Raw genomic sequence first — 135623 nt, 5'->3', positions numbered from 1 at the left:
GACAAGATTCAATATCTGTCCAATATACTTGCAATGAAGTAAAAAAAACCACCATTGAAAACTGTTATTTCTTGTGATGTTTGTTTTAGATCATTCTTCAATATACAGTATTGAAAACATGTCTGGTAAAAATTCTGCACTTCTTTGATAAACTTTTCTGTTATGCCTGGATTTGATTCCTCTAAGTCTGAAATTTTTCTTTTTATAATTAAAGGAAGAAATTTTTCTTCAGAACAAGATATATATTGAAGGATAAAGTCATTCAAAATAAGACTAACTTCATAGCTGAAATGTGTTCACCTTCAATCTTTTGAGTAGTTTGATGAAAAATAAATGCTTGATAATGTACAAAATATTATACATTAATATCTCAGATATTTTATTATTGAAACATGATTCTGAGAATGACGTCAGAGAAATGGCGCCGTAAGGAGTGATACCGATAAATCTCCCCCAAAATTCAACAAGATCTTCAACCAGAGACAGAAAAATCTATCCTTGGAGCCTCCAGAAGTTCCACATTAAATGCAAAGGCAGAGGCAGCAGCAACCCCATAGCTGAATCATCAGGCTACTAATTCAGGAAGGAAAGACTAGGAGAGAGGCTCCGGGAACATGGACTCTCTCATTGGCGGAGCCTGCAAATACTAATGAGCCTTGACTGCCAATGAGACTGAAGCCCAATATATGACATCGCCATAGAGACTTATCAACTGCAAACCTCTACCTAAGCATGCCACAGGGGCAGAACCCAAGGTACACAGTCACCGACCAGGAAGAGGGAGAGAAAAGAAAAAGTAAGAAGATAACCTCTCAAAATCAAGAATAATCCACAGACTTTATAACCTATCCCCTTTTATTATATTTGTTCATTTGTTTCTCTTATCTTCTTGTCTTGATTATTTTCTTCCTCTTCCAATTTGGTCGTTTAATTCTCTGCCGGTCTTACTCTCTCCTCTCCTTGAACTATACTACCCATAAGTGTTACATCTCCCATTATCTTTTCTTTCTTCTTCCTTTCTCTCTATGAGGGTTGCACTCCAAAACCCTTAACTCTCCCTCTTTCTCTCTCCTTTTATTCTTTTTTCTTCTTTTTGTGTACTCCTCTTTCTTTTTTTCTTTTTTTCTCTCTCCCTTTATATTAGTTTCTTCTTTTCTCCTTTACTTTTCCTTTCATTCAATCCTCAATCATGAACAAGTTATTTTATCTGGGACTCAAATTTTTCTTTGTGGCACTTTGGGGTTTTTTTACTTTGCTTTTTTAACTCACTAGCAGTGCTTCCAACCCTGGCTCTCCATTTTATCTAGTTCTTGCTCCACTAAATACAATAGTAATTTTTTAACTTTTCCCCTCTTTTTCCTGTTTCCCTCTTATTCCTCTAATCATATCCCTTAGTCAACCATCACATAAAAGCAAATCATTTTATTCTTGACCCAAATATTTTTGTTTTTTTTGCATTTGTGGGTCCATACCCCTTTTTTGCCCTTTTATCACTTCTCTCCAACTCAGGCCCTCCATTATAGGTAGTTTTTGTTCTATTTAGCACAATATAATTCAAAGTTCACCACAAGATTTTCTCAAGAAGGAGAGGAGATGCCTGACCAGGCGGTGGCGCAGTGGATAGAGCGTCGGACTGGGATGTGGAAGGACCCAGGTTCGTGACCCTGGGGTTGCAAGCTTGAGCGCGGGCTCATCTGGCTTGAGCAAAAAGCTCACTACCATGGACCCAAGGTCACTAGCTCGAATGGGGGGTTACTCAGTCTGCTGAAGGCCCGCGGTCATGGCACATATGAGAAAGCAATCAATGAACAACTATGGTGTCACAATGAAAAACTGATGATTGATGCTTCTCATCTCTCTCCATTCCTGTCTGTCTGTCCCTGTCTATCCCTCTATCTGACTCTCTCTCTGTCCCTGTAAAAATAAAATTAAAAAAAAAAAAAAAGGAAAGGAGAGAAAAAAAAAGGGGGGGGAATAATAATTTTTTTTCTTTTTTCTTTTTTCTTTTTTTAACTTTTTATTCTTTATTAATTCTCATTAATACTATCAACAAAACCACCCTCAGATGCCATTAAGGAAAAGGAAACCAAATATCATGGATACAAAAACAGAGAGGTAGCACAGATAGATGAGGAAAAATCTATGGAGAAATAATTTAATATATTGGAAACCTTGGAGCTAAATGATAGAGAATTTAAGATAGAAATCCTAAAAATCCTCCGAGATATACATGAAAACACAGAAAGGCAATTTAGGGAGCTCAGAAAACAACTCAATGAACACAAAGAATATATAATATTACCAACGAAATTGAAACTATAAAAACAAATCAGACAGAGATGAAACACTCAATTCACGAGCTGAAAAACGAGGTAACAAGCTTAGCTAATAGAACAGGCCAGATAGACGGTAGGATTAGTGACATAGAAAGACAAGCAACTTCAGGCACAACAGACAGAAAAAGAAAGAGACTCAAAAATTTAAAAAAATGAGAAAGCACTACAGGAACTGTCTGACTCTATCAAAAAGAATAACATAAGAATAATAGGTATATCAGAAGGAGAAGAGAGAGAAAATGGAATGGAGAACATATTCAAACAAATAATAGATGAGAACTTCCCAAGCCTGTGGAAAGAACTAAAGCCACAAATTCAAGAAGCAAACAGAACTCCGAGTTTTCTTAACCACAACAAACCTACTCCAAGGCACATCATAATGAAATTGGCACAAACCAACAACAAAGAAAAATTTCTCAAGCAGCCAAGGAAAAGAAAAATACAACATATAAAGGAAGGCCCATTAGATTATCATCAGATTTCTCAACAGAAACTCTACAAGCTAGAAGAGAGTGGACCCCAATATTTAAAGTCCTGAAAGAGAGGAACTTTCAGCCACAAATACTATACCCATCAAAGCTATCCTTCAAATATGAAGGAGAAATAAAAACATTCACAGATACAGAAAAGATGAGGGAATTTATCATCAGAAAACCCCCACTCCAGGAATTACTAAAGGGGGTTTTCCAACCAGATAAAAAGAATAAAACAAAACAAAACCACAAGTAAAAGCTCTACCAAGAACACAATAAAACCAAATTTAAACTGTGACAACAAAAAAAAAGGGGGGAGGGGGAAGAGGACGAAGATTAACAGTAGCAAAGGACAATGGAGTGCAAAAGTACTCACAAGATAGTGCACCAAAATGAACAGGGTAGGAACCCTTTTCACTACTTAATGGTAACCAACATTGAAAAAACCACCACAGAAGCACATGATTTAAAAAAGATAGCAACAGAGGAAAGATGTATGGAATACAACCAAACAAAAACAAAAGTTAGAAAAACGAGAGAAGAATCAAACAAGACACAAAACTAACAGAAAGCAATGTATAAAATGGCAATAGGGAACTCACAGTGTCAATAATTACACTAAATGTAAATGGATTAAACTCACCAATAAAAAGGCACTGAGTAGCAGAATGGATTAAAAAAATAATCCAACTGTATGCTGCCTACAAGAAACTCATCTAAGCAACAAGGATAAAAACCAATTCAAAGTGAAAGGCTGGAAAACAATACTCCAAGCAAATAACATCCAAAAAAAAAGCAGGCATAGCAATACTCATATCTGATAATGCTGATTACAAGACAGCAAAAGTACTCAAAGACAAAAATGGTCATTTCATAATGATTAAGGGGATGCTGAATCAAGAAGACATAACAATTCTTAATATATATGCACCAAACCAAGGAGCACCAAAATATATAAGACAGCTACCTATTGACCTTAAAACAAAAACTGACAAAAATACAATCATACTTGGAGACCTCAATAGACCACTGACAGCTATAGATCGGTCATCCAAACAGAGAATCAATAAAGATAAATTGGCCTTAAACAAAACACTAGAGCACCTGGATATGATAGATATCTACAGGACATTTCATCCCAAAGTGACAGAGTATATATTTTTCTCCAGTGTACATGGATCATTCTCAAGAATTGACCATATGTTGGGCCACAAAAACAACATCAGCAAATTCAGAAAAATCGAAGTTGTACCAAGCATATTTTCTGATCACAAAGCCTTGAAACTAGAATTCAACTGCAAAAAAGAGGAAAAAAAACCTACAAAAAAGTAGAAACTAAACAACATACTTTTAAAAAATGAATGGGTCAAAGAAGAAATAAGCACAGAGATCAAAAGATATATACAGACAAATGAAAATGACAATACAACATATCAAAATCTATGGGATGCAGCTAAAGCAGTGATAAGGGGGAAGTTCATATCACTTCAGTCCTATATGAACAAACAGGAAAGAACCCAAGAGAACCACTTAACTTCACACCTTAAGGAACTAGAAAAACAAGAACAAAGACAACCCAAAACCAGCCGAAGAAAGGAGATAATAAAATCAGAGCAGAAAGAAACGAAATAGAGAACAGAAAAACTATAGAAAAAATTAATAGAAGAAGGAGCTGGTTCTTTGAAAAGATCAACAAAATTGACAAACCCTTGGCAAGACTTACCAAGGAAAAAAGAGAAAGAACTCATATAAACAAAATCCAAAATGAAAGAGGAGAAATCACCACGGACATCATAGATATATAAAGAATTATTGTAGAATACTATGAAAAACTTTATGCCACTAAATTCAACAATCTAGAAGAAATGAATAAATTTCTAGAACAATACAATCTTCCTAGACTGAGTCAAGAAGAAGCAGAAAGTCTAAACAGGCCAATTAGTAGGGAAGAAATAGAAAAAACTATTAAAAACCTCCCCCAAAATAAAGTCCAGGCCCAGACGGTTATACTAGTGAATTCTATCAAACATTCAAAGAAGACTTGGTTCCTATTCTACTCAAAGTCTTCCAAAAAATTGAAGAAGCAATACTTCCAAACACATTTTATGAGGCCAACATAAACCTCATACCGAAACCGGGCAAGGATAGCACAAAAAAAGAAAACTACAGACCAATATCTCTCATGAATACAGATGCTAAAATACTAAACAAAATACTAGCAAATTGAATACAACAACATATTTAAAAAATAATACATCATGATCAGGTGGGATTCATCCCAGAATCTCAAGGATGGTTCAACATATGTAAAACGGTTAACGTAATACACCATATCAACAAAACAAAGAACAAAACCCACATGATCTTATCAATAGATGCAGAAAAGGCTTTCGATAAAATACAACACAATTTTATGTTTAAGACTCTCAACAAAATGGGTATAGAAGGAAAATATCTCAACATGATAAAGGCCATATATGATAAACCATCAGCTAACATCATATTAAATGGCACAAAACTGAAGGCTTTCTCCCTTAAATCAGGAACAAGACAGGGTTGTCCACTCTCTCCACTCTTATTTAATGTGGTGCTAGAGGTTCTAGCCAGAGCAATCAGACAAGACAAAGAAATAAAAGGCATTCATATTGGAAAAGAAGAAGTAAAGGTAAGGTATCACTTTTTGCAGATGATATGATCCTATACATCGAAAACCCCAAAGAATCTACAAAAGGACTACTGGAAACAATAAGCCAATACAGTAAGGTCACAGGATACAAAATTAACACACAAAATTCCATAGCCTTTCCATATGCCAACAATAAAACATTTGAGAACGAACTCAAAAAAAATAATCCTCTTCATGATTGCAACAACAAAAAAAAAATACTTAGGAATAAACATAACAGAGAATGTAAAGGAATTATATAATGAAAACTACAAACCATTGTTAAGGGAAATCGAAAAAGATACAATGGGATGGAAGAATATTCCTTGCTCTTGGATAGGAAGAATAAATATAATCAAGATGGCCATATTACCCAAAGCAATATACAAATTTAATGCAATTCCCATCAAAATTCCAATGTAATTTTTTAAAGAAATGGAACAAAAAATCATCAGATTTATATGGAACTATAAAAAACCACAAATAGCCAAAGCAATCCTAAAGAAAAAGAACAAAGCTGGGGGCATTACAATACCTGACTTCAAACTATATTATAGAGCCACGACAATCAAAACAGCATGGTATTGGCAGAAAAATAGACACTCAGACCAATGGAACAGAATAGAAAGTCCAGAAATAAAACCACATATATATGGTCAAATAATTTTTGATAAAGGGGCTAACAACACACAATGGAGAAAAGAAAGCCTCTTCAACAAATGGTGCTGGGAAAACTGGAAAGCCACATGCAAAAGAATGAAACTCGACTACAGTTTGTCTCCTTGTACTAAAATTAATTCAAAATGGATCAAAGACCTAAATATAAGACTTGAAACAATAAAGTACATAGAAGAAGACATAGGTTCTAAAATCATGGACCTTGGTTTTAAAGAGCATTTTATGAATTTGACTCCAAAGGCAAGGGAAGTGAAGGCAAAAATAAATGAATGGGACTACATCAGACTAAGAAGTTTCTGCTCAGCAAGAGAACTGACAACAAAATAAACAGACAGCCAACTAAATGGAAAATGATATTTTCAAACAACAGCTCAGATAAGGGCCTAATATCCAAAATATACAAAGAACTCATAAAACTCAACAACAAACAAACAATCCAATAAAAAATGGGAAGAGGACATGAACAGACACTTCTCTCAGGAAGAAATACAAATGGCCAACAGATATATGAAAAGATGCTCATCTTCATTAGTTATTAGAGAAATGCAAATCAAAACTGCAATGAGATACCACCTCACACCTGTTAGATTAGCTATTATTAACAAGACAGGTAATAGCAAATGTTAGAGAGGCTGTGAAGAAAAAGGAACCCTCATTCACTGTTGGTGGGAATGTAAAGTAGTACAACTATTATGGAAGAAAGTATGGTGGTTCCTCAAAAAACTGAAAATAGAACCACCTTATGACCCACCAATCCCTCTACTGGGCATATACCCCAAAAACTCAGAAACATTGATACGTAAAGACACATGCAACCCCATGTTCATTGCAGCATTGTTCACAGTGGCCAGGACATGGAAACAACCAAAAAGCCCGTCAATAGATGACTGGATAAAGAAGATGTAGCACATATACACTATGGAATACTACTCAGTCATAAGAAATGATGACATTGAATCATTTACAACAAAATGGTGGGATCTTGATAACATTATACGAAGTGAAATAAGTAAATCAGAAAAAACCAAGAACTGCATGATTCCATACGTAGGTGGGACATAAAAACGAGACTAAGAGACATTGATAAGAATGTGGTGGTTACAGGGGCGGGGAGAGGAAAAAGGGGAGGGGAAGGAGTACAAAGAAAACTAGATAGAAGGTGACGGAGGACAATCTGACTTTGGGTGATGGGTATGCAACATAACTGATTGACAAGATAACCTGGACATGTTTTCTTTGAACATTTGTACCCTGATTTATTGATGTCACCCTAGTAAAATTAATAAAAAAAAAAAAAAAGAAACATGATTCTAAGATTTGGTGTTAGAGCAAGCCATCTAACTTTTGAATATCTTAAAATTTTTTGTATTCAACATTTGCTTCTTCACCAAATTGTTTTAAAGTAGCAACATGAACAGTAAAATGACTAAAATGCAAATAAATTGTAGTTATTATTACTTCAACATCAATTGGCATGGCACATGATGCTCTGTTGATGGCATTTGACAAAATATGTGCATTATAACATATTCCTAGTATTGTATTTTCTTTTGGAGTAACTCTTGTAATTTTACATACACATTATTCACCCCTTTGCGTCTTTTCCCACCAAAATTTATATTTGTATTATCAGCCGTTACAACTTTGGATTTTGAATTTTTTTCATTTATTACTCTGTATAGATGGTTTAACAAAATTTCAGAAGTTTCACCCTCAATGGATTCTAAATTTAAAACTTTTACTTGAATGCCCATGGTAACATTAAAATATTTTACTATTATTGGATACAATTTCATTTCATTATGATTTGATGCATCAGATAAAATAGTTACAAATGTTGCAGTTTCCAAGTCCTCTGTAAGTATTTTGTCACAGTAATTTTTAAATACTAATTTCAAAATAGCCTCGCACTTTGTCCTGGCACATGAAAATTTTGCATTGTGAAACTTTCAATAATTTAGTTGTATCAATATAATCAATACTATGAAAACTTTGATTGTGAATTATGGTATGAAATGTGAATGTTCCCTCCATTGCAGCCAACTGTTTTTCATCTTCAGAATAATTTAAAGTTTTAAAAAAACTTGTTACTTTACAACTGGAAGCTGATGCATCTAATGATTGCTTATGTTTGTTGGTGTCAAGTGTTTTGTTATCGCTGCTCTGCCCCCAACTGTAATACAAAGTTCTCCGCTGCAAAAATTGCAGAAAACAATGGTATCTTTCTTTGATCTGAGGAATGGAAATTCCTTTTTCAATTTATCGTTGAAATGGCATTTTCTCTTTTTTATTTTTCCATCCCTTAAATGAAATTTAAAATTAAAAATAAAATATAGAGCTACACGAATGATGCAAGCATATTAGGAACTGAAAACATTACATCATGGTAGGTAAACTTTCCAGAAGCTAAATTAACAAAACTAAATATCAAACAAAACCACTAATTTGGAGTGATATTTGGGTGTATTTATCATTTTCTAATTAAAAAACATCTGTTTTATGCAATTATTTAATTAAAATGTGTTATTAACAGATATGGTTTGAGGTTAGAGTTCCACTTTAAAACTCAAATTTCAGGATAATACTTGTAAATAAAGTTATACATATCTGGAAATTATTAAATAGATAATGAATTAATAAAACGTGAATAGTGCTTACCTGTCTATGATTGAATATTCACTGAGAAAGAAATAATCGTGAGTCTACAATGTCATATGTGCCCTGTTATGTTTCAGTAAGAAGTACACAAAGCCATTTGTGCGCTCGGTATATCGCATGCTCTCAAGGTCTCCTGTGCAGAGCGCATGCGTCTCAAAATGGTGCCTCGACGCACCGTACTGATCCTTGACAAATCATCTTGTCAAATACAAATACGTCACATCACATGCAATGGATCAACTCTACATTGTTCGAATAGGGACATTTACAGACTAGTCTTCCAATATCAAAAAGGATTACACGTATTATATAGAAGGACCTTTTCGAGGGAGGATGGAACTTACAAAAGGACTGTCCTCCCTAAAGAAGGACGATTGGTCACCTTTGTACAATGGGATGAATGGGAATAATAGCCTCATTAATGGCTTGTAAATCTTGAGCCATATGATAATCTACATTTAGCTTTTTTACAAGCAGTATAGAAACATTGTAAAGGGATTGACAAGGAACTATGAGTCCATGTTGAAGAAACTTGTCAATGAGGACTTTTCATCCCCTATGGGCCTCTGGTTTTGGGGCCATTCAAATGTGGCTTCACACATGACCCACTGGGATTGCTCTCCCTATGGGGTACTGCAGGCTCAGTCCCTATCTTTAAATCTTTATGTCACAGTTCCTAAGGGCTTGGTCAGAAGATTATGCCTTCACCCCATCTGGCAAAGTTGGGGCTGACAGCAAATGCTGTGTTGCCTAACGGTTGGGACAGCTCACTAGTTCTGTACCTGTGTAGCCTTACCTTGTATAAAAGAGAGTGGACTGCCTGACCAGGTGGTGGCGCAGTGGCTAGAGCATCGGACTGGGATGCAGAGGACCCAGGTTCGAGACCCCAAGGTCACCAGCTTGAGCGTAGGCTCATCTGGTTTGAGCAAAGGTTAGCTTGGACCCAAGGTCGCTAGCTTGAGCAAGGGGTTACTCGGTCTGCTGAAGGCCCACAGTCAAGGCACATATGAGAAAGCAATCAATGAACAACTAAGATATTGCAACAAAAAACTAATGATTGATGCTTCTCATCTCTCTCCATTCCTGTCTGTCCCTGTGTACCCCTCTCTCTGACTCTCACTCTGTCTCTGTAAAAAATTTAAAAAAATTTAGAAAAAAGGAGTGGACTGAGGAGAGGCGCTTGCTAGATACCACCAGCAATATGGACCCAGTGCAATGGCCAATCCTAATGCTCCTTCCAAGGGTGGAAATGACAAATGGAGAGAAGGTAGAAACAATGGCTGAGAGTAAGGGGATGAATAAGTGGGTTAATCATGAGGGAAATGCAACATTTTTTTAAGTGAGAGGAGGGGAGATAGTGAAACAGACTCCCCACATGTACCCTGACCGGAGTCTACCCTGAAACTCCCATCTGGGGCTGATGCTTGAATCAACCAAGCTATCCTCAGCTCTTGGGGCCGAAGATCGAACAAGTTGAGACACTGGCTGTGGGAAGAGAAGAGGGAGAGAAGGGGGAGAGGGAGGGGAAGGGAAGAGAAGCAGATGGTCACTTTTCATGTGTGCCCTGATCAGAGGTCAAATCTGGGACTTTTGCACACTGGACTGATGCTCTATCCACTGAGCCAAACAGCCAGGGCGAGAAAATGCAACATTTATTAATACTTTGAGAGTCTGAGCTCAAAAGAATAACATTGTTTCAGAGCTCAGTTATATCAAATGCCTGAGAAGGTAAAGCCACGTTTGCTGAGACCACCCTGCAAACCTGAGTGACATTATCCTGGGGGACATTTTTATATGATATGGTACTTGATGGGATATGTATTAATGACTAAATGAGTTTTTTTTTTAATGTTCCAGTATCTTTTGACTTATATAATTGTTTTTCTGTGAGGGATACGTGTTTGGAGACAAGGGGGTGGACTGCAATATTATGATATATAAGATATTTGGTCTTTATCCACAGTTTTTAACTCACAGCAATTTTTTAAGTGTCAAGAGTCTTTTGTTATGTTAATGGAGTGGTATTTGAACCCCACCCAAGGGTGAGGGCTGGTTGTCAGGAGAACTAACCATGCTATTGGAGGTTTGGAACATTCAGTCCCAGCACCCTATCCCCCAATCCCAATCTCCAGGGAGATGAGAGAGGCTGGAAATAGAATTTAGCTGCCAATGGCCAATGACTTAGTTAACCATGACTACTATGTAATGAAGCCTGCAGAAAACCCAAAGGACAGCTCATGAGACCCTTTTTATGGAGAGCTTCTATGTTGGGAAACCAGAATGCTTCCATGTGCTACCTTGCTGGTCTCCAAGCTACACAAGGACAGAAGCTCCTTTGACCAGAAGCTGTTGTGTATAGGTTTAGTTTCAAATCCTCTTGTTTATGACTTAAATTAGTGTTTTTAACCCACTTGCTTATAATAAAGAAAAAAAGTTGTTTTGATGTAAGTATGAAGTAAGTCATGCCAGGATGTCCTTCTCCATCTGTTGTCCTTGTTAAGCAGTCAGCCGCCCAGAGGCTGAGGACTCTGCTTTGCACTTCATTCTACGGCAAGGGGATATTCACACTTTAAATGCTAAGAGTTTCTGAAGAATAGTTGAGTTCTGATTTGGGTGAGGTGACTCTTTGCTAAAAACTCTCCAAAGATCCTTTGGGCATTCTCTCCTGTTCTGGTGATAAATCAAGCAGTGGACCGGTGGAAAGAGATCACATCGCCTACCGACATTGGCTTCTTCATTTCCTAGCAACGTGCTATAGCAACAAGGGACTTTTACTTTTGTATTGGCGGCCGGGAAGTCAGCTCTTTAGTTGGTCTCCAACTCTCCAAAGTGCCTACTTATATAAAAAGGTACACTTCATATTAAATTTGGACATTATTCCTCTCACTTCTTCATGCCTGGAACAATAGTGTGACTAATATTTAATTTGTTTGGAGTATGTCATCTCTTCATTTGACTTATTAAGAGATATTATCCTGTATTTTATTGACTTGTGAAATTATTTTAATTTCCACAGCAAACCTATGTTAAATAAATTGTTGGCAAAGACAAAATCAGTTTCTAAACATTACTTTTACTGCCTCCCGAAACAAAACTTAAGACAGACCTCATCCTATGTATCTCTTCATCTGTCTGTTGATTCATACTCTTAATATCTTTTGTAACAACCTGGTAATCTAGTGAGTAAATGGGTTTTCTTGAATTTGGTGAGTTGTTCTAGCAAATTAATCAAACCCAAGGAGGGGATTGTGAGGACCTCTGATGTACAGACAGTTTGTCAGGAGTACAGTCAACAACCTGGACTTGTGAGCGCCATCCTGAGGTCGTGGGGGTTGTTTGAACCTCCCAGCTGTAGCTGGTTAATCAGAAGCATAGGTAACGACTGGCATCTGAAGTGGGGTAGGGGGAGTCTGGTGGGACTGAGCCCTTTACCTGTGTAACTCAATTCTATCTCCAGGTAGATAGTGTCAAAACTGAGATAAATTCTAGATACCAGGGTGTCTGAAAATTGCTTGTTGACCTCCACACATAGATGGGGTCTGAAAACATAATTAATATACACACAGGTGGCCCTGGCCGGTTGGCTCAGTGGTAGAGCATCGGCCTGGCGTGCAGAAGTCCCGGGTTTGATTCCCGGCAAGGGCACACAGGAGTAGGCGCCCATCTGCTTCTCCACCCCTCCCCCTCTCCTTCCTCTCTGTCTCTCTCTTCCCCTCCCGCAGCGAGGCTCCATTGGAGCAAAGGTGGCCCGGGCGCTGGGGATGGCTCCTTGGCCTCTGCCTCAGGCGCTAGAGTGGCTCTGGTCACAACAGAGCGACGCCCCGGAGGGGCAGAGCATCGCCCCCTGGTGGGCATGCCGGGTGGATCCCAGTCGGGCGCATGCGGGAGTTTGTCTCTCCCCGTTTCCAGCTTAAGAAAAATACAAATATATATATATATATATATATATATATATATATATATATATATATGAATATATAAATCCATACACACACACACACACACACACACACACACAGGTGTTATTGTATGTATATGCATATGAAAGAGGCTTAGTAAATATAAGCTGCTCCATCCTGGTCAGAACAGTTTTCTCAGCCCTGGCTAGCTGGATCAGTGATAGAGCATTGGCCTGGCCTGTGGATGTCCTCCCAGGTTTAATTCTCGGTCGGGCACACAGGAGAAGTGACCATCTGCTTCTCCACCCCTCCTTCTTTCTCTCTCTCTCTCTTCTCCTCCTGCAGCCATGGCTTAAATGGTTTGAGCAAGTTGGCCCCAGGCACTGAGGATGGCTCCATGGCCTCACCTCAGGCACTAAAATAGCTCAGTTGCTGAGCAACAGAGAAACTTGGTAGGGACTTGCCAGGTGGATCCTGGTCATGGCACATGCAGGAATCTGTCTCTCTGCCTACCCACCTCTCACTTAATTAAAAAAAAAAAAGACTTCTCAAGAGTCTATTGATTCTTTAACTTCAATATTTACAATTTTCTTCCTAGGATATCTAGCTCCTTTTCAATTCTGTTTGTATATGGCAGTGGTCGGCAAACTCAATAGTCAACAGAGCCAAAAATCAACAGTACAACGACTGAAATTTCTTTTGAGAGCCAAATTTTTTAAACTTAAACTATACAGGTAGGTACATTCCTTATCAAGGTAGTACCTGCACGTGGTATTTTGTGGAAGAGCCACACTCAAGGGGCCAAAGAGCCACATGTGGCTCGTGAGCCGCGGTTTGCCGACCACTGGTCTATGGCATTTTGATACACACTTATATTTTTAACTTTGTTTTTTCCTGTAAACATACTTCTTTTATCAGTGACTGTATCTAAAATATCTGAGGAACTTATTCTGCTATCCATTAATTCTAATTTCTGAATGTGACATCATGTTTCTTGAACGTATTTTTTGGGTTGCCTTTGTGTCTACAGAATTTTGATTTGCTTTGTAAAATTAATTATTTTTTAATCAAAGTATTACTTAAATACAATAAACTATATAAATCTTAAGTATACAACTTGGAAAATTTTTACTTATGCATACATGCATGTGGAACAATTTCTATACCCTAGTAGACTCCATGCTGTATCTCAGCACTCAACATCCCACCACTAAGGATAGGGAATATTCAGACTTTTATTGCTATGGATTAGTTTTTCTAGCTCTTAACTTTTACATAAATAAAATTTAACAGAATATATATATAAAGCCTTCTTTGCTCAAATTATATTTGTGATATTTGTCCATGGCAGCAGTTCATTTCTTTCTATGTAATATTCCATTTTATAACACCATCAGTGATGAAAAGCAAGGACCTATAACCAAGACTACTCTATCCAGCCAGGCTATCATTTAAAATTTAAAGTGAAAGGGACCAGAGGAAAAGAGGACAGAGGGAAAGGGGATGATAGGATGGGATAATCCTGAAGGGAAGGGGGGAGAGTGCTGTGGGGAGGAGGACAAGGGAGATGTTGAGGGGAATATGGGGGAGAGGGGGATGCATTTGGGGTGACATTAGAATCTATGTAAACAATAAATTAACATCAATAAAAAAATAAAATAAAATTGAAGGTGATATGAAGCACTTCCCAGACCAAAAATAAATAAACTAACTAAACAACAACAACAAACAAAATTAAAGGAATTCATTACCGCCAAACCAATATTGTAAGAAATGTAAAAGGACCTTCTTTAAGGAGAAGTCAGGAAAAGAGAGAAACAGGTATAAAGAATAAAATGGCACCAAAAGGAGTTGAAGGGGGGAAGGGAGAAAAGATGTACAAATATACAGTGATGGAAAATAATTTGACCTTGGGTGTCTAATTTCCTTTCACTTCAAATTTATGCACTACTTTCAGCATTTCTTGGGGGGGGGGGGGATGGTGTCTAGTTATAACAAATTGACTTAGCTTTTGTTTCTCAGGGAATGTCTTGTATTCTCCCTCATTTTTGAAGGACAGTTTTTCCGGATACAAAATTCTTCATTGACAGTATTTTTTCTTTCAGCACTTTAAATATACCATCCCACTGACTTATGACCTACAAGTGTTCAACTGTGAAATCAGCTGACAGTCTTATTGAGCATCTTGGTATGTGATTAGTTGTTTCTCTCTTGCTGCTTTTAACCTTCTTCCTTTGCATTTTTCTTTGAACATTTTGATTATAATGTGCCTCAATGTAGTTTCTTTGGATTTATTATTCAAGATTGCTTTGGCTTTCAGGGTCTTTAGTAGTTCCATACAAATTTTAAGATTAAGTTTTATATCTCTGTTAAAAATACCATTGGAATTTTTATTTAGATTCCTTAAATCTGTAAATTCCTTTGGGTAGGATGGAAATTTTCACAATATAAATACTTCTACTCAAAGAACACAAGATATCTTTCCATTTATGTAAGTCTTTAATTCTTTTCATCAGTGTCTGATAGATTTAAGTTTACATATTTTCACCTACTTGATTGAATTTATTTCTAAGTATTTTATTGTTTTTGTAGCTACTGTAAATGGTATTACTTTCTTAATTTCTCTTTCAAATAGCTTATTGGTAGTGTATAAATATTTAACTGATTTTTATATGTTGATTCTGTATCCTGAAAACTTCCTAAATTTGTTAATTAGTTCTAATAGCTCCTTGGAGTCTTCAGATTTTTCCATATATAAAATCATGTCATTTGCACCATACGATCTTATTTATATGTAGACTCTAAAAAAACAAAATAAATAAACAAATAAGGTAGGTAAAAACTCATAGAGGGAACAAACTGATGGTTGCCAGATGAAAGGAGAATTATAGAAATGGATGAAAAAGGGGAAAGGATTAAGATATGGAAAGTTATAAAAACAGTCACAGGAATGTAAAATACAGCATAGGGAATGTAGTCAGTAATTATATAATAATTTTGTATGGTGTCAGATGAGTATTAGACTTACTAGGTTGATCACTATCAAAGTTATATAAATGTCTAGTCACTATGTTGTAAACCTGAAACTAACATAATATTGTATATCGACTGTAATGAAAAAGTAATTTTAAAAAATCATGTCATTTTTGGCCCTGGCTGGTTGGCTCATTGGATACAGCATTGCCCCAGCATCCTGGGTTTGATCCCCAGTCAGGGCACACATAAGAAGCAACCATCTGCTTCTCTCCCTCTCCTTCTCCTCCATCTCTCTCTCTTCCCCTCTCGCAGCCAGTGGCTTGACTGGTTAGGGCATCAGCCTTGGGCACTGAGGATAGCTCAGCTGATTCAAGCATCAGCCCCAGATGGGGGTAGCTGGTGGATCCTGGTCAGGGTACATGTGGGAATCAGTTTTTTATCTCCTCTGTTCTCACTTAAAAAAAAAATCATGTCATTTTCAAATAAAGAATTTTACTTATTTCTTTCAAATTTGAATGCTTTTTTAAAAAAAAATTGCTATGTTGAGGATTTCCAGCACTATGTTGAATATAAGTGGTGAGAGTGAGTATCTTGTTCTTAGAGGCAAAATTTTTAGCTTTTCAAAATTGAATTTTATATTAGCTGTGAGCTTGTTATATGTTGCCTTTATTATGTTATGTTCCTTCTACTTCTATATATCAAAATTTGGTGAGAGCTTTTATCATAAAGGAATGTTGAATTTTGTCAAATGCATTTCCTGATCATGTATTTTTACCCTTCATTCTGTTAATGTGGTATATCACATTGATTGATTTGCATACATTGAATCATCTTTCATCCCAGCAATAAATTCCATTTTATCATGGTGTATGATCCTTTCATGAACTCTTGAATTTGGTTTGCTAGTATTGTGCTGAGAATTTCTGCATCAATGTTCATCAGGGATATTGACCTGTAGTTTTATTTTCTTGGGTCCTCATCTACTCTTGGTAACAAGGTAATGCTGCCCTTGTTAATGAGTTTGGGCATGTTTCCTCCTCTTCAACTCTTTGGAAGATATTGAGAGTATTGGTATTAATTCTTTTTTAGCCTGACCTGTGGTGGTGCAGTGGATAAAACATCAACCTGGGATGCTGAAGTCACCAGTTTGAAACCCTAGACTTGCCTTGTCAAGGCACACAGGAAGCAACCACAAGTTGATGCTTCCTGCTCCTCCTCAGCTTTCTCTCTCTCTCTCTAAAATGAATAAAATCTTTAAAATTTTTTTTTAAATGTTCAGTGGAATTTACCATTCAAGTCATCTCATCACAGAATTTTTCTTATTGGGAGGTCTTTGATTACTTATTCAGTATCCCTACTCATGACTGATGTGTTCAGATTTCCTATTTGTTCATGATTAAGTATTGGTAAATTGTATGTTTCCAAAAAGTTATGTATTTTTCCTAGGTTTTCTAATTTGTTGGCATGTAACTGTTCATAGTAATCTCTTATGATCTTTTTTACTTCTGTGGTATCAGTTGTAATGTCTTCTGTCTTACTTATAGTTTTACTTATTTGATTTATCTCTTTTTTCTCAATTTAATTGAGTTTGTCAGTTTTGTATATCTTTGTTAAAAACAAAAAACTCAAGTCTTTGTTTTGTTGATCTTTCCTATTTCCTTTGTATATATTTCATTTTATTTATTTTTGTTGTAAACTTTAGTATCTCCTTCCTTAAGCTATGTTTGGGCTTGGTTGTTCCAGTGGTGATGAACACCCTCAGCTTTTGTTTAAGAAAGTCTTTAGCTCTACTATTTCTGAAGGAAAACTTTGTCATTTCAAGTGTTCTTGATGGGCATTCCCCTCCCCATTTTTATATATTTTTCTGAAGTGAGAAGCAGGGAGGCAGATAGACTCCTGCATGCAACAGATGGGGACCCACTGGGCATGCCCACCAGGAGGCGATGCTCTGCCCATCTGTGGCATTGCTCCATTGCAACTGGAGCCATTCTAGCTCCTGAGGCAGAGGCATGGAGCCATCCTCAGTGCCTGGGCCAACATTGCTCCAATGGAGCCTTGGCTGGGGGAGGGGAAGAGAGAGAGAAAGGAGACAGAGAAGGGTGGAGAAACAGATGGACGCTTCTCCTGTGTACTCTGACCAGGAATTGTACCTGGGACATCCACAGACTGGGCCGATGCTCTACTGCTAAGCCAACTGGCCATGGCTTTTTTTTTCCCTTTTAACTGAATATATCATCTCACTGTCTACTGGCCTGCAAGGTTTCTACTAGGAAATTTGATAATCACTTTATGGGGGGATCCCTTATAAGTGATGACACCTTTTTCTTCCTCTGCTTTCAAAATTTTCACTTTATCTTTGATTTTTGAGGGTTGCATATAATGTATTGTGAGGATGTCATTAAGTTGAGTCTGTTTGGAGACCTTCGAAATTCATGTATCTGGATGTCAATGTCTCACTCCAGATTTGGGAAGTTTTCAGTTATCACTTCTTTAAAAGAATATTCTGCCTGATCAGGCGGTGGCGCAGTGGATGGAGCATCGGACTGGGATACAGAGGACCCGGGTTTGAGACCCTGAGGTCGTCGGCTTGAGTGCGGGCTCATCTGGTTTGAGGAAAAACCCACCAGCTTGAACCCAAGGTCGCTGGCTCCAGCAAGGGGTTGCTTGGTCTGCTGAAGGCCCACGGTCAAGGCACATATGAGAGAGCAATCAATGAACAACTAAGGTGTTGCAACGCGCAATGAGAAACTAATGATTGATGCTTTTCATCTCTCTGTTCCTGTGTGTCTGTTCCTGTAGATCCCTCTCTCTGATTCACTCTCTGTCTCTGTAAAAAAATTTAAAAAAAAAAATAAATAAATAAAAGAATATTCTGCACCCTGATCTCTTTCATCTTCTTCTGGAACTCCAATAATGAGTAATTTGTTCTAATGATGGTGTCCCATAATTATGTAGGCTATCTTCACTCTTTTTTATTCTTATTTTGTTTTTCCTCTCTGACTGGATAATTTAAAAAGATCTGAATTCAACTTCACAATTTCTTTCTTCTGATTAAGTCTGCTGTTAAAGTTCTCTATAGTAACTGTCATTGTGTTCATTGTATTCTTCAGGTCAGAGCACAACATTTTGGTTTGGTTCTTTTTTAATGACTTCTTTCTCTTTGTTGAAATACTCATTTTGCTTATGTATTATTTCCTGAGTTAATTGAGCTATTCTTGAAAATCCTTGTATTTCTTTAAAATAATTATTTTTAATTCTTTTACAGGTAACCAGTAGATCTCCATTTTTTGAGGAGTTAGTTATGGAATAATTATTTTTTCCTTTGGTTTTGTCATATTTCTTTACTTTTCCATGGTTTAATGGTTTTATGTTGATGTCTGTACTTTTGAAGGAGTAATCACTTCTTCTAGCCCTTTTGGATTGGCTTCAGTGAATAAACTTTCCTTTCTAGGTGGCTAAGAAGAAATCAGTTGGGAGGGAGGAAGTTTGCAGTTCTGGGGAGGGCATTGTGGGATACTCTTCTTGCAGCTCCATCACCTTTAGTCAATGTCAGTTAAAACTATGAGAGGCTTCAGTGGCCAAGGCTGCAGGTATCTTTAGAAGCAAAGTCATACAGGAATCCTGGGGTTCTTGGAGGAAAGGCCTCCTGTTCATTTTGTCTGTGTAAAGAAATTCTAGCCAAGAAGGTTCATTCTGGCACCAGGTCTTGAGCAATGGCACTCTGAGCAGCAGCCAAGCTGGGATGCTGTGATCAGCAAGCGTGCACAGCTACTGTGGTAAATGGGGCCTGGAGCACAGGCACGCTTTCTGTTGTGGTCACATGGGCATCTGTGGTGCAGCTATATGCTGGTCATCCACAGAAGTGATGTCTGGGTATCTGAGACTTGCAGTGATAACAGGCACTGGCAGTGGGGGACCACAGTGACAGGGGTCCAGAGATGACAGGATGCAGTGGTGACCTGAGCCTTGGGAACAGGTGCAGTGGCAGTGAAACTCTGCAGATGGCAAATTCCAATCATCACTCAGTCCTCATGAAACAGAGTGCAGACCAACAACAGGGAAGTCACAGCCACAACTTATGCCCTAGCATCAGGACACAGAGCAGAGGCAGAAAAGTACTGATAAGAGTGGGTCAAAACCCTGACTCAGGACCCAGGGGGTGGGGCACAGTGCAGCAGCAGCTCTGGTCCCAAATATGGTAAGGTGCTGTAGGGTCCCAACCTTTGAAAGTGGGGCACAACAGTGACTCGGGCACTGGGGAGATCTCAGCACAGCCTAGAGCTCCAGGGGAGGAAATTTAATGACAGGAAATCTGGGAAGCTACATCAGCTATCTTCAGTGTCAGTGAAGGATGTTGGGGGTCTTTGGTAGCAAAAGCTGCAGATGTTCTTGACGGTGATGAATACTGCCAGATTCCTCCTGCTCTCATTTCCCACATGGGGTGAAATCCCTCCCAGTGGATTCTTCTTGGTGCCAAGCTGCTTTGAACTAGTGGATAAGGTGAGGCAGGTGAAATGCTTCCTATGCTTTCCTATGCAGCTGTCCTCGTATTTTGTGCTCCACAGGGTTCCGTAGGCTTCTTCATTGTGGCCCAGAGCTTTCAGAGCTATTTTTATTGGATTGTGGGGGAGTCTAGCACTGAGTCTTGCTGATATTACCTCCCAACTTGAGGTATTTCTTAGGTGCAACTAAACACTTGGTCATACAAAACTGTCATAGGCACTCTTGGGAGTCAGAGGCACCACAACTTGCCATATGTTCCTCTTCTGTGGAATTCAGCCTGGCTTCAGTCCCTGCAGTAGTTCACACAGCCACCTACGAGCTATTTTCTCTGACCTTCCAAGTAAGAGTTCAGTTTCAAAGGAATAAAGTTAACATTGGATGAAATGTGTAAACTTTTCTGGATTAAAAGCCTCCTGCTCCTCAGAAGGTAGACACAATTACATGGGTATACCTTCCAGCATTTCTGACAAGGAAGTTGCCTAGTCGTAAGAATCTTACACTAAGTAAACTCCCGAAAACGGCTCTCATGAAGTGGTTAGAGCTCTCTAGGTCCAGACTCAATTAGCCAATCAGGGTTCATTTTAACCATAGTGAATTTTGCTTAATAACACAGTTAATATGTACAATCTAACTAAAGCTAAAATCCTCATCCAAAAAAAGAAAATAATTTAACCCTTTATCCACACTTGTTAATGACCTGTCATTAACACTTTTAACATAAAAAGACAAATTAAAACATTGTATAATCACCAGGATATTTTTATCATTCAATAAGTCTTCTTATTTAATATTCATCTGTCCCTTAAAAAATTGAACTTTTTTAAGCCAGTTTTCAGAATGCCCACAGATCTTTGTATTCTAGATATCAAATGTAAGTTTATGGTAAATAATAATACACTAGACCTTTAATAACCCAAAGATAGCACAGTATTATTTTTTCGTTCTTTTTAGTAAAAGTGTTTCTTTCATATGCCATCAGTAAATTAAGGAGTTTATCTAGTCTGAAATCAGTTTTACCTCCACCATTCGAAAATAAAGTTTTGTCCATAGCTTCCTGGCTTTTTTTTTTAAGTTAGTCATTTAACTCCCTTTTCTTTTTTTTTGTATTTTTCCGAAGCCAGAAACAGGGAGAGACAGTCAGACAGACTCCCGCATGCGCCCGACCGGGATCCACCCGGCACGCCCACCAGGGGGCAATGCTCTGCCCATCGGGGCATCGCTCTGTTGCGACCAGAGCCACTCTAGCACCTGAGGCCTGCCATGGAGCCATCCCCAGCGCCTGGGGCCATCTTTGCTGCAATGGAGCCTCGGCTGCGAGAGGGGACGAGAGAGACAGAGAGGAAGGAGGGGGGGTGGAGAAGCAGATGGGCGCCTCTCCTGTGTGCCCCAGCTGGGAATGGTACCCGGGACTTCCGCACACCAGGCCAACGCTCCACCACTGAGCCAACCGGCCAGGGCCTAGTCATTTAACTCTTAAATGTCCTAAACGTTAAAGACATTTAAGAAATTTTTACATGGATTTTCTTTTCCTTACAAAAAGCAGTACACAATCAATATAGAAGAAATTGTACAAAGCAGTGTAAAAAAAAAGTTATATAGCAAAACAAACAAACAAAAAAACACCCAGAGAAGATTTTTTTTCTAAAATACTTTTAGGTATAGATTCCAAGGTTTTATCCTGAACCAACATAATCAGAATATCTGAGGTGAAACCTAGAAATATGCATTTTTAACTAACATGCCAGGTAAACTATGTCCTAGTGAATTCTCTGGTTAACATGAGCAAAGCACCTATGGGGGTTTTAACTCAAGATAAGTTGATTGGAAAATGTACATCTTGGTTTCTGATGAGTTATCTTGCTGTACAAGGTAATTTAGCTTTATACTCCCTGGTTATTTTTTGTCATTTGGATTTATTAGCTTTTTTAATAGAAATTTTGGCTCAGTATACCTGTGGAAGCCATCTGAATAAAAAACTGAGACACACCTATCTGGGTAGCTCAGTTGGTCAGAGCATCGTACTGATGGACCAAGGTTGCAGGTCTAATCTCCAGTCAGGACACATACAAGAAGCAGCCAGCAAATTAATAAATAAGTGGAACAACAAATTGATGTTTCTTTATCTCTCTCTCCCTTTCTATTTCTCTAAAATAAATTTTTTTTTAATATTTTACATTCACATCAGTTATTACTAGATGATAAAAGAGGACATTAGTCAGACTCCAGCAGAGTGTTACACTATCTGACTGTTTATTACATAAGCACTGGTTGACGTTGTTTGATCGTTGCTTCTAGCCATTCTTGGTTTACACAATCTCACACATATTGAATATTTTAGTAAATGTTATTTTTCCCCCCATAATCCGCAGCCTTATTAAGTTGTTATCAGTCTGTCTTGATGACACACAACAGAGACTACCCTTCTTTGCCAGGGGTCTATTCAAAATGTTATGCCAGGAACCACAGCTGGTAGTGGGACAGTTATAAGCACACCTCTTCTATGGGAGTAAAGCTTTCAGTAATCCTTGCAGAACTCCATACAACCAGGTAGGAACTAGTTTCTCTGGTTCCCCAAGTATCAGCTAAGGTGTTAAAAAAAAAAAGACTCACATCAGGTGGGTTGGAGAGCCATCCTAATTTTAAAAACTCATTTCTTCCCAACAAAAAATATCTCCTATTAGAGATACCAACTTTTAAATTTTCAGACATTGAAATATTAGATTTTTGCTCTTTAATTTCATAATGAGTCTTGCTAAGCAGTTAATATTTATTAAACTTTTCAATAAACAAACTTTGACTGCTTATTTTCTCTACTGTGCATCTGTTCATTGATTTCTGTTCTTGTCTATATTGTTTTCTTTTTTCTATTTTATTTAGGCTTAATTTTCTTTCTTCTATTTTTCCTAAGGTGGAAGCATAGACTTCTAATTTTTCTTTTAACAAAATGTTGTGTGTGTGTGTGTGTGTGTGTGTGTGTGTGTTTTAAGTGAGAGGAAGGGAGATACAGAGACAGACCCTAACCAGGACCCACCTGGCAACCGCTGTCTGGGTGATTCTCTGCCCATCTGGGGCTGTTGCTCCATTGCTTGGCAACCGAGCTATTTTTAGCACCTGAAGCAGAGGATCCACAGAGCCATCCTCAGCACCAGAGGCTGACGTGCTCAAATCAATAAAACCATGGTTGTGGGAGGGGAAGAGGAAGAAAGAGAGAGAAGGAGGGGTGTGAGGGGTGAAGAAGCAGATGGTTGCTTCTCCTATGCGCTATGACCAGAAACCAAACGTGAGACTTCCACACATTGGATCGATGCTCTCCCACTGAGCCACAGCCAGGGCCAGCTAAATGGTTAAAGCTTTACATTTCCCTCTAAGCCCTGCTTTAGATGTACCAATTTAGTTTTGAAATTATCTTTATTATTATTAAATTATTTCCCATTTTCCACTGAGTTCTTCTTGAACAGTTGGCCATGCAGAGTATGTTGCTTTATTTCTAAATATATTCAGACTTTTTAAAAGGTTGCCTTTTTGTCATTGATTTATAGTTTAATTTCATTTTTGTCAATATAAATTCATTCTGATTTGAGCTGTTTAAATGTATTCAAACATGCTTAAGGACCTAGCAGATGGCCTTCTTCTGCATACTTGTTACAGACGTATATTCTGAAGTGACTGGGTGAAGTCTTCCATAAATATTAATTAGCATGAGTTGGATAACACTGGAAAACAAAATTTTTGCTGCATCCACAAAAACACTTGTTCTTACCTAGTTCAAGTGTGCTGATCTCAAATCTGACATTAGTTTTTCTCTGTAAGCTACAGTTTTCTTGCAACTCAAGATTTTAGGTTTTCTTCTTATTGTAAAATTTTCAACATTTAGTTTAACATATGAAGTAGAATGTCTTCTTGGGAATTATCTTTATGAAAATATAATAATTTATATAATGCAGTAAATACAGTAATACACTAAAATATATGATTGCATCAGAATTTGTTTACAATTTCAAATAGAACATATTAAAACACTTTTTTTATTTTTTTATTTTTTTTTATTTTTCTGAAGCTGGAAATGGGGAGAGACAGTCAGACAGACTCCTGCATGCGCCCGACCGGGATCCACGCGGCACGCCCACCAGGGGCGACGCTCTGCCCACCAGGGGGCAATGCTCTGCCCCTCCGGGGCGTTGCTCTGCCGCGACCAGAGCCACTCTAGTGCCTGGGGCAGAGGCCAAGGAGCCATCCCCAGCGCCTGGGCCATCTTTGCTCCAATGGAGCCTTGGCTGCGGGAGGGGAAGAGAGAGACAGAGAGGAAGGAGGGGGGGTGGAGAAGCAAATGGGTGCTTCTCCTATGTTCCCTGGCTGGGAATCGATCCCGGGTCCCCCGCACACCAGGCCAACGCTCTACCACTGAGCCAACGGGCCAGGGCCATTAAAACACTTATTTTAATCATAAAATTTGCGCAAAACTTATTTGAATTCTATTCAGGAAAAAATGTGTTTGTAGCTCTTGCGTTTGTGTACTTGTTGAGGACAATCTCATTTGATGCTCCAGCAGTAGTCTGCCATCATATTCTGTCCCATCGCCCCTGATAATGCTCTTCCATCATCTTCAGATCTTTTTTTTTTTTTTTTCTTACAGAGATACAGAGAGAGAGTCAGGGAGAGGGAAAGATAGGGACAGACAGAAAGGAATGGAGAGATGAGAAGCAGCAATCATTAGTTTTTGTTGTGAAACCTTTGTTCATTGATTGCTTTCTCATATGTGCCTTGCCTGGGGGGCTACAGCAGACCGAGTAACCCCTTGCTCAAGCCAGCGACCTTGGGTCCAAGCTGATGAGCTTTGCTCAAACCAGATGAGCCCACGCTCAAGCTGGCGAACTCAGGGTCTCGAACCTGGGTCCTCCGCATCCCAGTCTAACACTCTATCCACTGTGCCACCACCTGGTCAGGCTGTCTTCAGATCTTGATGAAAGTATTCTCCCTGCTCATCACTGACAGCTCTAAGATTTTGGGGAAACTTATCAAGGTGACTGTTCAGGAAGTGAATCTTAATGCTCATGTTACATGTGATGTGGAAAGCCAACAGCATCCTGTGAACCAGAAGTTCATAGTGTTCTGCTTTTTTGTTGCCAAGGAAGTTCTTTGTAACTGCCACAAAAGACTGCCACGCTGCTTTCTCCTCCTTATTCATCTTCCTGGCAAATTCTTCGTCACATATGAGGGTTCAAATTTGAGGTCTGTCGAATACACCTGCTTTTATCTTCTCGAAAGACAAGGCAGGAAAAGCAGAAAGAATATGTTGAAAGCATTCACTTTCTCTATTCAAAGCCTGAACAAACTGCTTCATTAAGCCAAGTTTGATGTGAAGTGGGGGAAAAATGATCCTGTCTCAATTAACTACAGGTTCATTCACAATATTTTGCATCCCTACTTCCAGAGTTTCACGTTCCAGCCACTCCTTCTATGTCCAGTATTTCTCCTGAGCTCAGCTGTCCCACAAACACAGAAAGCAAGGATACTCTGTGAAACCTCTCTGTTGTCCTAGCAGGAAATTTACCATTTTAAGATCCACACAAATGATCCAGTTATGCTTCTTATACTTCAGTAAGTTGAGGACAATTTTTATGTCATTATAATCTTCTCGCAGATGAGTTGAATAACCAATTGGAACCGCTGCATAAACATTACCATTGTGTAGGAGAAAACATTTCAGACTCCATTTAGAGCTGTCAAGAAATAGCCGCCATTCTGTTGGACTGTAAGTGGTAACACCTAGCTGGCTGAGAAGACTACTGATATCATGACAGTAAACAAAGTGTTTGTCTTCGCAAAAAAAGTCCACAAAATTTGTTCACACTTCCTGAAATGGGATACTTTAGCTGACTGGTGAAGTACATTCTTTTCTTGAAGCCTGCCCAAGTCTCTTACTAAGTCATTCAATTTGGGTTGGCTAAACTGCTGAGGGGTTAATGACTGCTTGGCATCAGAAGAAAACCCTTCAGATTCTATAACCATTTCCTCATGCATCTTATCAAAATAACTTGATCACCATGTTCACTTTCTTCGTCCTTAGAGGAAATAAAACCATTGAAAACTAGACCAGAAGTGTCTCAGAGTGTGGGATAGGTCGTAATGCTGAAGGAATATTAGGATATGCGACCATATGATGTTTTTTCTTGCCAATGCCCTTTGTATGGATCAGACAGAAATAACAGTCACTGCTGTGGTCCTTAGGTTCATGCCAAACCATGAGAATACCAAAAGGCATTCCTTTGCATTTTCCTTTTGTTCAGTCACGAAGCATTTCCTCACAATTATGACACACAATATGAGGAGCCCAACTCTTGTCTTTATCGCCAAGGGGAACTTGAAAATAGGCAATATATGCACGTGTCACAAATGATGAAATATTGCGCCTTTGATGTTGAAGTGTGTAACAGCCACATATATAACAGAAGGTGTCAGGACTATTCTTAAATTTACGCCTACTCGAAGAAGCCATGATTCAATCTTAAAACAAAATAAGAGGATGTTTTTATGAGATAATCATTTTTTACATTTAAAAACAACAACAATTATGTAAAAGTGATGTTTGTAAAACATTAATTGCCTGTGGTTATGTTCAATCCAAGAGTTGTTGCCCTTTAACTCCAATTTAAATACCAATGCATGCCATTAATGTAACAAAAAGAAATTAAAATTGCATAAAAACTAGAGCATGCACCCAAAAACGGATTTCAGATTTGGAACCAGCGATGCATAGATATATAGAAAAAGTTCTAAAACCTCATGCAACAAAAAATGAAAAAAAAAATTGTTCCCCATGGTAATAATGTAATTAAAAATTTCTAAATGTTTACTAATTTTTATGTGACTGTTCTATTAGTTACCAAAGGTGTGCTAAATCTCAAATTATGACAGTGGATTTGTCTTTCAGTCTTTTTTAGTTCAGTCAACTTGTGCTTCATATAGTCAATAAAAAATGACATTATATGAGATATCCACTTTTTAAAAAATTGAATTTATTGGGGTGACATTGGTTAGCAAAACCATACAAGTGTACAACTCAATAAAACATCATCTTCATACTGCACTGTGTGTTCATTGCCCCACGCAAAGTGTCTTTTGGTCGCCATCCCCCCTGCCCTTTGTCTACCTCCACCTAGCCTCTACCCTCATTTGCCTCTGGCTATCACCACATTGTGTCTGTGTCCATGTGCTATGTATGTTTTTGGTTAATCTCTTCTTCACATTCTTTCATCCAGTCCTCCAAACTCCATCCCCTCTGACAACTTTCAATTTGTTCCATGTACCCATGCCTGTTTTTATTTTTATTTTTGGTCAGTTTATTTTGTTCATTAAAGTCCACATATAAGAAATACAATATGGTATTTGTCTTTCTCTGACTGGCTTATTTCACTTAGCATAATAATCTCCAGGTCCATCCATGCTGTTGCAAAAGGTAAGCTTTCATTCTTTGTTAGGGCCCCATAGTATTCCACTGGGTAATGTACCACTGCTTTTTTTTGAGCTGCCTAGGCTGTTCCAGATCTTAGCCATTGTAAATAATGCTGCAATGAACATAGAAGTGAATAAATTATTTCAAATTAGCCTTTTGGGTTTCTTAGGCTATATTCCCAAAGTGGGATCACAGGGCCAATTTGAATTTTATGAGGAAACTCCATACTGTTTTTCATAGTGGTTGCACTGGTATGGATTCCCACCAACAGTGCATGAGAGTTCCCTTTTCTTCACCTCCTTGTCAGCATTTGTCGTTTGTTGCTTTATTAATGATTGCCATTTTCACAGGTGTGAGGTTATATCACATTGTGTTTTTAATTTGCATCTCTTTGATGATTAGTGACATCGAGCATATTTTTGATATATGTATTGGCCATCTGTATGTCTTCTTTGGAGAACTGTTCATTCAGGTCCTTTGCCCATTTATAAAAAATTAAGTTGGCCCTGGTTGGTTGGCTCAGCAGATAGAGTGTCGGCCAACATATGGATATTCTGGGTTTGATTCCCGGTCAGGGTACATGGGAGAAGCAACCATCTGTTTCTCTCCCACTTGTCTCCCTCTCCCCCTTATCTTCCTCTTCCCTTCCCAGAGCCAGTGGCTCAATTGGTTTAATCATTGGCCCTGGCCACTAAGGATGGCTCAGTTGGTCTGAGCGCATCAGCCAGGTGCTAAAAATAGCTCAAATGATTTGTACATTGACCCCACACAAGGGTTGCAGCTGGATCCCAGTCAGGGTGCATGAAGGAGTCTGTCTCACTACCTCCCCTCTTCACACTTAAAAAAAAAAGTTGTTTGTCTCTCTGGTGTTGAGTTGTGTAAGTTCTTTACAGATTTTGGATATTAACCCCTTATCAGATGTACCATTGGGAAAAATCTCCCATTCAGTGTGTTCGTTTTTCAATTTGTTGATAATTTATTTTGCTGTGAAAAAGCTTTTGATTTATTTATTTATTTTTCTTATTAAGTTTAAGTGAGAGGAGGGGAGATAGTAAGACAGAATTGCAAACGCCTATACTGGGATCCACCTGGCAATTCCTGTCTGGGGCTGATGCTTGAATCAAACAAGCTATCCTCAGTGCCGGGGCTGACATGAACCAATTGAGCCACTGGCTGTGAAAGCGGAAGAGAAAGAGAAGGAGAAGAAGAAGGAGAATATTTTTAGTTTGATAGCGTCCCATTAGTTTATTTTTGCTTCATTTCCTCATGCCCAAAGAGATACAGTTGGCAAACATATTGCTATGACAGATGTCTGAGATTTTAATGCCTACGTTTTCTTCTAGGGTTTTTACAGTTTCATGACTTACATTTAAATCTTTTATACATTTTAAATTTATTTTTGTGTATGGTGTAAGTTGGTGGTTCAGTTTCATTTTTTTTGGCATGTACCTGACCAATTTTCCCAACATCATTTATTGAAGAGACCATCTTTACTCCATTGTATGCTCTTGTTTCTATTTTCAAATTAATTGACCATAATTGTGTGGATTTATTTTTGAGCACTCTATTCTTTTTTTTTTAATTAAGAGAGAGGCAGACTCCCACATGCCCCGACTGGGATTCACCCAGCAAGCCCACTAGCGGGCAATAATCTGCCTATCTGGGGTCATTGTCCAGGACTCAAACTAATCGAGTCATGGCTGCGGGAGAGGAAGAGAGAGACCAAGAAGAGGGAGGGGGAGGGGTGGAGAAGCAGATGGTCGCTTCTTCTGTGTGCCCTGATCAGGAATTGAACCCGGGACTTCCACATCCTGGGCCAACAATCTACCACTAAGCCAACCAGCCAGAGCTCTCTATTCTATTCCACTGATCTATATGCCTGCTATTTTAAAACTTATTTATTTTTATTTAGACAATTAATTTTAACAGGGTGACATTGGTCAACCTGGAAAACATCTCCACATCATTTGGACAGTCGATTATGTTGTATACCCATCACCCAAAGTCAAATCATCCTCTGTCACCTTATATTTGTATCTCTTTATGCCCCTCTCCCTCCCTCACTCCCCTTTCTCTCTTCCCTTCCACTCCCCCTGGTAACCACTGTACTCTTACCTATGTTCATAAGTCTCAATTTTGTGCCCCACTTATAAATGGAATCATACAGTTCTTAATTTTTTTCTGATTTACTTATTTCACTCAGTCTAGTGTTATCAATGTTCATCCATGTTGTCATGAATGATACTATGTCATCATTTCTTATGGCTGAGTAGTATTCCATAGTATATATGTATCACATCTTCTTTATCTAATCTTCTATTGAAGGGCATTTCAGTTGTTTCCATGTCTTGGACACCGTAAACAATGCTGAGATGAACATGGGGGTGCATGTGTCTTTACATACTGATGTTTTTGAGTTTTGGGGGTATATACCCAGTAGAGGGATTGATGGGTCATATGGTAGTTCTATTCTTAATTTTTTTAGGAACCGCCATACTTTCTTCCATAATGGTTGTACTATTTTACATTCCCACCAACAGTGAATGAAGGTTCCTTTTTCTCCACAGCCTCTCCGAACACTTATTACCTGTCTTGTTGATAAAAGCTAATCTAACAGGTGTGAAGTGGTATCTCATTGTAATAGTTTTGATTTGCATTTCTCTAATAGCTAGGGAAGATGAGCATCTTTTCATATATCTATTGGCCATTTCTATTTCTTCTTGGGAGTAGTATCTGTTCATATCCTCTTCCCATTTTTTAATTGGAGTGTTTGCTTGTTTGTTGCTGAGTTTTCTAAGTTCTTTATATGTTTTGGATATTAGCCCCTTATCTGAGATGTTGATTGAAAATATCACCTCCCATATAGTTATTTCCCTTGCCTTTGTGATCAAATTCATAAAATGTTCTCTATGGTCAAGGTCCATAAGTTTAGTACCTATGTTTCCTTCTATGTAATTTACTGTTTCAGTTCTTATATTTAGGTCTTTAATCCATTTTGAATTAATTTTTGTGCAAGGAGACAAACTGTAGTCAAGTTTCATTCTTTTGCATGTGGCTTTCCAATTTTCCCATCACCAGTTATTGAAGAGGCTTTCTTTTCCCCATTGTGTGTTTTTGGCTCCTTTATCAAAGATGATTTGACCATATACATGAGGTTTTATTTCTGGACTCTCTATTCTGTTCTATTGGTCTGTGTGTCTATTTTTCTGCCAGTGCCATGCTGTTTTGATTATTGTGGCTCTGTAGTATAGTTTGAAGTCAGGTATTGTAATGCCTCCCGCTTTGTTTTTATTCCTTAGGATTACTTTGGTTATTTGAGGTTTTTTATGGTTCCACATAAACCTGATGATTTTTTTTATATTGAAAGATTTGCCTTTATTTTTTTTCTTTTTACTTTTTTATTAAATTTAATGCAGTGACATTGATAAATCAGGGTACATATGTTGAGAGAAAACATCTCCAGATTATTTTGACATTTGATTGTGCTGTACACCCCTCACCCAAAGTCAAATTGTCTTCTGTCACCTTCTATCTGGTTTTCTTTGTGCCCCTCCCCTCCCCCACCCCCTCTCTCCTACCTTGCCCCATCCCCCCTCCCTCCACCCTCCACCCCCATTGCCATCACATTCTTGTTCATGTCTCTGAGTCTCATTTTTATGTCCCATCTATATATGGATTCATATAGTTTTTAGTTTTTTCTGATTTACTTATTTCACTCCATATAATGTTATCAAGGTCCATCCATGTTATTGTAAATGATCCGATGTCATCATTTCTTATGGCTGAGTAGTATTCCATATATGTACCAAAGCTTTTTAATCCACTCGTCCTCTGATGGACACTTGGGCTGTTTCCAGATCTTCGCTATTGTGAACAATGCTGCCACAAACATAGGGGTGCATTTCTCCTTTTGGAGCCGTTCTATGGTGTTCTTGAGGTATATTCCTAAAAGTGGGATAGCTGGGTCAAAAGGCAGATGGATTTTCAGTTTTTTGAGGAATCTCCATACTGTTTTCCACAAAGGCTGCACCAGTCTGCATTCTCACCAGCAGTGCAGGAGGGTTCCCTTTTCTCCACATCCTCGCCAGCACTTATTCTGTGTTGTTTTGTTGATGAGTGCCATTCTGACTGGTGTGAGGTGATATCTCATTGTGGTTTTAATTTGCATTTCTCTAATGATTAGTGACGTTGAGCATTTTTTCATATGCCTATTGGCCATCAGTATGTCCTATTTGGAGAAGTGTCTATTCATTTCTTTTTTCCATTTTTTGATTGGATTGTTTGTCTTCCTGGTGTTGAGATTTACAAGTTCTTTATAAATTTTGGTTATTAACCCCTTATCAGACGTATTGTCAAATATGTTCTCCCATTGTGTAGTTTGCTTTTTATTCTGTTCTTATTGTCTTTAGCTGTGCATAAGCTTTTTAGTTTGATATAGTCCCATTTGTTTATCCTGTCTTTTATTTCACTTCCCCGTGGAGATAATCAGCAAATATATTGCTCCGAGAGATGTCGGAGAGCTTACTGCCTATGTTTTCTTCTAAAACACTTATGGTTTCACGGCCTACATTTAAGTCTTTTATCTATTTTAAGTTTTTTTTGTGAGTGGTGTAAGCTGGTGATCTAATTTCATTTTTTTGTAGGTAGCTGTCAAATTTTCCCAACACCATTTGTTAAAGAGGCTGTCTTTACTCTATTGTATTTCCTTACCTGTTTTGTCAAATATCAGTTGTCCATAGAGCTGTGGGTTTATTTCTGGGTTCTCTGTTCTGTTCCATTGATCTATCTGCCTGTTCTTATGCCAGTACCAGGCTGTTTTGAGTACAATGGCTTTTTAGTATAAATTAATATCAGGAAGTGTGATACCTCCCACTTTATTCTTCTTTTTTAAGATTGCTGAGGCTATTCGTGTTCTTTTTTGGTTCCATATAAATTTTTGTAATATGTGATCTATATCTTTGAAGTATGTCATTGGTATTTTAATTGGTATTGCATTGAATTTATAGATTGCTTTGGGTAATATAGACATTTTAATGATGTTTATTCTTCCTAAACATGAGCATGGTATATGCTTCCACTTGTTTGTATCTTCCTTGATTTCTTTTATCAATGCTTTGTAATTTTCCAAGTACAAGTCTTTAGTCTCCTTGGTTAAGTTTACTCCTAGGTACTTTATTTTTTTGGTTGTAATAGTGAAGGGGATTGTTTCCTTAATTTCTCTTTCTGACTGTTCATTGTTGCGTATAAAAATGCCTCTGATTTCTAAGTATTGATTTTATATCCTGCCACTTTGCTGAATTCATTTATCAGGTGCAGTAGGTTTTTTGACTGAGACTTTAGGGTTTTCGATATACAATATCATATTATCTGCAAATAATGATAGTTTTATTTTTTCTTTTCCAACTTGAATGCCTTTTATTTCTTCTTCTTGTCTGATTGCTGTGGCTAGGACTTCCAGGACTATGTTAAATAAGAGTGGTGAAAGGGGCACCCCTGCCTTGTTCCTGATCATAAGGGGATTGCTTTTCATTTTTGCCCATTGAGTATGATGTTGGCTGTGGGTTTCTCATAGATGGCTTTTATCATGTTGAGGAATGTTCCCTGTATTCCCACTTTGCTGAGAGTTTTGATCATGAATGGGTGCTGGATTTTATCAAATGCTTTTTCTGCATCCATTGAAATTATCATGTGGTTTTTCTCCTTCCTTTTGTTTATGTGATGAATCACATTGATTGATTTGCGAATATTGTACCAGCCTTGCCTCCCCAGAATAAATCCCACTTGTTCATGGTGTATGATTTTTTCCATATATTGTTGCATCCGGTTTGCTAGTATTTTGTTGAGGATTTTAGCATCTATATTCATCAGAGATATTGGCCTATAATTTTCTTTCTTTGTGTTGTCTTTGCCTGGTTTTGGAATCAGAATTATGCTCGCCTCATAAAAGGAGCTTGGAAGTCTTCCTTCCTCTTGAATTTTTTGAAATAGTTTGAGAAGGATAGGAGTTAGTTCTTCTTTGAATATTTGGTAGAATTTAGTTGTGAAGCCATCAGACCTTGGACTTTTCTTTGTTGGGAGTTTTTTGATAACTGTTTCGATCTCATTTGGTGTAACTGGTCTGTTTAGGTTTTCTGATTCTTCCAGATTGATTTTTGGAAGATTGTATGTTTCAAGGAATTTGTCCATTTTATCTAGGTTGTCTAGTTTTCTGGCATACAGTTCTTCATAGTATTTTCTTACAATATTTTGTATTTCTGTTGTGTCAGTTGTTATTTCTCCACTCTCATTTCTAATTTTATTTATTTGAGTCCTCTCTCTCTTTTTCTTGGTGAGTCTAGTTAAAGGTTCATCAATCTTGTTTACCTTTTCAAAGAACCAGCTCCTAGTTTTATTGATCCTCTGTATTGTTTCTTTAGCCTCTATGTCATTTATTTCTGCTCTGATCTTTATTATTTCCTTTCTTCTACTAGCTCTGGGCTTTACTTGCCGTTCTTTTTCTAGTTCCTTTAGATGCAGGGTTAAGTTGTTTATTTGAACTTTTTCTAGCTTCTTAAAGTGTGCCTGTAGTGCTATGAACTTCCCTCTCAGTATTGCTTTTGCTGTGTCCCATAAATTTTGAGTTGTTGTATGCTCATTGTCATTCGTTTCTAGAAATTTTTTTATTTCTTCTTTGATCTCATTCTTAATTTGTTCATTATTTAACAACCTGCTATTTAGTTTCCATGTGTTTGAGAATTTTTGAGCTTTTCTGTTGTGGTTCATTTCTAGTTTCATGCCGTTGTGATCGGAGAAAGTGCTTGATATGATTTCAATCTTCTTAAATTTGTTGAGAGCACTTTTGTGCCCTAACATGTGGTCTATCCTAGAGAATGTACCAGAAGCACTTGAAAAGAATGTATATTCTGCTGCTTTAGGGTGAAAGGTTCTGAAGATATCTATTAAATCGAGTTGATCTAGTGTGTCCAATAAGTCTGCTGTTTCTTTGTTAATTTTCTTTCTTGAGGATCTATCTAGTGATGTTAGTGGGGTATTGAAATCCCCTACTATTATAGTATTGCTGTTGATCTCGTCCTTTAAATCCATCAAAGTCTGCTTTATATATTTAGGTGCTCCTATATTAGGTGCATAGATATTTATAATAGTTATATCTTCCTGTTGGATTACTCCCTTTATCATTATGTAGTGGCCTTCTTTATCTCTTACTATATCCTTTGTTTTAAAGTCCAATTTGTCTGATATAAGTATTGTTACCCCAGCTTTTTTTTCATTTCCATTTGCATGAAATGTTTTTTTCCATCCTTTTACCTTCAATCTATGTGTATCTTTTGTTCTAAGGTGTGTCTCTTGTAGACAGCATATGTATGGGTCCTGTTTTCTTATCCATGCAGCTACCCTATGTCTTTTGATTGGATCATTTAATCCATTTACATTTATGGTTATTATTGATATGTAGTTATTGCCAGTTTATTCTTTAAAGCTGTATTCCTTTTTTGCTATATTCTTTTCCCACTTTGATCTGTTTACAACAGGCCCCTTAACATTTCCTGCAGCATTGGTTTGGTTGTAATGAATTCCTTGAGTTGTTTTTGTCTGGGAAGCTTTTTCTTTCTCCTTAGATTTTAAATGATAGCCTTGCTGGTTAAAGTAGTCTTGGTTATAGGTTCTTGTTCTGCATTACTTTGAATATTTCTTGCCATTCCCTTCTGGCCTTAAGTGTTTCTGTTGAGAAGTTGGATGTCATCCTTATGGGGGCTCCTTTGTAGGTGGTAGCTTTTTTTTCTCTTGCAGCTTTTAATATTTTCTCTTTGTCACTTAGCTTTGATATTTTAATTATGATGTGTCTTGGTGTAGGTTTCTCTTTAATGGAATCCTCTGTGCTTCTTGAACTTGTGAGAGTTTCAACTGCATTAATTTAGGAAAGTTTTCAGCTATGATATGATTGAACAAAGTCTCTATCCCTTGTTCTTTTTCTTCTTCTTCAGGAACCCCTATGATGTGGATGTTATTTCTCTTCATGTTGTTACAGAGCTCTCTAAGAGTTTCCTCAGACTTTTTGAGTCTCTTTTCTTTTTTCTTCTCTGCTTTCATGCCTTCATTCCAGTTGTCCTCCAACTTGCTGATTCTATCCTCAGCTCTATCTATCCTGTTTTTAATTCCTTCCATTGTGGTCTTTATTTCTGATATTGTATTTGTCATCTCCGACTTCTTTTTGATACTTGCTATTTCTTTATTTGGGTGTTCATAATGACCATCTATTGTTGTTCTAAGATCCCTAAGCATCCTTACAATCATTATTTTGAACTCCGCATCTGGAAGTTTGATTATTTCCATATCACTCAGTTCCTCTCCTGAAGATTTCATTTGGATTGCACTTTTCTGTCTTCTCATTGTCTGTGTTTTGTTTGTAGAGTTGGTTGAGTCTAGGCTTGGTGTTGTCTGCCTCCAGTTTTCAGTTGTGTTATTTCTAGGTCTTCTTGGGTTGGTATCAGCTATTATTTGTAATCCACTTTTGGATTTGGGCAGCTTTAAAGTCTTGATTTGTTTGTTTTCTTAACAAGTGATAGCCTTGTTTACTGATCTCATCAGGGGGCTTCCTTGAAACTGTATCCAGGAATGTGGTGGGTGTAACCTGAGACTCTGAAGGCCTCTTCCACCAACTAATCTCTCTGGGGGCAGGGTGTTTTCTCAGCTTCAGTAGGGGGAGGTGTATCTCAGATCTCCATGGAGACCTGAGTTACTACCGGTCCTCCCCACTTCTTGTTTTCAGCTGTGTCTTGTTGTGCTGATTGGAGCTGGAGAGATGTCTGGAGATCTCTGATCCAGAAGCAATTCAGTACTGTTTTGTGGGGAAGGATCAGTCCCTCCCCCAGCTATGGCCGCCTCCAGCACGGATGAGTCAGCTTTTTTTAGGTCATCTCCTGCATTCCTTAGTCCTCACAGTCTGTCCCTCTCTCTTTCCTTTCCACTTGGGAGATAACTGGTCTTTTCAACACACCTCGCTTCCTGGTCACCAGGCAAGTGGCCATGAGCAGTATTTTCTGCTCTTTTCCCTTGGGTGAGATCTCCTCTGGGCTCTCCACCTCACCCCCCCCCTCCGTTCCTGTAAGCAGGGGAGATTCAGGCACTCCCTACCAGGTTTGTTGTGGCTTCTTCTTTGCTCCTTGGTTTTTGAGAGCTGTTCTTGTAGTCCAGAGTTGGTTTTTCACACTGATTTTTCCTAAATTGATTTGTATTCCAGTTTGGTGGTGAGAGCTGGGTGTCTGTGCGTCCGCCTACTCCACTGCCATCTTCAGGACTCCAATTTGCCTTTATTGATAAAAAAAAAAAAACCTGATAATTTTTTTGTTCCATGTCTTTAAAAAATGACATTGGCATTTTGATGGGAATTGCTTTGGATAATATGGCCATTTTAAATATATTTATTTTTCCTAGCCATGAACAAGAAATATTTTCCCATTTCATTGTGACTTTTTCAATTCCCTTTAATAATGCTTTGTATTTAGGTTCTTTACATTCTTTGTTATGTTTATTCCTAGGTATTTTATTTTATTTTTTGCTACTGTAAAAGGGATTTTTTTTTTTAGTTCTTTTTCTGAAGTTTCATTGTTGGCATGTAAGAAAGCAATAGGATTCTGTATATTAATTTTATATCCTGTGACCTTACTGTATTGGTTTATTGTTTCTGATGGTCTTTCTGTGGAGTCTTTGGGGTTTTCTATATACAAGATCATGTCATCTGCAAAAGGCGAAACTTTTACTTCTTCTTTTGCAATATGAATGCCTTTTAGTTCTTTCTCTTGTCTGACTGCTCTGGCTAGAATTTCCAGTACTAAGTTGAATAGGAGTCGAGAGAGAGGGCAACCTTGTCTTGTTCCTGATTTTAGAGAAAAAGTTTTCAGTTTTTTACCATTTAGTATGATGCTAGCTGATGGTTTGTTATAAATGGCCCTTATTATCTTGAGATATTTTCCATCTATATCCATTGTGTTGAGTGCTTTAAACATAAAAGGATGTTGTATTTTATTGAATGCCTTTTCTGCATCTATTGATAGGATCATATGGTTTTTGCCCTTTGTTTTGTTGCTATGGTGTATTATGTTAATCATTTTATGTATGTTGAACTATCTTTATGTTTCTGGGATGACTCCCATTTGATTTTGGTGTATTTTTTTATGTGTTGTTGTATTCGATTTGCTAGTATTTTGTTTAGTATTTTAGCATCTGTATTCATTAGAGATATTGGTCGGTAGTTTTTTATGTATGTGTTGTCCTTGCCAGGTTTTGGTATGAGGGCTATGTTGGCCTCATAATATGTGTTTGGAAGTATTGCTTCTTCTTTAATTTTTTGGAATATTTTGAGAAGAATAGGAACCAATCTTAATTCAATGTTTGGTAGAATTCATTAGTATAGCCGTCCAGCCCCGGACATTTATTTTTGGGGAAGTTTTTGATATTTCTTTCTATTTCTTCCCTGCTTTTATGTCTATTTACTCTTTCTACTTCTTCATGATTCAGTCTAGGAAGATTGTATTGTCCTAGGAATTTATCCATTTCTTCTAGATTGTTAAATTTGGTGGCATATAGTTTTTCATAGTATTCTACCACAGTCCTTTGTATATCTATGATATCTGTGGTAATTTCTCCTCTTTCATTTTGGATTTTATTTATATGAGTCCTTTCTCTTTTTCCCTTAGTGAGTCTTACCAGGGGTTTGTTAATTCTAGTTTCAATTCATTCCTGTAGATGTCAATTTTGTTGATCTTTCCAAAGAACCAGCTCTTTGATTTTTTTCTATAGTTTTTCTGTTCTCTATTTCATTTATTTCTGCTCTAATTTTTATTATTTCCTTTCTTCTGCTGGTTTTCAGTTGCCTTTGTTCTTATTTTTCTAGTTACTTAAGATGTGAGGTTGGGAGTGATGTCAGAGAAACGGTGCCATTTGGGGGGCTCCCAACACCTCTCCCTGAAATTTCAACAAATTCAACAATGAGAGACAGGAAAACAATCCCAGAAGCATCTGAAATACACATACATCAAACAAAGGTACAATTGGGCGAAAAGGTGGCTGAATATATAAACCACTCTGAAGGAAATAGGACAGAGAACAGAGTATTCTGCTTCCCTTACTGACCCCAGCATGGGCAGTGTACGAGTGGTTCCTCCTTGTACTTCGGGCATGAGCGCCCATGTTCCCGGACAGAGGGGCTGGGTTGGAGCCTGTCAGCAGTGGCCTTCTGCTTGGGCTGTAGCCAGAGTCTCTGTATAATTCCTGCTCCCCAAACAACAGCACATGGGGAGTGCACAAAAGCCAGCTTACCTATGCCTGGACCTCTCCGGGTGGGGCAACTCCACCAACCATACAGGCTAACAAAGCACATTCCCAGGGAAGATAACTATGGAAGTGCTGGGGGGGAAGGGCACGCAGGCAGCTTGCAGGCAGCCTCTGGAGAGCAGACTCGCAGATCGCTGAAAGGAGCCTAACCCGCAGTCTGCTCACTGCCCGGCTGGCTTACACTGGCAGCAACTCTGGCTGAGAAGATCTTCTTTCCCAGATCTATGACTTAAGAGAACCCAGAGGAGGGACTTGATAGTTCTTAGGGCCTCTCGCTTTGCAGGTAGTGGCTGGGGCAACTTCCTGCCAGCCGATACAGGTTAAAAAGCACATTCTTATGAAGCAGACTACAGAGAACACTGTGGAAGTTGGGCAGGCTGGTCTGTAGGCTTCCCAATAAGGGAGAAGCCTGTGAAGAGCAGACCCATGGAATGCTAAGGCAAATTTAGCTAGACATACCCGGGGAACCTTAGAAAGGAGCCTGACCAAAAGTTATCTCGCCCCCCTGCCTGCTTAAGCTGGTGGCTCTGGTCAGCAGAGCTTTCATATCCAGGGATGTGCTTTAAAAGGACCTGGAAGAGGGACTTGGCAGCACTTAAGACCTCTTGTTCTTCAGGCAGTAACTGGGCATCTTCCTGCCAGCCAATACAGAACACAAAGTGCAAAAATCCTGGGAGAGTAGTCCCGTGAAGCACTGAGACATACTAGACATGTCAGGAGGCTCACAGAAAGACACCTGAGAAGCAATTGGCTCCCATCCCTGCCTGATTACGCTGGTGGCTCAGGCAAGCAAAGCCTTACCCAGAACCCTGTGTTGAGTGGGGATAGAGGGGTATTTGACAGCTCTTAGAGCCTCTTAATCTCCAGGCAGTGACAGCAGTAACTTCAGAGCTGGGTCTCCAGGCTGCTGACTCAGGAAGGGGAGAGGCTCCGGGAAAACGGACTCTCCCATTGTTGAAACCTGCAAACACTAACAAGCCCTGCCTACCAATGGGACTGAGGCCTAGTTTATGTCATTGCCATAGCAACATATCAACTGCAAATATCTACCTAAGAGTGCCACAGAGGCAGAACCTGGGGTATGGTGCCACCAGCAAAAGAGAGAGAAAGAAGAAAAACGAAGAAGATAACCTCTCAAAACCAGGAAAAATCCACAGTCTTTATAACTTTTTCCATTTTTTCTTTCATTTTTGCATCTTTTTTTCTTCCACCTTGGTCCTTTTATCCTCTTTCTGTTTTATTCCTTTTTTTTCATTTTAAACTTCATTACCCATAGGTGTTACATTTTCCATTCTTTTTTCTTTTTCTCTGTATGATGGTTACATTCCAAAAACCTTAACTCTATCCTTTTCTTTTTTCTTTTTTTCTCCCTTTCTTTTGGTTTCTTCTTTTCTCTTTCACTTTTCCTCTCATTTGATCCTCACTCACAAACAAATTATTTTATTTTGGATTCAAATTTTTACTTTGTGGCGTTTTGTATGCTTGTTCTTTTTTTTGTTTGTTTGGGATTTTTTTGTATTTTTCTGAAGCTGGAAACGGGGAGAGACAGTCAGACAGACTCCCGCATGTGCCTGACTGGGATCCACCCAGCACGCCCACCAGGGGGTGATGCTCTGCCCACCAGGGGGTGATGCTCTGCCCCTCTGGGGCGTCACTCTGTCATGACCAGAGCCACTCTAGCACCTGGGGCAGAGGCCAAGGAGCCATCCCCAGTGCCCGGGCCATCTTTGCTCCAATGGAGCCTCGCTGCGGGAGGGGAAGAGAGAGACAGAGAGGAAGGAGAGGGGGAGGGGTGGAGAAGCAGATGGGTGCTTCTCCTGTGTGCCCTGGCCGGGAATCAAACCCAGGACCTCTGCACACCAGGCTGACGCTCCACCACTGAGCCAACCGGCCAGGGCCATTTTGTATGCTTTTTACTTCACTTTTTATCTCATTAGCATTCTCCCCAACTCCGGTTCTCCATTCTATATAGTTTTTGTTCCACTTAATACAATAGAATTTGCATTTTTCACTGCATTTTTTTCTTTTCTTTTTTTCTTCTTTTCTTTTTTATTATATCTCTCATTCAACTGTCATTTACAAACAAATTATTTTATTCTTGATCCAAATTTTTTCTTTGTAGCATTTTGTGGGTTCTTACCTTGTTTTTGTGCCTCTTTGTCACTTCTCCCAAAATCAGGTCCTCCATTCTACATAGTTTTTGTTCCATTTAGCACAATATAGTTTTCAATTTTTCACTGTTTTTATCTTCTCAAAAAATTTTTAATGTTTTTACCTTTTTATTTATATATATTTTTATATTCTTTATCAACTCTTATTAGTGTTATTAACAGGTGGTGGCGCAGTGGATAGAGTGTTGAACTGGGATGCAGAGGACCCAGGTTCGAGACCCCAAGGTCGCCAGCTTGAGCATGGGCTCATCTGGTTTGAACAAAGCTCACCAGCTTGGACCCAAGGTCGCTGGCTCCAGCAAGGGGTTACTCAATCTGCTGAAGGCCCACAGTCAAGGCACATATGAGAAAGCAATCAATGAACAACTAAGGTGTCACAGTGAAAAACTGATGATTGATGCTTCTCACCTCACTCTGTTTCTGTCTGTCTGTCCCTATCTATCCCTCTCTCTGACTCTCTCTCTTTAAAAACAAACAAACAAAAACAATACCACTCTCAAATGCCACTAAGAAAAAAGAAATCAAATATCATGAATACAAAAGACACAGATGTATCTCAGAAAGATAAGGAGAAATCTATGGAAAAATTTTCAATAGCTTGGAAACCTTGGAGTTAAATGACAGAGAATTTAAAATTGAAATCCTAAAATTACTCAAGGATATACAAGAAAGCACAGAAAGGCAATTTAGGGAGCTCAAAAAACAATTCAATGAACAGAAAGAATACATCACCAAGAAAATTGAAACTATGAAAACGAATCAAACAGAGATAAAAAACTCAATTCATGAACTGAAAAACGAGGTAACAAGCTTAGCTAATAGAACAGGCCAGATAGAGGAGAGAATTAGTGACATAGAAGACAGGAAACTAGAGGCACTATAGAGAGAAGAGGATGGAGACTCACAAATTAAAAATAAAATGAGAAAGCCCTACAGGAATTGTCTGACTCCATCAAAAAGAGTAACATAAGAATAACGGGTATATCAGAAAAAGAAGAGAGGGAAAATGGAATGGAGAACATATTCAAACAAATAATAGATGAGAACTTCCCAAGCCTGTGGAAAGAACTAAAGCCTTCAATTCAAGAAGCAAATGGAACACCGAGTTACCTTAACCCTAAAAAACCTACTCCAAGGCACATCATAATGAAATTGGCACAAACCAATGACAAAAAAAAAATTCTCAAGACAGCCAAGGAAAAGAAGAATACAACATATAAAGGAAGGCCCATTAGGTCAGGGGTCCCAAACTTTTTACACAGGGGGCCAGTTCACTGTCCCTCAGACTGCTGGAGAGCCAGACTATAAAAAAAAACTATGAACAAATCCCTATACACACTGCACATATCTTATTTTAAAGTAAAAAAACAAAACGGGAACAAATACAATATTTAAAAGAAAGAACAAGTAAATTTAAATCAAACTGACCAGTATTTCAATGGGAACTATGGACATACTTTTGGCTAATGAGATTGTCAATGTGCTCCTCTCACCAACCACCAATGAAAGAGTTGCCCCTTCCGGAAGTTCAGCAGGGGCCAGATAAATGGCCTCAGGGGGTCGCATGCAGCCTGCAGGCCGTAGTTTGGGGACCCCTGCATTAGGTTATCATCACATTTCTCAACAGAAACTCTACAAGCTAGAAGAGAGTGGAATCCAATATTTAAAGTTCTGAAAGAGAGGAACTTCCAGCCAAGAATACTATACCCATCAAAGCTATCCTTCAAATATGAAGGAGAAATAAAAACATTAACAGATATAGAAAAGATGAGGGAATTTATCACCAGAAAACCCCCACTTCAGGAAATACTAAAGGGGGTTTTCCGATCAGATACAAAAAAACAAAACAAAACAAACCACAAGTAAAAGCCCCATCAAGTACAAAATAAAATCAAATTTAATCTGTGACAACAAAAACAAAAAAGGGGAGAGGACATACATTAACAGTAGCAAAGGAGGATGGAATGCAGAAGCACTCATGAGATAATGTACTACAATGAACATGATAGGTACCCTTTCCATTACTTAATGGTAACCACCCCTGAAAAAACCACTACAGAAGCACATGGCTTGAAAAAGAAGTAACAGAAAAAAGAAGTATGGATTACAACCAAACAAAAATAAATGGTAGAAAAACAAAAGAGAAGAATCAAACAAGATACAAAACTATCAGAAAGCAATATATAAAATGGCAATAGGAAACCCTCAAGTGTCAATTATTACACTAAATGTAAATGGATTGAACTCACCAATAAAAAGACACAGAGTAGCAGATTAGATTAAAAAAGAAAATCCAACTGTATGCTGCCTACAAAAACAAATCTAAGCTACAGGATAAAAACAAATTCAAAGTGAAAGGCTGGAAGACAATACTCCAAGCAAATAACATCCCCCAAAAAAGCAGGTGTAGCAATACTCATATCTAACAGTGCTGACTACAAGACAGCAAAGGTAATCAGAGACAAAAACGGTCATTTCATAATGATAAAGGGGATGCTGAATCAAGAAGGCATAACACTTCTTAATATATATGCACCAAAACAAAGAGCACCAAAATATATGACAACTACTGACTGACCTAAAAACAAAAATACAATCATACTTGGAGACCTCAATACACCGCAGACGGCTCTACATCATTCATCCAAGCAGAAAATCAATAAAGAAATATTGGCCTTAAATGAAACACTAGAACAATTGGATATGATAGACATCTACAGGACATTTCATCCCATAGTGCCAGAGTATATATTTTTCTCTAGTGTACATGGAATATTCTCAAGAATTGACCATATGTTGGGCCACAAAAATAACATCAACAAATTCAGAAAGATTGATATTATACCAAGCATATTCTCTGATCATAAAGCCTTGAAACTAGAATTCAACTGCAAAAAAGAGGTAAACAAACCCACAAAAATGTGGAAACTACACAACATACTTTAAAACAATGAGTGGGTCAAAGAAGAAATAAAAGCTGAGATCAAAAGTTACATACAGACAAACGAAAATAACAATACGACAGATCAGAATCTCTGGGATGCAGCAAAAGCAGTAATAAGAGGGGAGTTCATATCACTACAGGCCTATATGAACAAACAAGAGAAAGCCCAAGCAAACCACTTAACTTCACATCTTACGGAATTAAAAAAAGAAGAGCAAAGGCAACCCAAAACCAGAAGAAGAAAGGAAATAATAAAAATCAGAGCAGAAATAAAATAGAGAACAGAAAAACTATAGAAAAAAATTAATAAAACAAAGAGCTGGTTCTTTGAAAAGATCAACAAAATTGACAAACCCTTGGCAAGACTCACTAAGGAAAAAAGAGAAAAAACTCAAATAAAATCCAAAATGAAAGAGAAGAAATCACCACAGATATCATAGATATACAAAGAATTATTGTAGAATACTATGAAAAACTATATGCCACCAAATTTAACAATCTAGAAGAAATGGATAAATTTCTAGAACAATGCAATCTTCCTAGACTAAATCATGGTGAAGCAGAAAGCCTAAACAGACTCATAAGCAGGGAGGAAATAGAAACAACTATCAAAACCTCCCCCAAAACAAAAGTCCAGCACCAGACGGCTATAATAGTGAATTCTATCAAACAATCAAAGAAGACTTGGTTCCTATTCTACTTAGTCTTCCAAAAAATTTAAGAAGCAATGCTTCCAAACACATTTTATGAGGCCAACATAAACCTCATACAGAAACCTGGCAAGGACAACATAAAAAAAGAAAACTACAGACCAATATCTCTCATGAATACAGATGCTAAAATACTAAACAAAATATTAGCAAATCAAATACAACAACACATTAAAAAAATAATACATCATGATCAAGTGGGATTCATCCCAGAATCACAAGGATGGTTCAACATATGTAAAACGGTTAATGTAATACACCATATCAACAAAACAAAGGACAAAAACCATATGATCCTATCAATAGATGCAGAAAAGGCATTCGGTAAAATACAACACAATTTTATGTTTAAAACACTCAACAAAATAGGTATAGAAGGAAAATATATCAACATAATAAAGGCCATATATGATAAACCATCAGCTAACATCATATTAAATGGCATAAAACTGAGGACTTTTTCCCTAAAATCAGGAACAAGACAAGGTTGTCCATTCTCTCCACTCTTATTTAATGTTGTGGTGGAAGTTCTAGCCAGAACAATCAGACAAGAAAAGGAAATAAAAGGCATTCATATTGGAAAAGAAGAAGTAAAGGTTTCACTTTTTTCAGATGACATGATTCTATACATCAAAAACCTTAAAGAATCCACAAAAAGACTACTAGAAACAATAAACCAATACAGTAAGGTCGCAGGATACAAAATTAATATATAAAAGTCCATTGCCTTCCTATATGCCAACAATAAAACATTAGAAAACAAACTCAAAAAAATAATTCCCTTCATGGTTGCAACAAAAAAAGTAAAATACCTAGGAATAAACAAAACAAAGAATGTAAAGTACCTATATAATGAAAACTACAAAGCATTGTTAAGGGAAATTGACAAAGATACAATGAAATGGAAAAATATTCCTTGTTCTTGGATAGTAAAAATAAATATAGTCAAAATGACTATATTATCCAAAGCTATATACATATTTAATGCAATTCCTATCAAAATTCCAGTCATTTTTTAAAGAAATGGGACAAAAAATCATCAGATTTATATGGAACTATAAAAACCTCGAATACCCAAAGCAATCCTAAAGAAAAAGAATGAAGCTGGTGGCATTACAATACCTGACTTGAAATTATATTATAGAGCCACGACAATCAAAACAGCATAGTATTGGCAGAAAAATAGACACTCAGACCAATGGAACAGAATAGAAAGCCCAGAAATAAAATCACGTATATTTGATCAAATAATTATCGATAAAGAGGCCAACAACACACAATGGAGAAAAGAAAACCTCTTCAACAAATGGTGCTGGGAAAACTGAAAAGCCACATGCAAAAGAATGAAACTTGACTACAGTTTGTCTCCTTGTACAAAAATTAATTCAAAATGGATCAAAGACCTAAATATAAGACCTGAAAAAATAAATTACATAGAAGAAAACATAGGTACTAAACTTATGGACCTTGGTTATAAAGAGCACTTTATGAATTTGACTCCAAAGGCAAGGGAAGTGAAGGCAAAGTTAAATGAATGGGACCACATCAAACTAAGAAACTTAAATGGAAGATGATATTTTCAAACAATGGCTCAGATAAGGGCCTAATATCCAAAATATACAAAGAACTCATAAAACTCAACAACAAACAAACAAACAATGCAATAAAAAAAATGGGAAGAGAACATGAACAGACACTTATCCCAGGAAGAAATACAAATGGCCAACAGATATATAAAAAGATACTCATCTTTATTAGCTATTAGAGAAATGCAAATCAAAACTACAATGAGATACCACCTCACATCTGTTAGATTAGCTATTATCAACAAGACAGGTAATAAAAAATGTTGGAGAGGCAGTGGAGAAAAAGGAACCCTCATCCATTGTTGGTGGGAATGTAAAGTAGTACAACTATTATGGAAGAAAGTATGGTGGTTCCTCAAAAAATTAAAAATAGAGCTACCATATGACCCAGCAATCCTTCTACTAGGTATCTACCCCCAAAACTCAAAAACATTGGTACATAAAGACACATGCAGCCCTATGTTCATTGCAGCATTGTTCACAGTGGCCAAGTCATGAAAACAATTAAAAAGCCCTTCAGCCTAACCTGTGGTGGCGTAGTGGATAAAGCATCAACCTGGAAATGCTGAGGTTGCCGTTTCAAAACCCTGGGCTTGCCTGGTCAAGGCACATATGGGAGTTGATGCTTCCTGCTCCTTCCCCCTTCTCTCTCTCTCTCCCCTCTCTATAATGAATAAATAAAATCTTAAAAAAATTTTTAAAAGCCCTTCAGTAGAAGATTGGATAAAGAAGTTGTGATACACACACACACACACACACACATACACACACACACACACACACACACATACACACTATGGAATACTACTCAGCCAGAAGAAATGATGATATTGGATCATTTACAACATGATGGACCTTGATAACATTATACTGAGTGAAATAAGTAAATCAGAAAAAACTAAGAAATATATGATTCCATACATAGGTGGGACATAAAAATGAGACTCAGAGACATGGACAAGAGTGTGGTGGTTACCGGAGGGGGGGAGGAGAAAGGAGAGGTGGGGGGAGGGGAGGGGTACAAAGAAAACCAGATAGAAGGTATTCATTCAGCAATACAACCTATCCCACACTCTGAGGCACTCCTGGTTCCAGTTTGCAATGGTTTTATTTCTTCTAAGGATGAAGAAAGTGAACATGGTGATCAAGTGTATTTTGAAAAGATGCATGAGGAAATGGTTGTAGAAACTGAAGGATCTTCTTCTGATGCCAAGCAGTCATTAACCCCTCAGCAGTTTAGCCAACCAGAATTGAATGACTTAGTAAGAATGACATAAAAATTGTCCTCAACTTACTGAAGTATGAGGAGCATAACTGGATCATTTGTGTGAATCTTAAAATGGTAAATTTCCTGCTAGGACAACAGAGAGGTTTCACAAAGTATCCTTGCTTTCTGTGTTTGTGGGACAGCTGAGCTTGGGAGAAACACTGGACACAGAAGGAGTGGCCAAAACGAGAGGCTATGGAAGTAGGGATGCAAAATATTGTGAATGAACTTGTAGTTAATTGAGACAGGATCATTTTCCCCCACTTCACATCAAACTTGGCTTAATGAAGCAGTTTGTTCAGGCTTTGAACAGAGAAAGTGAATGCTTTCAACATATTACTTCTGCTTTTCCTGCCTTGTCTTTCGAGAAGATGAAAGCAGGTGTATTCAATGGACCTCAAATTCAAACCCTCATACGGAATAAAGAATTTGCCAGGAAGATGAATAAGGAGGAGAAAGCAGCATGGCAGTCTTTTGTGGCAGTTACAAAGAACTTCCTTGGCAACAAAAAAGCAGAACACTAAGAACTTCTGGTTCAATGGATGCTGTTGGCTTTCTGTGACATTGGATGTAACATAACCATTAAGATTCATTTCCTGAATGGTCACCTTGATAAGTTTCCCAAAAGTCTTGGAGCTGTTAGTGATGAACAGAATACTGCTGGAGCATCAAATGAGATTGTCCTCAACAAGTACACAAACGCAAGAGCTACAAATGCAAATTTTTTTCTGAATAGAATTTAAATAAGTTTTGCGCACATTTTATGATTAAAATAAGTGTTTTAATATGTTCTATTTTGAAATTATAGACAAATTCTGATGCAATCATATCCTTTAGTGTATTAGTATATTTACTGCATTATATAAACTATTATATTTTCACAAAGATGATGCCGAAGAAGACACTCTACTTCATTATGTTAAACTAAATGTTGAAAAATTTACAATAAGATGAAAACATAAAATCTTGAATTGCAAAAAAAAACTGTAGCTTACAGAGAAAAACTAATGTCAGATTTGAGATCAGCACACTCGAATTCGGTAAGAACAAGTGTTTTTGTGGATGCAACAAAAATTTTGTTCCCCAGTGTTATCCTTGTTTTTATTGTAGTCTTGTTGGAGCTTTTACTTGTTTTATTTTGTTTTCTTTGTACCTGGTCAGATAACTCTCCTTAGTATTTCCTGTAGTGGGGATTTTCTGATGATAAATTCCCTCAGCTTCTGTATGTCTATAAATATTTTCATTTCTCCTTTATATTTGAAATATAGCTTTGATGGATATAGTATTCTTGGCTGGTAGTTCCTCTCATTCAGTACTTTAAATGTTGGAGTCCACTCTCTTCTGGCTTATAGAATTTCTGCTGTGAAATCTGATGCTAGTCTAATGGGCCTTCCTTTATATGCTATATTCTTCTTCTCCCTAGCTGCCTTGAGTATTCTTTCTTTGTCACTGACTTGTGATAATTTTATTACAATGTGCTTTGGAGTGGGTCTGTTTGAGTTGAGGTAACGGTGTTGTTTGCTTCTTGGATTCGAGGCTTTAGCTCTTTCCACAGGTTTGGGAACTTCTCACTGATTATTTATTTAAATATGTTCTCCATTATCTTTTCCCTCTCTTCTTTTTCTAATATACCCATTATTCCTATATTGCTCTTTCTGATGGAGTCAGACAATCCTTGTAGGGGTTTCTCATTTTTTTTAAATCCACGAGTCTCTCTCTTTTTTTTTCTGTAGTATCTCTTGTTGCCTGTCTTTAATGTCACTAATTCTCTCCTCTATCTGGACTTCTCTATTAGCTAAGCTTGTTACCTCACATTTCAGTTTGTGTATTGAGTTTTTCAACTGTTTGGTTCTTTTTTATAGTTTCAATTTCCTTGGTGAAGTACTCTTTTTGTTCATTAAGTTGTTTTTTGAGCTTATAAAATTGCCTTACAGTGTTTTCTATTATCTTATTGAGTATTTTTAGAACTTCAATTTTGAATTCTCTGTCTTTAGGTCCAAAGTTTCCATGTAATTGAGATGTTTTTCTGGAGATTTTTCATCATCTATGTGAGCTATGTTTCTGTCTTGTATATCCATATTTAATTTCTTTTTCCTTGATGGCATTTGAAAGTGGTATTGTTAATAAACTAACAAGAGATAAACAATAATAAAAATTAAAATAAAAAAATACAATGAAAAAATGAAAATTCTATAAATAATGATAAGTAGAACAAAAAAACTACATATAATAAAAAGCAGAAACTGAGGAAAATTTTATAAAAGAAAAAATAAAGTAAAAAACAAGCAAAATGCCACAAAAAGAAGTATGAGTCCAAAATATAATAATTTAATGAAAAATGACATTCAGGTGAGAGGAAAAAACAAAGAGAAAAATAAAGGAGAGAGAGAAGGAAGAGAAGAGAGAAAAAGGAGTAAAAGAGAAAGTGTCAGAAATGAAACCCTTGCAAAAACAAAGACTAAAAAATATAACAACTAATGATAATGACGTTCAAATGGGAAAAAGATAGAGAAGAAAAAGGAAAGAAGAAAAAGAGAAAAAGCAGGGAAAAAAGGTATTTTTTCCAGTTTTGAGAGGTAATTTATTCATTTTTCTGGCAGGAGGCACTGTACTACAAGATTTGCCTCTGTGAGATTCTTGGGCAGAGTTTTGCTGAGGCATTGCTGTGGTAATGATGCAGGCAGGTCTGTAGTCATGTTGGTAGGAGGGGCTTGTTGTTAGGGCTTTGCAATTTTATGGCTCTAGCAATGGCTATCTAGAGGTCGTCCAGCACCCCTTCTCATGTCCCAATAGAGCAGGGGATCAAGTTCCCTGGGCACCCCTGCCTCTCACAGGAGAGAGCAACCTGGACACTCAGCTGAGGGGATCTAACACCACCATTGTTCGCACACCAAAGGGACCAATGCAGGATCCGGAGGTTGGGGTGATACAACCTGGTCCCTCCTCTGATACTACTCTAAGAACTCAAATCGGAGCCCTGGGCAGGGCAGGGACTGTGTGCTGCGAGCCAGTGCTGAGCTTCAGGTGCAGGTGGGGCGCAGATTGCAGATCAAGCACACCTCAGCACCCCGTGCGCAGATCTCCATTCGCTATTTGCATGCACAGTTCTTAGGAGCGCTCCCCAGGTTTTGTGGGCACTCAGCACCTGCGATCACGAATGGGTGCAGCAGACGCTGGGAAACAGCCTTGCTCCCAGTCTTGGTTGCCAGCCTTATTTCCACTCCTTCCTCTCCGTGCCTCATTTTCTCCTGGCTCTGAGACAAAGCCTGCACTAACAGTGCCTCCCTCCCTCAGATCAGTGAGGGAAGAGGAAAAACTCAGTCCTCTGGCTTTTTTCTTCCGTGAGCGGATTGTATCTTTGGCCTGCCTTCTTGCTCAATCATACCTTTGTCTGTCTGGTGTGTGTATATTTCAGGTTCATCTGGGGTTTTTTCTCTGTGTATAGTTGTAGAATTTGTTGAAATTTCAAGGGGAGAGATTAGGAGCATCTCCCACACCGTCATTTCTTCATATACCTGTTCTTATGCCAGCACTAGGCTATTTTGATTACAATGGCTTTGTAGTATAATTTGATATCAGGTATTGTGATACCTCCAACTTTGTTCTTCTTTCTCAAGATTGCTGAAACTATTTCAGGTCTGTTTTTTTTTTTATCCATATAAATATTGGAAATATTTTTTCTAGATATGTAAAATATACCATTGGTATTTTAATAGGAATTTCCTTGAATCCATAGACTGCTTTGGGTACTATGAACATTTTAATGATGTTCTTTCTATCCATGAACATGGTTTATGTTCCCACTTATTTGTATCTTCCATAATTTCTTTATTCAGTATCCTATAAATAGTTGAGTACAGGTCTTTTACTTCCTTGGGTAAATTTATTCCAAGTTACGTTATCTTTGTTGTTGCAATAGTAAATGCGATTGATTTATAATTTCTCTGAGTTCACTATTGGAGTATAAAAATTACACCGATTTCTGAGTATTAATTCTGTATTCTGCTACTTTGCCAAATTCATGTGTAGATCTAGTAGTTTTTTGGTGGAGTCTTCAGCATTTTCTATGTACAATATCAAGTCATCTGTGAATAATCAGTTTTACTTCTCCCCTTCCAATTTGGATGCCTTTTATTTCTTCTTGTCTGATTGCTGTGGCTAGGACTTTCACTACTATGTTGAATCAGAGTGGTTAAAACACATTCCTGTCTTGTTCCTGATCTTAGGAGAAACACTTTTAAGTTTTTGCCCATTGAATATGATGTTGTCTGTGGTTTTGTTATCATATATGGCCTTTATCATGTTGAGCTTTGATCCCTTTATTACCACTTTGTTGAGACTTTTTATTATAAATGTTAGATTTTATCAAATGCTTTTTCTTCATATTGATATAATCATGTGATTTTTATCCTTCATTTTGTTTATGTGATGTATCATGTTTATTGATTTGTGAATGTTGTGCCAACTCTGCATCCCCAGGATGAAACCCATTTAATCATGGTGTGTGCTCTTTTTAATGTATTACTCAATCCAGTTTGCTAATATTTTGTTGATGATTTAGTATCTATGCTTATCAGGGATATTGGCCTATAATTTTCTTTCTTTGTAGCATCTTTACCTGATTTTGGTACAGGTATTAGAAAATTGCTGGGCTAGTAAAAAGAATTTAGGAGTCTTTCCTCCTCTTGAAATTTTTGAAACAGTTTGAGAGGGATAGGTGTTAGTTCTCTGGCTTGAATCTTTCATAAAATTCACCTGTGAAGCCATCCAGTCTAGGATTTGTGCTTGCTGGAAGTTTTTTCATTACTGCTTCAATTTTATTACAGGCAGTCCTTGGGTTATAAGTGAGATAGGTTCTGTAGGTTTGTTCTTAAGTTGAATTTGTATGAAAGGTGGAACATGTACATTTACCTATTAAATTCAACTTAGATGTTTGTCTTAACATAGTGCTTATTTTTACCTCTCTGTGCATATAAATACTTAAACATTTTCAAACCTACAGAACCTTATCTCATTTGTAACCCAGGGAATATAGTTGTAATTGGTCTATTCAGGTTCTCTGTTTCGTTTTTGGAAGATGGTAGGAATTTATTCATTTCCCTGGCTGTCCAATTTGTGGGTATACAGTTGTTCATGTTTTCTTACAACACTTTGTATTTCTGTGATGTCAGTTGTTACTTCTTTTGTATCTTATTTTTTTATTTTACCCTTTTTAGAGACAAAGGAAGGGAAAGAGAGATCTTTTTGTTGTTCCACTTCTTTATGTATTCTTTGCTGTCTCTTTGTATGTGCCCTGATCAGGTATTGAACCTGCAAGCTTGGTATATAAGGATGATGCTTTAACCAACAGAACTATTTAGTAGGACCTCTTTTTTTCTTGATGATACTGATTAAAGTTTCATCAATCTTGTTTATCTTTTAAAAGAACCAGCTCTTGGTTTCATTGATCTTTTGTATTTATTAAAGCCTTTGTGATATTTATTTCTGCTCTGATCTTTATCATTTCCTTCCTTCTACTTACTCTGGGCTTTGTTTGCTAGTCTTTTTCTATTTCTTTTAGGTGTAGGGTTAGACTTCGAGATTTTTCTTGCTTCTTGAGGTAGCATGTAATGCTATAAACTTCCCTCTCAGGACTGCTTTCACTGTGTCCCACAGATTTTGAGTTGTGTGTTCATTTTCTTTTATTTTATTGAATTTACCAGAGTGACATTGGTTAACATAATTATACAGGTTTCTATAACACATCTCTGCACACTGTGCATGAGTGTTCATTTTCGTTTTCAGGTAATGTTTGATTTCTTTATTGATCTCATTGTTAACCCATTCATTGTTTAATAATAATCTATACTGCTCACAAAACTTAGGGGATATTTTATAGTTTCATATTCATTTTTAAATATCCTCTAATTTTTGTGAGCAGTATATTTAGCCTCCACATATTTTTTTAATTGCAGTTGATTTCTAGTTTCACACCTTGTGGTCAAAGAAGATGCTTGATATGATTTCAATCTTTTTGAATTTGTTAAGACTTATTTTGTGACCTAACACGTCTTTGTGAACATTCCACATTCTTTATGAACTGAAGAATAATGTGTATTCTGCTTTGGGATAAAATTTTAATTAAATCTTTCTAATCCAGACTGTCATTTAAAGTCACTGTTGCCTCATTGATTTTTCCATCTGGAATATCTATGCATTAATGACAGTGGGGAGTTAAAAACCCCTGCTATGACTGTATTGCTGCTGATCTCTCTCTTAATGTCCATCAAGATTTTCTATATATTTTTAGGTGCTCCTTTGTTGGGTACATATATGTTTACAATGGTTATATGCTCTTGTGACATTGATCCCTTTAGTACTATGTAGTTACTTTCATTGTCTCTTGTCATGGCCTTTGTTTTGATGTCTATCTTATCAGATAGAAGTATTAATACCCCAAATTTTTAAAATTTCCACTTGCATGGCATTTCCCCCCCATCCCTTCACATTCAGTCTGTATCTTTTGTTATAAGGTGGGTCTCCTGTAGATAATATATATATGGGTCATGTTGTCTTATCCATTCTTTGACTGGTGTATTTAAATTATTTACATTTAAGGTTATTAATAATAGGTACTTATTTACTGCCATTTTATTCTTCATACCTACTTCCTTTCTTTCTCAATTTCTTCTTTTTTTTCTTCATCTTAAAGCAGGCCCTTTAACACATTTTGCAATACTGGTTTTATGATAATAAACTCCTTTAGTTTTTTTTGTTGTTGTTTGTTTGTCTTTGTCTGTGAAGCTCTTTATTTCACCATCAATTTGAAATAATAGCCTTGCTGGATAGAGTAGTCTTTGTTGTAGGTCCTTGCTTTTCAACACTTTGAATATTTCATGCAATCCCTTCTGGCTAAAGTGTTTCTGTTGAGAAATCAGCTGACAAGCTTATGGGAGCTTCTTTGTAGGTAACTAATTATTTTTTCCTTGCTGCTTTTAAGATTTTTTCCTTGTCTTTAATCTTTGGCATTTTAATTATGATTTGTCTTAATGTGGGCCTCATTTGGTTCATCTTGATTGAAGCTCTCTGTTTCCTGAACTTGTTTGACCTTTTCCTTCACCAGATAAGGAAATGTTTCTGCCATTCAATTTTTCAATCAACAATTATTGCATTGACTTTATTGGGTTTACATTGATTAATAAAATCATACAGGTTTCAGGTGTACAATTCTATAATACATCATTGGTATATTGTATTGTGTGTTCACCACCCCCATTTCAACTATTATTTTTGAAAATAGATTCTCCTACTCTTGCTCACTCTCTCCTTCTGATACCCCTGTGATGCATATATTGTTATACTTGATGTTTTCACTGAGCTCCTTTAGACTTTCCTAATTTCTTTTAATTATCTTTTCCTTTTGATTCTCTGCTGTGTGCTTACTATTATCTTGTCCTCTAAACCACTGATTCAGTCCTCTGCTTCATCTAATCTGCTGATGATTCCTTCAAGTCTATTCTTTATTTCAGATATTGTATTCTTAATTTCTTTTTTTCCATTTATTTTATTTATTTTTGTTTAGACAATTAATTTTAACAGGGTAACATTGTTCAACTAGAGTTCATAGATTTTTAAAAAATCTCATCTTCACAAATTTTGGACATTCAATTATGTTGTATAATATAATTGAATGTTCACACAAAGTCAAATCATCCTCCGTCATCTTATATTTGTTTCTCTTTATGCCCCTCTCTTCTCCATCCTCCTCCTTCTCCACCTTTTTCCTCCCCCTGGTAACCACTGCACTCTTATCTATGTCCATGAGTCTCAATCTTGTCCCACTTATGTATGGAATCATACAGTTCTTAGTTTTTTTTCTGATTTACTTACTTCATTCAGCAACAAACAAGCAAACAATCCAATAAAAAAATGGGAAGAGGGCATGAACAGACACTTCTCCAAAGTAGAAACACAAATGGCCGGTATATAAAAAGATGCTCATCTTCATTAGCTATTAGATAAATGCAAATCAAAACTATTACAATGAGATACCATCTCACACCTGTTAGAATAGTTATTAACAAGACAGGTAATAACAAGTAAATAGAAACCCTCATTCACTGTTGGTGGGAATGTCAAGTAGTATAACCATTATGGAAGTATGATGGTTCCTCAAAAAATTAAGACTAGAACTACCATATGATCCAGAGATCCCTCTACTAGGTATATTCCTCCAAAACTCGAAAACATTGGTACATAAAGACACATGCATACCCATGTTCATCGCAGCATTGTTCACGGTGGCCAAGACATGGAAACAGCCAAAGTGCTCTTCAGTAGAGGATTGGATAAAGAAGATGTGGTACATATATACTATGGAATACTACTCAGCCATAAGAAATGATGACATAGTATCATTTATGACAACATGGATGGACCTTGATAATATTATACTGAGTGAAATATGTATTCATAATTTCTGACTGGTTATTTTTTATGGTTCCTATATCCTTTTTAATGATTACTATCTCTTTGTTTGCATTCTCATGAAGATAATCCATTCTTCCCCTAAACTGTGTACCTGGTATTTTGGTTGTTTCCATTTCATTTAATTCATTTTCTGGGATGTTTCTTATGCTCACATATGCACATATTTCTTTGATTCCCCCATTTTGCCTCTGTTTATAAGGTGGACTCCCAAACTTATTATGATGGCTTTATGATGAAGTTGTCTTCTTGGGCTTAGTGACATAATCTTCCAGATCACTCAGGCTCTCTGCTCCAGGAATGTTCCTTGTGGGTTATGTGCATCCTTTTGTTGTAGTGGAGTCTTGAATGCTGTTGGCCCTTCAGGCTGGCTTACTATAAGGATAAACCTCAATCACCATGTATGAAATGCAATGCAGGGGCTGCCCCCTGGGGAAGACTTTTTCCCAGCAGGGCCTGATGCCTACAGAATAACCCTTGGATGTGTGGATTGTGTGACTATCTGGGTCGAGCTCTGGTGTGGTCTGACACTACCACTGGTTGTGTTTGTTCTGGGTCTACTTGGTGGGGGGGGGGGTTCAGATACATGTTAACGTCAGAAATGTGTAAACAGCCTTGGGCCACCTGTCTGGAGCTAACCATACTGTTCACTGTTTGTGGCTGTGCCTACTGGGCCTGGGTATACACAGGAAAGGTCAATCTGTGTACAGGGGGTTCTTGGGTTACAACAATCTTGACATAGGACATTTTGAATTTATGATGCTCACTCCCATAAAAACATAAAAAATTGAGACATGTTTCTGCTTACACTGTTAGCATCATACTTAGAGACTACATGAGCTAACTAGCTTGGATGCGTGTGGTGGAAGACTATGTAGTAACTTGGCGTATGAGTGAGGGAGTTGGTGTTTCCCAGTATGCTTATCTACACCATTTTGAACTGTTAAAAGTGCAAGTGTTTTGTTTGTGTTAGGCTAAGGTGTGTTTGAACTTACACAAAAGTTCAGGTTACGTCACTGTTATAGGAACAGAACTGTGTCATGACCTGAGGACCCCCTGTATAAGAGTCAGCTAGCTCCAGTTTAGAGATGGAAGCAGATCTTTAAAAGGACTCGGTCTCTCTGATGTCTGCCTCCACCTATCAGCTACTCCATCTCTCCCAGAGGTCGCCTGGTCTTCCTCCAGAGCCTTCCAAAGAAAGAGTGTAGATTTGGCACAAATTGTCCATTACCCAAAGACCCTCCAACTGTTTGGGAGCTCAGTAGAGCAGGGAAACCAGGGTCAGGAAATGGGGTTAGTGAGTCTCCTACTTAAGGGTTACATGGTTAGGCATTCAATGAGGGGAAAGTGGTCCCTACTCCAGAGCCAAACAACTCAGTCTTTTCCAGAGTCTCCAAGTCTAGTTCCTCCAGGAGAGGCATATGAGACATCTTCATTTAAATTAACTGCTGACATTTCATCAGATACCATGAAGGTCAGCAGGCAATAATAAAATAACATATTCAAAGTGCTGGAGGAAAAAAATGCCCCAAGAATTCTACTTCCAAACACCTATCTTTTAAAATGAAGATAAAATTAGGATGTTTCCTGCAAAACAAACAAACAAACAAAAAAAAACAACACGATAATTTGTCACTAGCAGGCCAAACCTATAATAAACACAATAGGAAAATCTTTAGGCCCAAATAAAAGAACACGAGAGTAACTTGAATTCAACAAAGAAATAAAGGGTACTGCTAAAAGTAACTGCATAGGTAAATATTAAATACACTAAAATATATTTTAGTTTGTAAATCTTTTTTTTCCTTATTGATCCAAAAGATAACTGCATAAACAATAATTATAAAATTGTGTTGGTGGGACTATAGAGTAATGGTGTTATAAGAATATAATTCATACAAAAATAGTAGTACAAATGATATGGAGAGATAGTATAGCTATATTGAAAGACAATGACTGTATGTAATAGAAATTAAGTTGGTACTAATATAAACTAAAATGACAAATTAAAATGTTAATTATAATCCTCATGGTGATCACTGAGAAAATAATTTTAAAATGACAACAAAATATACAAATTAAACTAGTAGACTGGATATGTATGATATATTTAATACAAAAGAAGTCAATAATAGAAATACAGAAACAATAAAGACATGGAAATACAGAAAAAAAGAGTCATCATGGTAAATGGTGCATCAAGAAGCTCAAGTTATCTATCACACCAGCAAAATAACTACTGAGATGACAAGAGCTATCAAAATCAACTATTTTGGAACTGTGAAATGTAGATGAAAACTTGGCAGTGATCAATGGAGTCCAGATGAAGAAAGAGGCTGGTAAATATTGGTACATTTCTATGCTTGGCACAGTAGTTATCACCCGCTAGCCTCAGTCCAGTAGCAGTTAGCCATGGAGATGGTGGTCTATATATTCTTGTGTGACTTGTTGGTTCCTGGGGGACAATAAGAACATTGTCCTCCAAAAATCAAGATTGTCTATTTTGATCTGGCTGGCAGTACAGTGAAGGAACAGAGAGGATGGTCATTTAAAACTCGGGCAGAAGTGCCTGACCTATGGTGGCACAGTAGATAAAGTGTTGATCTGGAATGCTGAGGTTGCTGGTTCAAAACCATGAGCTTGTCCTGTCAAAGCACATACAAGAAGCAACAGCTATGAGCTTGTCCTGTCAAAGCACATACAAGAAGCAACAGCTATTATTTGATGTGTCCCACTCCTTCCCCACAGCCTTTCTCTCTCTCCCCCTCTCTAAAAATCAATAATAATAAAAATAATAATTCAGGCAGAAGTGATGTCCAGGTGGCATCTTTCTAAAGAATTTAAAGGGGCAGAACACTGTTTTCTGTTATTTTCCCTTTGGGTCAAGGAATTTAAGAAAATATTTGTAAGATTACTGGCTAATTATGTAGATAGTGTAGCAGAGACATCAGTTACCATGCATGACAAGGAATACAATCTTTGTGAAAATAGTTTTAAAAAGCCACTAAAGAAACAATGATTTTGGTCCCCCTCAACCAACAGCAGAGCTCTCTGGGAAGGGGGACAACTTAATTTCCAGAGTTACTACGTGACAATATTTAATATGTCTGGTTTTCAACAATAACTTTCAAAAACATTGCAAATCATTCAAAGAAACAAGGAAGTATAACTTATTCAAAGAAAAAAATTGATAAATCATCCTTGAGGAAGTCTAGAAAGTAAAATTAATTATATAAATTTTATATTAACTGTTTAATATGCTTAAAAAACTGAGGGAAACAATGAACAACTAAGTAAATATAAAAGGTAAAATTACTAAATTCTTAGAAGTTAGAAATAAAACTCCATAATTTTGGGTTCAGCAATGGTTTCTTATAAATGACACACCAAAAGCATAAGATACTAATGTAAATAGATAAAATGGACTTCATAAAATTACAAATTTGGGGGCATTGGAAGATACCATCAAGAAAATGAATGTTGCCTGATGACAATGGCATAAATTAGAAATCAACTACAGGAAGAAAACTGAAAAAAAAAACAACTCACAAATACACAAAGACATCACGTTACTAAACAACCAATTAATCAAATAAGAAATCAAAAACTACCCCGAGACAAATGAAAATAAAAGCACAAGTTTTCAAAATTAATGGAATGCAGTACAAGTAGTTTTAAGACAGAAGTTAATAGCTATATAGGCCTACTTCAAGAAACAAAAAGAAACCCCAAATAAATCTAACTTTACACCTAAAGGACCTAGTAAAAGAAGATAAACAGAAAAAAGAAAATAATTAAGATGAGAATAGAAATAAAATCCGATTTAAAAAATGAGAAAGATAAATAAAACTAAAGTGTTTTTTGATTAATAAAACATAAACAAAATTGACAAATCTTTAGTCAAACTTATCAAGAAAAATAAAGAGCCCATATGAATAAAATCATAAATGAAAGAGAAGTTACAACCAACACCACAGAAAGACAATAAAACATTAAAGATTACTATGAACAATTAATTATATGGCAACACATGTGACAATCCAGAAAAAATGGACAAATTTCTAGAACATACCTTTCAACACTGAACTAGAAATAAATGAAAAAGCTACACAGACCTATTACTAGCAATAAAATTGAAGCAGAAATAAAACAAAAAAACCCTCAACAAGTAAAAGTCCAGGACCACATGACTTCACAGATTATTTCTACCCTCAATTTAAAAAAATTCCTTTTCTTTTTAAGCCATTTCATGTTATAGCATAAATAACCATTCCTTGGTCCAGTTTACAATAAGAGTCTCATTTCCACAGGAGGTCCCATCAGAAGCATCTTTAACATCTATATTTTTACCAATAGTCTTTTCAAAGCAATAGAGACCTTTTTCTAATATGCACCTCAATACTCTTCTCCTCTACTCATCAAGTCCAAAGACACCTTTTGTTTAGATATGTGTTATAGCAACATCCCACTTCTTGGATTAAACAGTATTAGCTTGTTAGGGCTGTACACAGACAGATAAAATAAACTACCAGTTTTGACCACAGTAGGATGATATTAGAAATTAATAGCCAAAAGAAAAGTTTAAAATTCACAAATTTGTGAAAATTAAACAGCACAATTTTAACAAAAAAAAGAAATGACAAGGGTAATTAGAAAATACTTAAAGATGAATGAAAACTTATTGGACATAAAAAAAAGAATTCCTAAGGGGAAAATTTGTAGGTATAAATGCTTACATTGAAGATGTAATAAAGTACATTATTACAACAATTCTACAATGTAACTTCACAATTCAAAGAACTAGAAAAAAACAAAACCCAAAAGTAGCAAAATGAAGGAAATAGTCAAGATTAGAGTAGAGATTAACAAAATAAAAAATAGGAAACCTGTAGAGAAAATCAATGCAACAAAATGTTGGTTCTTTAAAAGATTCAACAAAAATGACAAACCTTTGGAAACCAAAGAAACCTAAAAACGGAGGAAGATTCAAATTACTAAACTCAGAAATAAAATTAAGTACTTTACTACTGATTCTACATAAATAAAAAGGATTAAAGGGAGCACTATGAACAACTGTATACCAATAAATTGGATTACCTATTTGAAATGAACAAATTTCTAGAAACATAAAAGTCTAAATCATGAATAAACAAAATACCTGAACAGAATTAAAAATAGTAAGGGGACTGACTGAATCAGTAATAAAAATATCTCCCAACAAAGAAAACCCCTAAACCTGATGGCTATACTGGTGAATTCTACCAAATATTTTTTTAAAAGTAATACCAGCACTATTCAGACTTTCCCCAAAATTGAAGAGAAAGGTACACTTTCTAACTTATTTTATAAGTCAGCATTTACCCCTTATAACAAAGAAAGACAAAAACACTTTAAAAATGGCAGGCCAAAATCCCTTGTGAACAGTGATGTAAAATCCTCAACAAAATTCTAGAATACAAAAATTTTCCAACATATTTAAAGAATTAGACACCATGAGCAAGTGGAATTCACTCCTGGAATGCAAGGATAGTTTAACATAAAAGTTAATCAATGTAATATGCCATATCAACAGAATAAAAGTAAATAAGTCCACAAGATCATCTCTACTGATGCAGAAAAAGCATTTGACAAAATTTTAACAGTTTTCATTATAAAAATACAACAAACTAGGAATAGAAAAAAAGTTCCTTAACATAATAAAAACCATATATAAAAAACTCAAAGTGAACATAATACTCAATAGTGAAAGCATTTCTTGTAAGATCAGGAACAAAGCAAATACAATTACATTCAGCACTTTGATTCAACATAGTACTGGAAGTTCTAGGCAGAGCAATTAGTCAAGAAAAAGAAATAAAAGGTATTCAAAGTATAAAGAAGTAAAATTACCTCTGCACATAATGTACTCTAATATATAGGAAATCTTAGAGATTACACACACACAGACACACACACACACACACACACACACACACACACACACAACCTTAGAATAAATGATTTTAGCAAAGGAGCAGGATATAAAGTCAACTTTAAAAATAAGTTGCAAAAACAATTTCATTTGAAATAGCTGCTCTTTTCTGGCCTGCAGTTTCTGCTGAAAAATCAGCTTACAGTCTTATGGATGTTCCCTTGTATATAACTAGTTTATTGCCCTGCTGCTTTAAAGATTTTCTTTGTCTTTAGCTTTTGACATTTTAATTATGGTGTATCTTGGTGTGGGTCTCTCTGGGTTTACATTGCTTGGGATTCTGGGCTTCCTGGTCATGGATATCTGTTTCCTTTGCCAGGTTAATAAAGTTTTCAGTCATTATTTCTTCAAATAGCTTCTTTCTCGCTCTTCCTTCAGGAATCCCTATAATATGACAGTAAGTACGCTTGTTGTCCAGAGGTTCCTGGTGCCCCCCTCATTTTAAAAAAATTTCTTTTTTTTTGTTTTGCTGTTCTAATTAGGTGAGTTCTGCTACCCTGTCTTCCACATCACTGATCTGTTGTTCTTCTGCATCATCTAATCTGCTGATTTCCTCTCATGTGTTTTTCATTTCAGTTAGTGTACTTTTCAGTTCTGCTTGGTTCTTTTTAGTGTTTTCTATCTCTTTGTTGAAGTTCTGTGTTCATTTATATATACTTCTGAGTTTGGCAACCATTCTTATGATCATTCCTTTGAACCCTTTATCTTCTGGTTGATTGCTTATTTCTTTTATTAAATTTTGTTTCTGGTGTTTTCCTTATTCTTTCTTTTGAAACATATTCTTGTCTCCTTGTTTTCCCCAAGACTGTGTTTGTTTCTCTGTATTAGGTAGATCAGATACATCTCATAATATTCCTTATATGGAAGATGTTCTGTGGGGCCCAGTGATGCATTCTCCCCTGGTCACCAGAGCCATGTGTTCCAGGGGTATCCCTTTTGTAGGCTCTGTGCCCTCCTGTTGCAGTTGTGCCACAACCATTGTGGGCATACTGGGTGAAGCAGGCCCCTGGCCTAGTTGTCTCTGACAGCAACTGCTGTTGGCACATTGTCATGTAGGCTTGTTTTCAGCATGGCTCTGTATGAGGCCCAGCTGAGACTGCTGCATTCACAGTGATGTGATGAGCTGGTGTGGGCACACTGGTGTGTGGTGCAGGTCCCCCGGGTGGCTGTGAGGCTGGATTCTACTACTGTGGGCATGTTGGTGTATGAGGGCTGTACCCCTAGAGTTGTGTATCCTTTGGAGGAGCTCCAAGTCTTCCGAGGGCCTCCAGCTAGGTGCTTGGGGGCCAGGGTGCTGCCCCAGAGAGGCTTTAGTTTGTCCTGGCCAAGATGAAGTTGGGTCTTCAGAGTAATGGAGTGAGGCAAACTCCAGGAGTGCCAGAACTCGTCCCCACTAGTGGGGTCAGCTTGGTGGAAGGAGAGCAAAACAAAGCAAACCAAGATAAAATGGTACCTTGCCAGTGCCTCAGTCCCTGGATAAAGTTCCAAGAGATCCCAACCCTCTAGCATATGCCCCCAAATCTGTCAGTCTATCTGCCTCATGCATGATTCAGGTGCTTTTTAAACTGCAGTCTCTGTCCTGGGACTGAGAGTGAGTTTTTGCACAAGCCCTTTAAAGCAGAGATTTGTTTTCCCAATCCCTCAGATTCCCTGGAGACAAGCCTCTCTGGTCCTCAAAACCAGATGGGAGCTCCACTTCCTGATGCTGGTGCTGGTCTCCTGGGCTGAGAAGCCTGATGTGGGTCTTGAAACCTTCACATCTAATGGGTCCTCTGCAGCTGTAATATTCCTCACACCTGTGGTATGCAACACTGAGAGCGTGTCTTGACTAGACAGTCTCTCTGCCCCTACTACACATCTCAGTGTGGCTTCTATTCCCAGTTGTAGACAAACTTTTCAACTAGTCCTCAGTTTGTACTCACATAGTTGTACTACAGCTAATTGTAGTTTTCATGTGCTCATGGGAGGAAGTGAAACCAGGATCTCCCTACTCTGCTTTCTTGACCAGAAGTTCAAATATAGATCTTAATGTTTGGTATGATGAGCTAACGATAGTATATACCTGTCACATATATCCATCTCAAGATGGAGAATGCATCATTCCCAGTGAAATATTTGTATTTTTTCCAGGGCTGCCACAGATTAGGAGACTTAAATAAACTTGTTTACACAATCTCAGACACTTGAAGTCTGAGATCAAGGTGTTAACAAGCTCTCTTGGGCTTGTAGCTGGCCATCTTCTTCCTGTGCTTTCATATGATCTTCCCTCTGTATATGTCTCCATCCTAATTTCTTCTTCTAAGTCATATTGGGCTAGGGTCCACCCTAATGACCTTATTTTAACTATTTACCTATTTAAAGACACTATCTCCATGGGAATTAAAACTTCAACATATAAGTGGGAGGAGGGTATCAATCACAACTTGGCACATAACAAACCTTCATGCCCCTTTCTAGTCAGTCTTTCCCATAAAGCATTCACTTTCTGACTTCTAACACCATAGTTATGTCTACCCTTGTGATTCAAATAAACAGAAACATATATTATGTATTTGTGTCTATGTGTAGCTTCTTCTGCTCAATACAATGCCTTTATGATTTATTCACGTTGCTATGCATATCTTTAGCTTATTTCTTTTTACTGCCAAGCAATAAGCCATTACATAAATATACCTCAACTTGTTTATCTATTATCATATTGATTATTGCCACATTTGGACTATTATGAGTATAATTATTGAGAAGTCTTTTGTGAACTTGTTTTAATTTCTCTTAGGTAAATTCTTATGAATGGATTTTGCAGGATCAATGAGTAGATATGTTTAACTTTGGAAGAAACTGTTTTCCAGATTGGTTCACCAGCAACACAAGAAGTCCAGTATCTCATATACTTTGGTGTTATCAGTCTTTCTTATTACACCCATACTATCGGGTATGTAGTGGTGCCTCATTGTAGCATATTGCCATTACAGTCATGTCGTTGTTCCACTCATTTATGCAATCATCGCTGACTCTTCTATGTGCCCCAAATGGGGACTGAACCCACAACCTTGGCACATTGGGACGATGCTTCAATCAACTGAGCTATTGAGCCAGGGCTCATATATCTTTTTTTTTTTTTATGAATTATTTGTTCAAGTCCTTCACACATTTAAAAAACTAAATGGTTATTTTTATTATTGATCTGTTGGTGTTCTTTACAGATTCTGCATACAAGTTCTTTGTAAAATATACATGTTGTAAATATGTTCATCCACTCTGTAATTTGCCCATGTAGATTCTTGCCCATTGTGATAAACAGAAATATTACATTTTAAAAAGTTCTGTGTCACTTCTTTTTATAAAATTCTTAACAGCAACTTTTGTAGCTTTCAGTGTAAAGGACTTGTACATGTCATTATATTTATTCCTAATTATGACTGTTTTATACTATTGTAGATAGTGTTATATTATATATTTCAGTTTTCAATTGTTTATTGTTAATACAGAATTGCAGTTTATCAATCACTATTATTCAACTTCAACCTTCCTAAGTGCACTTATTAGTCCAAAATTAGTTTTTAAAACCTCATAGGATTTTTGTGAACACATTATTCGTTTATTCTTTTTCTTGCCTTATTAGTAACTGACTAGGACTTCTACTTCAATATTGAATAGAAAGCAAGGATTATCTTTGCCTTCTTCCCAATCCTAGAAAAAAGGGATTTAATATTAAACCATTAAATATATTAGCTGTTAGATTTTTATAGGTGCCCATTATAAAGTAGTGGAATTCCCTTTTGTTTCTGGTTTGGTGGGAGTTTTTTTTATCATGCGTGTTCCATTTTGTCAATTTTTTTTGTTTTTGGTTCTGAGTTTTCTTCTTTCTGTTAAGGTGGTGAATAATGTTGCTGGGATAAAATCCAATTGGCCATGATATATCATGTTTTTTTTTTATTCATTGCTAAGCTCTATTTACTACTATTTTGTTAAGCATTTTTGTATCTGTGTTCATGAGGGATATAAATCTTTTTCTTTTCTCATAATGTATTCATCAAGTTTTATTATTGGGGTTATGCCAGCCTCAAAAAACAATTTGAAAAGTTCTCCATTTCTTGAAAGAGTCTGTGCAGAACTTAGTAGTAATTTTGTGTGTGTGTGTGACTGAGAGGGACAAATAGGGACAGACAAGCAGGAAGGGAGAGACATGAGAAGCATCAATTCTTTTGTTGTGGTTCCTTAGTCTTCTTAGTTGTTTCTGGATGCTTTCTCATATGTGCCTTGACTGGGGGGCTACAGCAGAGCAAGTGACCCCTGCTCAAGCCAGTGAGCTTGGGCTCAAGCCAGCGACCATGGGGTCATGTCTATGATCCCACGCTCAAGCCAGTGATCCTACGCTCAAGTTGGTGAGCCTCTGCTCAAGCCAGGTGAGCCCCTGCTCAAGCCAGATGAGGCTGCACTCAAGCCAGTGATCTCAGGGCTTCGAACCTGGGTCCTCCGTGTTCCCAGTCTGATGCTCTGTCTGCTGCGCCACCGCCTGGTCAGGCAGTAGTATTTCTAACTTAAATGTTTGATAAACTTCACACTGTGGAGTTTTCTTTTGGGAAAGACCTGTGATTACAAATTTAATACTTTATAAATATGGAGATATTTTTAGATTTTTTTCTTCCTGCACCTCTTTGATAAGCTTTGTTTCAGTAAATATTTATATATTTATTTGTAATTGTTGAACTTATGATCATAAAGTTGTCCATAACATTATCTTTCATATCAAAAGGCTAAGTAATGATATCCTCTCTTTGAAGTCCTAGTATCAGTATTTCTTTCTCTTTTTGACTTGGATCAGTTTTTATCAGTTTTCTTCAGTTTCCTGGGCTGTCATAACACATTACCATAAACTGGGTGTCTTCAAACAACAAAGTTATTTTCACATTTCTGGAGGATACTCAAAATCAAGACTCTTTCCCCAGACTATGGGAGAGAATCCTTCCTTGATTCTTCCTAGTTTCTGGTTGCTGGTCATTTTGGGCATTCTTTAGCTTGAAGATGCATTACTCCAATCTCTGTTTTCACTGTGCCTTCTCTATTACTGGGCCACATGTGGTCTTCTTATAAAAACACCAGTCATTGAATCTGGGGTTCATTCTAATCTAGTTTGATCTCATCTTAACTGTTATCTCCAAATACAATCACATCTTGAAGGTATGGATGAACAGGACTTTTGGGGAAATACTATTCAACCCTGTATGTTAGTCTTGCTAGATGTTATCCAATTTTAATCATTTTAAAAAACTCACTTGATGTTATTGGTTTTTCTCTTCATTCATTTCCAGTAATTTTGGAAGAGTTCTCAGTCAGTATCTCTTCAGACATTTCTCCTGTACCATTTTCTTGATCCTCTCCTGAAACTCAATTATAAGATATAAAGCCATTTGATTTTGCCTTCTAAACTCATATACTGTATTTTTTTTCACTCTTTTCACATTTCAATTTTAATACTTTTAAAATTGAATTTATTGGGGTGACACTGGTGAAAATGTTTTTAGACTTCCAAATGTCATTTTCAAGTTTATGGGTCCTTTTCTCTACATGTAATCATATCTAATTGTAGAATTTTCTTTTCTTGTGTTTTTCAAAGTTTACATTTCTGTGCTGAGTGTCTCCATCTTTTTATGCACATTGTCCATAATTTTTACTAGTTCCTTTAGCATTTTTATCAGTTATATGCCCCTGATAACTGTAACATCCAGGAAATCTGAGTTGGCTTTCATTGACTGTTTCCTCTCTGGATTAATATTTTCTGCTTCATTGCATATCTTATAATTTCTTACTGTATGCTGGATATTTTGTATAAAGTTGGAGTAGGTGTGAAAGTAAGTTCCTCCAGAAAAGGGTATGCTTGTTCCTCTGTCAAACCTCTGGAGTGGGAGGCTGATCTGATTGGGTCTGTAGTTGAGATGATGAGCTTTGTTTCACCTTATCACTTGCTTCACAGATTTTAAGTGGACAAATTTCTTTTCAGTAGGGATTGAGATCTGAGCATCGGTGAGACTTTAGTAATATCTTTGTGCTTTTCAGCTCGGCTGAATTTCAGCCCTTCCCATAGTATTCTACTCCACCTTTCTGGTAGGCAAACTCTTCCAAATTGCCAAGCTTTTTGGAGGATGGAGTTGCTTCCACTGTTGAGACTCAATACCTCAGAAAGATTCTAATAAATGAGTACATTCTTTCTAAAACCAGCACTATGTCTGCTTCAAAGGAGGCAAGATGTACATTATGGATTTTCGAGGATACTAATAAGCCAATAATAACTTTTTTTCACAGTGAATGTGTACAGGACACTGCAGAACAGATAAGAAAAGCTGTCTTTTTCTTTCATAAATCCATGTAGCATTTACAATATATGACACTATTCTAGAAATATACAATGTAACCTCAGTAACTGGGAAGGATAAAAACAAGAGTTCCTAACTTATATTAGATCTCGTTTGATTTTCTAAGATTTGATTAAATGTGGACTAGCACAGGTTCCTTCTACCATGTGACTGTGCCATTTCTTAAAATCTTGTTTTTGTCCAATCAATATCCAACAGATGTTAAGGGGGGAAAAGTTGGGAAGGAGCATTCCTGTTTTTTAAACACATTCATTTCCTTTGTATTTTACCAGCTAAGATTTAATCTCATGCCTATTCTTAATTGGAAGGGTGTCTGAGAAACGTTGTCTTGCTGTCACCTAGGACAAACAGGAAATAGATTTTCACTATCAGTTCACAGAGTCTGTTCATTTTGTCAGCTTAAAACCTTGTCTTAAAGCTAACCATTCAATATGAAAATGTTAGTTGAACGAAAGAGAAATACTCTATCTGTTCATCTTTCTACAGATTCTGACAGTGGAGGCAAGGTATACTTTGAAGAAGTATATGGTTATCTTCCATTGCTTCTACCATAAGGTAAGGGATAAACACATATTTAAAACATCTACTTATCACCCCTTTTTGAACTTATTAATATTTTGAACCTGTTATTTATAATAGCCAAAGTTAAATAATGGAACCAAAACACCACCAAAGTATATATTTTTGTTTTGAAATAATTTCTTTAATGTGTTCATGTGCATCTCTAAGCCTAATGTTCTAGTATGGACATACAAGGCCACATTCTTTTCAGTGCCATCTTACACACATATAATTTATAATTTTATGAATTTTAATTCTATCAATTTGCCCTCACCATACTGTGGTCTTCAAAATTGAATTACAGTTCCTTTGATGCATAGAAATCAGGACTGAATGCTGTTTACTGGATGTGCTTACGCCATGATTTAAAACATAATAAAAATGTTTATACTTTGTATCCATATTTTTTTCTAGTGATGCCAATCAATGTTTATCGAAATGTCTCCCATGTCACTACTGCTTGATATAAACAGTATTTTATTCCATTTTGTCTTAGTCTAGAAGTCTTCAGAAATATTAGTTCTATTCTAGCAACTCAGGCATGATCATACTCTGATTCCACCATATCACCATGTTCTCTTAAAATGCCCCCTCTCACACTTTAAATTTGTTTTCACCATCTTTCATTCTGGGTGTCGAACCATTTCTTCTAAAAAGATAAACCTTGTTAATTTTCTTCAAGGATTGTTTTTGCAAACCAGTCTGTCACTGGGCACCTTCCAGATGAGCATTTTCTTCTTTGGACTTTTATCTGCACTCTGTAAATCATTATTTATCTGTATAGAGAGGGATTCAAGTATAAGCTATCTAAGCACTCACACACCCAGAAATAGAACACTGTTTTGGTGGGTCTATCACAATTATTTTGTACCTAGTTTTTTTAGATTGCTCATTTTGTCTGTTAGAATAGAGTTCTACCAAGATCACATCCCAGTTAAAAGGCTCATCATTTGCCTGTTCAAGGCTACTTTTACAATTATAATATGCTATAAAAAAATCTGAGGCTCCTGACTACTGTTTAAGATAACTTTTATTAATGATATCTGCTGTTATTTATAAACTTCTTAGCCTCATAAATGAACAGTAACTTTTGTTTTAATGTAAAACATGATTGGAGTTAATTTAACTATATATATATAGCTACTTTTCTCATTTTTGATTAATATCACATACCACAGATGAAGCTTCATGAAATTATTGCGACCACACGTGCGATAGACCAGTTAGCATAGTATCCAGCTTTGTGGTGGGAATCACATCAATACCACCAAAATCTCACTTAAACGATGACAGTGCTCATGTTGAATTCATCATGTCTGCTTCCCTTTATAGGTGGAGTCCAGAAAAAAATTATAAAGGCTGTAAGAAATGTATTAACATGGTAAAACTATTGCTTCAAAACCCAGTTCTAAAGGAGCTGCTGAGCAATGGTGATTGTTTGGTGTCCTGGAAAATGTCTTGCATAAAAGTGCTCCAAACAAAACATGCTTTACAATAAGTTCTAAAAGGGAAAAGGCTGGTTCTGCAGACAGACTGGTGCTCTTCTGGTGTTTCACTTCAATAAAGTAGGAAAAAAAAATCTACAGTGTGTTAGTCCTTTGGTTTTATTTTCTGGGATTAAAAAGAAGTATCGGCATAAATGTTTTTACATGATCCTCTTGAAGACATTGTTTAAAATAAGTTATAAAATGGCTTCATTCATGTCTCTTGATTATCAGGACCCATCAATGTCACAGTCAGCCTTGATTAACTGGTTGAAAATTTCAGAGCAGAAGTGACTTACGAGTATTTTCCCAATCCCTGAGAATAATCATCATCACAGAAATATTTATCCTTGCATCATAACTCTCTAGAAAGTAGATGTGTCCGTTCACTGTTAATGGGACAAGGAACAGGGTCATAGAGGGTTAATCCATGTAAATTGGTTTCCAACCGTAAAGAAATTTTCTGGAACAGAAAAGAAAATTATGTATAGATGTTTGCCCTTAATGACAAGTCACATCTTCAGTATATCCTGAGGACTATCTTTGGGGATTAAGAATAGATCAATTCTAACGAGTAACAAGAATGAGACAGCTGTTGAATTGAGAAAGCTATCATCAGTAGTCTTAACATAGCTGGGAAAACCACTCGTCTCTGCTCGGTTCTTTGTTTTTCATTCATTTCTATGAAGAATCAGTAAAACTAAACATTGAGGACAACCAATATACATGTAGGCAGAGTTGATGAAAATTCTGTAAAAGAATTTCTACAAATGTGATTGCTTTACAACCCTATTTTCAAAGCCGAATCTCGCTAGTAACACTCTACTTTTGCAAACACAGAAACAATTCATCTGAAAAGTTTCTCTTTTGCCATCGCTGCTTACAAAGTTTACTTTCCAAAGGTTGGAGACTTGCCTTTAGAAAATTCTTGTATACCACCTGAAGGTCATTTGACCATGTAAATCTAATTCTGTGTTTGCTTACCTGAAAATCACGAATGTAAGTCAGAAAAAAACCAAAGAAGGAACATGACAGAGACCATTCTGCTGCAGTAGTGATCATATGAAGCACATAACCCTTGAGTGACAATAAAAGAAAAAAAAATAATTCTGTGAAATTTCATTTAAATGGGCTATAATTTCTCTCAAATAAAAACACCATAAGACTTATAAACCCCAAGCCCTGGCCGGTTGGCTCAGCGGTAGAGCGTCGGCCTAGCGTGCGGAGGACCGGGGTTCGATTCCCGGCCAGGGCACACAGGAGAAGCGCCCATTTGCTTCTCCACCCCTCCGCCGCGCTTTCCTCTCTGTCTCTCTCTTCCCCTCCTGCAGCCAAGGCTCCATTGGAGCAAAGATGGCCCGGGTGCTGGGGATGGCTCTGTGGCCTCTGCCTCAGGCGCTAGAGTGGCTCTGGTCGCAACATGGCGACGCCCAGGATGGGCAGAGCATCGCCCCCTGGTGGGCAGAGCTTCGCCCCTGGTGGGCGTGCCGGGTGGATCCCGGTCGGGCGCATGCGGGAATCTGTCTGACTGTCTCTCCCTGTTTCCAGCTTCAGAAAAATGAAAAAAAAAAAAAAAAAAAAAAAAAAAAAAAAGACTTATAAACCCCTAGCCTGACCAGGTGGTGACGCAATGGATAGAGCGTCGGACTGGGATGCGGAGGACCCAGGTTCGAGACCCTAAGGTCGCCAGCTTGAGTGTGGGCTCATCTGGTTTGAGCAAAGCTCACCAACTCGGACCCAAGGTTGCTGTTTTAATTTTTTTTGAATTTATTCATTTTAGAGAGGAGAGAGACAGAGAGAGAGAGAGAGAGGAGAGACAGAGAGAGAGAAGGGGGGAAGGAGCTGGAAGCATCAACTCCCATATGTGCCTTGACCAGGCAAGCCCAGGGTTTCAAACCAGCAACCTCAGCATTTCCAGGTCGACGCTTTATCCACTGCGCCACCACAGGTCAGGCCCAAGGTCGCTGTTTTGAGCAAGGGGTTACTCGGTCTACTGTAGCCCTAAGGTCAAGGCATATATGAGAAAGCAATCAATGAACAACTAAGGTGTCACAAGGAAAAACTGATAATTGATGCTTCTCATCTCTCTCCGTTCCTGTCTGTCCCTATTTATCCCTCTCTCTGACTCTCTGTCTCTGTAAAAAACAAACAAAAACTTATAAACCCTTAATTTTTTAACATATCTTGAGAATTAGAGGCAAACAGAAAAGTCCTCCTAAATGATGTAGCTATCACAATTGTATCTAGAGCCCATAAAAGTTCTATTTGTATAACTAAGAATAAGAAAACTTCTACTCAACAATCAAGAAGTTACTGCCTTTTTCAAAGCCATAGATTCACAAAGAAAAAAAAAAACTTAAATAATAGAATCCAGTAAATTATTTCATTCATTCATTTTCACTAAAATGTCCTATTAGGGCTGATTCTTTAAAAATAATTTAAAATAAAATGCCACTAAGTGGCTTGTGAAAACACATAAACTCCTTGTATTACCTATGTAGTATATGTCCCTCTTTTTTCTTCCCTTAGGATTAAACATACTATCTCTATTTAGATATCCACTATTTTGGACCTCAAAAGCAGAATCCATAATAATACTCTTCAGACAACAAAAAGAGGGAAAAGATATTTTTTCAATTCAGAAAACAAATATTCTAATAATAAAAGATCTCAGTTGGGTATATTGTATACTATATCCTTATTTTGAGAAGTCAGTTGCTGAGAAAATTATTTGCCACCACAATTCTCTTCACGTCTTAAAAATGTGCACAGACCACAGGGGATGGAGAACACGAATGGTTCTACATAAACATCATACTGGTATATTGAAAATAATCTTAATACATAACTGATTATTCTATGGAAAATGTTTCGTTGTTAGTGATGAAATGAAAAACACATAAACTAGTAGTCACCTTTAATACAGAACTAAGTGTTTTAGACTCTGGGTTCTCACCTTGTCTTTGGGGTCCCAGTGCAGTTTCTGGACTATATCAGTGCTAGAGCTGCCGCTGTACAAAAGCGACGAGCAGATCAGCACTATGAGAAGAGCCAGTCAAGGAAGATTCCCAGCGAACAGCTGCAAGTTTAAATTAGATTCAAAACAAATATTGCTTTAAAGGTCCAAAAAGATTACTCACATATTTGTTTCCAAGGTCCAAATCCATTTTCTTAAAGGCTTCATGTTACATGGTGGTGGGGAAATTTTAAATGTGCCCAGAGGATCATTATGAAATGGCTGGCACGGTCAACACCCCTTTGCCCAGTAACTCGGCACTTCTCTCACAAGGTCCTGCTCCATCATGGTTCTCAGGAAAGACATTAACTCACCCACGACATCTCTGAAGTGAACATGATTAGCCTAAACGTTACTTTTCTTCCTAGCTCAGTTCCTGAGGTCCTATGTAAAATTTGAACTCCATGTTTCAAATCCCTGAATACAGAGATGACTAACCCAATAGTCTCACTGTCCACAAAAGGACCGCTTACAAACATGCCAACAAAGTTCACTTAAATTTCATTACTCAGTTCTCTTGCAAGTGTAGCCACATTTCACAGCAAAGGATACTGCTAAATGCACTCGCTCCACACCAGATAACCAACAGCAGTCTGATCCAGAAGATTTGTTTGCCATGAATTTTGGGCTGCATTTGGTAGGAAAGGGCGGTCTGAACAAACATATACAATGAGCCCATACCGAAGGTGAGCACAGCTCCACATATATGCACAATAAAAAAGGTTGTTTTCTGAGAGGTAGAAAGAAGAAATAAGAAAATCTAAAAAACTGGACACACATCGCCAACACAGTATTTAAAAGTACAAGCCAGCGATTTCAGTAGGACATTCACTGAGTGGAAAAACTCTGCAGACTCTACAAATTACTTCCTCAGGCAATTTCCCTTCATAATATTCAGCATAAACCTGTGGGCTATAGTAATTCAAACTATTTGACAGGCCACTCTAAAAATATGATAGTAATTATTTATCCATTTAATACCGTTTGTTTATTTAGGTGCCCCAGATGCCAAGCACTGCTCAGTACTCAGATATATTAGTGAAAAGAATGAACAACCACCTGGACCTCAAGATTTATGTTCAAGGGAAGCAGCGCAAACAATAAATAATAAATTCGAGAAATAAGTTAATTCCGTAGTATGGTAGCTGGTGATAAGGGTTAGAGAAAAAGAGAGTACGGGAAGGAGGATTAGGACGACTGGGAATACTAGGGGAAGAAACTTTCCATTTAAATCTAATTTAAATGTAAGTACAATTTAAAGGCTCAAGAAATGAAAACATTCCCTCTTGGCTCAAGTTTGATTGGTTTTGACAAATTTTGCCACAAGAGATTATCATAAATTGTAATTCTTTTCTCCTGGACCTTACTCTTCTTATTAGTATCCATCTACATTTTACTTTTTACTGTAACACTTTCTGCTTGAAACGTGGTGACAGTAGCTTTCTAAAAATTCTACAACCAAAAGTCTTCCCTGAAACCACTCTATTTTTCTGAACAGATGTTGTGTTTCATTTGGTAGAGAAAGTGCCCAGCACAGCGCTTGGCACAGAGGTCTGATCGAAACAACAACAGAAAGGAGGTCGGGGCTTTGTACAGTTCTTACAAAACGAGGCCCCTCATTTTACAATCAAGGTGCCCATTCGCAAACAGAGTCCAATTTTCCTGGTTGAAGACATAGAAAGTTTCTGGTACAAAGAAGTAAAATATAACAATTTATTTGTCAAAGTTACTGTTTTCCTTTTAGAGAGAGATAGGGTAACTTTGATATGGTTTTGGATGTTGAAACTGGTAATAAGTTATGAGCCACTAAAGGGAGAAAAAAATTCAGTCATTACCACTTCGTCTAACAAAGAAAAAAAAATTAGCATCTGTAAAATGTAACACAAAATGGTAATATTTTCTTAGTTCATAATTGGGTGGATTTAGTTAAATATATGGATAAAGGCTGGAAAAATATAGGCCAGGATGAAATTAATTATTTTAGAGATAAGAACAGAAAAATGGGTAAATTTTCCCTCTTAAAAATATCCTCAGGCCCTGGCTGGTTGGCTCAGTGGTAGAGCATTGGCCTAGCATGTAGGTGTCCTGCGTTGATTCCCGGTCAAGACACACAGGAGAAGTGACCATCTGCTTCTCTATCCCTTCCCCCTCCCTCTTCTCTCTCTCCCTCTCTCTTTTCCCCTCCTGCAGACATGGCTCAATTGGTAAGAGCGCATCAGCCCTGGGCATTGAGGATGGCTCTGTGGAGCCTCAGTCTCAGGTGCTAAAAACAGCTCATTTGTGAGCATGGACCCAAATGGGCAGAGCATCGGCCCCAGACAGGGGTTGCTGAGTGTTCCTGCTTGGGGCACATGTAGGAGTCTGTCCTTCCTCACTTGGAAAAGAAAAAAAATAAAATACTCTCACTTATATCGATAAAGCTAAACACAGATATAACCTGATCAATGCCCACTATGATCAGTATACTGTCCTATCAACATAATCCTGTGAATTAAAAAGTAAATAAAGAATGGACAGCATTTACTACTGTTGTTCTAATTAAAATAGAGGTATAGAAAACTGGTTTGTGCTGTTTTGTTATGGTAGCTCTAGGAAATTAATAAAGATTGTTGCTAACTTAACCCTTCCAAGTTTCCCTGAGGATAAATTTCCTAGGAAGAAAAAATTCCTCTAAGTAGGGACTGAGTATACTTACCATGCATTTGTTTTGCTAGTTATTATTATACATACTTGTTTTCAAAGAAGTTAAATTTGTATTTTTAAGTCACAGATTTTTCAAATGCTATATTATAATTATTAGGTCTCTTTAAATGAAGATAACTAGTTATAGCGAGAGAACTTTTTATCCATTCTGCTTCGTCCCTTTAGCTTCAGTAAGTTAGCTACTAAACACTTAATGAGAGCATGTCTGGGCTAAACCCTATGTCAGGTGTTGAACATACAATGGTCAAAAAACCACTGTGCTTATAATTAATAGAGAAATTTATTGACTAAAAAGTTTTTTAAAAATTTAAAAAACACAAAAATAAAATCAGACTGTACTAGTGCTATAAAGAATTAATTTCCAGAGGTTTGGAGCACACAAAGAAAGAAAACTTGAAATACATAGGAGTAAGTCTATCAACAAAAAAGACTCCCCTGAGGAAAGATAATCTGTACTGAGACCTGAAAGATGCCTGACTGCTCAGGCTTGGGGTTGTCGAATGACCAACAGAAGAAACAACACAGCGATGGAGGAAGGCCAGTGTACGCACAATGGAAACATAGGAAGGGGAATGATTCAGAGTGAGGCTGTCCCCCTGCTCAAGGTTCTACAGGCCTGGACTTGCACGAAGAGAGATGCAATCAAGAGAGAAAAAGTAATTTGATAAACTGCCAAACTGCTTAATTAACTCAAAGGTCTTGTATGGTCGAGCTGCTACTGCCCCTCCAGCCTCATTCTGCATGATGCCTCTTCTTGTCTCCATTGTCTATCCACAGATGTATGCATGTATAAAATAAATTGTAATTGTGTTAAGACACTGGGGTTCTGGGCTTTGTTAAAGGAGCAAGCACGACCCTAATATCCACGTGGATTATACCTACAGAGATGACCAGTGTTAACCATTACTAAAACACTGGAAAATGGGAGAGACTGATCAGAAGCATTATACTAGCAGGGGTAGTCAACCTTTTTATACCTACCGCCCTCTTTTGTATCTCTGTATCTTAGTAAAATTTTCTAACTGCCCACCGGTTCTACAGTAATGGTGATTTATAAAGTAGGGAAGTAACTTTACTTTATAAAATTTATAAAGCAGAGTTACAGCAAGTTAAAGCATATAATAATAATTACCTACCAAGTACTTTATGTCGGATTTTCGCTAAGTTTGGGAGAATAAATCTTTATAAAACAACTTACTATAGTTAAATCTATCTTTTTATTTATATAAATACTTTGGTAGCTCCGCTACCACCCACCATGAAAGCTGGAACGCCCCCTAGTGGACGGTGGGGACCAGGTTGACTACCACTGAATGCACAACTTCAAATAAGATAAAGAGACAGTACGTGCCTCTTATATATGTATTTCTATAATGTGTGTCTTTATGTCTGACTGGTTATAGATGTCTATCTAGGTTATTACATGTTTAAATGAAAACTTTAAAGACTGTAGAGAAATTAATCAAAAAGCACCACAGGCCCAGGATGCAACGGGTAGTATCAAAGGCTTATTTGAAAGAACATCAAGGCCCTGGCCGGTTGGCTCAGCGGTAGAGCGTCGGCCTAGCGTGCGGAGGACCCGGGTTCGATTCCTGGCCAGGGCACACAGGAGAAGCGCCCATTTGCTTCTCCACCCCTCCGCCGCGCTTTCCTCTCTGTCTCTCTCTTCCCCTCCCGCAGCCAAGGCTCCATTGGAGCAAAGATGGCCCGGGCGCTGGGGATGGCTCTGTGGCCTCTGCCTCAGGCGCTAGAGTGGCTCTGGTCGCAACATGGCGACGCCCAGGATGGGCAGAGCATCGCCCCCTGGTGGGCAGAGCGTCACCCCTGGTGGGCGTGCCGGGTGGATCCCGGTCGGGCGCATGCGGGAGTCTGTCAGACTGTCTCTCCCTGTTTCCAGCTTCAGAAAAAAAAAAAAAAAAATGAAAAAAAAAAAAAAAAAAAGAAAGAACATCAATAGACGGAAATGTGGAGAGTTTGCAAATACTTAGTGAAAGTCAACTGCTCTTTTAATTCCCAGAGAAAAATCTGACAGAACTAAAGATCCTTTCTTTATCTCATCCTCACCTAAGGGTTGGGCACCTACCTAGGAATGTAGGTGATCAATGGAAACATCTAAACAAGAATACAAAATAGGAAAATAAGTAACTTGTCAGGCATATTTAAAAAATAATTTAAACCTGTAATTATGTCACTTAAGATTTATAACGATGCTCTGTGGTCTGGGAGTACTTTCCAAATATTTAGTAATCAAGAGTCAGAGTCCTATAGATCCTTAAAAAGACTAAATTATGTGTGCAAGATATTATTGAGAATAAACTTTTCTAATTGTGTATGTAGCTATCTCTAAAAGGGTCAGATAATTTCAAAACAGTGGATTCTAACTGTTAAGGCAATGAAGCAATGACAACATGTAACCAAATGCTCAGGTTTTCTTGGTCACATGTACATTTCAGTAACTTCAGGAAAATACCTATGTTGCGTCAAACACAAACCTGGAAGTTTGCCACAACAGAAAGTCCTAAACAACTCAGCAATCCAAGCACAAGGCCAGCTTTGTTTAGTTTGACGATACAATTTCCTTCAGGATTCAGAGCATGAACTTGCTTATAACGAACATAAATGGTAGCAACGCCTGAAAAGAGAGAATCCAAAAACATCAAGAAATAAAGTTGCCAATAAAGAGTTCACAAAGGTCACTGCTATCCAGAAACACAGATTTTCCAGTCAAAGTTTATCTGAGAGATGAAAAACAAAACAAAACAAAACAAAAACCCCACAAACAAAAGTTGTAGGTTTTAAAGAAATTTAAAGGTCGCATTATGGAACTACTGATATCTCTGTGAGTCTGAGTAAGTCACTTGCACCTGTGGGTCTCATATTTACAAATATTTAGGATAAAATTTAAGAGGTCATTAATATGATGATTTCTGAAAACTTCTAAGGATAAACATTATATAAAACACAAAGTATTTATATGCTTAATATTAAAGTCTAAAGTAATTAGTTCTAGAATATGGATAAAATGTGCATAGGCAAAACCCAGCAAAACATTATTTGTCTCCCTCTCCTTTCATTTTATTTCAAATTATGTACTACAACTTGCCTCAAACAGAGCAGTCAGTTACATGGACAAAAAAAACAAAATAAAACAGAACACTTTACTATCCTTATTAGAAAAGAAAGGGCCAAATTAAAACTTTCCATTGCAAAAATATTGCCAAAGAACTCCAAAGTATAGAAAAACAACAGAGATATGCTTTTGTAGACATGTTTTTAAAGACTTTAGTCACAGCTGGGCTTCTTCTGTACATGGAATCATTTACTTGACTTTAATTTTGACTTCATATGAAAGAATGCAAATATTTAAAACAATCACCATTGGTGGAAAAAAACAGTATTTTAGTAAACCATTAATAAAAATTTGCTTCAAAAATAAGTAATTAATAGTAATGCAAAGTACTGTAGAACTCCATTCTTTCGGTATTAGAATATGGCTCAAAAATCAAAACGTGGTTCCACTACTGTTCTCCAACTTCTACGTTACTTATCCTAAAGGAATTTAGTTGGGGTTAGTTGCGGTCAATGTGTTTATAGCTCTTTGTCCTCTATTGGTTGCTTACGAAATCCACTTAAAGCCTCAAGGAATATTTGGTTCTACTTTACAACTTGTAGCTGAATGAGCAAACAGCTCTATAGATCATTTTAAAGACTTATGTCCATAATTCAGCATTTCTAGAAACTGGGGTGTTGTTTTTTTTTATAAAAGGAACATACTCGAGACTGATAATTTATTGATAATATCCCCTCAAGTATAGCAACTACACTGTAAAACAAGTAATGCAATTTTGTCTAAAGAAGAAAGGGGCAATTTAGCTATTCATTTTAATTGTTAAAACCACTCTCATTACTTACATAAAACTGCGGCGAAGTTTAACATTGCCCCAAACAAGCATTTTTCTGGAGCTACTGTACCGGTGTCACTGAAAGAAAAAGAAAAAAAGAAGTTCTGTGGATTTTTGACACTAGATATACACCTGTATTTCTTCTAAGGAATAAGAAATGCGGAGTTACATCACGTCCTTTATCTTTTTGTGAATCTACGGGTTCAACTCTGAAGATTTCATAACGGTACGTGACAACTTGAGTTCACAGTGTTTGCCTCATCACTTTTTTTCATATCACTTAAGATTTTTTTCACATAATAGAAATCAATGCAAACTGATGTTATTCTTAGCTTGTTAAGGATGTATTACTGACTCACATCTATCAGGCAGATATGTTTATCTGTCTCTCCTGAATATCCTCTAAACATCACAGGTCCTTTTACAATTGTCTTTTGTTATCTGTCACTGACTCTGCCTATAACTCAATTAACACCTAATCATTTCCTGATTAATTACAAGAATATTTATCAAGTACCTACCATGTGCCAGAGAGCATGTTAGGAACAGGAATATGGTGACAAGTAAAGGAGACAAAGCCCTTGGCCTCCCAGACCTTCCATTTAAGACCAGTTCTGAGCAGCCCGCCCCACCCCCCACCGCTGGAGCCGAGACCAATCCTCCACCAGAATGCTGACTTGCACAGCATTCTGTCCAGACTTCTCCTAAAACCAGCTCTCATGATGCACTGCAGTGCCCGCCTTTCAGGGCAGTGTGGTGTGCAGATCCAGATGAACAGCCCACTACTGACTAACTGTGGAGCCTTGGGTGTGTCCCTTTATCTCTCTAAGACTATGTGCAAAATGGAGCTATGAATCTCCTCCTAGCCGCATCGGCTGGACAGGAGGAACCGAAACTGTGCTGACGCATATGAAATATCTGCGGGAGGAGCAGGCACACAGGGGACCCATTAAATGTGAGTTCCTTTCTCTTCCCTCAGACGACCATAAAGGTTCAAGAGACAAAGTCTTTGGCCTTGAGCTGATGTTCTGTAGGAAAGAGACAATACGGAGCTCAACTAAGACAATGTAATGGAAATAAAAAAGAAACGAGAAGTCATTTCTGGTAAGGAATCAGGAAGATCTGGTGAAAAGTATCAAATATGAATTCTGAGGTCTGCTCCTTCCTACTCTAAAATATATCTTCTGACACAAAAGGCTCTGTTACTCTCTGATCAAGTTCACAGAGGCAGGGATTATGGCTTTTTGTTGCTGTTGTTCCTCTACCTTCCAAGCTTTCAAGAATAATGTATACCGATATTATTCTTATAATAAAACCTCCTCCCACAATACTAATAGTTGAATTCCAAATGATGCTCTTGTTTTGAGTTACCCCTAAAGTAAACCAAAGCATGTGTTTCTAAGCTGGCTGGCTAAGCGAGCTCCTTCCTGGCTCTGGAACACAATGGCACAAACAAGCCTCCAAGTGAAAATAGCCACGCCCATCACCTCATCAGCTCAGCTGTTCAACCCTGTAGTCAGAACACTATTTTGATCACACACTATAAAAAAAAGTCTGATCATATAACTTGAAAATATATATGATTACTATAATACATATATATTAAACTTAAATTTAAATATTTCGAGACTTAACACTATTCATGGAAGTTCTAATAATTTCTTCTCGCACCCCTGTGGCTGGTCTCAGGCACCCTACTTGGGCATCTACTACTTGAACCTAGAGAACACCTGAGGCCAACCTGCAGCAGAATCGTCTTTCATGTGAAATTTATTTTGGTTATGTCCTTTGCAGTTATAACTATTAAACCTTTTAGTTAGGGTTTATGAACTGAAAGAAACCAGTTTAACTTGATCATTTTCAGATGAAGGAAATGACTTTAAGAAATGTCAAAATAGGCCCTGGCCCATTGGATCAGCAGTAGAGCGTCAGCCAGGCTTGTGGATGTCCCAGGTTCAATTCAGGGAACACAGGAGAAGCGACTACCTGCTTTCCCCCTCCCCCTTCTCTATTTATCTCTCTCTCTTCTCCTCTGACAGCCAGCCGTGTCTCAAACGGTTTGAGTAAGTTGGCCCCGGGCACTGAGGATGGGTACATGGCCTCACCTCAGGCATTGAAATAGCTTGGTTACTGAGCAATGACGCAGTGGCCCTAGATGGGCAGAGCATCGCCCCATAGGGGGCTTGCTGGGTGGATCCTGGTCGGGACACATGTGGGAGTCTATCTCTGCCTTCCTGCCTCTCACATGATAAAAAAATTTACAAAAAGGAAAGAAAGGAAAGAAAAAGAAATGTCAAAATAAGTACCACTGAGTTGAAATCTATCATCATGCTAGAGAAAGATCCTAGGGCAATGACACTAAGTTCCTTAGCAGAAAAAGAAAGAGACAGAAGGACAGGGGCAGGAAAGGGAGTGTCTAGGGGACTACTGACCAGAAAATCACATGTGGTCCCATCAGAGAACTGAAACTTGAAAAGAACTCATGTGGCCTCTCAAATTATTTAAAGTTCTTTAAAATAAAAGCAGACCAGTTCTTGAAGGGGAAATAAAAATGCTGAAGGACCCTCATGAATCTTCTCTATATATCTTCTCCGGAAGTTACTCAAGAATGAACCGGCTCCTTAAGCTCCCTGTACCTCTGGCAGAGAAGTAAACGGTGGTGACTGCTTATCAAGTGACTCCTAGCATCGGAACCTGAAACTGAAAAATCTCTGGGTTTTGTGAACCTTACCCAGGGCACCCAATTTGTTGCTATTTTTTTCTGTCACACCACGCCACTGTAGAAGCAACAGATGTGGATGGGAAGGCCTTGGTCTCTTCTTGACGTATATAAAAAAAAATACATTTAGCCTTTTAGTTTATCATCCTTTAAAAGTTTCTTATTTCCTGTGTTGGAAAGCTTTTTTATTTCCAGAAGGTAAACAAATAAATAAATGAAACAATTCCAACAACACCAAAACTGGTCAAACTCCGGAAGTAAATCTACCAAACCGTTCATCACTTGTGTGAAAGCAGGAAGTAAGGAGAAGTCAGAAAAGGGAGGTCAACCTTCTGTTTCTCTCATCACTCTAGTATTATTTCAGATTTGTTATAATAAGTGCATATTGCCTTTCTAATTGGAAATAAAAAGGTTATGGACATATAGGAAATTGAGTACCTATTGTTATTAGTAATTTTGAAATCTTAAAGATATTACTGATTAAAATTTGATACTTAATGTGTCAGAAAGATCTAGGCAACTGTCATAAGAAGTAAGAGCGTGACCTCTAGAGTCCAACTGCTCAGTCAAACCAATCTTGGTTCTACCACTTACTGAGTCGTGTGCCTTTGGACAAATAACCGAAGCTTCTTGGACCTCATTGCCTCAAATGGAGGAAGTAGTCCCTACCTCACAGGTGGCCTCAAGGACTCATTCCTTTTAGAACATTATCTTGTTCATAGTAAGTAGATCAGTAAATGTTGGTCACAACTATTATCTTTTTAATATCATTACTGTCGTCCGCAGCGTTTTAATTTTAAGGGGAGAGTAACTCCAATCCTACGTCCTGGGACAACTTCAAATACTTATTTGGAGGACGAGGCACTGAAGTGTCACAGTTCACTAAGCAATTCCCCAACGGAATCTTTGCCCTCTGTCTCCATGTTTCTCCATCACACAGAAAGAGCCAAACACACAGCTTCCTTATTATGTTCCTCTCCTCGTTGCAAAGCCAAACGTGAGATGTGAATTTGAAAATGCCAACGTTAAATCTGGGCTTCAACGTTAAAACACAAACACTCTCCTACAAAGCACACTTGGCTGACCTGATGTAAGGCAGCGCCGGGTCGACGTGGTGGAGGGTGATGGCGGTGATGTAGGAGAATATGAACGCTGCCGCCGTCCAGATGACCAGGGCCGAAGGCAGGAAACTGAGGCCTTGCTGAAACCACCACATCTCCAACGGTCTACTGAGCAGGAGACAGCAAACCAGACAAAATTACTCACAAGTATTCCATCTATTCTACTTCAGCTATCCACTCCCCAACCCAGCACTGATCACCGAGCTGTTCCACTTCTGAAAGCACGGCCCCACCACCATCTACTAATATCTGCTCTCCTTGACTTCTCAGTCAATGAAACCAAGACTCACCTACTTACCATATTCAGAAACCTTTCTGCCCCATCCTTCAACACTAAATCAAGTCCCACATACTGGGGGTGGAATGTGCATTCCACCCCCAAAATGTCCTTAAAATCTACCTCTTCCTTCCATCTTCACTGCCACCACTCTACCAAAACAACCACCAGTTTTTGGCCAACTTCTTATTATAACCTACCAGACGGTCTTCCTCTAGACGGGACCACAATCAATCTAGACTCCACCCTAAAACCAGAGTGGATCCTTCTCATTCTAAAATACCAATCTGACCACCCTCTTCTCCTACAAAGAAACTTTCAGTGGCTCCCCTACGCCCTTATAAATGTTCTTTCCTCCTTAACACAGTCTATGAGGGCCTTGCATTGTCTGATTGCTACTTAACTTTCTATATTCACCTCTGGACACTGTCTGTTCCCAACTCCTTGCTTGTCATCTTCATCATCCTTACGAAAGCTAACACAGTGTTTACTCTGTATTAGCAATGCTGCTAAGCACTTTTAATACATGATCATTTACTCCTCACAGCAGAATTATAGAGGTTAAGAGAACTGCCCAAGGTCACGCGAGGTAGAGGCAGGATTCAAACTCGGGCAGGCCCACTCTACCACCCACCGCGACGCTGCATGGCCACAGCAAACTTCTTCCAGATCTCCGAGTGTGCCCTGCTCTCCTGCGCCTCTTCCGCCCTTCATGCACGCTGTGCTGTCCCCATGAGGAGACCCCAGCGCTCACCCTCCCTCCCTACTCCCACCAGCTACCTCTTACTCGTTTACAAGTCTCCCTGGCTTTGTTTCCCATAGCAACCTTTACTCCTCCACCGCCTCCCCATCCCCCTTACTCCTCCGCCGCCCAGGACACTCACAACACTTAACCATTACTTGCTTGTTTGGTCTTCCCTTCCCGCTAAACTTTAAGTTCTGTGAGAGCAGGAACCGCCTGTTTCATTCAGCATTCTATTTCCAGCTCCTGCGTGAGGGAGGAGAAAAGAGAGGCCTAAACACACACAGACCACCCCTCACCGCCTTCTCCCTCACACTCCAGGCCCACCATGTTGGTAAGTCATGATTTTTTTCAAATAAATATAGAAATACTTTCAAATGACAAGAAATTACTTACATGCATGTGAAAATAATTTCATGTTTGGAGGAGTATCTTCTCGTAGTTTAATGGACTGAAGTCTAGTATTTCCCAAAAGCTTTGTGAAAACTTACAACTCTTATCTCCACCCATCCTCCAATGTGCTCGGCTTCCTCATCTCAGACTGACTTTCCAAATAATGAACTCTCAGCCATTTCTGACTTGCACTTGTCATTTACTCTGATCATCTGACTTATTGCTAAATATGTATATTTAAATCTTACCAAGTAAGTTTCTTTTCCTTTGTCCTGAAAGCCACCATTATAGGCTTGATCTGAGTAATTTCCTGCCTCAATTATCATATCTCCTCCTTCCAGTGCTTTCCCAGCGTAAGTTTCTGGGAAAATAATTAACAATTTTAGCTTTGGCCGCATGGCTCGGTTGGTTATGTTGTAAGGTACCAAAAAGCTAAAAATTGATATTGATATTCTGGGAGGAAAGGTCAGGCTTTCCTGTCCCATCCCTCCTTTAGGGAGGGGAGGGAGAAGAATGTAGAAGTTTCTAGCTTGCAAGAACAATGGCTATTCAGTTTTAAATCTAAAATAAAGGTTAACCTAGAAACTTCTTCTCTTTCAATAGGAGGCAGAATTTACATACCACCTTGCATTGATTGTAGTTCCTCCCCCTTCCTGGAATCTTGAGGGTAAAATACCTCTAGGCTAGTGAGGGAAGATGAACCCTGAAAGATTTGTAAACATCTTTGACTGTGTTACCTTGAAAGTCTTAATGTTTCTGTATGCCCCCTAAACAAATGTTGCCAGCTTTTACCGTGAGGTCATGCTCTCCCCTGCCCTGCCCATGTGTGATCAAGGGTATATAAGCCTTAACTATTTTTGGGACTGCATGATTTGGGCCTGCAGATGCCTCATATCAGCCTTATGCGGCTGGCATATTTAAAATTTCCTCCTCTAAAAAAATTCTTCAAAATTCATCTGGACTGGGTGTCTCTACGTAAACTCGATGAAATGAGGTACATGATTAGAGCTTTGTCCCAAAGTGCAGAGGCTGCCAGTTGGATCCCTGGTCAGGCACACACAGGAACAGATCTATGTTCCTGTGTGTGTCTGTTGGGCAGATAAAATATATATTATGCTCACTTTGTTAAAGATGGCACTGCCCACATGGAAGCCATAGCCCAGGTGATATTAATGTGTGTTGGGGGTGGGCTGTGGGCAGGCAGGATCCTTGTAGCCTGGGGCTTGGTTTTAGGACTAAGCCTTTCCCACCCTTTTTGATGTGGTGCAATCCCATCATGCCTCAGATAAGTGACTTTGTATTAGAGACTTCCTTGTTTATATATTGGATTAAAGGTTTTGGTTTCTACACTATAAAGTGGGGCAGACCAGGAGCTTGCTCTCTTGGTTCCTGAGATTAGCATTAAAGAGGAGAGAGCAGAGAAAGGAGAGCAGAGAAAGGAGAGCAGAGAAAGGCCACCCGGAGGAGGCCAGGAGAAGCAGCCAAGATGGCGGAGTGCTGAAGGAAAAGCCAGTTTGTGCAGTTTGTGCAGGGAGAAGGAAGGAGATGGGGAACAGAGGTGAATAAGTCTGGTGAGCTAGAAACCTTTGATTCTAGGAAGCTCGGATAAGTCAGTAGCTTTGTGAGCACTGAATGAGTGGGTTTTGGAGCCCAGTGTGTGTTTTTACTTGCCCGCCAGGTGCAAGCTAGGATTAAAGATAATGGCCCACCAGTTTTTGGCTCCATTGTTTCTTTACCGACTGTCCGAATCCAATGAGAACCTGCATGTGAATGACCACGATGGTGGCTCCTGGCCTTACAGTGTCTCTCTCTCCTCCTCTCTCTCTAAAATCAATTTTTAAAAATTCTCAATTGCTATAAATTTTGAACTACTGTACTTAGGGTCTGTATTTATTCTCACCAGGTACTATGGCATATCACTATTCTGGGCTAACTTCACTTTCCTGGCTTTCAGGTTCGTTAGCCCATGCAGATATGGCAATTTGAATCTTGAATCTGAGTGATGGCAGACCTGTAGTTTTGATATAGTAGGCAGGCACACATGAATAGAGCAGGAATAATAAGCCAGGTATGGAAGGTCACCAGGGTAGAAAGCCCCAGGTACCTGGCAACTAGCAACAGACAGAACTGGGAGGACAAGTATTATAAGATGAGACCTCGCCCCAGGGTGACCTTTTGTCTCCTAGTATATCACTGGTCATGCGGTTTAGACCTTCCCAACCATTCTTCCCCTGGCATGTCACTAGTCACGTAGTAGAATGCCTTAGAGAAGAACAAGGGGGCTGGAGGAAAGCCTCATGTGACTCCCATACAAGCCCTTGCATGACCATTCCCTTAAGCATTCAGCCCTCAGGACAATGAAGTTCTGACCCCCATCAAATATTCGTAGGAGCAAAGCCTTGGGTCTGTTAACCACAAAGACAGAGTTTTAGTCAGGTTAAAGATAACATCTTGGCCTCAGTTGTGTTTCAGCCCCAGGCCGAGAAAAGCAGCAAGGCCAGGCAGGATAATGCCATAGCTGACATCAGGAACAGTTGTGATGACTAATGGGCCCCTACCCTAGAGCCGACCAATCAGTGGAGACCATCACCCCGAGGAGACACATCTGGAAAGGGGATGAATAGTCTATTGAGATCCTCCCCTCCAAACCTCCTTTAAGATAAAGCCCTTAAAGACAAGGACTCTGGGCCCTGGCTGGTTGGCTCAGTGGTAGAGCCTCAATACGGCATGTGGAAATCTTTAAAACCAAGCTCAAGTTTGATTCCTAGTCAGGGCACACAGGAGAAGCACCTATCTACTTCTCCACACCTTCCTCTGCCCTTTTCTCTCTCTCTTCTCCTCCCACAGCCATGACTCTATTGGTTCGAGTGCATCAACGCCAGGTGCTGAGGATGGCTCTGTGGAGTCTCCGCCTCAGGTGCTAAAAATAGCTAGGTTGCCAGCATCAGCCACAGAAGGGCAAAGCATTCGCCCCAGACAGAGGGTGGATCCCAGTAGGAGCACATGCAGGAGTCTATCTCCCCGCCTCTCACTTAAACAAACAAAAATAAATAAATAAAAAGATAAAGGTTTTGTGCTCTCTCCAGAGCATCCTGCCCCTTTCCCCCAGGTGTGTTTTCTTTGCCTTATCTTTCTCCTGAGCTCCAAGGACCCCCTTTTTTAGTCCCTGCAGCCCTGCTGGCTCACTTCTTCCACCTCTGGGATTTTCTAAATAAACCCTTGCTTATACGTTGGACTCAGGGACCGAGGTCTAACCTCTGGCGCCGCTGGCCATTACCTGATCTCCCTTTGTCAAGATGGAGATTGATTTTTTCCTAGCCCGCCTATTACTGGTTTTGTACAGATTTTTTAGGGTACTGGCTAAATTTGGGGGAATGGCCTTGCCCAAGGCCATGAGTTGTAAAATTTAATGTACAAATATTTACATTTTGCTTCTTATGAAAAACTCATCCCCTGAAACACAGGCACCATTTACACCAACTACCATGTGAATGGTGCCTCTAGAAGCTGTATACCTGGGAGGTCCAAGGGGAAGGATTTTATCTCTCTGCCCTGGGTGGGGAGCAGGGAAGCCTGTTTCCTATCCCCAATTGTGTCTCATTTCTGCTAGCAGCCAGCTGGCCCCAAAGGAGACACACTGCTAATTTACTACTCTGTTCTCAGCTCTCTCTTTGACTTTTTAGCCCTGGGGAATCTTCCCCCCCTTATTTTTTTCTTATAAGACCTGCTATGTATTTAAAAGGTTATTATTATTTATTCAGCATTTAGGCGTTTTGGCAAAAGGGACTTTCAAAACATTTGCTAGAAATATAACCTTCTCCTCATTTAACCCTATCGGTATGTCCAAATCCTTCCTAGTCTTCAAAACCAAGCTCAAATACCACTTTCCCACCCACAACACCTTCCCTAATTCCTTTGCATCTGAAAATAAGCACCCCTGTCTCAGAGAACAGTGGATTTGCACATCACACAGCTCATTATCCCTCACAGCAGGAAAACAGAGGAGGGTGTCTAGGTGGATAAGCTATGTAATGGGGGACTCCCTCCACTTCTCTACCTAAGCATGGCAGAGGGCCTTGCTCAAGAAATATCTTTTGAATAAACAAACACACAAAACCAAATCCTCTTAAATCCCAAAAAGGTTTAAGATTTTTCTGTTTCAGTAAACAGTGTTATCATTTCTCCAGGCTATCCAGATTCTAAGACTTCAAAGTAACCTTAGGTTCTCTTTTCCAAAGCCCTCACGTGCTGTCACTAAGCAATGGCAATTGTATCTCCACTCATTTGCAACCATTCTTCCTCCCAGTTCCCAGTGTAACCACTCAAGTCAGTCTCAATTTTCTCAGCTTAACTGCTTTTCCTTCCCCCTCCATCCATTCTTTTTTTTTTTTAATTTTTTTTATTTATTTAGTCATTTTAGAGAGGAGAGGGAGAGACAGAGAGAGAGAAGGGGAGGAGGAGCTGGAAGCATCAACTCCCATATGTGCCTTGACCAGGCAAGCCCAGGGTTTCGAACCGGTGACCTCAGCATTTCCAGGTCGACGCTTTATCCACTGCGCCACCACAGGTCAGGCCCCCTCCATCCATTCTATAGACACTGCCGAATTAACATTCCTTTAACATTCTTCTGCTCAAAAACTTGTTTCTATAAAATTGTATGAACTTACACAGGTTTCATGAACTTCCCTGAACCAGTTCCTCCTTTGAATAAAAGGTATAATATTATTGGCAATTATTGGCAAAGGCTGTATTGTCCAATACAGTAGCTACTAGCTACAGGTGGCTATCTAAATTCCAATTGACTACAATAAAATAAAAATTCAGTTTGTCATATTAGTCATATTTCAAGTACTCAAAAGCCACACATGTCTAGTGGCTACCAAATAGGACAGTGAAAATATAGAACATTTCCATTCTCGTGGAAAAGTTCTCTTGGACTATGCCAGGGATTTATTGCTGGGACTGCACAAGTAAAGACCTTAACACATTGCTGACATGATAAATAAGAGCTTTTTATTTTATTTTTATATTTATTGATTGATTTAAGAGAGAGAGGAAGGAAGGGAGAGAAAGAAATACTGATTTGCTGTTCCACTTATTTACGCATTCACTGGTTGATTCTTGTATGTGCCCTGACCGGGGATGGAACATGCAACCTTGGTGTATTGGGACGATGCTCTAACCAACTGCTCGACTCCACCAGGGCCATAAATGGTAGCTTTTAGTACTAACTGTTAAATGTTCTAAAATAATACTTGCTTCATAGAGGTTTATTGAAGAACTAAATGAGATAATATGGATAATAGGTAATATAGATAATATATTGTCATAGATGGTTAATAAAAGATTTTTCCTCTTTTAGAATATTAAAAATGAATTACCGGTTTTAGTGTCAGTCTTCAAATCTGCCCAAACTTGCCCCTTTTGTAGATCCTGAAATCCACATACAAAGAAAATCAGAGATTGTTTCAACCCATTTACTTTTAAACATGTACAATTTCAAGTCAATGGACCAATACTGTTCATGGGCAAACCACTATGCTATGGTATTATTAATAGATTCTTTTTCCTACAGAGTTGATACTTGTGTGTTTCACAATAATGTTGTACCATCTAGAATTAAATATTTTAAGTCTAGGATATCAATTCTCTGGTCCTTTTCCATATTAGATACCTTTCACTGTCCTCAAAAGAGTTAAAAGACAAAAACACCAAGTTTCCCCCTATAGAATGAAAGACAAAAATGAGGAAAGAATAGCTTATTATTAAGGAAGATAAAGCGTTGACTATTCTCTGTGATGCAACAGAAATAATAGAGCCATGAGATCAGATTTCTCTACGTACAAATCCCAGCTTTATCATGTCTCCGCTGTATGATTTCAGGCAAGTTACTTAGCTTCTCTGAGTTACAGTATTCTGATTTGTAATGTAGCCATCTCAAAGGGTTGTTCATTAGAGTAGAACTGAGTAAACATAAATAATGACAGCTGACATCAGTTTTGTGCCACCATAACTAGACAGAGAGATGGGAAATAACAATACTTAATTCTTTGTATACACAAGTCATCTTGGGTTCGTATCTCCTTAGGTTTTGAGGGTCCTAGCTGTTTCAACTGATACTTTAGAGAAGGAGGGCTTGAAATGGTTGCCCAGTTTGCTAATGACAACTGAGAAATATGCATGCACCGATTTGATGAGGAAGACAAGCATCACTCTTGTATTTTCACAATGGAAAACTGTAAGCATGGTTAGTGAACTGCCCACCGACCAGAACAATTTTAATGACTGATAATTTAAGAAACCTTTTAAAATCCTTGAAAACATAGAGAAATAACCTTCATATGGCACGATGAGCATTTCAACAAAACGTTCTTGCATCTCTCACCTATGTCCTCTGCTTTCCTGATGATCCATGAATCAGAACTGGTTACAATTTTTAATTTTCATAGATATTTACATGCCACTGGCAATTAGATGAATTCTTTATGCTGTCTCCTCTAAGTGGTGACTGCTAAGAAACGATAAGAAAGAAAATTCTGGATATTCCAAATGAAGAGAGAAAGCCCTAAACTTCTTTAGAGGTACACAGAACCATCAGGCCCAAAGCAGAATAGAAAATGGTTATTTTTCTAAACTCTTGCCTCGCGTTCTGACAAATGAAATATTCTTGTAATGGTTAAATCCGAAACAGTCTAGAAGATTAAACAACTTTTTGTTTATAAATTGGATTAAACGTTACGGGAGAATTGGAGGAGAATCAGATGGTGCATTACAAATTACAGAACTGCATTTGGGTAGTGACTTATAAGTTAATCTTTGGGAGATTTCACATGTATCTTAAAGTAAAGCACTTTTCTGGATACAAATGATTTGCCATTTACCTTTCAGTATTGGGCTCACCCCAATACCACCCCCGCGACAGAATAGCGCGGAGTCTAGCTCCGTGTAAACACACACGGTCACCACAGATCTCAATTACAAACCTGCCCCCCCTCCACCTCCCCACCGAGGAATGTGAGCCCAGGAGTGACAACTGGAACTGGACTGGAGCAAAGGTTCTCGGTAACCACTTAAAACAAACAAAACCAGGGAATTGCACATTCAGACCGCTGTCTCTTTCCGGAGGCGCGAAATACTTGGACGACGACCAAGGCTTCGCTTTGCTTTTTGCTCGGGGCCGGGAAGAGATGCGGGAGGTGGAGCTGGGCCCGGCTGGGGACACAGGGGACAGGAGAAGGGGGAGAGGGGGAGAGACCAAGGACGGGGACGCAAAGGTGAGGCGCGGACACCTGAGCGCCGTCTGCACGCAACCCCGACCCCCGGGAGCCCCGGAGGCCCGCCCGCGGCCACCACCCGCTCCCGGTCCCGCGCCTCTCACAGTGTCGCCCCTGGAAGCACCGCGAGCTGGCACACGACTTGCAAGTCCGCCACAGGGGTGGGGGACTCCGGGATGCGTCCACTTCCCCGACCCACCCGGCCCTCTGGCACACCCCCTGGGGAGGGCTGGGGCCGCCCCGCATCCCCCTTTCGGCCTACCTTTCTAGGATGAGCCCGCCGGGACGTCCGCTGGGTCGGGAGCCTGCGGGCTGGACAGAGACGGGGCGGGGCCGTGGGCGCGCACCCGAGCGGCCGGGGCGGGGCCGCGGGGCGCGCACCCGAGCGGCCAGGCCGGGCCCGAGGCGCGCTCACCGCCTCGAGGAGCGCGCCCGCGCCGCCGCCGGTGCCGACCCAGTGTTCCTTTACGGCAATCGCGAAAGTGTCGTGAACGTGCTGCCGCCCATCGGAGTCGCTCAGTCGGCTGGAGTCGGAGGTGTTAATTCTAGGCGGGTGCTTGTGGTTGAGGTCCGGGTAAGGCTCGGGTCTCGGTGGTGGGGAGGCGGCCAGGGTGTGAGGGATGTGTTGGGGGACACGACTCCCAAGGCGGGGTGGAGAGCGGGTGGGGCATGGGAAGAGAGCTGTGTCCGGAATCGCGGGAGGCGAACGCAGTCCTTTCTCCCGGTGGGTGGCCCCGCGCGCGGGGTGGTGGGGAAGGCGAGGGGCGACTGCCCCGTGGGCCGGGCGGAGAGATGGAGGTGGCGAGGTGCCAGCGCGGGAGCCCCGGGACTGCTGTGGCGGTCGCAGTAGGAAGAACCACGGCGGGCCAGGGTTGGGCGGACCGAGGGCTGGCGGTTCTGCCTGCGCGGAACCGACCTTGCCTGTCAGGTCCACACCCTCCTGCTCGAGTGCTGTCAAGTTCGCGGTGTGGCATCCTGTGCCGGGGTTGCCTTCCTTTTGGAATGCGGTGCTGGTGTTTCGTGGGGGGACCACGCTTCTTGTTCAGCAACTTGTCTAGGAATTTCAGGGAATATCGACAGGCTCTGAGATCGCCAGCTAGGGTTCGTTTCAGCAGTATTCTTGGAAGGGGAAAAGGCAGGAAGGGTGCTAGTGTTTGCCGCTGTGCCCAGGACCTCTGGATCAATCGGACCTATACATTTAGCCACGTTTAACTTGTTTTCTCTAATTCGATGCTTGGCGTTTCTGTATCATTTTTGCCCTTTTGCATCAGTGTATCATGTTGCTTGAAGTCTCTCAGCTCATTAATGAGTCCTTATTAAGATAGTAGGCAAATGCATAGTTACTTTGTATGTGAACAAAAATACCCAGTTCCTACTCTAGAACTAGTAGGAATATGTTCAGTGTGTGCATTCAGTTAATTAACTACACAAGTTAGACTGTAGTAAGGACATTTCGAGCATTACTGCTTTAGAACCATTGGCGTTCACATAAAATTCCAGAGATTGAGGTTCTAAAAGCATTTTGTTGCATATTTGCTCTGTGCTGAAAAACATTAGTCAAAGCCCCTTGTGCAACTTGTCTTTATATAATATTTACATTTAAGAAATCAAGTTGGATAAATCTGCCGCTTGTATTAACCTGTTCCAGCAGAGGCGTCTTTATTTGTTGTTTGGTTAGTAGATTATTACGGAATATTTACAGCTACGGTTTCATAAATTTATTCTCCTTCCTCTCCCACACCCAATCTCTCTGAAAGTTTACATTATAAACACTATTAAATGTTGGATATATATTAACTTTAAACTTTCATTTATAACCTCAATGACATTTTATTGCATTGTCAATTTGTTTTCTAGGCAGCAGTAGACATGCTCTTTAAGCTGACTAAAATGCTAGTGACGTTCTTTTGGAGGGTCATGCTGTGCTGTCTTTTTAAAGGGAATAGGAAAATAAAATGCTAGGCTTTTGCTTTACTTTTTTTCCTGGAGGAAGTTGTTTTCCTATTTTTAAGGCATGCGAGATTTCATTTTGGCAAAACAGTAGATCTAAATTGTATTACACAGTACTGTTTTTGCTTCCAAGTCTACTGAAAAGGCTTTTGTTCTTGCTAGCTTGTTTTGTGTATCACTTGTCAAATAATGCTGAATGTAATCCTGTGATCCTGTTGGTTTTCTTTCTTTTTTTTAACTTGCTTTTTACAATTTGCTCTGCCTCCCAAATAGTGTTGGCCATTAGTATTTTCCTTTAGTAGTACCATAAAGGTTGGAAAGAGCAGTGTAGTTACCAAGATCTGTGAAAGGATTGTAAACATACTGCTGAATCAGTGCAGCTAAAAACTTGGCACACGTAGGCACGGGGAGCTGGGAATTCTGGAATCTCCCACTACAAGGTGGATATTGTGTAAGCTTACCTTATGCTCTGCTGAGCAGTAGAGATTCCTTTTTTCAGTGTGATACTAGTCAGGTGTTCCCCAATGCTGAACACAGGAATAATGTAGGCTGCATGCCATTATCCTCAGTTGCTATAAGCACAGATGTTTCGCGTCATAGATTTAAGGTCCACAGATTGTGTGTAATTTTAGTGAGGGTGTTCATTAAATATCTCTGATTGTATTTTTGTGCCTTTGTTGAACTTTTCACATAAAAAATGTTCATACCTGCACAAAGGCTAATTTTTTTTAGACCATATGTATCCTCCTCCTCTGGACACTCTCAACAGTTTGTTCACAGTGTGTTATAACTTAGCTGTTTACAAGATGACCCCCAACCCCCTTTGAGCTTCTTGTGGGCATGGATGGCATATTTCAGTCTTTCTATTTCCTCAGGGTCTAGAACAGTGGTTCTCAACCTTTCTAATGCCGTGACCCCGCAATATAGTTCCTCATGTTGCAGTGACCCCAAACCAAAAAATAATTTTGGTGGCTACTTCATAACTGTAATATATGCATTATGTATTTTCCGACGGCTTTAGGCGACCCCTGTGTTTTGGTTGTTCAACCCCTGCCGGGGTCGTGACCCATAGGTTGAGAACCACTGGTCTAGAACAACTAAGTGATCATTGAATACTAGATGAATCATATTTGTTCATTGGTCCAAGAATAAGTACTAATTACCTACTTAATGCTATGAGATTCTGAGAAAAGAATGTTAAGACAGGTATGGCCCCTGTACTCACAGAGCTTACAGATCAGGTGGGCAAAAGACCAAAACACCAACACCACCACTAATAAGAACAAGAACCCAAAAAGTTTAAAATGTGGTAAGTGCCATAAAAGGACTGTTAAGTATAGCCAGGCTATGACAGAGGAGCAGAATTTGCTGATTACAGGTGTAAAGGTTACAATAGCTATAGGACGGTGATCAGTATTATCGTAAACTGAATTCTGGGTGATGGGAATTTTTTAGCTTAAAACATTCACTTTTACTGTTATGGTTTATGAAAACATATCCTCAGTAAACAAATAGGCTCTGCTAAAGAATTATAGGTTTCTTTGTAAATTTGTTGATGGCTTTCCGTAACACCAGACTAAAATCTCCTGGCCGTGGTCAATAAACCTCTGCATTGTCTCGCTGTTCAAACTTCATTTTAGTCCACTCCAGCCACGCTGATCTTAGAGGCACCCTGATAAAATAAACTTTTACTTGCCTTAGGGCCTGCTCCCTTTTCCTGTATGGCTTCTCCTGCTGTCTGAATAGCTAGCTCCTCCTCTGACCTTGATGTAAATGCCGCCTCTTGACAGACTTGAGCCACCTCTGTTTCCTGGCTCCAGATGTTGTTTTCCTCATAGCACCTATCGCAACATGTGATGTTATTTGGCTATTTACCTGTCAAGTTATTTTCCCATTGGACATGGGAGCTGGGACCATTGCTTACTGTGCTCAGATACTGGCTGAATGCATTTGGAACTTGGAATTCATTTTCTCATAAAAACTTATGACTGGTGGCTAGGTTTCTAGGCTAGCCAGCAATAATTTTATTTTTTATTTATTGATTGATTTGTTTATTTATTTTTTAATTTCTTGTAGTGTGACAAGAAAATGGCATTTTCCACCTCATCCTTTTGAGCACAGGCGTGGCTTAGATAAAAATCCTAAGTGGCTAAAATAATTTTTGTAATATTTGTACTTTTTCATATCTCTATCTCACATCCTTTTTCATTTTTCTCCATTTATTTTGATCTTTCTATTTAGTACCCTACCCTGTCCTGCTCGCTTGAAATATGCATGCTTTTCATTTGCTAAAATTTAGGCACACCTATTTTTTCTAAGATGAGAGTCATGTCACTAGCCTCAGGATCTCAGGTGTGGTGGGAGGAAGGAAGATTGGAAACGGACCTGTGCCAGTGACAGCAACCTCTGTGGCTATCTGTGTGTGTTAAAAGCAAAGTATGTCTGGAGCTACATGTATCTGAATGTATATTTGCAATCTTGTTGCTAATAGCTTCAGAGAGACAATCTTGCCACATTGAAATGTTCAAAACGCATTGGCTTTTTCCCCATGTATGAACTCTACAGTGGCTAAATCTAGAAAGGTTTGTCAAAAATGTAGATTTTTTCCAAAAGAGGAATAGAGGGTTAAAAAAAAAAATCTAGGTCAGCTAGGGAAAGCACTCAGAAAGTATCAGTTTATCGTACAGTCCTGCCAAATGCTCAAACTTAAAACCATTAGGATCAGTTACTTGTAGCTGTTAGTGCCAAAAGCAGGCCAGCACCTTCAGTATGCCACCTTTATAAAAAAATAAACGACACGGGAATGGAATACTATAATAATACAGTATAAAAGGAGTTGGTTAAACTTTTAATTCCTACTTTGAGTGGAAGTCCATTAGAGCTGATTGATTATAGCTTACCAAATATGAAAATGCATCGTTCAGTTTGTAGAAAATTTGGCTTTCTACAAAGCTAAGTATTTTGGTGTTTATCAGTCTACCATTTAATCTGAAATGATCTGGTAACCAGTTCTTTGATATTAGGTAAATATTGCTTAAACACAGTTTGAATCAATTAGTTTGTGGCACACTTTGACTTCTGAAACATACAAACCTGTAGAGACTTTTTGTGGATTTATTTGAGCCAAACTGACAACACATACCAGGAAGCAAAATCTCAGAGGATTGAGAAGAAGATGCTTGTGGAAAAATGGCAGTTTTGCAAACTTATTTCATACAGTAGAATCAGAGGAGGGGGTGTAAGAGGGAGTTACAGGAAAATCATTGGTAATAGATTCGGGAGGCAGGAAATATAGCAAAGCTATAAAATAGCAAAGCTCGGAAATCTCAGATTGGATAAAGGGTGAAACAGAGACATACTATTTTTACATCGGAGAGTACAGGGTGTTAACATTTCCAGCACATAGAGGTGGTATTGGGCAAACAGTTAACAGTGAAGGATGCTGTGGTCTGTGCTCTGGTGCAGTGGGTGTGCTGTGAGGGGTCTGGAAGAGGAGACATTCCAAGGATATGCTATCTTAGATGCAAGAAGACAGTAGACAAGCTTACTTAGGTAAAGACTGACTTTTGTCAAGGAAACTACAAGCTAAGGATGTGACTACCCGCATGATCCACCATTAGTTAGGGATTTTCCTGTCCAGCTCATCCTGTGTGATTACTTTTGGTCTCTGATCTTGTAAGACCCACCATGCAGGCCTTCCCTGAGCTTGTCAGGTTTGGCCTCCTTTACATGCATATGAGCTGCATGATCGGTTGCAATTTTGGGTGCCACTTTAGATCTTTAGTGACATTGAAGTTTTGGAGTTTGTTACGGTGATAAAGGCAAGAAATTCTGGGCATGTTTTGATACTAGATCCATTGTGGAGATGGCCTAGAGCAGGGGTCTCAAACTCAACTCAGCATGTGGGCCGCAGAGCAAGATCACAGCCATTCGGCGGGCCGCACTAGGTCTACAAAAGGCAACTGTTACGCAACACTTTTCTCACTGCAGTTGAAAACAAAAAAAATCAGTACAACAAGCACAATCGTACATGCAGTTTACTCAGTGTCACAAAACAACCAGAAACTGTAGTTCGCATCACAACTGCTGTTAACTAAGCTAATATCTAGCTAGGACGCTAGAGAAATGAAAAATACAAGTAGGCCCCTAGGCTTACTTAATTTTATCCAAAATATTTTGAACTTCGTGGATTGGTCTGCGGGCCGCACAAAATTGTTCGGCGGGCCGAGTTTGAGACCCCTGGCCTAGAGCCTGCATCACGTTCTGTATTCCCATAGTGCAGCATTTCTGGGAATTTCATATAGCTTTCTACCTGAAGATCAGCATACACCTCTCTTGGTGCAATGCCACTACCCTTTTAGTTCTATTAAGATTGTTCTGTGTGTGCAGTTTTTTTAAATCCTCTTAAGACTTCTTTTCCTCCTGCTCACTAACTGTGAGTTTCCTACTAGGTTCTTTGCCTTTTTCTCTTTATTCTCAATTTCCTCTAGAACTTTTCTATGTTTTAGTCTTTATCTAGACTTCAGCAGCTAAGGTGATAACTTGAAATTTTCATCTCATACCCAAACTTCAGTCATTTGATATTGTCTAAAACACCTGTACGTAAAAGGTGCGAGTGTGTATTTCCTACCCTCATTCCCAGATCCTCTCTTGTCCCCAGCCCCGCCACCAAAAGCCAAAATAAACAACTGCTTTTTCTTCCCAAATCCCAAAGTACTTTCTCTGGACTCTTCCTTTTAAATAGAAATTACTTAAAGATTTGACTCTCTTTCATATTTCCATTTTTACCCCCCTACTCTAAGCCCTCACCACTTTAAAACTTTAAGGTCCCCCCCCAAAAAAAACCTTTCAGGTTTCCATACCTATTTTTACATATTCTCAATATTTTCTCACAGTTCTCAAATATTTTCTCTATTCTAATGAATATACATCTCTCCTATTAATCTTGAAAATATACTTGTCATTGTATTCTTACATTGCTTAATAACGTAATTATGTTATCTCTAATCATTTCTGAGTCATGTGCATGTACTTCCAGGATTGAACTCACAGTCTTTTATGAACAGTCATCACTTAATGCAGTTAGACTCCCTTCCTTTCATCAGGTCCCTCTGCTAGTACGCACATCCTGTCCTCTTAAAGTTCATGTTTCTCATTGCTCTTTACCCCCACCAGGAATACCATCTACAGAATACCCCTTTGTGCTGTGAGAAGTTTTAGCATAATTTAGCGTAAACAAAAAGCCTGTGTTTTTATCTGAACCTCACTGACTAGCCATATGAGATTGTACAAGTTAATTAGCCTCTCTGAGCTTTAGTTTCCTTTTCTGTAAAAATAGGGATAATAGCAGTTCTTATGATCTGGCCTTGTTGTGAGCATTAAATGGGTTAAGATAGAAAACATGCTTGAGGTTTTTAATATTTAGTAAATGTTAGTAAATGTTAACTATCAGCATTAAATAAAAATGTAGTTTAAGACTCACGATATTCAAGTCATTCCTCTGATATTAATACTAACTTATTAGCTCTCTTGTGCCTTTGGACCTCAATTTTTTTGTATGTGGAATGATTAGATCATTTTTTATTTATTTATTTTTTCTTTTTTTTTTTCATTTTTCCGAAGCTGGAAACGGGGAGGCAGTCAGACAGACTCCCGCATGCGCCCGACCGGTATCCACCCGGCATGCCCACCAGGGGGCGATGCTCTGCCCATCCAGGGCATCGCTCTGTTGCATCCAGAGCCATTCTAGTGCCTGAGGCAGAGGCCACAGAGCCATCCCCAGCGCCCGGGCCATCCCCGCTCCAATGGAGCCTCAGCAGCGGGAGAGGAAGAGAGAGACTGAGAGGAAGGAGAGGGGGAGGGGTGGAGAAGCAGATGGGCGCTTCTCCTGTGTGCCCTGGCCGGGAATCGAACCCGGGACTCCGGCACGCCAGGCCGAGGCTCCACCGCTGAGCCAACCGGCCAGGGAGATCATTTCTAAGATTTGTTCCATTATACTACTGAAAGCAATGAGAGAAAAATAACGTGTTTGTTTTTTTAAGACTTTATTTTAGAGAGGAGAGAGAGAGAAAGAGAGAGAAGTGGGGGAGGAGCAGGAAGCATCAACTCCCATATGTGCCTTGACCAGGCAAGCCCAGGGCTTCCTACTGGCGTCCTCAAGAGTTCCAGGTCGACGCTTGATCCACTGCGCCACCACAGGTCAGGCAAGCATGAGTTTTAAAGTTAGACAAACTGTAAGGTAACAGGAAATACATTACTTATTAAGATCCCTTAATATTCTTTTCTTAAAGGTGCAGTTCTATGACTTCATTTGGCTCACACCATCAACAAGAACCAGAACTAAAAGCAGACCCCTGGTTTTATGATCCCTGTTTGATATGTGTTACTGTATTACCAACCTTCTCTTTTAACTTTACTGATATTAATGTAAATAATGGCTGACAAATGTGTTTGTTTGTTTGTTTGTTTTCATCCAGGTAAAGACCAGCCACAAAAAGCTATAAAACAAGATAAATTGTTCTCTCCAAATAAAAGAAAGCCAAAGTCCATGAGTGGGCATCGGTCAACAAGGAAGCGAGGTGGAGACTCTCACCCGGAGTCCCCCCTGGGCTTCGGGCATATGAGTACTCCGGGGTGTATACTAAACAAGTTGTTCCAGCTCCCCACACCACCGCTGTCGAGACACCAGCTGAAGCGGCTGGAAGAGCACAGATACCAGAGTGCCGGACGGTCCCTGCTTGAGCCCTTAATGCAGCGCTACTGGGAGTGGCTGGTTGGAAGAGTTCCCTCCTGGATTGCCCCGAACCTCATCACTATCATTGGATTGTCCATAAACATCTGCACAACTGTCTTATTAGTCTTCTACTGCCCGACAGCTACAGAGCAGGTAAGAGGGACTTCTTAACAGGTGTGGACATTTGTTATAGACTGGAAACGCTAAGTGGGATTCTAGATCATAGCTAAAGGGAAGATCGTCTGACAACTCTTTGTATTATTTGTCAACTGTTTTTAAAATATCCTATCATGCATACTATTAATAAAGCTCACCACTACAGCCTACCTTATACACTATGCTTATGAGAAACTATAAGTCAGGGTAAACTCTCTTTGCAGTAGGTAAGTTCATGTTAGCGGAGATTAACATATAAAATGTTCCTTTGAAAATCGGTAAATCTCAATTCTTTTAGTGAGAGGAGGGGAGGCAGAGAGACACCTGCATGCGCCCGACCGGGATCCACCCAGCAAGCCCACTGGTGGGTGATGCTCTGCCCATCTGGGGCGTTGCTTCATTGCAACCAGAGCCATCGTTTTAGTGCCTGAGGCATAGGCCATGGAGCCATCCTCAGAGCCGGGGGCCAACTCACTCTAATCAAGCCTTGACTGCAGGAGGGGAGGAGAAGAGAGGGGGGGTGGTGAAGCAGATGGTCACTTCTCCTGTGTGCCCTGACCGGGAATCAAACCCAGGACACCCACACGCCGGGCCGACGCTCTACCACTGAGCCAACCGGGCAGGGCCAATAAATCTCAATTTTTTATGGAAGAGTTTTATTTTATTTTTTTTGAATAGCTGAATAAAGTCTTAGCAAAGTTTTAAAACAATCTGAGAGAACAATCTATAGTGGAGAGGTGGCAGTAAATCAGTCTACTAGAATATCCTCTCCATTCCACTGATTTTGTTCAGTATCCCTTTCCTCTTCCTTTAAACACATGTAGCTGGTAGGCCTCAGATGCCTCTGTTATTCTAACAAAAGCAAAAGGAATCAGAAAAAGTCAGCGTAGTGTATTTCCTGTTGATTCCTGGAATTGCTTACAAAGACACCATCCCTGCGCCTCTCAGGTGCAAGTCTTTACTGCTCTTTCCTCTTGCCCTCTGAAGCCACTGCCTAAAACCAAAAGCGAAACTGGAACCTTTCATCAGAATGGGTAACTTGATGTTTATTTCTTTGGTTTTAAATGTTTCTTGTCTAAAAGTGAACCGAGGTAGTTAGGTACATGAAGGAATCAAACATTGGATTTGTCGTGCCCGTATTAATCAGAGCGGTCAGTCACAGTAACCCAAGGAGAGAGAAGGTGATCCTCACTAAAGGGGTCAGAAGTGAGTGAGCCGTGGGTTGTAATGGCCACAGCAGTCCTTGTCCTGTTTTAAATAAACTTGAAGTAAAAGTTTTTTTAATAGTCTTTTCATATGATTTGTCATTTGAGATAAATTTGTCATCATCTAGCCCTTTCCGTTTTCATCAGTTCATAGTTGATTTTTTTTCTCATTTCCCTCCTCACCCTTGAATAACGTTATTTCCTCTTTTACTATGCAAATCCAGTCTGTGCAGATTGTATGGACACATTTCAGGGTTTTTTTTCTCATTTTCTTAACTACCGTACTTTACTTCAGTCAGGCAACTTAAAAAAAGCAAACACTAGTATGATTTCTTACTTCTAGTTGGGAAAATTTTTCCGGGCAGGCACTGAAGACTTACATAGAACAGGCTTGAGGAGAGGGGTGCTCGGGTGTGACCCACCTGGGGGCAGGGCGGGAAGCACCCGCGTGTTCCAGACACCGCGTTTCCTGAAATGCTTTTCCTCAGTCTCTGTTCTCAAGTGCTTTGGCATTATTGGAGTTACCCTAGAATTAGTTCAGTTTGGGGGAAAATTTCCAGAATAGGAACTACTCTAATCACAGAAAACTTTTCAGAATTGCTGCCGGGAGGAATTAAGGTGAAATGCTATGACTGAGCCACTGATGAGCCGCTGGTGCTCTGCAAGGGGAGGCAATGTCCTACCAAGGTTATGCCTGGTGCACGGGTAGAGGCGTGGTAGAAATCCTCGTTAGGCTGCGATCAGCACGCATTGAAGTGCATCGTGGCTTTTTTCCGTGATATGTTCTTATTTCTGTGATCTTTTAGTGAGTTATGTAAATTCTCCAAGTCATAGTTTGTTTATCCTTTTAAGTCTTATTTTGCAGTATTATGAAGATTAAATAAGATTGTGTGTTCAGAGTACCTAGCATACAATGCTCAGTAAACAGTAGACGGTTATTATTTCATTGGTCAAAGAGATTAAGTACAGCGGTACCTTGAGATACGAGCAGACCAACATACGAATATTTTAAGATACAAGCTGTGACTGGGTCTGTATTTTTGTTCAAGATATGAGCAAAATTCCAAGATATGAGTCGTGATTCGGGAAGCTGCCGCTAGTTGGCGCGTTGGCACACGGGTCCAGTTTCAGCAGCAGGACACCAGCATCTCGTTCTTTCTCACGTGTTACCCGCAAAATCAACTCGAACTCGTGCGCTGTACTCGTTCTTGCATCATTTTTGCATTTTTTACTAACTTTTTTGTGTGCCATCATGGGGCCAAAGAAAGTGAGTGTAAAGGACAGTGGTGAGAAGAAGAAGAGAATGATGTCAATAGAAGTAAAGCAAGAAATAATAGAATAACATGAGCGTGGTGTACAAGTGATTGAACTGGCAAGGCCGTACCACCGCAATACATCTACAATTTGTACCATCCTTAAACAAAAGGATGCCATCAAAAGCGCAAATCCAGTGAAAGGAACTACAGTTCTGTCCCAGTTAAGGACAAATGTCCATGAAGAAATGGAGAAACTTCTGCTGGTGTGGGTGAAAGAGAAAGAGCTGGCAGGAGATACAGTGATGGAGACTGTAATATGTGAAAAGGCATGTATTATTTACGCGACTTAAAGAAGAAAGAACCATCAACCTCAAAAGAGGCAGCAGAAGAGATGTTTAAGGCAAGTCACGGCTGGTTTGAAAATTTCAAGAAGAGATCTGGCATCCACTCGGCGGTGAGGCATGGTAAAACTGCAAGTGCTGATGTTAAGGCAGCTGAGGAGTACATCGCACGTTTTCCTGTGCTTATTGCAAAGGAAGGCTACATCCCCGACAAGTGTTCAACTGTGACGAAACAGGACTGTTTTGGAAAAAAATGCCCTGGAGGACTTTCAACACCACAGAGGAGAAGCAGCTGCCAGGCCATAAACCCATGAAGGACCATCTGACCCTTGCATTGTGTGCAAATGCTAGCGGTGACTGTAAAGTAAAGCCACTGCTAGTGTATCATTCCAAAAATGCTCGAGCCTTTAAAACTCACAAGATTCTTATAGAAAAACTGCAGGTTATGTGGCGTGCCAATGCTAGGGCATGGGTTACACGGCAGTTTTTTATTGAACAGGTAAGTCTCATCTTTGGTCCTGCAGTGAAGAAATATCTTCAAGAAAATAAAAAGTCATCTACCTTCCACCCAACACGACTTCCATCTTCCAACCTATGGATCAGCAGGTCATTTCCAACTTTAAAAAACTTTACACAAAGCAGTTGTTCCACCACTGCTTTGAGGTGACTAGGAATACAAATCTAACCCTTCAAGAGTTTTGGAAAGATCACTACAACATCGTGATGTGTTTATGCATTATTGACTTGGCATGGCAAGAGGTTATGATGAGAACCTTGAACTTGGCATGAAAAAAGTTATGGCCTGATGTTGTTGCAGACAGGGACTTCGAAGGATTCGAACCAGAGACCAAGACCGAGGTAGAAGCATTGGAGGAGATTGTGTGCCTCGGAAAATCGATGGGTCTGGAGGTAGACGAGGGTGATGTAAATGAGCTCGTCAGGAACATGAGGAGGAACTCTCAACTGAGGAGTTGAAGGAGCTACAGATGATGCAACATACGGAGCTTCTGCAAGAGATTAGTAGTGAGGAGGAGGTAGAGTCGGAGGAAGTGATTTCTACAAGTGAAATTAAAGACAGGCTGGCAATGTGGGAGAAGCTTTCAAGTTTCATTGAAAAGAAACACCCAGAAAAAGTTTCAGCTGGTCATGCCTCAGCACTTTTTAATGACACTTGTTTGTAACATTTTAAAAGGCAGGCAAAAGCAAACCTCTTTGGATAGATTTTTATTCAAAAGTCCTACTAGTGAAAGTGCTACAAGTGCAGCCAAAAAGGCAAAAACAGGTGATGATTAAATTAAAAATACGTAATGTTAAGCTTAGGTTAAGTTTAAAGTTAAGAAGTGCATTATTTTACAATTAAGTTTTTGTGGTTTCATTTTAAGTAAAGAAAGTGCAGTTTTAGTTTTGTTTAAAGTAAAGAAAATGCAGTTTTAGTTTACATTTAGTGTTAAGAAAGTGCAGTTTTAGTTTACGTGTCTACAGTGCCTGCATCCCTTCCTCCCTCCCTCCTCCGCCATTCACCTCCGTTAGCCACACTCGTCTGTCTCCAAGGTAAGAATACAGTACTAAATAACACTTTTTTAAAAATTTTGTATATTTTGTTATGCAGTGGTAAAGTATGCATGTGTGTTTCTTAATTAAAAACTTTTTTTTTATAATTTAGGATGGTTTTGGGATGTTTCACAGGGCTGGAACAGATTAAATCTATTTCAGTTATTTTAAATGGGAGAAATTTGTTTGATATGTGAGTTGACTGACTTACGAGCTTAGTTACAGAACAAATTAAATTCGTATCTCAAGGTACCACTGTACATAACTTATTCTTTTGTAACCCCTTCTGGTCCTGATTTCTTCTAATAATGTATTATATATGGAATCTCAAGTTTATCTACTGAATTTACTTGTTTTATCATTGTTTTGTAGTCAGAGATTCTATAGATTCATTACCCAGGGACATTCTCATTCATTATAGCGCTAATTCTTTTGGGGTCATATCCATGGATGAGCATTAAATTTCATATCTACAATATTAAGAACTTTCCACATATTTTTAAGTCACTGATTTTTTCAACTACATTAGAATTTCAGATACCAGTCTTTCTAGTGGAAAAAAAATGTCACTATTGTAATGGTTTCAGCTGAGTTTACTGTTTCTATTAGGGAAAAAACAGGCCCTGGTAGGTTGGCTCAGTGGAAGAGCATTGGCCTGGCCGGTGGCAGTCTGGGGTTCGGTTCCCGGTCAGGGCACACAGGAGAGGCGCCCATCTGCTTCTCCACCCCCATCCTCCTCCCCTCCCACAGCCTTGGCTCAGTTGGTTCATGCAATTTGGCAATGGCACTGAGAATGGCTCCATTTGCCTACCCTCAGGTGCTGAAAAAGCTTAGTTGCTGAGCAACAGAGCAACAGCCCCAGATGGGCAGAGCATCGCCCCTTAGGGGGCTTGCTGGGTGGATCCTGGTCAGTCCGGGCACATGCAGGCGTCTGTTTCACTGTCTCCCTGCCTCCCTGCCTCCCTGACTCTCACTTAATAGAAAGGAAAGAAAAAATAAAAAAACACTTTCCAGTTGTAGGAAAGGAAAATCCACCTTTGTTTTTCTTTTTTTTTATATATATATAAACAGTTTATTTACTCTAAACAGCAACACAGACAAAACGCCATATAAACACAAAGGAAGTGATGCAGAAACAAGGCCAGCGGTGGCTGGCTGGCTTTGGATCTGAGGCTCAGAGCAACACAACCCGGGTTTTGCAGAGAGGACAGAGGCGCAAGGGCGAGGGGCAGGCTGATTTCTTTTCATGCAGCCAGCTGGAGGCTACGTGTAGCTCTGACAGTGGGAAGCATGCCTGCACCCGCGAGCAAAGGGAACTAGCTCCTCAGGGACTCATAGAAGTATAAAAGTTTATAATTTTACAGCAGTTGAAATACTGACATCAATATTAAAATAAAAGCAAGTTTTACATAACAATCAAAAATACAAAAGACTGAAGGAAGAGACCCTGTATGAAAAACTGGGCAATTCAGTAAGTGGAGAACTGTGTACCAGTGGCAGAAATGGAAAATGGCGCCCGCCCGCCTCCCCTAGGTGACTAGTAATTGTATAGAGCAATGCTAGATCTGCAGTGTTGTAAACAAGTTCTTGCCAAACCAATCCCTTCCTTTTGATGTTGCCGCAGGTCGCTGCTTATGAGGGGGCAAACTTCTTGGCTTGTGCTCGAACCCTTTTCTCATATTCCACTCTGTTTTGGCAGTAAATTGTGTAGGCCTCTGCTTGAGCTGGATCTTGGATATTTGGTTCATTTAGAAGTTCCTGTATTCCTAATAAGATCTGCTTAATCGTGATGGCCGGCTCCAGTCCTTGTCCTCCTCGAGGATGGACAGGCACACGTTCGGGTGCAATAACGGTGGTTCAAATTTGCATTTCGGAGGTGAGGAAGGATAGTCATCTTTGAAGAGCATCCGTAGTTTAAACAAGCCTCCTTCCCAAGGGGTCCCTTTCTTCCCGGGAATGGCGCACTCCCAGTTCATGAGGTTCATCGTGCCATCGGGGTTTTTTGTTGGGACAGCCACAAAACCAAAGGGGTGGTCTTTTCTCCAAGCTTTCCTCTCCTGGGCGAGTCTGCTGAGGGCGATCCCTGACATATTCAAAGTCCTGCACTGTCCAGGCAGACACCTGGTCTTCAGGATGATGCTTCCACTCCGAGTGGTCTTCTAGGGCGGCCGCGGCCCGGCAAGCGAGGGGGACGAGGCGGCGGCGACGGAGGCGGCGCGGCGCTTCCTTTGTCTCGGGACTTCCCTCCCGAGCCCGCCCGTCTTTGTTTTTCAAACTCCTAAGGTAGGAATGGAGACTTGCCCTTTTGGTGTGGAATCCCAGAATATTCTTATGCTGTTTCTGTTACTAAGCGTTTAAATTTCTTAAGCTAGTAGCTTTGGTTTTAGTATTACAAGTTAATTTAGAATTTATCTGGCAGCTAGATTTATGTTACGTATGCTTGAGTACCCTTGCCATGTAAGATAAAGGAAATTGGTGTTAGCTGTCTAACCCACAGGAAGAGCACTACTGACCTTTATGTAGTTGCCAGTAAGAGATCTAGCAGGTTTAAATATACTGCTCACAAAAATTAGGGGATATTTCAAAATGAATATGAAATAATAAAATATCCCCTAATTTTTGTGAGCATTATGTAACTTTTATAATATGATGGCAGCATTTTGTTTTAATACTCATTTGTTTTGGGGTTTTGTTTTTTGTATTGCTGCATTTAATGCTTTTGATTTAACTCACTAAAAAAAAAAAAAACAACTTAAGATTATTTTAAAATATAGAAAAATGGAAAGATAATTAAAATGGTACATTGCCTATAATCTCATTGCCCAGTTAACACCTGTTGACATGAAAAAGGAAAGGAGAAAAATTCAAACAGGAAGGTATAAAATAAAATCTTCCCTTTGTTACCTGCCTTTCCTCTCCACCCCTACCTCCAATTCCTCTTCTGATACATAGCATTTAACAATTTTTGTTGTATTCTCTCAGAAAAAAAAAAAAGAAAATCCCTCGCACCAGCGTATGTATGTGTTTGAGTGTGTAACTCCCTGAGTTCTGTTTCAGAAGCTCAGTAAAGGCCCTGGCCGGTTGGCTCAGCGGTAGAGCGTCGACCTAGCGTGCGGAGGACCCGGGTTCGATTCCCGGCCAGGGCACACAGGAGAAGCGCCCATTTGCTTCTCCACCCCTCCGCCGCGCTTTCCTCTCTGTCTCTCTCTTCCCCTCCCGCAGCCAAGGCTCCATTGGAGCAAAGATGGCCCGGGCGCTGGGGATGGCTCTGTGGCCTCTGCCTCAGGCGCTAGAGTGGCTCTGGTCGCAACATGGCGACCCCCAGGATGGGCAGAGCATCGCCCCCCTGGTGGGCAGAGCATCGCCCCTGGTGGGCGTGCGGGGTGGATCCCGGGGTCGGGCGCATGCGGGAGTCTGTCTGACTGTCTCTCCCTGTTTCCAGCTTCAGAAAAATGAAAAAATAAATAAATAAATAAATAAATAAAAAAAAGAAGCTCAGTAAAACCTTGAGTGTGTGAAAATTTCTTACCTGATTAGACTCCCAGAAGAACGTCTGGGCAGGATTTTGCACATCAGTTAATTGCCAGATTGTGGTCCGATTATTTGCTTATGCCCGCTCAGCCCCGCCCACCCTGGGAGTAGGAATGGCTTCCTGATTGATGTTGAGTCCTTCATTCATTTCCTGTATCTCTAGGCTCTCATCCCAGCTGAGATGATACTAATTCCCAAACAAAAAGGCTTTCTTCTTTAAACACCTTTGACAGTTGTAAAGTAATGGGAACAAGGGGAGAAGTAGATAAATGCTTGTTTAGTCTTCTACAGATTTACAGGAAGAAGGAAAATTCAAAGACAAGAAGGCTTTGTTCTCTCTTTCTTATATAGGTAACTATAGTTGAAGTTGTTTCTGTTCCAGAGTAACACTGTGCCCCATTAAAATCCTAAGTTTAGACCCCAAGAAGTCCCCAGCTTTCTAGTCCCCTAAAGCAGTACTATTCAGTAGATAATTTCTGTGACGATGGCTGTGTTCTGTATCTGTGTGGCCCCATGTGGTAGCCGTAGCCAATTGTCGCTGTTGAGTATTTGAAATGTGTGTGGTGCAACTGAGGAACTGAATTTTTAGTTTTAACTCAATTTTAATGAATTTAACTAAAATAGCCACACAGTGCCGCTGGGGAGTTACTGGATTCCTTTAGGAGCAAGAAGCGGTAGACCCAAGTCTAGAGGATGGGGGGGGGGGGCTTAGTCACCCAAAATTAATCACCCAGTCCAGTGTGCTCGCATGTACACTGCGGTTATGTAACCACCGTTACTGCTTTCTGGGTTTGAACTCTGGCCTGGGGGAGGAGTGACTGCAGCCCTTTCAACAGCCTCAGTGTCTGGAAGTATGAGACTCCAAACAAATGTTGAAGATCCTCACCTTTAATAACTGAGAAATAAATGGATCTCTATCAGAGAGAAACAAACCCTTTGCAGTGTGGAGTATACTGAACATTATTTGCAGCTCTGAGTAGTTTTAATTCGCAGGTTTGGGCATTTAATACCACAGTTCAACTTGATAACCAATATCTGAGAAAATTTCTTGTGTTTATAAAAACTTTTTTATGGCATAGGAAATAGTGAAAAGTGATACAAAACATTCTTCTATACTTTTAAAAAGAAAAAAACAAATAGAAGCTCTCCTTTTTTAATGTACAACATTTAAATTTAGTATTGGTGGTTCCATTTTCTTTCTTTTCTGTTCTGGTCTTTTCTTTCCTTTTAGTTGGGGGGGGGGGGGGGGACGGACAGACAGACAGATAGCCAGGAAGGGAGAGAGATGAGAAGCATCAACTCCTATTTGCAGCACCTTAGTGTTCATTGATTACTTTCTCATATGTGACTTGACCAAGGACTACAGCACAGCCAGTGACCCCTTGCTCAAGCCAGCGACTTTTGGGCTCAAGCCAGTGACCGTGATCCTACACTCAAGCTGGTGACCTCAGGGTTTCAACTGGGTCCTCAGTGTCTCAGGCAGATGCTCTATCCACTGCACCACGGCCTGGTCAGGCTTGCTGGCTCATTTTCTGTCTGAGAAAAAAAAAGAATCTGTTTCTTGAAAATGTGACTAACTGTTTGAAAAATCATGTTCTAAGCTCTTTGTGTACTAGATTGTTATTTCTCTATTGTTGTTCCATGGAACACTGAAGAAGTGTGTTTAAAAAGAAGTTAAATACTCAAATATATTGGGAAATGGCAGCATATTGTGTCTCCCTTCTTGAATAGTCACAATATGCATTAGTGATCTTAGTGGCTGGTAGTAGTCCTGCGGTAGAGAAATCTGTTTAACCTTGTTTGACCCAGTGTTTCCCACATGAGTTGAGCATGGACTTTTTTTTCCATTGTAATACCTGTCAACAACTTGAAAGATAAAATCTGGGAAAAACTATACTAGACTATTCATTAATTGATTGACTCAGAATCTAAATGTCTGAAGAAATCTTAGAGCAATTACCTAGTCTGATCTGTCACAGGGTTTCTGTAATGTCTGCTGGAGCATCCCTACTCAGCAAAGACTTTTATTCTTTAACAATTCAGATTGTTGCAGGTGTTTTCATTGTGAAGCACTTGGCTCTTCTCTCTCATAGCTTCCAGCCAGCTTCTCTGGAGAGTGAAGGTAAAATGTACTGTACTAGCCAAACATAGTAGTGAATATGTTCTAATAGCCTTGCTTTTCTTGCTTTATTTCACAGGCACCTCTGTGGGCATATATTGCCTGTGCGTGTGGCCTTTTCATTTACCAATCTTTGGATGCTATAGATGGGAAACAGGCAAGAAGAACCAACAGTAGTTCGCCTTTGGGAGAGCTCTTTGATCATGGTTGTGATTCACTGTCAACAGGTATTATATATTTATTATGTGAGAGGAGGGGCAATAGTGAGGCAGACTCCTGCACATGCCCTGACCGGAATCCTCCCAGAAACCCTCTCTTGGGCCGAAGTTCAAGTACTGAGCTATTTTTAGTGCCTGAGGCTAATGCACTCCACTGGAGTTATCCTCAGCACTTGGGGCCACACTCAACCAATCGAGCCACTGGCTCCTGGAGGGGAAGAGGGAAAGAAGGGGGGGTGGATGGGGGAGAGAAGCAGATGGTCGCTTCTCCTGTGTGCCCTGACCAGGAATTGAACCCAGGACATTCATACTCAAGGCTGACAGTCCACTGAGTTACTGGCCAGGGCCATTGATTTTTTAATGATTAATAGTGACAAAAGGAATGTTTTAAACAATGTTAGGGTAAAGAAGAGGTTTATCCTCTTATAAAAGTTATCAGAAGGAGTGATTTTGTATAAGTTTTAGTAGTTTCAAAAAACAATGTATTTGGTTAGTGTTTTTGTTCATTAGTAGCTGTATTGTTAAATTTAGAAATGATGTTAATTTTTACTAAAGTTATTTTTAACCATAAACATTATTGTTTTGGTACCTGTTATTTTTTAAAATCTTAGGGTATAGTTGCCATCATCAAAAATTTCACAAATTATATGTAGATACGAGTACAATAGTGGGAAACTAGGAAATTCCTAGTCTTTATATTTAAATGAGTATTATGTAGACATTTAAAATTATGTCATAGACTTGGAGTACAACTATGATAACGGGCTTGGATAAAAAGACTAGAAAAAATGAACTAAGGTGGTAGCAATAGATGAGTTATTGTAGATAGGTTGTAGGTGATAGTTTCTATTGATATTGTTTTTAAAATAATAGTTCAGTACTTTCTTTTCTGGAAGGGAAGAGGTTTGGAAGCTAAATGACAGTTTCTAACTGGTCTTCCTGACAGGAGCTCGGCTGCCCCCCCGCCCCAAACACATGTAATTAGTTCTTCAGTTGGTTTCTTGTCCTTTGGCATAAGCAATTAAAATACTTTAAAAGAAACAAAATCCTAGATAGTTTTACCTTGTGAACTCAGATTCGCAGATACATGAATGTCATGGTTTTAATGTGTCCTGACAGCAGCTTGCTCAGTGGAAGAGGAGGAACAGCTAAGCTCTTAAATACTCGTAAGAGGCGCAAGATAAACTCAAAGTGTCCACTGAATAAAGGCTTGCTGGCGTCTCTAAGGGCTATTTTGATTTGGTGACAGCAGAATGATAGGTATCTTATTTTTGATTTTTAAGTGATGGTCATTTTTGCACTGCAGTTTGAGTTCCCAACTTTTGTAGCAAGTCCATAGAGATCTCTGCTAAATAAGAACAGACAGCGATCGCTCCGAGCAAGTGAGGCCCTTTGTGAACTCTCGGGGCCTTTGGCTTCTCTTTCTTTTTGACTCTCTGCCTTGTCATTTTTTTACTGCTCATTAGGACACCATCGTTAAATTGGAAGAATACTCGAAAAAAAATGCTAACGTATTTGTATTTGAGTTGCTCTCAAAAAGTTAGGTTTTACTAACGTGAGATAGTTAAAGAAGAGATCAAAATTACCGGGTAAAATATAATGTAAAAGCTTATATTCTTTCTTCCTGTCACTTTCAATAACTGAGGGAAGATTGGATATTGACAGCATGTTTTCTCTTTGCCGCTTCTAAAATCATTTCAGCCCAATGCTTTACTATTCAGATTGTTTAGTTTCCACGGTGATCTTTTCCTTCGCAGTTTTTGTGGTCCTGGGGACTTGCATTGCCGTGCAGCTGGGAACGAACCCTGACTGGATGTTTTTTTGTTGTTTTGCTGGGACATTCATGTTCTATTGTGCGCACTGGCAAACATATGTTTCTGGAACACTGCGATTTGGAATGTAAGTAAAACTTAATGGTGATTTTGTTTTCTCTTTCAATATGGAGAGTGTTGCTTATAGCTACATGAGTATTAGGAATTGGTCAGATCACAAAATTAGTAAATAAAAGAAGTTGAAAACCATTATTATTGGAGCTGTTACCTAATGGTCTCCATTATGTGTCCTTGTAACAGAGTTTTTAAAGGGAAATGTTAGACCCGCCCAATCACTCATAATCCCCTCCTCACTCATAATGTTCTCTTTCCATCAGACAAACTCATTTTGCTTTTTTTTACTGTTATTCACCTGAATTCTGTGTTTAATTTTCACATATGAAAATTCATGTTCAGGAAAGAAAAGATAGTTCATGAGAGAAAAGAGCAACTCTCATCTAAAATATTAGTAGGTTAATTCGGCTTTATTCTTCTTATGTTGTTTATTTATGAGTCTATAAAAATTTAAGCGCTTGATAATTCGGTTGACGTGAGCACACATAGATTATTACAGCCAACAAAAAATACGTAAGAATTTAAAAAACAAAATACAAACTCTTTTCAAACTTCAAAATGAAAAGTTCCAACCTGGTAATCCATAAATATTAATGAGTAAACCAGTCTCAGAATGAGGTTAAGGATGGAATTCACCAACTGGTGTGTAAGTATCACAGACACCCAAGTTGGTCTTTTATTTATAGGATTAAAAGAGAAAGAACTTGAAAAAAAAAGACTCAGTGAACATCATGAAATGTCCAAATAAGAAATCTGATGGCGAATGGTACAAGAGCATCTTAGCCTAGTCTCTAGTTAAGATGAATCGAATTTCATGGAATTTTACATTTTAGATCCCTAATAAGTTTAGTTTTTGAGGCCTTGAAAAATTGAGAGACATAGAAATTCAAGTGTTCCCTGCAAGTTTGGTTGAGATGATTTTTGCTAAACCTACTTAAATATCACTTAAGATGTTCTTAACTTATGACAGTAATATTTATTACTAATATTTTGGATGTTAACTAAGGGGCATGTCTCAGAATGATTTTAAAATAAAGGGGTTTTGAGAACATGTTTAAGGCCCATCTTAAGATGTGATCCTTATTATAAGTGACAGTAGTGGACATGAGTGTCCAATTGAAAGCTGTATGCATTCATGAGCAGCTTAAAAATGATCTATGCTCAGAAAATATTGAAAATCTCTGGTACTTTTTAAAAAGAAGTATTGAAAATATAATATATTACATATCAATGGTTTTTGTCAATATTGTTTTCTTAGCTTTTACTTTATCTTGGTGTTTTGATAGTCTTTCTCTGCATTAGGGAAACACACAAAATATAATAGAGGTCTAAGATCATTTGGTTTGCCCTAATTAAGTTTTAATTTTTAGTGATGTTACTGTTTTCAAAGATAGAATAATTTTTTTTTTTTTTTTTAGTATTTTTCTCTTTTTTTTTTTTTTTTTGCAGAATTTATACTATCTGGATTTCACATTGTGTATGTTTTGTTTCATCGGTGTTTTCTCAGAGTCCTTATTTTTCAGGCCCTTATTTTGAAAACTTATTTATCATCTAGCCCTAATTTATTCTCTTTCCCTTTCAAGGAAAGCAGCAGCAACCATAAGGTGTGGGGGCAGAAGGGAGGCCAGGGGAAATCGTGGAGGCAGGGGAAGGCAGGGTGAACCAGCTGGCGTGTGCAGGAACGGTTCTGTCACAGCTTTGTGCTCGCCAGTCTTAGAATTTCCCTGGCGGTGTGTCCCTTTGACGAGATACCACTTGGAGAACTGCAAGCATATCCATATTGTTAGGTCAGCAGGTGCCTGTAGGGGGTGGCAGCAGAGAAGGCTGGAGAAGACCCAGAAACTTGAGAGCCCTCTGTGCACAGCCAAGAAATGTGGGCTTGGATCCTGGACCTGCGGGAAACCTTTGCAGGACCTGAAGCCGGATCATGACAGTAGTAGTACCTTTGGAAAGCTCAGTCTGACAACATTTTAGAGAGTGGATTGGGGTGGGCTGTGACAGAAGTAAGGAGACCCCTTAGGCAGCATCAGCATAATTATTGTGAGGAATGACGTCTGAACTAGCACAAGACAGTGCTGGGGGGGGGGGGGGGGGGGCTGGAGAGAGACTAAGTGGTAGGACCTGTCAGGCACAGTCTCTGTTTGGATATGAGCAGGAATGAATGAGAGGCGGAGTCAGGAAGGACCCAGTTCACCTTCTGCTTGGATGGGAGGTGGAGAAAGGCACTACAGGGAAAGGAGCCCATCTGAAGGGAGAGCTCTATCTGGAACCTGTGTGTGAGGGATTTCAGACATGCAGGTAGGATGAGAATAGCAGGAAACGGAGCACGCCTAGAAAGAAGCCCATGAAACTACTGAACAGCCGGAGTAGGAGGAGGCATAGGAGGCATACCGGAATGAGAAGCCAGAAGAGGGATGAATTTCGAAAGAACAATGCTGAATGCTGCCAAGACTCAGATGGGGACAGAAAATTGCACATTGGATTTGGCAGTGTGAGGCCATCCAGAGCGGCTTCTCCAGCGGAGGGGAGAAGCCAGAGTGTGGGGCATGGGAAGGGAAGAGAGTAAATAAATAAGCACACGGTTGGCACAGGTGACTTAGAAAATGGGTGGCAGTGACGGGAAGCAGCAAGCCATCAGTCAGAGGAGAGAACATGGACTCAAAGAATTTGTATTTTTAATGGGAGAGATTTCAGCCTACACAGGAAATTGACTAGAGAGGAGTTTAGCGTAAAGACAGAAGGGACTAGACTAAATGGGAGGAACTTCTCTCAGTGAGACTGTGGCGCTGCCTTGTAATGGTGTGAAAAAATACAGAGAAACATTGAGGCCAGTTTGAAGTTAACATCACAATTTAAATTAAATAGTATTATAAGGGATTGCCTTTTTTTTTAATCAAGTGAGAGGTAGGAAGGCGGAGAGACAGACTCCCTCGTCCGACCGGGAACCACCCAGCAGCCCAGTCTAGAGCTTATTTATTCCTTTCACTTCCCATCCCCTACTGCTCCGTTGCTCAGTAACCGAGCTATTTCAGTGCCTGAGGCAAGGCTATGGGAGCCATTCTCAGTGCCCAGGGCCAATGTGCTCATTCAAGCCATGGCTGCGGGAGGAGATGAGAGAGGGCAGGGTGGGTATATATGGAGAAGCAGATGCGCACTTCTCCTGTGTGCCCTGACCGAGAATCCATGCTGGGAGTTCCATGCACCAGGCCAACGCTCTACCACTGAGCCAACTGGCCAGGGCCAAGGATTGCTTTTAATTTGGGAAAGTTGTATACAGTTTTCTGAAATCCTGCATTCACATTAAAGCAATGATGAATTTATTTATTTTAATTAAAAGTAAGCTGCAGCATTCATAGAAAGATGCTGCAAGTGTTTTACCCAAATGCCAGTGTATATGGAGTAATACAATATTTTTAAAGAAGTCCTGAACACGCCATTCTGGATTTCACATGGTTTTCCAGAGCAGAGAGAATAGGCACGTAATACAATGAGGTAAAAGCTTGTGTGCATGGAGGAGAACGGCCAAACTTGATTTTGTTAATTAGGAGAGAACAAGGTCAATTCTCAAAAGTAATTTGAGTAAAGAAAGTTTTAAAAAATCACTTTTTCTTACTCAGAGGGAAGTGGGAACAGCCTTCAGCACCTTATTTTAATTGTTTTATTTTGGTTTTTACACACAGGAGTGAAAAAGTTCACAGGGATTCCTTTTGATAGATAATAAACTCAGGTTGTTATACACTTAATAACTTTATAAAATAATGTGTTTGCCAAATGAGGAATTTTTATTTGTTTTTCATAGTCTCCTAATGTCACTATTTTTAGTTGCTATTAAATGTGCTCTCAGTATCTTGAACAAAAACAAGCACAGTAGCTTAATTCTTCCTTAACGAAGTAATTCCATTCAGGGTCAGGCATTGTGAGAAAGCCAATGTGATCTGGACACATTCTCCCTGAAATTAGGAGCTGTCTTCCAGCGCTTTGCTCTGGTCACAGGTAAAAGCTGCTGTGCACAAAGCATCTTCATACTTGGCACAGCTGGACAGGCCCTGTCCTGACAGCGCCTCTGGTTTGAGCCGGTGGAGTCTCCTGGGGAGGAGTACTGGTCAGTGGGACCCTTCCACCCAGCTGGACCCCTGAGGGTTTTTATTAGCCTGGATATGAAAGACCAGACATCGGGAACTGGGCTTGAAGGCTAGGACTTCGTAGGTGGATTGAGTCTGTGGTAGACGATAAGAATTAGGAGTTGAAGCTCATTTGTAAACACTTGTAAAATATTCTTTAAAATGTTTTATGGATTATATTAAATGCAAGAGTTCACATTTCCTCTCTTAAGGTCTAAACCAGGGGTCCCCAAACTTTTTACACAGGGGGCCAGTTCACTGTCCCTCAGACCGTTGGAGGGCCAGACTATAAAAAAAACTATGAACAAATCCCTACGCACACTGCACATATCTTATTTTAAAGTAAAAAAAAAACAAAATGGGAACAAATACAATATTTAAAATAAAGAACAAGTAAGTTTAAATCAACAAACTGACCAGTATTTCAATGGGAACTATGCTCTTCTCACTGACCACCAATGAAAGAGGTGCCCCTTCCAGAAGTGTGGCGGGGGCCGGATAAATGGCCTCAGGGGGCCACAGTTTGGGGACCCCTGGTCTAAACCCTCCATATTTAGATATTTTTAAATGTATAACTTGTAGGTGTCTATATAGAATCATTTTAATAAATTAAATGCTGTAAGCAATCTTTAATAAACTAAGTTTATGCAAAACACGGGCCTTAAAAAATTTTTCACACTATGAAAGGTAGAAATTCTCTTACATTATCACTGCAGGGGAAAAAATATCTTTTCAGGAGGGAAAAAGAACAAAGAAAGAAAGAAATTATGGTAAATTGAATTCAGACCAGTATATCTTGCCTCAAGTGTTCTCTCCAATTTGCCCCTTCATAGCTTTCATGGGCCTCATTTTCTACTGCATAAAATAAGACGTTTGGATTAGATGATGTCTAAATTTCCTTCTGTGAGTCCATTAGACTTACAGATTTACATCTAGTATACTAGATGTATCTATAATTATGGCAGGCTGAGTATTTTCACTTTGTTACATTCTTCAATTCATGCTTACAGAAATTTCACACTTATATTTTTCTATGGAAGTAAATAACTTCTGATTTTTTTTTCTATAATTAAATGAAAAAAGTTAGTAGGCTATGTACTTTACTGGTAGTCTGACAAATCCAATTCACCTTCTCATCCAAATAACCTCTAAAGAATAAATATTAAAAGACCTCGTAGTCATTAAAAGCCATTGTCTGTTAATGTCTGATCCATTTCCTGTGTACTTTTGAATTTGGAAACTTCCTTTTGAATGCCTTTGAAGGACCTGCGGACCTGGGAATGTTTGAGAGCTACCACATGGATTATTAAACACCCAAGGTTTTCCTCTTAGTTTCTGTTTTCCTGTGTCTTTTATCACAGCAAGGATTCATTCATTTGGACTCTGCCCACTTTATCAAAGTATTCTAGATAATACCCCAAAACAACCGTTGGTGTTAACGTAGAACCTGGAATGCACTTTGGACTCTGAGGTCATCAGGGAAAACTGTGACCCTCTCGCTATCTCATTAGTATTCCTCAGTGCTTAATTTTGATTGTGTCCATTTTATTTGAAACCTGTTCTAAACCACTAGTTGTTTTCTTTTTTCTGTTACCATCTGTGACCCAAAACATTTTAATGTTTGAATTGGTTGTTTTACTGATTTTTACCAGTAATAAACTTTTCCAGTGTAGTGGAGAGTTAAAACGCTGGTGTGGAATTAAGGGAAGAGGAAAAGGAAAAGGATGATTTTGGACTAGAGATATCAGGAAACAGGACAATGAAGTGGCCACTTTGATTTTTGCTCTAACCATTTCCCAAACAAGTCACGCTTTCCCGTTCGTTTGCCCTTTCTACACACATGTGCTAATTTTACTGAGATAGCAGAGGGGGGGTGTAATGAGTTGTGGGGCAGTGAGGGGTGGGAGATGTCAGTAGTTTTTCAAACATGTAGATGTCTGTACATTGGGGCTTCCGGGAAGCATTTATGCACAGGACAGTCTGGACAGGTACCGCTGTCACACAGTGTGATTATTTGGCAAGTAGTAGTCACCATTCCTAGGCAATTGAGCGTTGACTCTGTTTTTAGTTCTAGTGTTCCCAGAGGCAGATTTTATAAGTCATATATTCTTTGTATTATGGAATTAGTTTTTAAGCTTTTACACTATTTTTGATTTGGGGAGAAACACACATGTATGCATTGGATAGTAACAGTATTGTATAAATTGTATCATTGAATCTTTAGATGTCTTTATAAGGAGAATGCTACCTTTTAAATCTATTTTTGTTACCTGTTTTAGTAGAGCTCTTTAGCAAAAGCTCTGAGTAAAGTTATTTTGAAATGTTTGTTTCCTTATGCATAGATTCGATGTTACAGAGTCCCAGATCATAATTATAATATGCCAGCTTCTCACAGGAACCCTGGGACCTTGGTTCTGGAACTTCACGGTAACTGCTAGAATATTCATGCTGTCCAATGAACAATGGCGTGAACTCAGTAAAGACAGCACCTTTGTCATGCACAGAGTAAATAAAAAACAAAAATCAAACGTCTTTCTGGTGGTATTTCACAGACAAACAGGTCATTAGAAAACAAATAATTTTAATATGTAATAGGGCAATAAAAATCCACCCTATTAAAATTTAAAATTTTTTTTGATGATCTGATGCTAAAAACAATTTTCTTTCCCATTTACCTACTGTACCAAATACCATTTTTGCTTTTTGTAATATTTTTAAAACAAATACCTTTCCACCATTAAATAGAATTTTTTGATATTTATGTTTTGAAAACAGTATAAAACAAGCAGAGTTTTCCTTAGATAGGTTACGGTGAGAAGACTTTCTGTAGTAACGTAGAAAAGATTCTATTTATAGTATTCTCTTAACTTCTTTAGCATATCTTTATATCCTTTAAGCAATGTAATACTAATTCTTCTGCCTCAGTTTTTAGCTATCTTGGGGTTTTTTTTTAATTGATGCTAGACACTGTTCTCACTTTTATTATGTTTACAGTTTTCCTCTTTTATTTGTGCTTTTAAAACTTAAGTATTCTGAGCTTTCCTGGAACTATCGTCATCCTTTGACTACCTTCTCTTTCAGGTGTTTCGTTTTTGTTTTTGTTAAATACATATTGTAATGCTAAGAGTAATGTATCTTTTTCTTTATATATTAGAAGTGTGATTTTGACCGTTTTACTTTTAAAATTTCAAAATTTATTAGGAAATGATTTCCCAATAGAATAGCCCAGAATCTGTCACACTTTAGTATGAAAAAGTTTATTTACAAGAAAAATAGGGCTTAGATTCTATTTATTTTGCAGTTCAGAGAGTGTTGAGGAACTGTTCATATGAGCACCTACCCGATCATTCTAGCAATACAAGGCTGCCCTCAGTTTCCCACATCGAGTCCTCAGGCCCCAGAATGCTTCAGTAACATGACAGAAATAATGAGTCTGTGGTAGCAGACTTCTTTCTGAAAGTCACCTTGCAGCGTTGTCAGTCAGTTACTCAATGGCAATACTGATAGTTTTGGGGACAAATTAATAGTGAGAGACATTCTACATCTTTCCCCCCTCCCCCCAAATAAATTTGGCATGCAGAGAATGTTATAGGCATGTTTTAGGAACAAAAAACTAAAGCAATTTTCAATTGGCTGTACAGTGAATTTGCACAATTACCTGTGGAATTAATTCCCTTCTAGGGTAGACTAACGTGCACAGTGCAAAAGGTCACGCTGTAGCGCCCCTTGTTACAGGTGCCCTGTCTTTGGAACTTTTTCCAAAGACCGGGGCTTTACACTCACTGCAGTTGTCTAGATTTGTAATTTTTGATAGCTCATCTATTACTATTAATTATGTTCACCAAGGGTCATTTTCACTGATATTCTTAATGAAACTGGTAGTGAAGATATTAACTATATTATTTACTTTCACCTTTTTTATCTGTGATGACAAAGTACCCTATATTTATAGAGACCTTCCTGTTTAAATGTTTATAGAAACTAGCGCATTTTAATTTTATCATTGTGAAAAATGTTTTTTTCTCCAGATCAGAAGTACTGTCTTCACTTTTACCAGTTCTTGCTAACTTGCAGAGATTTTCTTTTGCTCTTAATATTTGTCGCTTTAACTGATTTGGTCATTGAGATAAAATTGTCAGATATGCTTTTTTTTTAATTTTTTATTCAGTGTTCAAGGGGAAAATAAGCTTCACAAAGAGTAGTTATTTCTAATTTGTTTCCAAATTAATTTAATTTATTAGCATCTAAATTTCCTGTATCAGCTGTTGCCTATTGAGTTCTACCATAAAATTGTGTTAGACTATGAGATTCGTCATCATGAAATGGATACACATCTTAGTGATACCAAGTTAAAAACAGGACAGATGTTTGTCCCAGTTGATAGTAGACTAAAAATGAGAAGAGTTTGGTCAGCACTGTGTAGGAACAACACATTGTCTCTTATAATGGGCCTCTAGAAAAGTCATTTAGCCTATCTGTGACTAAATATCTCATTTATAGAATGGTGGTAAATAGGTCCCACCTTCTAAGATAGGTTTGAAGATTAAGAGTTAAAAATGTAATGTGCTAACTACAGCATATAATAAGTGGTAATTATCATTAACTTTAAGATTTGTGTTAGTAACTCCCAGTAGTTTCCAGATTTCTTCTGGAATTGATTGTGCTAGTTTGAGTGGAAGAATAGTTCCAAGAACCCTTTATTTAACACCAAGATCATTAGTGAGGTGAGAGGGCTCTCTTCTAATTCTTCTGTTTCTAAAGGTGATAAGAAGAGGCTGCGGCTTAGCTGTGAGACATAAAGTTTAGTTCCTCTTAGCGGACTTGTTCTGTTCTAGCCCATAGCTATTTTTCTGTTCCTACTCAAAGTCACTAGATGGGTTGGGTTTTGTTTTTGTTTTAAGTCTTCAAAGATAATCTAAAGGTTCACATGGCCATTCATGTGGTAGATAATACTGTTTAATTTAATTCAGCATATCTCAAAAGCAGATGCTTAGACTTTCTCCGCATATGCCTCTTGAGTTTAAAATACTCGTAGTTATCCCTCAGTCCAGGTGATGTTATTAACATTATCCTAAGCCTGCCATCCCCAGTCTGCCCCTCATTAAGGCTGGGAAGTCAACATTGCAAGGCAGTATATTGGACTTCTAGCCCGTCTTTATTCTAGTCTACCAGTATTCGTCCCGCCCTTGGTATTTCTGATAAAGTATATAATGATGCCATATTCTGGTTATGCATAAGTTCCCTAGAATTTCAGACTCATTTATCAATAATTGCAAATCTGTAGTCAGTAGCAATCTAATCTTTGAATAGGATTCCAGACACCATCAATGACTTTTTAAACAAAATGCTTCTTTTTAAATAATAGCTCATAAGTCAAATTGTACATACCAGGGTTTCTTTGACATTGTGAATATATCCCTAGTACATATTGTGTTAACCACGCTAGTAGCCAACTCGTATTACAACACAATTATAGTTACTATGGATAGTTGAACAAAAAAATTTAGGTTTACAGATTAACTGCAAGTATATTTTTGAAATGCATTTGACAAAAAATTCTGGAAAAAGATGATTATCGTGCTTATCAACTCTCACAGAATGTCAGTTAAGTCCCTTCACCTCCTTTGGTTCACACTGAGTCTTGTTGGAATTCAGACCAAATGCATGTGATAGGCATCCCAATTTGGAGCTTTGTAAAGATCTTTCATGGTTTCTATTCTTTTTCACATTTATCCAAAGTACAGATAATGCATGAGGTTCCCTCCATTTTTATTTTGTAATTCTATACTTCTGGCCCTTCCCCTCCCAAAAGGCTGCTTCATATATCCAGCACAATGCTGTAAGATGCCTGCCCTCCTCCACCCAAGACAGAGTCGATCATCTTTGACACCTGCTTAGTCTCCTGAGCCTGCTACTGAGTGTAATTTCCCTTATTGGCAACATCACTCACCAGGTCAGCTCTACAGATTCTTTTTAGCCTAATTCAGTCCATTTTATTTCCCCAAATGTGTATATCAAGATAACAGCGTCACTATATGTTTGCAGCTTAATAAGCTTGTTTAAAAAACATTCTGGAGCAAATAAAGATCAACTTTTTTTTTAATGGTGAGAAACTGGTTTCAACCTAGTTACTTGTTATGGGCGTGAGAGTTTACAAATCTTAAGCTCATATAATAGAATGTTTTCAATGTCAGTTTTAGAAATGAGGGCTCTGCTCTGCTCTGCGAGTTGAAGCCCCTTGCTGTTGTTGTTATCTATTTTTCTTAGACTGTTTTTTAAAATGTACTTTCTTAACAGATAAATTATTCACTTTGTTTAAAAACTAACATTATAAAAAGATGCACAGTGAATAGTCTCCTCCCGACCACACCTTTCAGCAGTCTAGTTCCCACACTGACCTCTCCGCCAGGGCACTGCTGTTCTCAGTGTAGGATGTGTCTTTCCAGAAATTTGTTATGTAATTAATGGCAAAAATAAAAATAGAATATTATTTTTCTTTTTTATGCCAAAAGTATCACACACATTCTAGAACATGCGTTTTACCTAACATATGTTTGACATGTTTCGCTATCACTGTGTAGGGAGCTGCCTCACTCCTTTTCAAAAGCTACCAAATATTCCATTGCATCAAAGCACCAGAATTTCTGTAAGCACTCCCTCCTTTATAGTTTTGTTATTATAAATAGTGCTGTAACAAATAGCCTTGTGCAAACATTTTGTGCAAGCGTATCTACAGGATAAATTCTCAAAAGTAAGAACCATTAGGATCCAACCCTCTGAGGACTGTGACCTCGGGATCGGATCGAGTGCCAGCAGGGAGGGGACACCGGGGATGCTTTGTTCCTCAATCTTTATGCCCGTCTTCTTTTTTTCAGACTTTCAGACTTCTCATTTCTACTGCCCTGTTTTTGTATCAGGTTTGTCTCTTTTTGACTGTACGATCATTTCCAGCTCCCTTCAAGCTAACCCTTGGCTGCTTTCAGTGTCTTCTCTCCAGAAATCTTAGGGTAGTTGACCTAGTAAGCTAAGAATTTGAGAACTGGGTGAAACTTTTCTCACACCCGTACCATGGAAGGCATTAAATGAATGGATCTAAAGGGCAGTAAGTTTTGTAAGGTTTCAGTGGTTTATGTTACTTTAGTGAAAACTCACTATTTCTTCCATTTGACCCTACAAAGCACTTATTTCAAGATCTTATATTATGTAGCAGTACAATGCAATCCTCTGCTTGACATTCAAAATTTAATATACACCCCCCCTTTTTGTTTTGGTTGGAAAGGTTAAAGCTATGGTTTCAGCTCAACTTCAGTGAGAAATTTACTTTGGAAAGGAGGGGTTTTTATTGCTCTGTGAAATTCATCAAATTAAGTGAAAAAGCTCTGGATTTTATTTGATTTTGTTCATAACAAATTTTTGACACCTCCTTTCCCCCCTTCCCTCAATATTTGAGATTTTTTTCCTGTTGTGCATGATAGAGGAATGCTGCTAAGCTTGCAACTAATTAACCTGAAATCGTTTTGAGTAATTCTGCTTTTTTGGCTTTTTGTACCTAATCAGAATTGATGTGACTGAAGTGCAAATCTTCATAATAATCATGCATTTGCTGGCAGTGATTGGAGGACCTCCTTTTTGGCAATCCATGGTAATTTTGTTCACATTGTGTCTCCCATGTACTGCATGTTGTCTTTTGCTTGTGTTTACAATGTAGGATAATCCAGTTAAAGGGTCATTTGTAAAATTATTTTTTTCTTTCTGAAAATGCAAAGTCACAGCAACAGTCGGACACGAACTTCTCTTTAGGGCCTGGTGCATTTAGCGCTTGAGGTATGTGGCCCATTGGGGGCTTCCCAGGGCTGTTTGAAGGCTGTCTTGAATTCTTGTCATTTCATTTTACAGCAGCAGGTAGTGTATCAAGTTAACCAATGACAAGATTAAGTCAGACCTTTTATTCTCTTTCTGAACTCTGAGTTGTTGTTTTTCTTGTCCCATGCTTAAAGCCGAATAACAAATTTGGGATAGTATATTAACTCTGGCCCCAAAACAGAATAAATGCTTATCGAAACCAGAGTTAGAAGATTTTTTTTAAACAGGCCAGGACCTTGATTTGCAACCTGACCTGAAATAGAGTGACGCCTACAATCACAAATTGTTTTCCTGAAAGCTCAGAAAGCAGGACTCTCATATGTATAATACGGAGGCCAAGAACACAGGCCCCGAAACAGACTGCCTGAGTCTGCCCCAGACCCCACTGTCTGCATGTGGACCTCACCTGTCACTCAGCTCTGCTGCCAAGCGTCCTCCGCTGCAACGAGGACAGTGACAGTACCTGTCTCATCAGTTTATTTGGTGGATTAAATGATTTAAATATGTGTAAAGCGCCTAGAACAGCGCCTGTCACATAATAAGCCGTCAGCCGTTTTGTTCTTACAGTTGGAATGGACCCTTCCAGATTGAGTCAGAGTAGTTTGTACTCCCCAGTCCAGTTAACTGCGGACAACTGCCACCACCCATTCAGAGTGCAGTGGGTGTGCTTGGTGCTGTCTGACCAGGACTTACTCCTCCTAAGTGAACACAATGCTTAAAAATCAGATTAACTTTAAGGTATCAGGGAAGTTTGTAAGGAAGAGTTTTTCCTTACTTAAGTCACTTTATGAAAGTAAATTAGAGGAAGTGTAATTAGCACGCCTTTTCCTAAGTACTTATTACCAGAAATTGTTTGACGCCCCCCTTTCGCGGAGGCGGGGGATAAGGTTGTGACCAGGGAGATGAAGGAATAAAATTAATCCATAGTCAATCAGGAAAATTTTGAAACTATTCAGTCATGTACCTAATACCATTCAGATTCACATCTTTCCCACACATGAGTCTCAAAAGCCAATGTGGTCCCCAGTGAAATCTGCGATCTATAGATTTCACTCGAGAATTTTACTACTTTTGCTCTCCACTAGGTTAATAGTTATATATATAATGTGTATAACTGCATTTTTTAAAAAAATTTAGCCATAGAGGAAGGAAATATTTTTCTTTTCCTAAAACTAGGTCATAAAGCCTAAAGCCTACCCCCACTTAAATGTGTTGTATATATTATTGACTATATTAGTTTCATAGACTTTGTGTTTTATACCAAAATCTACCCCCCAAAAATAAATTAATCTTGAACATCTTAAACATATATAAATGACCATAGTTTCAGCATACCAGTAACAAAAAGAAAGAGAGATTCTGGGTTAATCACCCAGAGACAAGTCAGCATCAGGTATCTATACCTAATTATCTTTATCAGTGTGTAAATACAGAAAGCACTGTTGTAAATGAAGTGCAGTATACACATGGGCTATCCACAGATCCTTATTATTTAGGTTTAGCCTGGCAGTAAATTTGCCTCAGTATACCTGTTGCCTTTTTAAAATTAGGATTTATATATACAGTCTGTACCTGTACATAACAGATGCAATTTTCTTCTCTTAAAGGAACAAATCCTTTGTCCTATGTTTACTGATAATTAATATAATTGCCCTTTTTTTTTTATGAAATGTTTTGAAAAGTAACCTGAGGATCTCTCAGATCTAGACTAAGTGGAGGTCGCAGACTCAGCGGTCCAGTTCCAGGATTCACGAGCTTAGGTGGCAGCAGGGAAACACGTCTGGTCTTATAATTAGCAGCACTGGTCCTGCCGCTGCCAGCATTAAATGAAAAGGGGATGCCTTGACATCACTGGTGCTACTTGGAGGCCAAGTTCCTTGAGTAGTTTCCAGTCCACATCCCATAATTGACCTCAGGCCACTGGTTTTCAGTTGTTTTTTTTACTTGGCCCTCTGCGTTTACTGCTGAATGCGCTAGCTCAGGAACGGTTACTACAAGTAGTGTTCCCACTTTGTGTGTCAAAACGGAGAGAAGATTTGTTAGGACCTAGATGTGAGATTTCCATTTCTTTTGAGGTTGATGTCATAAAATGGAAACTGCTTTCCAAACCCTCATTTGCTAAATATTTAGAAAGGAAATTTATGGTAAGAAAACAGACACAAACAGCACGCATGTCCCGGCTGATCCCAGAAGATCAGCTGTCTACGGAGGTAAGTGACCGAGTCTGCTGCATGTGAGTTCCCATTGCCTGCTGCTCTCTTTCCTCAGAGATGCGTTTTTACCAGCGTTGTAGGTCATGTTTGTTGGTTTGGTTGGGTATTTTTTGCCTTGTTTTTTGTTTTCTTTTTAAGGAAAGAAAATATTTTCATGCACAAAAGTCAGTGCATGGTTTACATGTCGCAAGAAGTAAAACAAATTTTTGTGTGTGTGCGTATTGCTCCCCCCAAAAGAATAAGCCCTTTGGGGTGTCTTGGAACTTTTATCATATCACTCTTTAAAACGGGGGGAGGTAGTGAGGAGAACATCATTACTTTGAAGGGGACCCACAAATAATCCCTCATGGTTACGTTCACTGACATTTGATTTCTTTAAATGTAATAGTTGATTAAATATGTATTAAACCATGAGGCACCTTATTTCATTAGGTAGAACTGAAGACTTACTAGGTAGTAATTCACATCTTACTCTTTAAAAAAATAATTATTGATTTGAGAGAGACATCAATTTGCATCCCACTTATTTATGCATTCACTGGTTGACTCTTGTATGTGCCCTGACCGGGGATGGAACCCACAGTCCTGGTGTATCGGGACGACGCTCTAGCCAACTAGACCAGCGGTCGGCAAACTCATTAGTCAGCAGAGCCAATATCAACAGTACAATGATTGAAATTTCTTTTGAGAGCCAAATTTTTTAAACTTAAACTATATAGGTAGGTACATTGTTATTACCTTAATTAGGGTACTCCTAAGATGGCCTTTGCTAAACACTCAAGGGGCCTCGTAAGCCGTGATTTGCCGACCACTGAACTAAACTATCTGTCCAGGGCTATATCTCCTTTTTAAACTAAAAGACTTAAGAAGTGAGATTTTTCTTGAATAGTTGGTAGACACTGTAGTTACTGTTAACATTGTGTTTTCATGGAATTCACTTATATTAACAGTATTAGTCATATCCCACATTTTTTGGAAGAAAGTATCTAATCTCAAAATGATACTATTTTTGCTGAAATTTACAAATCCTATAAGAACATTTTATTATATGTCCTCATTAGAAAACTAGTCTAACAGTTTAACAACTGATATTCTACACTTACCCATTGGGTCCATTGTAATCTGGTAAGGGGGTTGGGGGGGCGTTAAGATCTTTTTTCCATTTCTAACCTTTTAAAAAATGAATTCCATTAGATTGATAATATTTTGGATGCATAATATCACAGCATGAGTCCAGAGGGCGCTCCCTAGCTGTAGGGCCGATACCATTGCCCAGGAGAGTTCTTACCCTTTCCCGTCTCAGAGGCCGCCAAGCTCTGGGTGGGCCTGAGAGAAGGTGTTTTCATACAGCTTTCTGGCGGTTTCTATAGAGCAGATGCCCTTCGGCCACCTTGGATGAGTTCTGGGAGGAAGAAAAAGAAAAATTGGGAAAGACAGAACGTGCCCACCCTCCTTAATCTTGGGTGTGAGGTGAAAGTGGCAACAGTTTTAGAGCTTTTTGTAAGTGGTTCAGTTGGTTCTGATTTTTGAGGGATCACCTGGAGAGTCTTGGGACTCCTGACCCATCTTTCCCTCCACGCTGCCTTAGATTTTCTGGTTGCTAACTTCCATTTCCCTTCTTAATGTGGGGCAAGGTACCTTTATGCTCTCTGGAAACCGTAGTTCTGCATTGAGAGTAAGAGGAAAGGAGATCTTCATTGAACAACTGTATTTTGAGCCCCTACAATATGCAGGGCTCCAGAGAGAAGATAATAATCAATTCAAACCAGTCCTACACTCAGGAGCCTGTGTGCTGGTGCACGCAGCTGTCAGACACGACAGAAGTGAAGAGGGTCCTGACACTGGATGACACTTCCGGGTCTGCACTTACCTGCTTGCTTGCTTGCTTTGTGGCTCAAACCACTTGGCTTTTCTAATGCTTCTGTTCTCTCTTCTTTTCAAAAGGCACCATTTCCATGACCCTAAAGCATTTTGCAAGGTTAAATGCAGCTGTGACGCTGTTCAGGTCGGTGGGGCACAGAGTACTGCTGTGCGGGAGTTGGCGCTCCCTCGGTCCTCTGGCCCCGACCCAGGCAGGCTACTGTGTTTGCTTCTCTTGGAATCCAGGGGAGTGTAGTATTTCCCTCCTGCCAGACAGGTTCTTTGTCACGGAGGGAAAGGAAACCAGCCAGCACACTGAATTTCAGCCAGGTGCATCAGATTCAGATGGTAATATTTCTGGTTTTCTGAACTGCAGCAGAAAAATCTCTTGGAGTTCAGAGCAACCATGGGGTTGATTTTCCCTTATTGGGAACAAGTGTTGGATTGGGTCTGTAGGGTTTGGAGATCGGTAAGGAAAGGAAGACAGCCATTTAGATTGGTCCAGGAAGTTCCAGGCTTGATTTTTATGTTGGCCTATTTCATTTTAGGAACTTAAACACTGCCACAGTAAAACTTGAAATTGGAACAGTTGATTTCAACTTTTCTTTTTTTTTAGAGCTGCAGTGTTGCAAGAGGTCATAGGGATGTGTAAACAAACTGAATTCTTGGGAATTTTGAAGAAATAGTGGATCTAAACATTAAGATTTATATTTCTACCAATTTTACTGCTGTTTGCTACAGATAAACAAATAGGAAATTTCATATTTCCTATTTGATTTTAAAAGTGTAGGCAGATGGCAGCCCTAAAAAGCGTCAAGAGCGCTCGTTAGAATGTTTTCACTGTCAGAAGCCGCTGCCGCTGCGGGCCCCTGAGGTCTTGTTCCTGTTATGAGGCTCTGTTCTTCTGTGGTTGCTTTCTTTGCAGCCCACACTGGGCAAAATCTGAGACTTCAGAAAAGCTAACGGAGAGGGTAGAAAGGGAGAGATTCTTAAATGAATTTAAAAACTAATATGTGTATTTCATTTAAAATGATAGATCCAAAAAAAAAAAAAAAAATGATAGATCCGTGCTTGCAAGATGAAATACGTGATCTCAGTCCACTCAGCCCTGCCCCCTTAGTGTAGGTTTATCAGTCATTTTCAGTATACTATAAAAAGGTATTATTTACGGCTTCTGAAAAGTCGGTTTACATGTCACAGTCCTGGGTGCACAGTCGTAGAGCTGTTCCTCCGTGATAGGCTCCCCGTCCTGCCCTGCGAGCCCACGGGTGCCTTCCCAGCTGTGATAGGCTCCCTGTCCTGCCCTGCGAGCCCACGGGTGCCTTCCCAGCTGTGATAGGCTCCCCGTCCTGCCCTGCGAGCCCACGGGTGCCTTTCCAGCTGCCGCTCTGCTCGCTGCCTGGTCCTAACAGTTTGGCCTTGGGAACTCTTCGCAGTAGGACTCTTGTCTTCCATTCTCTAGTTTACAGGGTGGTTGTTTTTTTCAAGCTAGCTGCAAATACTTTTAGTCTTTTATGATCCACGCTCTCTATCATAACAATTAGTGACAAATCACAGACATAGAGGCAAGAGTTAAAAAATGCACAGAGAAAAAGGCGAAGTCCACTTCTTCGATGGAAGCACCAGAAGACAGCCGGTTCACTGTGCCAGACTTCTGCGGTGTGTTAGGGTCCTTACTCGGCTTACGGCCCAGATTAGGAAAGTTGGGTCATTTCTGTTTGTTGTTTTAAAGACTGATCTCAGAAGTGAGACTGATTTCTATATAGCTTCATCTCTTGACTTTTTACATTGATTATAATAGAAAGGAGAGAGAAATTTCCATTAGAGGATTTATTAGAGGGCATGGAGAACATATCAGAATATGAACTGAATATTTGTTCTGTTTTCTTATTTTAATTTGTATACATTTTAATTGTTCTTTCTCTCTACCTATTAAAGATTCCAGTGCTGAATATTCAAGTGAAAATCTTTCCTGCACTTTGTACTGTAGCAGGGACCATATTTTCCTGTACGAATTACTTTCGTGTAATCTTCACAGGTGGTGTTGGGAAAAATGGATCAACGATAGCAGTGAGTATATGTGAAGATTCCCATTGACTGTTTGTGGTCATTTTGTTTTTCATTTGAATTGTATGAAATCACTCGTTAACTAGGAGTTTCTACTCAGTCTTAAAAAATAAGTGATATCCAAAACTTCATTGTTATTGATGTGTGCATACATTTATATGCTTATATATACTTTTTTAAAGGGAGAGGTGAGGAGATAGACTCCCACATGTTCCTACTGGGATCCACCATCTAGGGCCAATGCTCTGCTCATCTGGGGCTGCTGGCAACTGAGCTATTTTTAGCACCTGAGATGGAGGCTCCACAGAGCCATCCTCAAGGCCCAGGGCCAACATGCTCAAATATATCAAGCCAACCTGCTCAAATATATCAAGCCATGGTTGCGGGAGGGGAGGGGAAGGGGGGAAAAGCAGATGGTTACCTCTGCTGTGTACCCTAACATCCATAATCGATCCCAGGATATCCACATACCAGGTTGACGCTCTACCACTGAGCCAAGGCCAGGGCCTATACACATAGTATATTTTTATGATGTGCACACACACAATTTTATGCACATATTTCTTTAAAAGTATGACCTGCTTTATAAAATAAGGTTGGCCTCTTAAAAGTAAAATCAGCAGCCCAGGCTGCTGCTTTCATGAGCTGTTCTGATGTTCCATTCTAGAAAGTGCTGGCTGTCAGGGCTGTGCGATTCAAAAGTTTGAGTTGATCAATATCGAATACCATTAATTCCTCTCCTCTCTGCACAGGGAACAAGTGTCCTTTCTCCTTTTCTCCATATTGGATCTGTGATTACATTAGCTGTAATGATCTACAAGAAATCAGCAGTACAGCTTTTTGAAAAGCATCCCTGTCTTTATATACTGACATTCGGTTTTGTATCTGCGAAAATCACGAACAAACTTGTGGTAAGCATGAAAGTTTTTGTTTTAAATTTTCATCCTAGTCCAGTTATATGGCCACAGTTTTTATTCCCTAGTGTCCTGAGTTCTAGAGCTTGTTGCCCTCCAATCAGAATCTCTCAGCATCAGCAAGCACGGCAGCTGTCCATCATCTGCGAGGCCCCAGCGAGATTACCAGAAGCTCCGGAACCGCAGTGGCCCCTCCCCTCTCTCCCCAGATTCATTTGCTTGTTCTGTTTGTCCGCATTCTTCAGCCTCAGTCTGTACCTCCAATCAGGCTCCGTGTGAGAAGCATCTATTGGGAGCTTGATTGACATGGTAGAACCCTTTGGTGCGTAGCTCTTCACACACACTTCATGCTGTCAGTTTCTCAGTTTTGGAAATTCAACAGATATTGCTAGAGAATTTGTGAAACTATATTCGAGCCCAATACTGATTTACTGTGGAGCTCACAATCGCTCTGATATGGAAATGCCTACATCATGGATTCTTTTGTATCCCTAGGTTGCACACATGACCAAAAGTGAAATGCATTTGCATGACACAGCATTCATCGGCCCAGCACTCTTGTTTCTGGACCAGTATTTTAACAGCTTTATTGATGAATATATTGTGCTTTGGATTGCCCTGGTAGGTATTGCATTTCATTATACGGAGGCGACTGATTTTCTTGTTTGAGTGGGCCAGTCCTGAGAGAGAGGTCTTACGATCGTGATGATTTAGAATGTCAAAACCACATTTTATAGGACTTAGTGAGCATTCCTTGTGGCTTTGTCCTTGAGCCATGCTTTGCGTTATTATTAACTGTGCCCGCATTAGGGCTTGTAGATTCTGTATTTCTAACTGACGAGCAGGAGCTGGCAAACACAGCCTGTGGCCCAACAGCCTGGTTCTGTAAGTCAAGTTTTCCTGGAACCCAGCCGTGACACTCGTGTATGTGTGGTGCGTGGCTGCTTTCGTGCTGCACTCGTGCAGTTGAGCGTCTGTGACACAGACAGTATGGTCCGCAAAGCCTGAGGTAACTGCTGTGTCTCTAAGAGAGAGGTCGTTGGTCCTGGTGTAAAGGAAGAGTTGGGGAGAGACTGAGGCACTAACTTGTATGGCGTTGAGGGTGAACCTGAGAAAAAGAGAAGCCACTCCACTCTCAGGGAGCGTAGGGACAGCCCGAGTGTCCTGAGACGCTCATGGCCTCTGTCTCCCCAGGTCTTCTCGTTCTTTGATCTGATCCGCTACTGCGTCAGCGTCTGCAACCAGATCGCGTCTCACCTGCACATACACGTCTTCCGGATCAAGGTCTCCGCAGCGCACTCTAACCACCACTAGTGATGTGATTGGTGTCACATTGGAAACGCATTTCCGGCGGCAAAGAATCTGAACACATTCATGAGAGTGGGGAGGACAAGAACAAATGTAATTTATAATAATCAATGTTGTATAACTTTCATTCTTGGTTATTGGTAACACTCCCTAACAATCCTTGTGAGAATGGGTACTTCAGGTCCCGTCCTATAAAATGTGTATGTCGGTACCCAGAGTTTGGCCCAAGAAAGCATGAGGAAAACATACCACGTGTTCATAACTATAAAGTCATCACGGGGGGCCAGTCCTCGGCGGTGGAGATGTCTTATGTAGAATATTTGCAGGCCAAAAGACGGTTGCTTTATAATTTTAACAAATCATCATCTTTTAGTGACATCTTCGTTCAGTGTCTTCTTCTCAAGCGTTCTTTACTAAGGAGCTCAGCTCGGGGCACAAATATATCCCACTAGCTTGTGAGGGGAGCTGGTGGCAAAGACCTTGAATTTGGATGGAAAGGTTTTATCTTGACATTGTTGAGGAAGTCAATTTTTTTATTGCTCAAGAAACGGTAGCTCTCGTGGGCTGGGGAACCCTGTCAGCATGCAGAATAATGTACCTTTGTCGATTCGTTTTATTTTTTTAAATAAATATATGATCTGAAAGCCAGGCTTTTTCTCAGTTTTATTCGGTGGAAAGATCAACAAAGTTTTAATGTCATTTTTTTAAATTTTAAGCAAAATTTATTTCTGTTTTTAAAAAATAAGAAAATTCAGGCCCTGGCCGGTTGGTTCAGTGGTAGAGCGTCGGCCTGGCGTGTGGGGGACCCGGATTCGATTCCCGGCCAGGGCACATAGGAGAAGCGCCCATTTGCTTCTCCACCCCCCCTCCTTCCTCTCTGTCTCTCTCTTCCCCTCCCGCAGCCGAGGCTCCATTGGATCAAAGATGGCCCGGGCGCTGGGGATGGCTCCTTGGCCTCTGCCCCAGGCGCTAGAGTGGCTCTGGTCACGGCAGAGCGACGCCCCAGAGGGGCAGAGCATCGCCCCCTAGTGGGCAGAGCGTTGCCCCTGGTGGGTGTGCCGGGTGGATCCCGGTTGGGCGCATGCGGGAGTCTGTCTGACTGTCTCTCCCCGTTTCCAGCTTCAGAAAAATACAAAAAAAAAAAAAAAAAAGAAAAAAAGAAAATTCAGTCTGCCGCATTGTCATTATGTCCTGTGACCTTTCTAGTTTGTACAAACTCCTAAGTTAAAACGTAGGAGAGCTATGTTCATTTTCCTTCTTGATAGGTTTTTGTTAGTGTAGTTACCTGTCCCACGTCCAAAGACACTGCGTTCCTTGTATAGATTTCAGGGACCTCTGAGGGCCACACTCACATACACACACTAAGAAGAGGGAGGTTTTGAAAGACAAAGATTCTTCTAAAAGTCCCCCGTCCCTTCCACTGTTTAAGCAGAAAGTAGGAGAGATGTGGAAGGAAAGTGGACTAGGTGATCACTAAAACAACTGTGGACTCAGGATTCTCTTTTCTCAAGAGGAAAAAAATGTCAGTGCGGGGATCCCTCCACCTTTGGCTAGAGACTTGACCCAGCCTCCTAAAATAACAAGTAGGAAGTCGAGTGTCTGAAACTGAAGGCTCCACACCGGGAGTGCGGGGCGGACTGAGCTGTTGATGGAAGCAGTGTGGCGGTCTCCGGCCTCT

At 39.1% G+C, this 135623-nt stretch overlaps 2 protein-coding genes and 1 pseudogene across 19 annotated transcripts; 1 reads left to right on the top strand and 2 right to left on the bottom strand.

Moving 5' to 3' along the window:
* Window positions 1-58203: 58203 nt before the first annotated feature.
* On the bottom strand, window positions 58204-93031 carry DRAM2 (DNA damage regulated autophagy modulator 2). 16 transcript variants are annotated; one of them, XM_066352575.1, is made up of 11 exons: window positions 92916-92986; window positions 91765-91890; window positions 90761-90812; window positions 85129-85232; window positions 83932-84075; window positions 80138-80205; window positions 78718-78857; window positions 74075-74252; window positions 73463-73545; window positions 71491-71583; window positions 58204-70969 (listed from the first exon to the last, which is right to left on the bottom strand). In XM_066352575.1, the coding sequence occupies exons 5-11, from the start codon at window positions 84060-84062 to the stop codon at window positions 70862-70864; spliced, it is 801 nt and encodes a 266-aa protein (XP_066208672.1). In that variant the 5' UTR covers window positions 84063-84075; window positions 85129-85232; window positions 90761-90812; window positions 91765-91890; window positions 92916-92986; the 3' UTR covers window positions 58204-70861. The 16 variants fall into 16 exon arrangements, with proteins under 16 accessions (XP_066208672.1, XP_066208676.1, XP_066208674.1 ...); XM_066352579.1 differs by having other exon boundaries at window positions 83932-84072; XM_066352577.1 differs by having other exon boundaries at window positions 85139-85232.
* Window positions 92549-134593, top strand: CEPT1 (choline/ethanolamine phosphotransferase 1). 3 transcript variants are annotated; one of them, XM_066352569.1, is made up of 9 exons: window positions 92549-92653; window positions 101080-101489; window positions 111575-111722; window positions 113471-113612; window positions 120063-120147; window positions 131595-131726; window positions 132476-132634; window positions 133133-133258; window positions 133832-134593. In XM_066352569.1, the coding sequence occupies exons 2-9, from the start codon at window positions 101151-101153 to the stop codon at window positions 133949-133951; spliced, it is 1251 nt and encodes a 416-aa protein (XP_066208666.1). In that variant the 5' UTR covers window positions 92549-92653; window positions 101080-101150; the 3' UTR covers window positions 133952-134593. The 3 variants fall into 3 exon arrangements, with proteins under 3 accessions (XP_066208666.1, XP_066208665.1, XP_066208663.1); XM_066352568.1 differs by lacking the exons at window positions 92549-92653; window positions 120063-120147 and adding exons at window positions 93104-93227; window positions 125278-125362; XM_066352566.1 differs by lacking the exon at window positions 92549-92653 and adding an exon at window positions 93104-93227.
* On the bottom strand, window positions 107001-108096 carry LOC136383067 (SUMO-conjugating enzyme UBC9 pseudogene; annotated as a pseudogene).
* Window positions 134594-135623: the final 1030 nt, after the last annotated feature.

Source organism: Saccopteryx leptura, chromosome 11, assembly GCF_036850995.1.
Source record: "Saccopteryx leptura isolate mSacLep1 chromosome 11, mSacLep1_pri_phased_curated, whole genome shotgun sequence".
In the NCBI taxonomy this organism is placed as follows: Eukaryota; Metazoa; Chordata; class Mammalia; order Chiroptera; family Emballonuridae; genus Saccopteryx; species Saccopteryx leptura.
The sequence above is the reverse complement of the archived record's forward strand: the minus strand, read 5'-3'. Positions and strand labels throughout refer to the sequence as shown.

Excerpts from the sequence above, each read along its gene's own strand:
- DRAM2 (XM_066352586.1), bottom strand. The coding sequence starts at position 84,062 with ATGTGGTGGTTTCAGCAAGGCCTCAGTTTCCTGCCTTCGGCCCTGGTC. Across the intron at positions 78,858-80,137 it reads AAACTTCGCCGCAGTTTTAT|GCGTTGCTACCATTTATGTT; the intron begins GTAAGTAATGAG and ends CTCTCTTTTCAG. Across the intron at positions 71,584-73,462 it reads ACTGGGACCCCAAAGACAAG|GGTTATGTGCTTCATATGAT; the intron begins GTGAGAACCCAG and ends TTGTCACTCAAG.
- CEPT1 (XM_066352569.1), top strand. The coding sequence starts at position 101,151 with ATGAGTGGGCATCGGTCAACAAGGAAGCGAGGTGGAGACTCTCACCCG. Across the intron at positions 132,635-133,132 it reads AAATCACGAACAAACTTGTG|GTTGCACACATGACCAAAAG; the intron begins GTAAGCATGAAA and ends TTGTATCCCTAG. Across the intron at positions 133,259-133,831 it reads TTGTGCTTTGGATTGCCCTG|GTCTTCTCGTTCTTTGATCT; the intron begins GTAGGTATTGCA and ends CTGTCTCCCCAG.